At 38.9% G+C, this 143,330-nt stretch overlaps 6 protein-coding genes across 16 annotated transcripts; 3 read left to right on the top strand and 3 right to left on the bottom strand.

Moving 5' to 3' along the window:
* Positions 1 to 23,161: 23,161 nt before the first annotated feature.
* On the bottom strand, positions 23,162 to 40,332 carry SLC40A1 (solute carrier family 40 member 1). The gene is made up of 8 exons (XM_032995207.2): positions 40,040 to 40,332; positions 39,718 to 39,785; positions 35,045 to 35,204; positions 34,060 to 34,175; positions 33,589 to 33,715; positions 30,116 to 30,358; positions 27,546 to 28,211; positions 23,162 to 26,416 (listed from the first exon to the last, which is right to left on the bottom strand). Exons 1-8 carry the CDS (start codon positions 40,080 to 40,082, stop codon positions 26,097 to 26,099), a joined length of 1,743 nt encoding a protein of 580 aa, XP_032851098.1. The 5' UTR covers positions 40,083 to 40,332; the 3' UTR covers positions 23,162 to 26,096.
* A 30,008-nt stretch (positions 40,333 to 70,340) lies between these two features.
* On the top strand, positions 70,341 to 73,646 carry ASDURF (ASNSD1 upstream open reading frame). 2 transcript variants are annotated; one of them, XM_042784251.1, is made up of 4 exons: positions 70,341 to 70,517; positions 71,989 to 72,042; positions 72,599 to 72,674; positions 73,533 to 73,646. In XM_042784251.1, the coding sequence occupies exons 1-4, from the start codon at positions 70,398 to 70,400 to the stop codon at positions 73,601 to 73,603; spliced, it is 321 nt and encodes a 106-aa protein (XP_042640185.1). In that variant the 5' UTR covers positions 70,341 to 70,397; the 3' UTR covers positions 73,604 to 73,646. The 2 variants fall into 2 exon arrangements, with proteins under 2 accessions (XP_042640185.1, XP_032851120.1); XM_032995229.2 differs by lacking the exon at positions 70,341 to 70,517 and adding an exon at positions 71,199 to 71,479.
* Positions 73,626 to 78,372, top strand: ASNSD1 (asparagine synthetase domain containing 1). Its single transcript, XM_032995222.2, has 3 exons — positions 73,626 to 75,107; positions 76,726 to 76,907; positions 78,045 to 78,372. The coding sequence occupies exons 1-3, from the start codon at positions 73,626 to 73,628 to the stop codon at positions 78,304 to 78,306; spliced, it is 1,926 nt and encodes a 641-aa protein (XP_032851113.1). The 3' UTR covers positions 78,307 to 78,372.
* A 4,507-nt stretch (positions 78,373 to 82,879) lies between these two features.
* Positions 82,880 to 87,742, bottom strand: OSGEPL1 (O-sialoglycoprotein endopeptidase like 1). Of its 2 annotated transcripts, none has more exons than XM_009975349.3 (7): positions 87,531 to 87,742; positions 86,506 to 86,893; positions 85,447 to 85,651; positions 85,211 to 85,359; positions 84,564 to 84,694; positions 84,339 to 84,410; positions 82,880 to 83,218 (listed from the first exon to the last, which is right to left on the bottom strand). In XM_009975349.3, exons 1-7 carry the CDS (start codon positions 87,740 to 87,742, stop codon positions 83,125 to 83,127), a joined length of 1,251 nt encoding a protein of 416 aa, XP_009973651.2. In that variant the 3' UTR covers positions 82,880 to 83,124. The 2 variants fall into 2 exon arrangements, with proteins under 2 accessions (XP_009973651.2, XP_032851114.2); XM_032995223.2 differs by having other exon boundaries at positions 86,506 to 86,888; positions 87,531 to 87,617.
* A 58-nt stretch (positions 87,743 to 87,800) lies between these two features.
* On the bottom strand, positions 87,801 to 95,883 carry ORMDL1 (ORMDL sphingolipid biosynthesis regulator 1). Of its 6 annotated transcripts, XM_032995225.2 has the most exons (5): positions 95,457 to 95,603; positions 94,134 to 94,314; positions 91,652 to 91,803; positions 89,982 to 90,165; positions 87,801 to 87,889 (listed from the first exon to the last, which is right to left on the bottom strand). In XM_032995225.2, exons 1-4 carry the CDS (start codon positions 95,462 to 95,464, stop codon positions 90,030 to 90,032), a joined length of 477 nt encoding a protein of 158 aa, XP_032851116.1. In that variant the 5' UTR covers positions 95,465 to 95,603; the 3' UTR covers positions 87,801 to 87,889; positions 89,982 to 90,029. The 6 variants fall into 6 exon arrangements, with proteins under 6 accessions (XP_032851116.1, XP_032851118.1, XP_032851117.1 ...); XM_032995227.2 differs by lacking the exons at positions 87,801 to 87,889; positions 95,457 to 95,603 and adding an exon at positions 95,771 to 95,883 and having other exon boundaries at positions 88,621 to 90,165; XM_032995226.2 differs by lacking the exons at positions 87,801 to 87,889; positions 95,457 to 95,603 and adding an exon at positions 95,771 to 95,832 and having other exon boundaries at positions 88,621 to 90,165; positions 94,134 to 94,327.
* PMS1 (PMS1 homolog 1, mismatch repair system component) lies at positions 95,748 to 142,974 on the top strand. 4 transcript variants are annotated; one of them, XM_032995217.2, is made up of 14 exons: positions 95,982 to 96,234; positions 97,828 to 97,900; positions 98,648 to 98,801; positions 103,600 to 103,782; positions 105,868 to 105,970; positions 107,417 to 107,580; positions 117,285 to 117,401; positions 121,211 to 121,333; positions 123,346 to 123,489; positions 124,836 to 125,734; positions 130,872 to 131,327; positions 131,865 to 131,995; positions 139,737 to 139,897; positions 142,551 to 142,974. In XM_032995217.2, the coding sequence occupies exons 3-14, from the start codon at positions 98,670 to 98,672 to the stop codon at positions 142,740 to 142,742; spliced, it is 2,805 nt and encodes a 934-aa protein (XP_032851108.2). In that variant the 5' UTR covers positions 95,982 to 96,234; positions 97,828 to 97,900; positions 98,648 to 98,669; the 3' UTR covers positions 142,743 to 142,974. The 4 variants fall into 4 exon arrangements, with proteins under 4 accessions (XP_032851111.2, XP_032851110.2, XP_032851108.2 ...); XM_032995220.2 differs by lacking the exons at positions 95,982 to 96,234; positions 97,828 to 97,900 and adding an exon at positions 95,748 to 95,845; XM_032995219.2 differs by lacking the exons at positions 95,982 to 96,234; positions 97,828 to 97,900 and adding an exon at positions 95,926 to 95,953.
* Positions 142,975 to 143,330: the final 356 nt, after the last annotated feature.

Genomic DNA, 143,330 nt, shown 5'->3' with positions numbered 1-143,330 from the left:
TGTTTGTGGACTGTATACTTATTGGCTGAATAAGTTCCACTGCTATTCAGAAAATATAATAAAGTAAATAATCAGAACCAGATGATATACACAGAACATTTATGAATTGTCTGGTTTAACTTTTCTAAAACTCTGGAGCAGAGAGTATTATTTAAAAGGATAAAAAGAAAGCAAATCTAATAAAATTTAGCTTGCAATGACGGTAATTTAGCGCACTAAATAACTAATTCCCCAGAAATCAAGCCTTGACTGTAGACACAGATCTGTACGTGCAGGGAACACACAGCAGTAGACTGAGGGACACTGATAATTAACTAAATCTAGTCAGAGAAACTAGTCACTTTGCCAGACATTTAAAGTTTTTCCTACAATACTCGATGCAGTTCTAGTGTGTTGTTTTTTACCAATCCAAATAAGATCTAAATCTTTCTCAGTCTTTCTCTGATCAGAAGTTTCGTATCATTAAAGTTACAAACCAAAGACCCAGTCCTTCCTCATAAGTTGGAGCACTTAAAGTTAGACTAACTTAATTTATTGGGACAAATCAGATGCATTAGAAATTACTTACATACACGTTCGCAAAAATCAAAGACTCCCAGAACCCTTCAGAGAGTGGGAAATAGAGGTAGGAGACAGAAATTTCATGTCAAGGAGGTAGGCACTATGTGTTCTTAACAAGCTTCTGGTTTCCCAACACCATGTAAGTTGAAGAGGTTCCAAAAGACTAAGCAGGTGCTACAGGTCTATTAATGATATTCTTTATCCTACCAAAGACATGAGTTCCTAGATCTACCAAAAAAAAAGCCTATTTGAACAACAATTCAGCTACTTGTCCATACATCCATGTTTAAGATTACAAACAAACCCCACTGAAGCCCAGGAGGTCAAGCAGATGGAAAAGATGGGCAGGTATTACCTTTTTGCTAAGCAAAAGTCTCAACTGAACGAACATAGGCATGCTCTTTCTCAGTTCATGCTTGTAGTGTATAATAACAGTTCAAGGTAATCAGGCATGTATTTGTACTTTGTGCCTTTGTATTTTCTAAGGCTGCGTGGCTTAAAAGAGTTTACAGCTTTGAAATAACAGTGCACATCTATGGATGTTTTTTCACATTTTCCAAGCACACTGGTGAAGTTTCAATACATACATTTTTCACTTTCAGTTCTGGAGAAACTGAAGCAAACCCAGTTTATGATCACAGACTTGGAAAATATAAAAATACTTCCAGAATCAAATTATCATGTGAAATTAGACAGTTTTGAGGCCTGATAGATCCCAAAGATTAAAGTTAAAAGCATGATCCACAACTATTTACACTACCGAGAATGATGGTCTCACACGGGAACAAGAATATTACTATGGACAGTACACCAAAGCAGTTTAGAGTCTACTTTAATATTTTGTAGCTTTTATTTTCTCACACATGATTTTTAAATTTATATTTTTCCATGTGAAATAATTTTAATTTTAGTAACTAAGACCTGAGAACCACGTCAAACTTTTCCTTAATCCCAAAAATATATTCTGAAGATCAAAATCATATGACCTAAAGGTCATTTTTATTCCTGAACCGTTACTTCAGAAACATCTGGTCACTGAACCAGTCACAAGTCATGACACTTCTCTCCTGCTACCAGCACCTAAACTGGTGAGAAAGCTGACATAGCAAATACGCTGCGGCTTGGATCGTTTACAAAAGGGGATCTTTCATGCAGAGTTGTGCAGAGAAAAGACAGTTTGGCTAACCACAAACAACAAAACATCTATTGAGTAATGCACTGTCTTCATTTTAGCCCTCTCGTTGTGTCCAGTTTTTAACATGTTTTTCAGCTTTTCCTTTACGTTTTCATATGCTGTTTATTTTTCTGCCAAAGAACGAACCACCCAGCAGATAAAGTAAGGGCACTGGTTTTGTAGTTTCACTGGAATATAATCCCACAAAGACCTCCAGGGCCACAGAAGGGACCAAATCAAGAACTAAAACCAATCCTTAACTATTCACTTCCCACAAAGCATACCTTGTGCTGTGTGGTCTCATTCTGCTGAAGCATCTTTTAGACCGTCTCAAAGTGCAACCTTTGTTCCAGATAAAATCTGTTTTTAGAGAAGACTTGTAAAATATCTGAGATGGAAAAAGCATGAAGTATGCCTCTCACTGAGTGCTTTCATTTTCCGTGTGTGATCCATGGCCAACTATATTACTGAAGGAAAAATATACCATTTTTCCTATTAAAAAAATCTTTCTATACCAAGGATTTTACACCATGTTGGAGTTCCAAAGAGGAAAGACATTCAGAGATTAGCAACATGCACACCTCTTTTCATATTGACAAACTGCAACTTGGTTAGATTAATCACAAAAGTAGCTTTAGAGTCATTGGGGCTACTATGAAACAGGAAAAGTATTTCCTTCCTCTAATTCCTGAGAGCTGACTTCCTTCATGAGACGAAATATATTTCACATGGGTGGGCATGGAAGCAGCTCTCCTGCCCTCAGCCACACTGCATAGCCATCATGACAGAAAATAAATCGTGGAGGAGAAAAGTGGGGAAAAAAAAAAAAAAACAACAAGCAAAACATGCAAACTGACCCTGCCCACTGCTGAAGGAGAACAAGGGACTGATGACTTCCATTAGGCTCTGGTTGCTAGAAAATTTTAATTTTCAAGTTTTTCTGATCATTACTGTGCAAATTAGCCCTCAGACAGATAGAGCCACTAAACAGTTTGACATGTGGGAGAATGAGACTGTGCATCGGGGTTAATGGGGTTCATGTTATTCCCCTTGGATTTGACCCCAGCAAGTCCAGCAGTCTGAACAAATAAGTCAGTCTGAAGGCAGTCAGAGATGTCTAGGGGCAACTGAAGAGATGAGCAGAAAGCACAATGTCTAAAATGCACTCCTTCGACACTCCATTTTTATTTCTCTTCCCAAGACTCCTCTTTTGGGCTAGCCTGGAAAGAAACACAACTTGCTGAAGAATTGAGGGTCTGTAAGTAGAAAAAGAAAACATGAAGGTTTCAAGTAAAAATACAAAGTAGAAATGTTAACAGCACAACAGAAGAGATATTTAGTTGCTACTCCTGACTGGGATCCTGCCCAAGAGGGAGGTTTGGGGCTGAGGAGTGAGGTTTCCCTGTTCTGAGAGGGGCCTTTACCCATCTAAGTCACACAGTCAGGAAGACAAAGTTATTTATCTGCAGTAGCGTGTATCTCTGCTGTTGCTGTTACCAGTGCAACAGCATCTGGAAAGAAAAATAATTTTGCTACCTCAGCTGCTGACCACAAGGAACTAGAGTATGAAAGAAAAGAATTTGTGTCTTAGCTTTTTCCTTGACCTAACCATGACCTAACCTCATTTAAAGAACTTCAAGTCTAAAGAGCATTTTAATAAAGAGTTGTAACGGAGGTAAATATAATACTGAAAAACAACTACATTCATCTCTTTCCCCATGGAGGCATATAGCTTCTTGAGATAACTACAAACATAATGACTTGAATGGATGGTTTAGTGTGAATGTATTACAAAATTGAAGCCATTTTAACCTTTTCAGGAAGCAAAACCGATATTCAGTTCACAGGAGTTTTGGACTGAGTGGGAATTTCAAAAGCAAAACGTTCACAACAGGCTTTCTGCAGATAATTAGCAGAACCAGCAATTTTCACTGACAGAATTAGGAGTCCTGCAGTACAGGACAGTCATATCACCATAGTGGCAAACACTGAACACAGTTACATTAAGTCATCACAGACAAGGATTTGAGCTTTTCTATGATTCAGTCAGCAAGAAAGTAGTAGTATTACTGTTCACAATTTTTACTGGTTAACACTGAGCTCTTATTTTAAGGATGAAATAAATTGTGTAATACTTGGATCAAAAAATGTGGGTTATCATGGAGTGTTGTCCATGTTCAATGGTTGGCTATACAGATAGACTCTTATAGTACCATGTGCAGAACATGTAGATTTTTATAGTATGAGTAATCCCATTTCTGCTTTTAATTCATTTTTTCACAGTATTTTAGTTGCATCATAAGCGTGATATTAAACAACCTGTTCAGATAACAGTTTAATTCATTAAGCATAAGACAACAGACCTGTGGGTTTTTTTAAAACTCTTACCCGTAGGAACGATGCAAGCAACAACAGGAATATGGTCCTGAGAGGCAAAATGACACTATATAGAACTAGGCCACCCAGATACTTAAAACTGAAATACTTGGAGATATATCAGACTATAATCACAGTACAATCACACAGAAAGTAAGGTGTGGAGATGACTGCTTTTATAATTCTTTGGAAAATTAGAGGAATTAGCAATAATTATAAGCGGTCACTATTCTGAAATGGCAAACCATATTTTCTTTCTGATAAGCAGCTGAATTATTAACGTTTGTAAAGTATACCAAGATCTATCAATAGAAAGTGTACTAGGAGCGGAAAACACATCACCACCCATGTGTTATACAGACCTGCATTAATTTTACTCCTTTGAAACCTAGTTTAAATTAAGAATTACATAAAACTTTGATGTAAAGCAAATAATTGTTCTGCTCAAAACACAAGCTGTTTTTGTGCTTTGAAGATGTGTGGCAGTAAAGAGCGGGAAGTCACAAATGATTTCCATGGGAAACATATGACCCCACAGTACTCCTATCATTGCTCAGACATCTACTCCTGGGTCTCCTGATTACGTTGTGAAAGGATGTGAAACCTCAAAAGTATTATTTCTTGTATATTTTTACATGTCATGAGCACAATGAATGTGATTGCTCCCAGGGGAAAACCACAGAGCATGCTTATTGCTAGAATCAGAGTGCACTAAACTCAGGTTTTGATCTATTAAAATAGACTATTTACACCTAAAGGTTTTATTTTTGAAGAAACTTCCCCTTCTGAAATACCTTTCTTTTTTTTTTGCATATTTAGAGTTTGATAGTACATGTAAGCTTACATGAGGATGCACCGTTAAGCATGGTGCACATATTACGGTAGTAAATAGCAAACCTGTTTTCCCTTGAACATGTAGTTCTCCACCAGAGAAAGCCTCCAAAACATAGCTGAGAAACCCACCTTGCCTGTTTGTAGAGGGCTGAATATTTTCAGGACTTATAAAAAACCCTGCATTTCTGATGCTGTAGCAAATATATTGAATGAAAAATAACTTTCAATCACCAAATGGCAGGAACAACACCTGACTGACTAACTTTACCAGATGATACCTAAAAAAATGTATTCTTACAGCTTTATAGGCAGACAGACTATATGCTTTTACATACCTTAATGGATTTTATCCTGTCCTAGTTAAGTTTTCATCATGCACCTCTCAAAATGTCTGAATATCTTTGCAACGTCTTCCTGCTCAGAGCATCTTAGCAATACACAGCCATTTCGCAGTTGCTGCCTGTCATCCCTGCACTTCTAGCAAGTGTCTGAATGATGTGCCAAATAACTTTAGGCACATAATGCAGATTCTGCAAAAACACTTTAATTAAAATGTCATTTGAGAAACCCTTCTTCTAGCATCTGAAATTACTTGAAACTGATATTACACATATATTTATAACTCATAAAATATTTACCTTCAGTTTTAAGCTTGTCTTTTTTTAAAAAAAATTTCTAGCCTGCCTAAGGAAAAAACAAAGTAACTTCTCTGAAAAAGTGTAAATGGGAGCTAGGGGTTCATTCCAGACCACATGCAAGGTGAAAGAGCACAATAGCTCTTTTCAAGGCAAAAATAAAGATCATGTGAGTAATGTGCCAACTTTCCATAGATAACCAATAAACAGCGATTTGACTTCCTAATTGCATTTCTGTTTTTCCAAGGACAGAGGAAAGAGAAGAGTTTCAAGGAAATGAAACTCCCCAATTACAAGAATCAGCATGATTATATTTGCTGTAACTGTGCTGAGAAACATGATTTTTTCTTTCTAAGTACAGAAATAAGAGCAAATATCCTAACAAGTGATCCTGAGGTACGGGGTACCACATTAATTTTCTGGTTCACATAGACATAATGTTTTGGAGTTGACAGATCCCTCTATTAAAAGTCACAGTAAACTCTCCTAATGTTGAATAGGCACTGGAGGAATAGGCACAGGCTCTTCAATGGCCAGTGCATCCTTGATATTCACAGCCTCTGAACAAGCAGATGAACCTGCTCTCCAGCATAATGTTTTTCCTGTATCACTGGCTGCGTGGAAGACATATTCATGGCTGAGGTGAAGTTCATTGTATTAAACTAAGCATAGATTTGGTACACTGTAGATGGTGTTTTATACATCACTGACCTCATACCCGCATCTTCTTAATGTGCTTAGAAAAGTTTCACTTTACCCTGCATCTCTCTTTAAGGAAGTATTTCTATTATTTTATCAATAAATTAGTATTTGGAGCCTAACAAAATATAATGATGGCTACTGATTTTTCCATCAAAAGTCACTTAAAAATTTCCAGTAATAGATACACGATAACAGGACTGTGGCATAAAAACTGAGCCCTGTGTCAAATGTGTTTAGAGATGAAGTGCTCCAGGGAGGATGGAGAGGAAAATGGTGAAGGTGTGGTCAGGAGTTCTGAGCCATTTTTCAATTAATTCTTTTAAAGTGCTACTACTTAGGTGGAAGCTCAGGGGAGGAACAAGCTCAAGCTAGGATATCATAGTATAGATGATCAGCAGGTCTGAATGTTAGAGTAACCTTTGAAGTTGTTTGACTGCTAGTTCATAGAGAATCTTTCTATGCACTGTGTTAGAGAGCAGGACAGCTGAAATTTTCACCTTGTTGGTAGTTTTTAAGCAGAAATTTTCCAGAATCTGACAATTTTTTGTTGCTTTTCTGCAATGGTTGATGAACAACAATCTGTTCTCAAAACATGAGAGCTTCTTTTAGAGTGTTGGTTATTGCAGATAATTTATTTCCTGTGTCCACTCACACATCTCAGTCCATCAACAGAACCTAGGCTGTTTTGAAGAAACTTCTTCTGTGCATATATTTCACTTGTAGTCTCTCAACTTAAACTGTGTAGTTTTCCTGGATTCTGTTTAACTCAGAAAACACAACCAATAATGAGCACTATTACAGGCAAAGGGAGAAATAGTTATTTGAGTTAGAGTGCCATGAGATTCATAACACTTAAATCATTCTAGTGATTGCTCCTTATCATTCCTTGTATGTGAAGCCTAATTTAAGAGAAACTTGAGCTTGCAAAAAAGTTAAAAATCCTAACAACTGGATTATTACTATTTTACCTCAGAGCAACAAGTTGTTTCCTACTTAAGGAGATACGTTAACTGTGTTCTGCAACAGCTGTTTTGTGACTTGCTAATCAGAATTCAGATTTGTGATTTAGTGCAATTCAAAATATACATTAGTAGTAATAAATCTGTTTTATAGTAGTCAACACACATTTCCTCACCCTGTGAGTAGAACTTCTACTCATGTCAGTAAAGAATCAAGGACTGCAGTCAGAAAAGTGGACTGTTATTCTATGATCAGCTATAACTGTCGTTCTGATAACACTTTACTTAAAAGACAAGCAGTGCTTTTAGTTCCTTCTAATTTCTAAAGTCAAGAGTCCATGCAGGGAATCTATTTGTATAAAGTCTTGCTGCAATATTTTAAAATTAATGGTTACTTGAAAAATAAAAGTTTAGGCTTCAAATCAATAGCCTTATCAGATTTGTAGCATCCAACTTTTAAGTTTTTATCCTTCTCATTCTAATAATAAAAATTATCAGAATCTGAAATGAAAGATGAGTGGTAAAGGAAATATGGTTTTATCTTTTAAATGATGGAAGGTCCTGTACAGATTTCTCTGTTTTCATTAAACGATAATCCTGATGTTATCCAGGTGAAGAGATTTCAGAGTCTACTTTGAAAGGGTGTTTGGTTTTCAGAATACAGAACCACTGACATGTACAGTTTGAATAGCATGATGTTTTACATAGAAGAATAAAGCTAAAGCAGGTAAAAGCAAGTCATATGGTTAATATTCAAGGATCACCTCCTCCAAGCTGAGGAGTTATGCGTCTCAACAAAGAGGAAGTCAGGTAAAAATGCCAGGAAGCTGCATGGATGAACAAGGAGCTCCTGGACAAGCTCAAACATAAAAACAAAGCCTACAGAGAGTGGAAGCAAGGACACGTAGCTTGGGAGGAATATAGAGGAATTGTCTGAACAGCCAGGGATCGGGTTAGGAAGGCCAAAGCCCCTGATAGAATTAAATCTGTCCAGGGATGTCAAGGGCAACAAGAAAAGCTTCTGTAGGTATGTAGGTGAAAAAAGGAAGACTGGGGGAAAAGTGGGCCTGCTCTGAAAGGAAATGGGAGACCTGGTTACCCAGGATATGGAGAAGGCTGAGGTACTCAATGACTTTTTTGCCTCAGTCTTCACTGACAGGGGCTCTGGCCACACTGCCCGAGACACAGAAGGCAAAGGCAGGGACTGGGAGAATAAAAAACTACCCGCTGTAGGAGAAGATCAGGTTTGAGACCATCTAAGGAACCTGAAGGTGCACAAGTCCATGAGAACTGATGAGATGCCTCCATGGGTCCTGAGGGAACTGGCAGATGAAGTGGCTAAGCCACTATCTGTCATATTTGAGAAATTGTGGCAGATGGGTGAAGTTCTCACTGACTGGAAAAGGTGAAACATAACCCCCATCTTTAAAAAGGGAAAAGAAAAAAGACAACCTGGAGAACTACAAACCAGTCAGTCTCACCTCTGTGCCCAGCAAGATCATGGAGCAGATCCTCCTGGAAACTATGCTAGGGCACATTGAAAATAAGGAGGTGATTGGTGACAGCCAACATGGCTTCACTAAGGGCAAATCGTGCCTGACAAAGTTGGTTACCTTCAACGATGAGGTTACAGCACTGTCAGATAGGGGAAGAGCAACTGACGTCATCTACCCAGACTTGTGCAAAGCTTCTGACACTTTCCCACACAACATCCTTGCCTCTAAATTGGAGAGACTTGGACTGAACAGATGGACCACTCGCTGGATAAGGAGTTGGCTGGATGGTCGCAGTCAAAGGGTTGAGGTCAACAGCTCCATGTCCAAGTGGAGAGCAGTGACGAGAGACGTTCCTCATGGGTTGGTGTTGGGACCGGTGCTGTTTAACATCTTTGTTGGTGACACGGACAGTGGGATCGAGGGCACCCTCAGCAAGTTCACCGACGGCACCCAGCTGTGTGGTGGGGGACGGGCGGGAGGGCAGGGATGGCATCCCGAGGGACCTGGGCAGGCTGGAGAGGGGGGCCCGGGCAAACCTCATGGAGTTCAGCAAGGCCAAGTGCAAGGTCCTGCCCGTGGGCCGGGGCAACCCCCAGCACAAATCCAGGCTGGGCCCTCGAGGAGTGGCTGGAGAGCAGCCCTGCGGAGAAGGACCTGGGGGTGTTGGTGGATGGAAAACTGACCATGACCCAGCAATGGGTGCTCGCAGCCCAGAAAGCCACCCGTGTCCTGGGCTGCATCAAGAGAAGTGTGGCCAGCAGGTCGAGGGAGGGGATTCTCACTCTCTACTCTGCTCTTGTGAAAACCCCCCTGCAGTGCTGTGTCCAGCTCTGGGGCTCCCAACAGAAGGACACGGACCTGATCTAGCGGGGCCAGAGGAGGCCACAAAGATGCTCAGGGGGCTGGAGCAGCTCCCCTGGGAGGCCAGGCTGAGAGAGTTGGGGGTTCAGCCTGGAGAAGAGAAGGCTCCGGGGAGAGCTTAGAGCAGCCTCCCAGGGCTTAAAGGGGGTACAGGACAGCTGGGGAGGGACTCTTTATCAGGGGGTGTGGGGATAGGACAAGGGGTAATGGTTTTAAACTGGAAGAGGGGAGATTTAGATTAGTTGTAAGGAAGAAATTCTTCCCTGTGAGGGTGGTGAGGCCCTGGCCCAGGGTGCCCAGAGGGGCTGTGGGTGCCCCCTCACTGGAAGGGTTCCAGGCCAGGTTGGACGGGGCTGGGAGCACCCTGGGCTGGGGGAAGGGGGCCCTGCCCCTGGCAAGGGGGTTGGGACTAGGTGATATTTAAGGCCCCTTCCAGCCCAAACCATTCTATAAATTTATGATACCTCTACCCAGAAGCATAATGTCTGTTGGTAAGGAACTTTCTTACATGGAGGAAAAAAAAATTAAAAAAAAAAAAAATCTAACCAACCAACCAAAAAAAAACCCAGAAATAAAAGGCTGTTCACCATCTAGGAATTTCATGAGCACCTTTGCTAAAAGAATCTAAAAGAAGCGTAACATATCATAAAATCAGTACCTTTTCCAATGCTCTGGATTGTCACAGATTTCTTTTTAATAGAATCATCCATCTGAAGCAATTGAAAGTTCCAAACAAATTTCAACACTTTAAGAATTTATCAAGGAACAAACACTGCAGTTTCAAGACTCAACTTTAGTTCCACCCCCCCTCCAAAAAAAAAAAAAAAAAGATACAGGTATGTCAAATGTCCTCTGTCAAGTTCTCAGAGACTAAAATAGAGAGACATTCAAAACAGCAGTGGCAAGGCTCCAGCAGTGGTAGGAGGAAATCTTTGTTGCGCCTGCCAAGAATCTCAGCGATGGAGAGTGGAGAGCTGAACTTTGCCTTACATAGTGGCTGACAAGCCCAGAGGTCTGTAAGGCTTTCATATGTTCATTTGGCTTTACTTCCTTACAAAAATGTAAACTGTGAGAATCCAGGGAAAAAAAACAAGCTTTCATTGTAAGTTACTAATTCATAGTATGTTAAGCCAGTAGTTACAGGTCAGCTTTTGTTACTGTGTCCAGTTACTACAGATTTCTTTTAACATACCTTCTCATAAACACTACCCCCTTCCCCCCATATTGACTGACGATAGGGTGGCTTTATTCATCTCGTGACCTAAAGGGCCCTGCTTTGACAGAAATGGCCAAGACGTGATGTGCCTCATATTTGCATTTCACTGCCAAAGTGTTTCATCTTGCCTGTGAACAGCTGAGTGAACATCGGAGCCCCAGAACTTTCGACAGACATTTTCTTAAGTTACCTTTGCCAAAGGACAACTGATCTATTCTTGGAGGGGTTTTATTTTCTTAATTCTTTTGTTTGTTGCTGTTCTACTGCCTTGATGTGACATGACCCCCCCAAAATACAAATCAGCAGGTTGAGACTATAGCATTAAGGAAGTTTCGTTGTGAGTTTGGTTTAAATCACAGAACAGCTTCAACCAAAACAAACAGATTTTCTTCTTCAGTAAAAAAAACAAATAAGTTTTTTGGCGTTTGACATTTAAAAACATTTTAATGTTCTACTTTGCAGAATTACTTTTGTTTAGAGAATGTTGCTCTTTAAGTCATGCTTTGGATAAGGCTCAATATTTTGGTTTTCCCAAAATATATTTTGGCCTGTGTGTTCTTTTGTTGTTATTTTTTTGTTTTTGCCAAGAACATTCAAGTGTGTGAGGCTGAGCGAGACCCATGGGTTGTGGGTTTGGTTTGGTTTGTTTTTTCCCCTTCTCAAGAAATCTTTTTCCCCAGTTCAGTCACTAAACCAGTATCTAGTTTTATTGTCTAGATGGAAACTTTACTTTAGTTCCAGATCATGGACTGTATCTGCAAAAGCATTTAGGTGCCTAACTCCCAGATGAACAACAGGAATCACTAAACTCCACTGAGAACTGTGTCGATCATTCTTCACTTCCTCAGTCAGCACTGTGCTACCAAGCCAAATTCTTTCTACCTCTCACTCCCTGCCCCTCCCTGCAAAGGAAATATAATAAATTTTTTCTCTAGAAGAACATGTTTGATTTCACAGATACTGGAAGCTGCGCTTTACAATCCCACTAATCTTCATGCTCCACAGAAGAGAACTGGGCAGATCCTGGCAGAGTCACTTCTGCAGGGAGCTGGAAGGCCACTCGTGGGGCTCAGGCCACCTCACAACTCCGTAGATTGTAGCAGCTCCCAGGGGCAGCATCTTACACACAGGCTTTTCCTCTCCGTGCAAGAAACAGGGTTGACATGTCAAGGGGCATCAGATGTGCTACGTCCTAGTTTCTGCCTGAAAAATTGAGGGGGAGCCATGGAAGCTGAGTTTATGGGACCAGTGGGCTACTGTAGCGAGGACACCAAAGTGTCTTCCCACAGTCAAGCACCATATCAGGATTCTTCCCAGGGAAGCTGGAGGATCAGATGCTCCTGCACGCGGCAGGGCAGTGGGGAGAGAGGGGATTTGTGCTAAGTGTTCCTGTGTGAATAAAGAAAGGGGATTTATAAACTGCTGAAGTGTCCATCACATGAGTTTTGTTTCCTTTTTAGTTCCAATCAAGATTTTGACGGCAAAGGCAGCAAGAACATTGCTTGCTGCTTGTGATGCTGTATTTCTGCTATACAGAATGAACCCTCACAACACATGACAGTTACAGCAATACATATCTAAATGCAGATTGAACAAGAGCATCTCACACACACATCACATATTTTAAGTTAGTTGAATCCTACCTTTTTCATTATGCTTATGTTCACACTTGCACTGTCAGTTCAAGTTTCTAGACTTTACAGCTGACCCCTGATCATCATATTTTTCTCTTGTCAATGTATGATAAGTAACTGCAACCAGAACCCCAACCAGGGAAATACACACCAATTGCTTCCTCTGTATTAGTAGCCTTGAGAAGGCTGTGTGCGAAGTGACATATAAGTAGTGTGGTACAGTACAAACAACTTGACCCCTGACATGGTTATATTTCATGGATTTCAGGTCTCTTCAGTTCAAACTTAATTTTCTCATAAGAATTAAAGTACCTCAGAGGGTGCCATAGGTAATTATACTCAATTATATTCGCCTTTAGAGATCACTGTATCCATTTGACTGAGTTGTCTCACTATATTGTATAACACAATGTGCTCCTATACTTATTAATGAGTGATACATTAATAGATTTACCATATAATCACAGATAAAGTAAGAGAGGAAAACTGTTATTAAGAAACATGTGATAGCAAGTCTTAAAATACTCTGGGATAGGTTTGAACTACTTGCTGGCTAGGAAAGTGCTGAATCATGCCCTGAGGCTCATACTGAAATAGCATTTTATTTGGCAAAGCACATACAAACTATTAATGTTCCCTATTGCTGAAAACCTGCTAAATAGCTGCAGCTCACACAGGATGAAGTGGCATTCTCCTAACTTTTCTGCCTTGAGAGAAAGAGAATAGCAAGTATGTTTTCTCCTACAAGAGTTCTCCCTTTCACATCAGCTTTTAACAGAACAAGAAAGTCTCCAAAACATTCTCAAAGCACTCTGTGAGCTTTATGAGTTTGAGACACCTTAGAAGAAACTTTACTTGCCTTATTACACACACAGTGTTGATGGGTAGCAGACATCACTCCTCTCTCAGTTATAGTCCTCTCTGGTGAGACTATGATGTTCTCAGTACATGGTCTGTAAATTATATCTTAGACCTAAGGGGATAAAAGGGCCTTTCTTGATCATTTAAAGGCAATTGAATTAATACGAGAAAAGTGGTTCTCTCTGAGGTCTTGGAAAGGTAACTGCTTAATGCCCTTAACGAGGAGGAAGAGGTTTTAAAAAGTTGAGTTCAAAACCTCCAGCTGGATTTAATTATGTTCTCCAGTAGGCTTTGTAATGAGTGTGTTTCCCAGCCTTCGGCACCCCATAGGTGGAAGGAGAGACAAGAGTTGCCCTCTGAGTTTCTCTGCGTGTCTCATTACCTCCTCCCTTATTCCTTCTGCCCTGGTCTGATGGAGCCCTAGGCTGAAGTCCTGGATTTATCAGCAGAAAGGGTGCAGTGCAGGCTGCTGGTATGAACTTGGCAAAGTCTGCCTAAGGTGGCTGGGCACCCCTCGTCCAGCAACACGCATTTCATCCTCTCTCCAGCCCCTGTGCTGGTGTGCCGGGTCTCCTGCTTTGACCTTGATGCCCCGTGGCTGCTGATGGCCTCACCCTGGGAGCGTTAGCCCAGCTGGAGGGATAGGTCATGCAGAGCAGCCCCTTCGTCAGAGCTGCCAGAGCACTGGCACTGAGAAATTGTAGAGAGAAGCCTAAGAAGGGAAGAAATGTTATTGCAGTTTTCTCTGTTCAATCTAGGAGTGTTACTTCCCAGCCCTCTGGTTGATTTGACCTCTTCACAGTGGCTGACTGCCATCTATGTAGTATCTGACCATTTGAAACATGCTGGTATTTTTTAAAAGAACAGAAAGTATATTACCCTTTAACCATCTGCCCTGTAACCTTTATACAAGAGTTTGAGTGTCACATAATGAAACACTCTCATGCATTTTTTATTACAGGAGGGGTAAGTAAAATGTCAGCGGTGACACAGCTCTTGCATTTTGTCTGTAACTTAAATATAATCATGTAATTTTTCTTGCAAATAAAATCCACCTTTGAAAAGCAAAATAATCTCTAAGCAGGAAGCGTGGGCAGCTTGGCTCTCCAGTCTCCACAGAGGGCAGTTTACTCAGAAAGCAGAGGATGGTATTTTCAGTTTCCTTTACAAAACTTTAAATTGTTGTAGGTTGGGCACATGAGGTCTGTTGCAGAGACATGTTGAGTTAATCTGCTGCTTTAGCAAAGCTGCCTGGCACAGGCCATCTGCTGTACCCACACTGTGCAGGGGGTTACAGGTACTCTGTAATATATATATCTGCTATACGGAATGAACCCTCAACTCATGATAATTGCAGTTACCTTTGTGCTATGTATTTCTCACGGGTTCGTGAGTAATTCACTGAACTCTTCCTCCCAGCCATAATTAGGTAATTTCTCTTGGTCTCTGCCGAATAGGTTATGTCTTTTTTCCTGAAATCCATGAACACATTTTGCTTCTTGGTCCTACTTTTTTAGATTTCAACAGCAAATGACTATCAGAGTCCAGAAAGCAGTCCCCTGCATTCATCAGACCCAAGACACAAATGACCTGTATTAATTAACTTTCAGTCAGTGTCATTAGGATGGCACAGAACTGTCTCACTCCCGATGACTTCAGAGGCAGGAGGAGTAAGATCTAGAGGCCGTTTACAGTAGTGTGACAAGCAATGCTCCAGGTTAAGGGAGCAGGGAAAGTTGGGAATGTCCAGTGGTAAATTAAAGGTCTGAAGGGTGCAGGGATTTAAATAAAGACTAGAAGAGAGGCAATCATATGAAACCAATGAATCTCATTCTGCAGTATCTGTGTGTCCTCTGTCACATGCTCCTGGGGGGGCTGCCATACCTCCCACTTCCTTAACTTCTTATACACTTTTATCATCCCAATCTGAGCACTCCAACATGCTCTTCTACAGGTGTTGAACAACTATTCCTTTACAGAAACTGCTTTCTCCCATGCCTCTCTTGCTATCAGCCATACTTTGGTACTCTGTGAAACCCAGCCAGAGCTGCCTTTTCCATTCCTAACCAATGTTTTTACTTAAGGCTTCCAGAATGGGTTTATTTTCCCATCCTATTGTTTTGTGATCACAGCCTAACTTGTGGTACAATTTATTTAGAGTGATGTAAAACAAGAACTGCTGACTCATCCTCAAGAACACCTAATAATGCCTTGTATCACTTCCTCAGGATGGTCTTGCAAAACTGGTCTTTCCCTTTTTTTGAACAGTGTTATTCATAGATGTAACCAAAGTTAGCTGAATAAAAGTGCATTGAAGGAATTGCAGCCCATACTACTGAGGAGAGCTATTCTTACTTATTTTATTGCTTAAACTTTTACTCAGCAATAGTTTTCATAGGCTGCAATATATAATGACTAAATTGTTTTTAATGTATCTAATGAGAAGCAGGATAACATACTGATACCCTTCTATTCTGAAGTGTTAACAAGGAGAATTAGAACCGTAATTTTTTGTTAACTATTCTGTCTTTTCATTAAGAGAACTAGAAGACCAAAATGTTCATAGAGAAATCATTCTCTGAACATATATCTTTATTAATTCAGTACAACATTTGCTTGTCCTTTCCAAAGGTTCTTGGAATTTAAAACAGCAGTGCACGGAGGTCTGCACAGAATGACCCCAAGTAATGCTTAAGTACGATCCCAAGTAATGCTGCACACCTTCAGTAAAATACAAAAATTAAAGTTGCTGCTGCCTTGGTCATCTTGTTTGGCAACAGGCTACAAGAAAGGCCTGCACTCTGAAGCTTAGTCCGTGAACACCACTGATAACCCTGCTGAAGTGCCACTGATCGGGTAGCTCCTCTAGATCCCTCTTTTCTGGTGTCAAATTTGTCAATTAATACAAAATTATCTTCAGCAAATAGGTGACGCATGGGAAATGCAGAGATGGAGAAATCAGGACCTATCCTGAACACACAGGTGCAACTTCCATGGTTGGGAGCTCTGCAGAGGTGGAGGTACATGGCTAGGGTTGAGGAGAATGCTGATCTGTACTTCAATTCCTTTACTGCATTTAAGAGGACTTACAATTGCCAGAAACTGCTGAGGTTATTAATATGATCTTCTAGCACTTCTGTTTCCATGCTCAGATGCTCATCTAACATGTGTCCTCTGTGGCTGAGTCGGGAATGCCAACTAGACAGCAGATGCAACGTGGGAAAGAAGTACAAAATCGGTCTGAAGTTACAGCTTTCTGCTGAACATCCAGCTAGCAGCCTTGGTATCTTCTGTTTGCTATGTTCCATTTAGATAAGACAACATTTAGATTTTACCACAGTTAAGCAGATAAAACTAAACCGTATGTTCCTCTATAGCCCTGAACTTGAACTGGTAACCTGTGTTAATAAGCCAAGTAAATAAGTCAAGTTTCCATTTTGTTACTGAAAATCTAGTCTCAGTTAGCAAAGCAGAACTGGATAAGAATTCATTTTTTTGTGGAGGGAGGACATACCTATGGATTCATCTTAAGAAAAAAAAAAAATCTGTTATTGTCTAATCAGGCTGATTTCGCTATGAATCCAAAGATTAAAGATCCTCAGGTCCGGTTCCTCTATTCACTGAATTCCTCTATTCAGAAAATCTATTCCTCTTTATGTCCACATAGTCATACAAAACTAAAGAAATAGAGTAAACAAACAGTGAGGAACAGTTTCTTTTCCCTCTTTTGGCTAAGTATGAGCCTAATGACAACGATTCAGGGGAAGGAATTAAAGGTGATGAGACATATTTTATTTTTTGGTAGATACTGTGGATTTTGCACTGAGGCCAGTGGTATCTGCCAGCTTCAGGCACTAATCAGAGCAAGCAAGATAGTAGAAAACAGAAGAGCCAAAGCATGACTCTACTTGTTTGACAAACTGAAAAATCCCTGGAAAGGCTATCCTGGGACAGTAAAGGCAGTAAAAAGGTGGTAAAGTAAAAAGGTCCTTGAAGTGTGCATGACAAAAATGGCTGTTCCTTTATAATGAGACATATAATAAGAAACACTCTGTTTTAAAAATAAGTAAATAAAGGCTTCCTGACACGTATAAAGTTTCTTGGTATTTTAGGTGGGGAAGAAACTTTTCAAAAGACATTCAGGAGACTTTCTTGTACGAAACATTTCTCCCAGGAGAAACATTCAATTTATTTTTACATTCCTTCCATGGGTACATATTACCTATAGTGCTATTTTGTGTGTTTCTCTCCAGGAACCAGTTGTATTCTAACTGCCCCACAATGTGCAGGGGTTATGGAAGAGTTTGGTCCTGATGCCATCCACTCAGTCCACTGATAACCTTAAGATTATGCTACTGAAATTTGCAGGGGGTTTCTTCAAAGCAGTTCTGTCAGGGCTCAGACACCCACCAAGGAAGCTCTGCAGCTCAGATGGGCTGTTTAGCGTTTGTCTGGTCCCCGGTTGTATCACAGCCTTTCGAGCATGGCTGAACAATGCCAAGCTCAGTACACGATGACAGGGAATAGTATATAGCAGCCAAGCAAATAAAAAATAAAAAACCAAACTCCTAAAGCTTCGATTAAGTCATTTTTATTCCTCTAAAACTTTTGTCAAAGTTGTCCCAAAGCATGGATTCCGTATCTTGTTTTGTTATCTTTAGAAGATAAATGGACTGCAGCACACTTCATACTGTAAACAGTAACTTTGACTGGCCTTCCTCCAGTAGCAGCTGTACAAATATTTCTAACACGGACAACTCCTCCTCCCTCTTTCTCAGCTGGACAGACCACATATTTTTGTAACTCCCTGTCAGTTCTCATGTCTAATGTGGTCAGCCAGGGGAAGGAAGCTCCCAGAAATAAAGGAATTCAAAAACAGCATTTACCTTTTCAGCAGTCTTAGAACCAAAATATGCCTTTCTAGGAGCAGCCCCAGAAAACACACCATTCAAACTCTCCAGGTTAAGGTTTGCAGCTCTTACTGAAATCAGCAGGCTGCAGACAGCTAAAAGAACTCAAAGCAGCAGACTGTATAGGATATGTATAGATACAGCGCAAGCAGGCTCTGCACAGGAATATTACATGTGAGCATTTTAGAAAGGTTTTGGCAAGTCTGCTTAATGAAAACAGGCATATTTGTACTGTTGTACCAAAATAACTCGAGGGAAAAATCTAATATTCCTAACTGCTGTGCTAAATCATTCAGAAGACCTTGTTTAGTTGAAGAAGATTCTCTGCTGAAATTATTGAGCATTAATCAAAAGGCATCAGTTTGAGTCCTCTACTTCAAGAGAAATTATCTGAAATGGTGTGAACTGTATTGAAAATGTTAATATGAGGAATGGGTGTTTTCTACACTTTAGGTGTCCTACTTAAAAAGGACCCTTAGATGAAAAGGTGCTGAGGCTGCTTTACTTGTACATTCTAAGCATAAAGAGGATTTTCACACTAACGATTTTGTTCTTTCAACCACGTATTTCAGCTTTCTGTCTTCAGCAGTGCCCCTTTGAAGATCTGCTATACCATTGCTCTATGAAATCTGACTGTGGTAATTGTGGAGTTTTGACAGTACTCAGGAAAGCTTTCGTTCTTATAAAAGGTGCCTGAACACTTTAATAATCCTGCTGAACAGCTTGTAATAGTGAATTCAGAGACTGTTTATAAACTGAAAGCAAACATTAAGGTCTTAAATGAAAAGACATATTTACTAATAGACAAGCTATCCATTGGACAGATCTCTGGAGGGCAATTAACTGGTGGTTAGATGGTATGAAAAGTCAGTTTGAACTAGTCTACTCCCTCAGCAATGGTTCTAGAGGAAATACTCAACTGGAACAACTGCAGAAATACATTACATGCAATTGGAGAAAAACAGGGCTGAAAAAACGGTACCTGTCCTTAAAGATATTCAGGATTAGAAGCTCCACAAATTCCAGGGTTTCAAGCATGCTGTAATCTGAATTTGTTAATGCTTGTCTTCTCAAGCAAAATCACACATTATTCCTATACCCTTTTACATAGTCAGGTATAGTTAGCACATCACCTCTCAGTCTCTAAATGACCATAATTCTTTCATCGTCTCATTTCCTAGAGTTCTGATTACAACTGTTACACTCTTCTGGTTTCTCTCCAGTTGGCACTTCTAACTGTTCAAGACAGACATGAAGGAAAAATAGGATGCAATACTCAGTTTTCCCAAATTCCAAAGAGAACAGCAGCCTGTGTGATTCAGTTAATTATTCATATATGCTATAGATCTGTTTCCATTTTTTTTTTTTTGGTACTTATGTTTGACCTTTGTTGTGTTACATCCTCATAATTATTTTCTACAAAAACAGGTGTTCTCTATCCAGTATTTGAACCATCAGTTGGTCCTGCCTAGACGTAGTGCCTTGCACTTGTTTAGATTGGATTTCATCTTACTGTTTTCTGGACTACTCCATCAGTTTGTTAAAATGTGCTGTTGGCAACAGACATACAGCCATATCGTACCTCACATTACAGGCATAATGCGTTTTTACCTGTTTTTTCTAAGGACACAGGACTTAGGCAGTCACACTGTTCTCTACCACATCCATCACTTCCTGACAAGCAGCTTTTGAACCATTTGGTTAATTCCATCTAAATATGATGAGAGAGAAAGGTCTTAAAGATTGACTTTAACAGTTTTATGAGAATCAGCTACAGGGTAGAGGACAAGCCTAAAACTTTCCCTTCTCCAAGGGAAAAGCCTTTGGCACAAGCACAAGACTCATGTGTGCCATTTGTCCTGTCAGCTGGCTGCTTGGCCCCCGAGCACTCAAGCCCTTTGAAGATGCACTGCTCCGGAGGATCCCCCAGAGTACATGCTCAGCTTTGCTCTGCTGATAAACCAGGGGAGAAGGAAGCGCTGCGAGGAGAGCTCGTGGATGAGCTTGGATTACACAAGGCAGGGGTAGGAGCTACAGTTAGTGCAGCTGTGGGTGTATAGAGACCAATGACACACAGATAAAACTGTGCTTCATTAGTTCGGATGCTCAAGGAAGAACTTATTTTCCGACTCTGCTATGGTGTCATTGCACTGTGGATACCTGGACAGTGTCTTTCCTCTGACTGAAGTGGACAATGGCTTACCACGAACAAAGTGGGTGTGTTTTCTGACCCAAGCTGTACAGCTTTAACACATTTTGCTGTTTTGGGGTTTTTTTAGTCTTAAGTTATGGTTAGACACCTACTGAAGTTCTAACAGCAGCATGTACTGTACATTCTCTTTCCCTTATCTGCCAAAGGAGGAGAATCAGTTTTTCTAAATGTAGTCAAGTAACTAGCCCTGCCTTTACAAATGATTAAGATCTCCTAACTCTGCACATGTGAAAAGAGGCTGCTCCATCATTCTATACCTAGAATAAGAGTGGAAAGCACATGGTTGCGTGTTTCTTTTGTGACCAAATGCAATAAAGTTTAACTAGAAAGAAATACTGACCCACACAAGGACAAGCTGAAGTATTTGAAAAAGCATTATTGAACAGTGTGCACTTTGTCCATGCACCTTGCAAGCCTTTAAGCAAACATCCTTGTTCAGTTTTTTCTGCCTTCAGAGTTGCAAAATATAGTGTGTCTTGTTTAAAGCAAAAGCTAGAGGCATAGTCTTACTCAGGAAGAAAATACTCTTAACCTGACAGTGATTACTACACCTGCAGTTAAGAGCACCCCCAAGCAGGGAAAAGAATGTGTGAGTACAGAGAGCAAGACACCAAAGACTCTGATACTAATTTCTCTAGTACTAAGTACTGGAGAAGGATATGAGCACAGAGTACGGCACAATATTCCTAGAGGACCTGAAAATAGGTCGATCTTGAGGCAGATAAAGCATTATCACCTCCACAGTGCTAGATTTAGGAAAGCTAGATCTATTACTTGCACTCTTCTCTAGCAGAAACAATCTTTACTCCAAATTACTTCAGGGTTGCTTGTAACCTTGTATTGTTTCAAAGTTACAAAGAACCCATGACTTGGCATTAACTCAGTAATATCTGCTAGCTTTTAATACTAAAAAGGAGTAGAAATTATTATTTTCAATGAGTCTGGAATTGCCTGTTCATTTCTACTGCAGAATATTTGGGGTTTTTTATGAAGCTTCACCTGAAAATTGTGATCCTTTGTAGATTAAAAGTGGAAATATATTCCTTGTAAAACTAGTTGTGTGGGAGGCTATGAAAGAAGCCTCTGTCCAGCAGAAAAGGAGTGTAACACTGACATGAAAAACTGTGATCTCTGACAGAGATCACTGAGGAAACGCTCAGAGAACTTCTGAAGGAAACAAGCTAGCTCTGCTAACCTGGGATATATACATCATATACTTTGTAGAAGTAAAGACAGCATTAACTGTAGTATTTTAAAACTATTTGATATGAACCTACTTCTTCTCTTAGAATTTCTAAGAGACAGTTTTCTCATTCAAGAAACAGAAAATAGTTTAAATTGAAGGGACTCAGTTCATTCTATCCCTTTTTCCTTTAACAATATTCAATTTTCAATCCCTGTATCATCAGTGCTCAGTTTAAGAAAACCCTTTTGAAAATAAAAGCAATTAAATATTCCAGAGCAAGACAACAAAATATGTGATATGCAATACACATTGTGTTCCACAGTCAGGGTCGATGTCTCAACTACCTAACAAGCAAAGTAGTGCAACAAACAAGTAAACAGTGGTAGGTATCTTCAATCATTCTACCTTTGGTTTCTGAGCAATGAGTTCCACGGGGTCCTAGAAAACTCAGAGCTTTCCAAAATGTGAACACCTCAATAAAAGAAAACAGTGAAACCATCGAATGGTACATTGTGAAGGGCCTTTTTCAGTTAAAATAGTGTTCTTTATCCATTAAGTATACTACACAATACCATTCACAATTCTTTTTCTTTGTACCTACAGGGGTGGAGGATCAGTGTAACTACATTTTCAAGTCAGTATTCTAACAGTTTTCCTAGTTCATACGTGACCATGAAGGAGGTAAACATTGCTGAAAATGAAAATTGGTAATCAGACTTTAACACGGACATTTTGGTAGCTCCTATTAGAGAGGCACATCGCTTACCCTATCCTTACCAAGTCTGGCACATGCAACAAAACCTATAGTTTTAACTCCCCACATGGGAATAACTAATGATTACTACTAATAATTCTAGTTCCCATAAGAGAATAACATGGTAATAACATAACTGAGGACAACTCATTAAAAGGTATTTTTCTTGGAAAACCTCTAATTCTAATAGGAATCAGTTCAGGGGAATCCTAGTGAATGACCACAACATCCTTCCAAAGATCAACTCATCATATAAGCATATCCTAAATACACATAACAAGAATCAGTCCTGTGTAAAATACTCAGCAGAAGTACTTGTCAAGACTAAAACCAAAATACTAAAACTATTGCATTTATTTGTGACCACTCTTATGCCTAGTGTTCTCACCTAGAAGTTGCTGCTATAGAAAGCCACGATCTCAAATTCAATACAGTAAAAAGATGACTGGGAAGGTGAAACCATTTGCTTTCTATTGCTCAGCAAGCCGATACACGAAACTGCTGTATCACCAGTGGCCGTCCTGGCTGAGGTTGTAAGACCACAACTGCACCTTCAGCTACTGTGTCTTAAGTTACCACTGTGGATGGTAAATAAAAATCAGTTCACTCAAGACAGAGCTATAGGGTCATTGAAAGGCTTTTACTACACTTGTCTTTTACTTCCTCCCCAACGTTATTTGTTTGTGCCTCAGGGCTGTTTCCATCCCATCACTACAGAAAACCCTCTTCTGCAGGATCCATGCTAAATACAGCACACCAAGATGCCACAAACTGAATAATACAGGACAAACAAAATTTTATGCAAATTTATTCATTAGCTTTAACAATAGTAATACATAAATCAATACTATGTCCAGCATAAGGTTGTATAATAAAATATGCTATTCTGGTAAGATTGATTTCTAGTGCGTACATTTTAAGGACAGTTTTCATCCAAATTGGACACATTTTTTAAAAAAATAAATAAATACGAGGCCAAAAATGCTTTACTTAATGAAAGTCCTGCTAAGTAAGACTTCAGGCTCCACATTGCTTCAAAGCACTAATCAGTACAGGTGTCTGCGTACATCTTAGACTTGTACACAAATGGGTTGTGCTCAAGCAGCAATACTTTTGACATCAGACTCAGACCAATACATACAAGATTTTCAATTTAGACCTCCTTAGTCCTCTTAAAGCTAGCATCCACCTTTCTTCTCTTTTAAGATTGTCTTGCCTTTCAGCTGTGTATTGGCACATATGCATACTAGCAATATTATGCATACAAAATACAAAGGTCCAGTCCCCTCCCAATCCTAATTTTTTTGGTTTGAGATCCAGACTGCACTACCCAGCAGAACAATTTATGAAACAAATTGCTACTCAACTCAAAGACTACATTGTTTCCCAAGTCTTTTTTTTTTTTTCTCTCCAAGAGCAGACAGGAACATGGTGTGCTCCTAGGTCTGTTATGTTTTTGGAAGTCTCTAGACTTCAGGAATACACCCTCTCTGGGATGTCTGATGCTTAGTGCTACTACATTAGGCTTTAGGCACACTGGGCTCTGTAGGCTATAGGCAGCCCACAAGAAGCTGCATCTTCAGCTTGTTTTCCCTGATGGCCTGTGAGTCCATTATATACAGTGGCATTCAGATGTTCAAAGTGCAGTATAGACACATTCACTGACATTTGGGCTACCTTTATTTATATTCAGCAATATTAAAATCTGGTTCCAATTTAGATTAGATACAGATGAGAATATATTTGTTAAATCAGAGGTATTTTATTTAGTAGTGTACTTATCACATGCTGTATATCCTTTGGGCATATTTATTATACAAATCTGGATAATCTTGTTTTATTTGTCTTCTCAGTTTTAAATTCTGCTGGTGGCAAAACTCCCTTTTCCTTAAGAAGTTACACTCAGAATTGAGTCACAAATTTTAAAACTAGTCTAATTAATATATTTCACTTTATTGTATCAAAACAAAACCGAAAAGCTTGGTCAAAGTATAAACACTTATAAACCTAGTGAAAACATCCCTGAGAAACTTTCAGTAACATAGTAGCAATGATCAGTTTTGGTCCCTTAGAGGAGAAAAATTGTTACATCCAGTTATTGAATACTGAGGGCCACAAGCATATCAGTTGTACACTGGATTCCCATTCATTCACTTTCACTCCTCTTACATATTCTGTATCTGAGACAAAAGCTACTAGAGGTCTTGTATATCAAACTAAATAGAATGTCAAAAGTAATCATTACAAATTTTAAGATGAACAGCCTTGATTCAGCCCTGGTGTAATGCCTTTAATGTCAATGGAGTTCACCCACTTACATTCCAGGGTTGAAGTCTGGCAACATAGATGGCTGAGAAGGACAGTACCTAAAATGAAAACATCTTAAAATTTAGAGGATACTTTTCAGAAGTTGCTGATATATGTTTTCGCACACTCCTTATTTTGAAAACAAACATTTTACAAAGACTTAAGTTTGTAAGTCATACTGTCATGCCATTGGAAAACTCAGAACACTACCTGGTTCAACTCTACTGAGAAAGCAAAGTGCGTAGTTTCCACAAAAGTGCGCGTATGGTTAACGACTACGGAAGTATTGTGTTAGTACACATGCAGGGTAAAAAAAATAAAGAATTCAAGAACTTCTTGAAAATCAGTCTTCATTGCTCTGAAGTTGCTTTAGAGGGCCACAAAGTCCAACACCTCATTGTTTTAACGGTATTTTAGAACAAACTAAGCCAAAATTCTTGGCAAACAAATGCAAGTAATCCACTTCTTGACTTCTTTTGCCTGGAATACTAATAATTTTCCAATAGGGCTTTAATTTGGTTTCTGAGAATAGCATTTGAAAATAAACTAAAAGCTGCTTGTATAGTGACGCAAAAACTAAGTAAGCCCCAGACTTTATCTTTCTGTACCAGTACTCCTGACCTTAGTACTTTCTGCTACATCAAACATGAGCAGACCTGTCATTTGCAGTTAAAAAAGCCATGCTTTATAATGTTACATCAATAGCTTCTGCTAAAATGAGGCTATTTTTTACTTTATGAAGTGCAACAAAAGTGTAATACATTATCTTGTACCTAGAACTCATCTAATTTATACAGAAACATGCAAAAAACCCTACAAAGGTGTTTCTGTAAAGTTAAACCAAAACAGATCGAATACTAAAAAGGTATTTTGGGAAGAAATCAGAACTTAAAAGTCCACCTCAGGAATCCAAGAAGGATGTTTATACCAATCTGAGAAGACAGGGGAGCAGCACTGTTCATAGTAACAGGAAAACCCCACAGAACCAAATACTGTACGTTGAGTTATACTGAAGCAACTAAAAACCCCCTCGTTTTGCTCAATAAGCACAAGAAATGTTCAGAATTCATGAACAAACCAAGTATGTATAACCACTAAACAGTATCACTGGGGGTGGGGGGGGTGGGTGAGAGAGACAGAAATTCCACATTATTTTTGTTGTCAAATAAACGATGCATGACTTGTGGGAATCCTTTGGAGCACCAGCTGTCAAGATCCAACTAGGCTGATCCTCTGCCAAACACGAGACACTTACAGGGCCACTGTAAGATAAATTTTAGCTCTCTTGGGACAGCTTCCTCAAACAGTTAAGTTACACGTTCAACTCTAGCGAAACACCTTAGACAGGGTCACAAAAGGCAATATATGTGTTTAACCATGATATTTGTGTAGCAAGTTAGTAAGAGAAGTGGATCCTATCAGACAGTAGATGTATTACCAGGTGGTGAACTGTCAGAGACTGCTTTTGGATCAGGAGTGCAACAAACAAAAAGTTGTTTTCCCAAGTTTTTTTGGGCAAATCTGAAGTACATTATGTGGCCCATTGCAACAAAAGACACAGAAATAAGCACCAATAAACCAAAAGCCTCAGGGTTTGGGGCCAAGATGACCATGATGAAGTGCAGCAAATCAAGAAGATAATTCATGGAGTTTTGGACACCATTTATGATGCCTCTTTCAGTTTCTGCCACGTTTTCTTGGAGCAACTGCGTGACAGTCAAATCAAAGGACCAAAGGCCTATGGAGGGAAAAAAAAAAACACCAGTTATCCATACAACTGAGCTTCTCACGGTAAGCTTTCATTGTTGGCACAATTCAGTTCATACTTCCAAATACTCACTTCTGCTAAAAATGTATGGGTCAAGCTAGCCTCTTGTCAATCTAGAATGAATGCCACACTGACAGTCAAGAGCAATTTACTTTTCATTTACTAATATTTCCTGAAATAATACATACAGCTTGACTCAATCTGCCCCTCACATCTTGCTTCAACACGTCTATCAAGTTAATGTTTTGCTCATCTGTTCCTTAGTTAAATAGCTGTTTTACAGCTATTTACAGTGTATTCATGCTAGCTACAATTGTTAAGTTATGCATAAGATGTTTGTGAAAAAAAAAAAATCAGACACATTAAACTATGCAGAATACATAATAATTTACAATGGTCTTGGCTGACACTAGCTTCTATACTGTTTTAGTCCACTAATGATTCAATTTTAAAAGTTTATCTTGCAAACAAAATTAATACATGTGAATCAAGTATTTTATTCCTCCAAAATTCAGCAAAAGCGGCAGAAATTAAGAGTACAAAAATTCTACAGATGAGAGTCACTGTTCATTACATTTATGTATTTGACTGTCTCTTCTGCTGACAAGATACAAATACTACCCTAACCAGCAATTCCTCAAAGAATTAAGCTGCTGTCCAAATCTAAGTTTCTGTTCTAAACTTCTTTGCTGGTCACAAGTTTAAAGGTTAGACAATTTATTTAATGAATTGATTAAGTGAGCTGCTAAGTTTGAAGGTTTTCATAACAGATCTGTTTAGTTCTGATTTGGTTGCAAAGGAAGTTAGAGATGAGCATTCCAATAAACAAGTTTTTAATCTCCAGTGTGGTAGCTTTTTTCCTATTAGTGCTATATAATATGCAGTAAATAAGTAGCGCAGCCCCTGCTCTGGTGATACTGTTGCAAGATGATTTCATTTTTATGTGAAGCATAATGAAATTAGCCTTAGAAATGTGATATAACACTTGAACTGTAGCCTACAACTCTAAACTCAAATTTGCACTTAGTTGACAGGCACTGTGATTTTTAGAATTAAAAGCAGACAATAGATCAGGTTTTAATAGAGACATAATACTTACCAACTCTAGCAGCAATGACTCCTGCAAACAGGAGACTAACAGAGATTAAAGGCACAGGCTCAGGACTCATCTCTGGGTCACTGTTAGCAGGAGTAGTAGACCCGTTTATCAAGTTGGGCATTCCAGTTGTAAAAACCATTTCAGGCTTATCTTCTGGAGATACCATAGTAGGTAATGGTTCACTCTCAAACAGCCTGGCACTGAGGTCAGCAAATGGGGAAACAGTCAAATCCAGAGGACTTCCAGGCATGAATACCGAGATGGCACATAAGACCAGACAAGCCAATTGAGCAACTCCAGAAATAAGTCCCGTGCGAACCAGGCCACACTTGTGACGAAGCCAAGTGAAAGCTACTGTTCCCATGATTCCGGTGACTGCCGAGGCACCCATCAGGAGGCTTAGCACAGAGCCACTCAAACCCTGAGTGTATGCATAGCCTGTGGTAATACAATCAAAGCCCAGAACGGTCATATACAGAAACGCAAGACCCATGCCCGCAAGAAACACTGGCTGGTTGTAGTACGCAACCCATCCATCACGGAATGTGATGAAAGGTTCAGCAATCCGGGCAGCGCAGCTCATTTCCTTCTCCTGTTGGGGCTCAAAGCCAGTTACATCTTTCTCAACAATTAACTGCACTCCTTCAGCAGGTTTCATGTCACTCTCTGTAAACAGAAATGTAACTGTTAGACACGCTCCTGCCTGGAAAGTGCAGAATGCAAACCGCAAGACAACTGTTTGCAGCTAGTAAGGTCACTGCTGCAGAAGTGCACCAGTTAAATTCTCCAACCACCCTTCCTCTGATTACTTAAATGTTTTCAAGTGTCCTTAAATCCCACCTGTAGAGTAAGATCAAGTAAAGTTCATCCCTATCATTTTAAACTCCTGCTTGCTTAATTAAACTGTGGTAGGAGAAAGCATAGCCTGCTTCAAAAGACTTGTGATGGAATGCTCCACTTCCATAAAGAAATTATTTGCTTAATGAGTGCCAATGTTAGTTGGTATTCTAATATAGCTTTGTATGTTTAAATGCACTAACCACAGAAAGTAGGGAATACTTAAACATCTGTTAATACTTCATGTCATGGCAGAAGAACCAAGACAGATGCTTGATGATGCCTACCAAAGCCAAAAGCTTTCAAAATGTGACTTGAAAAAAATCTCAGACCATGCTTTTCTAATTCTATTTTCACTCTAATATATAACCACTTTCACTGGTCTCAAATAAAAATCAGAAAAACACACAGCAGTATTTAGATTAGTAATGTAGACAGAAACTATACAAATGTTGGTATACGTGAGCAGTGTTTTTACTGTCAAGTTTAAAACAAACTCTGCATACAGCAAGGGGGACACATGAAGTATTGCTGCAACTTCTAAAAAAGCAGATCTTCTACTGAAATCAGAATACTATAATAGCAACGATTAAGAGATGTTTCCTACATACTGACATTTGCTAAATGGTTCATTCTTCAGGAGCATTCAAGAGCCAGTTTGAAAGCTATAGAGTGTTCTATACTATCTTGCTCCCCTATCCTAGGCTGCCATCAGCCTAGTCCAACAGATTACTGGACGGACCAGCTGTTACCACAATGGATCTGCTGGCTGGGAAGAAGACAGATCTTTTCAACACTTTCAATAGCAGCCTCCTATCTCACTATAAATTAAGGAAAAAACAGATCTGTTAGCTAGCTTTTAGAGAAAAAAAACAGGAATTCTTTATAATATTTCTTTAAAAAAAAAAAAAAAACAAACAAAACAACACACATGATGTAGTTGGGAGCCTACAGTTGGAAGCTTTCATTAGTATTCACATAACGCTACCTTAAAAAAAAAATTGAGAAAACGCCTAAGTTATGTATTCCAGTATCTGGCATTTCAAATACTTCATAACAAAAAGTCTCCTTCCAAAACAGTTTTATTTTCTGATATTAAGACTATCTAAAGTAAGGTTAATATCAGTTTTAAGGTTGCTTATAGTCATAGCCATCTACACAGCAAATTCCAGTTGCTCAGCTTGGCCAAGGAAGCAGAGCAGAAGGTCAAAGTAGATTTTTTTTTTTCCCTCCACCATTTCCTGCAGCATGTAGAACTCAATGAAGCATGCCAAACTAGAAATATTACCACCTATTCTACAACCCCATGAAAGTCTGTTAGTACCATGCATAAGTAGAGATGAGTTAGTGATAAAGAACCCTACAGAGGCTACTCTTCTATAAGCATGACAAAGCAAGGGGCTTTGTCCAGCTTATTAGCTGCAGGTACAAAAGGATAGGAGCATTCCCCGTGATCAGCCCTAAATAATAGGGCAGACTCGTTCTAAAGGATTAATTAAAATGAAGGAGTTCATTCTTTGGCTTCATTTTATGGGATTCCTGAAATAGCTGCACAATGTATTGTTACTTAGAGTCTCTGGTATCTATAACCAAAACTTGAAACCTCCAAGCTATGAGTAGAAAGCTATGTAGCCTCAAAGCAGTGCCTGTAGCAGATAAAAGTCAACACTTCAGTTTGACTGATACAGTGAATATACTGTGAATTTGAAGAGTTACTTTTATGTTTTCAATACCTTTCTTTACATTCAGCTGTTTCAGTTCCGATTCTTCGACTTTTGCAGATTTGAGAGCCAGAGTAGGGGTTTTCTGATAAACCTTCCAGAGCAGCAGATATTCCACACACATCGACATCAGGTTCCAGCCAGAAATGAATCCACAGCCAATCATTGGGGAGCCAAATGTCATTATCTGACCAACTGCCATTGGGGCCAAGATATTGGTCAACTGGTCAATTCTTCTTATTGTGGCATTCATATCTGTCAGAAATTATTTGATGATATGAAATAATTGCTGAACACTTACAGTGAAATATTCACTAGCGTAATTGAGGATTGCACATGTATACACACCAAGCTAAGTCTTGCTCCAACTGTAAGCAGTTCTAGCAGGAGTTAGGCTGCTAACCAGAGGCACCCTTAGAGTGTTACAGTGTTAAAGTTTACTGTGACCAACCGAGGTGTTTGTAAGCCAAATGCCTACTCCTGCCAGTTTTGTCGGCATGAGGTCTTCCAGGTTTAGCATGCTGGGTTTACTCTCAAAGTGTACTCCTGCAGGAAACACTGTTAGCCATGAGATCAGACTACCCTTATATCCCAGGGACATTATGAACTCCGAAGCCTGCCTCTGTAACAAACCAACCTAGCATGCACAACACCAGACATCCATAGGAATCTCTTATGGTAGAATTCTTTCCTGTAAAGATAGCTTTAGCAACTACTATCTCCCAATACTGGACCACCTATTTCTTAGTCTCCTCCATTTAATTCTAGTAACTGGTCACCACAGTACCCAGCATGATAGCGACAGATCTTTGAAGTGAGTTTAAATTTCCTTATCGAGTCACACTAGTTTATGTCAGTTGGAGGTATTCTCAGAACTTGCTGAGCAAAGTCCTCACTCCTTTCTGTTCCACACTGATGTTTATGGTGAAAAGAGGCAGCCCATTCTTAGCATGAACGCATCTTCCATTTGCTGGTAGCAGATGTCTCATCCTCCCCAATCTTGACTGCTTTAGTGTCATTACACCCTCCGGGGTCCTGTGAGTTTCCAATTAATAGTGCCGTTGTTCCACCCCTAAAGGTTGCTAGACCCTCAATCATTTTGCACATCAGGGATTCAGGCCACATAGAACTACATCTCAAACCCATTTTAGAGTCCTACTATGAAATTAGAGCTTGTGAAGGGCAAGTGAAACTGTATACCATTATGAAGCTACTTTTCTGAACCTGTAGAGAATTACCCTTTGCCATTCAAAGAAACATTTAGGTTTTCCTATTTAGATTTCAAAGGCAATTCAGTGTTAACTATCTGACTGATGGTTAACCAAGATGAATAAGTGAGATGCTTGCATAATATTTGACTTCAGAAATTCAAAGAACTAAGCTTTGGTTTTGAGGAAGGCTAATATTTCCACTCAGGAAAGGTACCAAGTAAGAGTGAATGGAAAAATTAATCAAGGACAATGAAGAAGGGGAAGCCAACATAATTTTTCACTTCCCTGTTCCACTAACTTACTTAACTAAGGCTCATCTTTGAGGAAAGGAACAGTCCAGAGATGGACAACAGTCTTGCTGCAACAGTATTACCCATTAAGGAATTTCAACAGTCTCCAAGTTACATTGTGATTAAACACATAACCCTATTCAGCCTAGAAGAGATCCCTTAGATAGATCTGCTGAACTAAGTTGCTTAGTTCAGTGGGGTTTTTTTGTTTCTAAATTCAGTTGCATGAGAATTTAGAGTAACCTCTTGTCTGATTTTTCAGTACAGGATATAAGTGGTCATACAATTCTGCCTGAGATCATGAAGCAGTACAGAGGCAGGACTGCCTCCCACGCAGCAGTTCTCTGCAGGTGTGGTCTGGACCTTATCTCATGTGTAATAAGTAGTACAGGGACTGGAGAGACGATTTGCTGAATAAGATCTGACACAAGAAGAAAGGTTAATGAGAACCATTAGAACCTTAAGGCTTTTACAGATAGATTTTTTTTTTTCCTGCTTGTGTTTCACACTCATAAAGCGAGTTAACCTGTACCGCTGCTCTACAAAAGGCATGGCCTAGAAAGGCACTGCAAGGTCAAAATAAAAAGCTACGGTGGAAAATTTGTGTGCTGGGAAATGAAAGCAAGACACTTTTAAATGCATCTAATTAAGAACTAGCCTCTCCTGGATGAGATGGGGAAATAAGATTCCTTCATTGGGGATGAACATCAAGATTAAATCTGCAATATAGTATTCAAATCCCTAAAAAGGACTCCAGCACATAAACTGAACCTTACAGGCAATTTAGGCAGCTTCATACAAAATTAGAGTCCAGAACCTGAAACGCTGTCTAGGCCTGGAGGTACCTGAACTCCACAAGTGTTAGAATTAAAACTTTAGTCCAGGAGTTACTTTAGTGACCTATAAATATCTTGGCAATGTTAAGCTGCTCTGTGCCTTGTTTATACCTCAGTATCAGTTCCCCCATCTGAGAAGGCTTAAGTCCCCTTACAGGGTTGATTCAGAGCCCATACAGCCTGCCCAAGTTCATCACAAAAAACACTGCTTCCCACACTGTTACACTCAGAGCAGCAGCACAGCCAAAGATCAATCACACATACATCCCTTGATGTGAACGGCCTTGTGGCTAGGACTACGCCCTGGGAAAGGAGAGTCAGGTTCAGTGAGTCCTTGGGGAAGATCCCAAACCATCTCTTACATGCAAGTAGTGTCACGACTACTAAGCTGCAGTAGAATTTGAATGGGAACTCATTTCCTCTCCTAATAATGCCATGCCAATGAGCAGGAAAGCAAAAAAAAAAATGTTTACTATGCAAAAGAGAAGATTAAGTCTGTAATCTAATACCAAGTGTATCCAATGTCCAAGGAATATAGAGCTTTCAGTTCCAACTGAAGAAAAGTATTCACAGCTCAGAGTTAGACATCTAATTCTAGAGAAGTGCAAGATTTCAAATATATCTGCATACACAGCACTTCCTACTGGCAGTTTCCTGATCCACCTACTCTACTGTTCTGGACTTCATTCTCATGTACCTCTTCCTTTGATCCCTATGTGAGGAGCCCAGTTACGCAACAGTTTTCTGTTCCATTCCAGGGACCTAAAAATAAAAGTATTGCAACACTTGGCTTTAAGTGCCTGGAAGTTAAATAACCAGTGCTCAATAGGAAAGTTATTTGATGTAAGAGTGTGGTGTATGTTTATTTGTCCAACAAGAATAAAGTTTTCCTGACAAAGCTGCAGTAGGACTAAAAAGAGGACAAGACAAGTTTAGGGATGACTAACTGAACTGTAATCACAACAGAAATTTCTAATCTCAGTAAGTGTAGTCCAGAGCAAGGAAGAGGAAAATAAAGGCTGTCCTTTTTACCTGCTGTTTTCTCATAATATCTGGAACTGAAAGATGTGCTGACCTCAAACTCTAGTCTAAAAAATCAAGTTTGGAAAGTAAGACATTTAAGGTATTAAAAAGGCAACATATTTCACCTGCCAGTTTGCTTCTGTCTTCCCCTGCAACCACAACAATCCAGTCCCTCTGAATTGTGATCGCTGTGGCAGTGCTGGCCAAATTGGCAATATTTGCTATTGTGATAACCAGGATATAGCACATCGTCTAGAGAAATAGGGGGAAAGAGTTACAATGTGAGAAAATTGGTGAAGGGAAATGTCCACTCCTATCCTGTACAACCAGAAAAAAAACACTTCTACATTTGAATCCATAAACTTTAGTGTTATTTTTCAGAAAAAAAAAAAAAAAAACAAGACCAAGTCTATTTCACAATTCCTGACAGAAAGAAAATCACCTCTGTTTACCCAACTAGCTCAAAGTTTCATTTGCCCATTTTAGCTCCCAGGAATGTCTAAACAGACAAGAGAAAAACAAAAATTCACCTGTCTCCCACACTCCCCAAAGTTTCTTTGTAAGTTAATTCCTTATTAACAAGTTCAAGCACTCACAAGAAGCCATCCATGGTATAAGGTCAAAAGCTGCGTCTTAAACAAGAAGATCATCATCAGGATAATACCACACAGGATGACAGATGCATTCTGTACAACCAAGGATGTCTGGGCCACTGTTTTAAATCAACAGACAGCAACAGTTATGAACATAAGAATGAGCTAACTATAAGCTTAAGTAGGTTATAAGTAAGGAACATGCAAAGATTCTTTCAATTTTTGTTTTCCTATTCTCCCCCCAAAAATATAAGCACTAAAACTATACTTCATATTAGGTTTTGAATCTGCCATTGTCTTAAAGGAATAAATTAACGTCTGATGTAATTTCATAGCTCTTAACTATTCATAGCTCTTACACTACAGTCCAAGTAGGTCTTTTCTCAATCAGAAAACAAGCTGCACCTGTTTAAATGATGACACTATTTTTAAAGTGTTAAAAACAAGACTTAGCTTGAGTCTTTAAAAGTCATCTTCAGCATATCATGGAAGTGATGCTATTTTGTAACCTCTTGGAAAATAAAAATGTGTATGAAGAAATTGATGCCATGTCATTTATAAAACAGAGTAGAGCATATGTATTTAAATCTACATAATGCAAATGCAGGACGTGTTTACATTTAAGAGGTAGATGTTTATATCCAGACAGAAGACAACATATAATGCAAGCGTACATTAGTATTACACTGTAAAGAACTTGGTTTGTAGTCCTTAAATACATGTGCTTTATAACTTTTGCATTTCTGTGCATCTCTCCGTGTTGTATAGGTTTAGCCTGAGTAGTGGACATACCATGACATAAAACTGTTTTCCTGATATCTTTTGACTCTATCTTTGTATAATCATTACCACTCTAAAACACCACCCTTCAAAAAACACTGAGCAAGCCCTGCTCTTGTATTTGACTTGAGGAGTTAACTATCAGCCTGATCTTTTTTACATTAATTTGATCAATCCTTAAGTAAATAACCTGCTCTGGGCATCTAACCTTTGAGCCTGGAGTTCTTGTCCACCCAGTCTCCAATAATGGCTCCCAGGAGAAGAACTGATCCCGCCACCACCAGTCCGTAGACTGCAGTCAGGAGCAAGCTGTTTCCATAAAGTTCAACCAGGAACACAGACACAGCAAAATGCCACATACGATCTCCCTTTAAGAGTAACAGAGAGTACATAGACAACATTACTGTTTGCACTTTGTAAGCACACAAGCTGACTCCCTTACTAATTCTCTAACAAAAGTCTGTATTTAAAATAAAGGTTTGTTACACATGCATGGGTGTGGAGTGCGTGTGTGTGGGGGTTGTTGTTTGGTTTGTTGGGTTTTGGTTTTTTGTTGTGTGGGATTTTTTTTTAGTTTTGGGAAATGTTAGGGTGTTAGGGTGGTTTTTGTTTTTGGTTTGGTTTTTTTTTTTTTTTTTTTTTTTTATAATTACATCCCTTCACCATTGGTTTTGACTCAGGATCACTAAGATTATCTGCCCTAATCAAGTGTGACATTGCAGTTCGTAATACCACATCAAAACCCCCAGATATTCTCTATTATGATATTACAGGACAAAGTCTGTTACCAGCCACATCCAATAAGCCTCAGAAAACTTACATAGATTCTCCAGCACAGATCAAATATTAGCAACGGATTTATTGATTACCGATACTATTTAAATAACTTTTCAAAATGGCAGTTTGCTCTTAAATGCTGCTTTAAAACACAGGAGCCAGTCAAGCCAAAGCAAGTCTTAATACAATTCAGGATAGACAAGGGTAAATCAAAGAAGGTGGTGTCCTACACGTCAACTGAAGTTTCTGAAGTCAGACTTAAGCTCTCTTTAATAGTGTTAAGGACTGGCATATTACTAAGAAGTAGACTATCAGAGCTAGTTCAACCTATTGCAAGCTCATTGCTAGTTCAACCTATTTAGCCTACCGCTAGTTTAATCTAGTGCTTAGAATACATCCTCATGTTCTGACACCACTTATTATCTTTAAAAAAATAAAGCAGCCCAAAATGCTAAACATGTCCAAATGAAATAATTTTCAGACTATTCAAAATACCTTTGTGTTCGGTATCAAGCAGACCTGTGGCTTGCTAATGAATACATCGATGTTTTTAAGTTGTCATGAGGGGAGTCACATCTCACTTTATTTCTAAGCATATTACAAGAAATGCACTACAGAATATGCTGTATATAATCAATAACAAAGCAGATGAACGGAAATCATTCATACTATTCTAGGGCACGCAGTTTGTTTAACAAGGGTCCATGGCATTAGCCTTTTATAAGCCAAACATGAAATTGTTTTCTTCTGCTTCCTTATCTTCAATGAGCAATTGCTATGTGATACAGCGAACAGTACAAATTTCTAAGGACCTCAAATATTCTAAAGGGCTAGGGGAGGTGTTAACATAAAAACACTTTTAAAAAGCAAAATCTGCTAAACCTAACATACCATATAACACAGCAATCAAAAGATACATAAAAAGCATGCTATTTGGAGGGTCAAAAAAATTGTAAATTTTGATTTAAATCTTCAGTGTAGTATAGACACACAGTAAGATTTTGCCTTCTAATGTTACTGAAGTTCTCTGAAGGAAGCTTCTTCAAACATTGTAATGTGTAAACATTCATATTTGTTTCCTTACCCACAGGCAGAAAAAAATTACATCCCAATCACATGGGAAAAGAATTTCACCTGTTCAAGGAAAAACTCTGGGTTTGTTTGTATGTTTTCTAACTGAAACCAATGGGGAAAATGCAGATATAAGCATGATCAGCTTACATGCGCCTTCTTGTCTTGGAGAGTGAAAATTGGTTTATTACATACACCTAAAATCTTCTGTAAAATATGTTCCAGTTTTATTTCATTGTTAGTAGAAGTACATAGAAAATATTCCAGCAATGAAAACAGAGGAATATAATTTCCCAAGTCTAGCACTCACTGAAACTTTGTATGACCCAAGATACTTCTTTACCAAATTTAATTTAAAATACATGCAGGTGGATTAACTAAGTTTTGATTAGCTTAGGTAACTGTTTATTAAGCTAGAAAAAATAAGCCAAAAGTGTACTTTCACAGTAAAATTTCATAACAAATTTGTGGGTTTCTTCCTTTATGCAGAGATGTTGCAGTTACTGCATTCTGACAAGATGAACAAGGCATTTAAAAAAAAAGCAAGTATGTGAAAGTCGGTGCCAGCCACTCCTGTCAGAGTTAAAAACCTGATCTCACTTGAAACTCACAGGAAAATGACTTTGACTTCAGTGAGATCTTGGCTTTGCTATATAATTCATCTAAGGAGCCCGTGAACTCTGTTCAACCTTATCCAACACATTTACCCAAAGTACTTTGATCATGCCAATCCACACAAATAGTTTTTGGGGTAACTAAACCTGTTCCAACCGGGAAGCATGAGTTTCTTTCAAGAATTAAAAACCATAAAAGAGCAAGCAAAGATAAATTAGTGTCACAGAAGAACAGTCTTAGTGAATGAAAAGTTTGAAGCAGGTATGTAATTTTAACCGAAGATCTACTGAAATTTTAATTTAAAAGTTTCAAGTAAATAGTGCCTTCAGAAATGGACAAAGCCTTAATCACATATGCTTGATCCCCCTTTAAAAGATCTCCAAATGTGGATATTTCAACTCCTAATTTAAACAGCTGTTTAGCCTCACCATCCTCTTGCAGATGGCTCTTGCTCTTCTGTCATTATAATACTCCTTATAACCATCTCAGCCTGAATGTATACAATCCCATCTCAGAACTGAAGCCAGCAAGTTAAGCAGTAGCCAGGCTACTACCTGCAGACAGGCCCCCTGAGGTCCGAGGAGCACAGACGAGGCTGGGAAGTCGCAGACGACCTCCAGGCAAACACTAGGCCTGGCACCAACAAGGTGAACCCAGTCCCATTCTGTTCTTTTCTGCCAAGTGATAGACAGCAGTAAATCAAAAATGGAAAGGCAACAGCGTAAGGCCTGAGACCCCAGTTCAACAGGGCAGTCCAGTCTAAGATCACTGCGGCCAAACACCCATTCAAATGCTTTACTGAACAAGGGCCTAAGACATAGCCTAGACTTTGCTCAAATCTGAACCTTTGTGGAAATGTGACACGTTTAATTATTTACAGCTTCTCTCTGTATTTGGGAATGGCTTAGCAACACAGAAACCAAATTAGCTCTCTCGATTACAGCAAAGCCACATTTTTATCAGGTTTTGTATTGTGGACATAACCATTTCAGAACAAAGATGATCTATTACTTTGAGTTCTGAAGATGAGGGTGCTTGTTTATCGTCCCTATTAGCAAAAACATTCAGACTACGGGAACGCTAAAGTTCACGACACACAAAAGGTACAGTCCTGCACCCAGTGCTGTCAAAATAAACTGTATTTCTGTCGCTTCAGCAAGTTTGGTTGGGCTTTTTTCAGTCAAGATTTTCAGCACAAAAGAAACCACACTGGAACAAAGAGTATACTATTAATATTGCTCAACAGTTGAACAGACATCTTGCAGTCTGTTTGTTATGGTCTGCAACATGGTTTTCAAACTCTGCTTTGTCCCCTTTACTCATGTGCTCTGAGAGCAGTCCCACTGCCGAGCTTTCAAGCACTCCTCTGAGAAGAGTAAGCAGGGTCGGCCAAATTGCCAGTTAGGCACTTTGCGGGCATTACTGACAAAAACTGTTGCAGGTAACAACCCTGGCCTCTGAAAAGCAGTGAGCCCGACAGAAACATCACCCCTCATCTCCTTAATAATACTGATAATTGCTGAAATATTGCACTTGTTTAAACAACCTTTTGACACCACTTCAAGCCTTCTTCCAGTAACAGAAACATCAACATGACCTTTCAGGTTAGTGAAAGCAAGGAGCTGCCAGAGCTAGGCATGCAATGCTGTATATCTGCCACTTGTTCAGTGCTATACAAAACACACGTTAAGCCAGTCCAAATTCAGAACTAAAGACAAAAGAGGGAATATTAGGGAGGAAACTTTCCACTTCTTTTTGAATCAAGCCATTGAATGGAGACTTATAATTGTATTGTAAGATACCTATATTCTTAATGTTATTATATGGAATAGAACTGTCTATTTTTAGTGCATGTTTTAAGATATTTTTAGTATCCTTCAAATGAGCAACAATTGGTATAGTAAGTTACTTCAGTACAGAAGGAAAGCATTCCAAAAGGCAAACAACTTAACAGACAGAGGTATCTCCTGATACTCCCACCAGGTTTGCTAATGAGTGGCAGTAATGGGTCCATTGTAAACATCAAGTATTTCCCATTAGTAAGTATACAAGTCCCTCAAATACATGTGGCAACTGACTGTTTTTCATTCTGCTATGGACAATGCTTCATTTCTTTCACTCAGAGCTTACTCTCTAAGGAATATCACTGCTTCTGTAGTTACATAAAAGCATAAACAGGTACAGAAGCAGGCCTGCAGGAAACCGAGTACTGCACTACTCTACACTAATGAAAAACGAATCTGTGGCAATATACCACATAAAGATTAGGAAGACTTTAACGGCAAGGTGTTGTAACAAGCCCTGTCTTTGTGGTGGTGTGCTACTTTGAAGATTTTTTTAGAAAGTACCAATAACGTTCAGGTAAATCATAACTACATCAATAAAATCCCACTTCTGCCTGGCCAGTAGTTTACTTACCCAAGTGGACAGTGCATGTCCAAGATAAAGAAGAAACTTTGCAGATGTGAAATAGGCAACCACCGATCCTAAATGAGAAACAAGAAACACGCTGAAGGAGCTCAGGGCATTTCGGCACGCCGCGGGAGCCGTCCGCTGCCGCGGGGGGAAGCCAGCGCCCTTCCCACAGCGAAGCCGCCCCCGGGGACACGCGTTTCGGGGGGGAAGAGACACGGGACGCCCACCTAAGCGCGCCGGGCCCCCCCTCCCGCGGGCAGCGCCCCGCGGCAGCGCCCCCCGGCCCCCGGGAACCGAGCGAGAGCCGCCGCCGCCGCGCACTGACCGCAGGGCCGCCGCTCGCCCGCCGGCTCCGCTCCCCGCGCCATGCTGGCCCGCTCCGCCGCTGCCACAGCCCGCTGCCGACAGGAGGCCGGGGGGGACGGACGGACGCGCGGCTTCGCTCCGTGTTGCCTTCCCCGACTTAGCTAGCACTGTAGCTGAAGTCGGAAAGCCTTAGCCTTATCCGCCGCGGCGGGGGGGAACCGCTCCGCCGCGGAGAATCGGGGTGTTGAGGTGCGGGGGGGGGGGTGGGAGCCGAGCGCCGCCCGGCTCGGTCTGCGGGGCCGGAGGCGCGGAGGCTTCGGGCTGGGCGCTGCGCCGCGCACCGCCCTTTGTAGGCGGCTGCGGGCACCGCCCCCGCCCGCCCCGCCCCGCCCCTCCCCGCCCCGGGGGCGGCCTCCGGCTCCGCACCGCCCGGCCCCGCATCGCCCGGCTCCGCACCGCCCGGCCCCGCATCGCCCCGGCCCCGCACCGCCCCGGCCCCGCACCGCCCCGGCCCCGCATCGCCCCGGCCCCGCATCGCCCCGGCTCCGCACCGCCCCGGCCCCGCACCGCCCCGGCCCCGCATCGCCCCGGCCCCGCATCGCCCGGCCCCGCACCGCCCGGCCCCGCATCGCCCCGGCTCCACATCGCCCGGCCCCGCACCGCCCCGGCCCCGCATCGCCCCGGCTCCACATCGCCCCCCGCATCGCCCCGGCCCCGCTTCGCCCCCGCCCCGGGCCGGTCCCCAGCGGCGGGGGAGCCTCCGCTGCCGGCAGTCGGGTGTCGGAGGGCGGGCAACCCCGCTTAAAAAAAGCGTCACAAGGTGCTGGCCGGCCGGTCTGCTGGCTCTTTTTTTTTTTTTTTTTTTTTTTTCTGCCTCGTTGGTTTACTGTGCTGGCGGTTTCAAAAAATGTGAAATTCTCGAGTATTATTCAAATACATCAGGGAGGTGGGGCTGCAAGGTAAGCACCAAATATCACAAGGCGCCAGGTGAAACACCTGCAAATGACAGTGCTCCCAATTCCTAGCTTGGGAAAAAAAAAGAAAAACAAAACAAGCCACCAAAATTTAAGCTATTTAACTGCAATAACCTTCTGTTCTAATGAAGATGGTGGCTCATTTGATGCTGGCTCAGGCTGTCTGCTTCAGATCAAGTATCTCAGTTCTTACCATCAATACTTTTTTTGCGCCCTATGTGACCTACTTTTGGCACTGACCGCCAGCAAAAACTGCATTTTTATAGAACTTTAAAAACAGTCAAAATGTACAAGAGGCTACATTTTTCAAGATACTATGAAAATAACTCAGAAGTATTTGTCCTTGTTCTTCAGAAAACATGATTGCTCTTGGCTGCCAGGCCTGAGATAATTTTTTCATCGTGTAACACTCCAATATGCCCTCATATATGTGTAAAATTGCTTTTCCTTTGTTTGTTTTGTTGTGTGTGTGGTTTGTTTTTTTGGTTTTTTTTGGTTGGTTGGTTGGTTGGTTGTTTTTTTTTCCCCCAAGTATATAGGCCATCACAGAAGCAAATGCCTGACGTAATAGACCAATAATCTGTTCTGGTTTTGCCACTCCTGTGATCTTGTTCAAAGTATTTCTTGTATTAATTAGATGACTTTCTATGCATGAATCACAGTTTATCCCTTGCATAAAGGGAACCAGACCTTGGGAAAAAGTAATGCAGAAATAAAAATTCATATAAACATAGGAAGCCTAAAATTACTATTTTAATGGAATTGCTTATCCTAGGTGAGTTAAGTGTTTCTTCTTATGGTATGTTCCTTAGAAAATGCACAAAATCTTTTCTCAGATTGACATTAAAAGTAAAGGAAATGTTCTTGATGGCTTGTCTTATAGAGACTTACTGCTTAAACTGTATTCTTATTTACTAACAGATAAAAAGAGAATTATTTTTCCTAAAACTTAACATTTTAAATGTTATTAGCCCATATTAAATAACCTACAGTGTGTCAAAATCATCTGATAATAGTTGGTTTGAAGTCTACTAACTGTCAGTGCTTGCACCTTTACTGACAACTTCGGTGAATTCCACAAGTAGATGCACTGCATCCATTCGGGTTTCTTCTGAAGGAGGGTCCTGTCTGGTGTGGAGGTCGCTCGTGCCTCAGGCGCAAGGGAACGCAGAGTCTGGGGGGTCACCCTGAGAAGCCCGCAGCGGTCTGCACAGGCCAACACACTTGACTTGCGTCTTTTCCCGCCCCGGCCCCGGCGGCACTTCTAGCCGCTGTTGCAGTTGGGTTACTGGACTGGAGGGATCTGGGGTCTGGGGTAGCCTGTCAGGTGCCGTACGTGATACAGCAACAGCAGAACCGCGTCCTGAAGATATTTACTCTCCATATGGGAACACTAGGAACCAGAAAAGCACTTCTGGTTAGACCTCGTTTTGTTACTAGAGAACAGTTTGGATGAATTAGAGCTTAAATAATAATTTCTGGTTGAATATTTGCTGTGCTTTACACATGTGCATTGGATTATGTGAGTGAAATTATCATCTTCGTCATTTTTTCCTACTGGGCAATGAATCCTTTTTTGTGAAACCCAAGGTTTGAGAAAAGGCCAAGAAAACATACCTACCATCCTTTGAAACTTAAAAAGCAATGGTTCCTACAGCTCTCTGGGATTTCTCATACAGAAGTGTGTATAGTCTGTCCAGCACGTACACAGCGAATCCAACGTGTCTATGAAATACTGAATGTATTGGATGCCAGGGAAAGATTGTATTGCCTGCAACCTAGAGTTGATCTGCACACAATGAAGTCAGCGTGGCCAGAGTGCACAATGGACACAGGGCAAATAAACCACGCGGTTCGTACGCTGTAGGTCACGCGTGTCCCAGCCAGGGCAGTCACTGCACGTGTGGTAGAGGGTACCCGCTGCCAACAGGCACAGTAGGTACCATCCAGAATTTGTTACATCTGAAGAAAGTAACAGCATCTTTCCTAGCAGCTTGCCTGCTGAATGTCCAGAGGTCCTAGACATACAGCTAAAGGGCCACAGCCAATTTATGAAGCATTTCTCTACCTCCAGAAGCAGTGTAGTCCACAGGTAGGGGAAATCCATAGTTTTTCTCCTGAATTTGCCACCACTTGGCTGCATGATCTTTCCCAGATGCTTATTAAAATAAGTCTGTGCTCAGTTTTCTTTCCTTGTCAAACAGGAACTAACAGAACATTCCTTACAAGACTGATGTTAAACCTAATACAGTATCTTGAGCACTTTGATTTTTACATCTAAAATGATGCTAAAAAAGTCCCAAGTATTCTGATTAATACTCCACCAAATCCAGGTTTTATTAGATTGCTCTGTGAAGCCCTTGTGAATATTTTTAAAGATGCAGCTCTTGTTTCAAGTTGGCTGGCTCACCAGAGTCTTTTCACCACAATATTTACAGATTTCTGATGCATTTAGGGAAGTGTTTAATAGCTGGAAGCTGTATGAGAGGAGTTACCAGTTTTACTTGGTATTGACCCGACTCAGCAGTCTTACAGCAGTAATTTGCATAATGGGAGAGCATACCAGCTGTGGATTTGAGCCCAGGTCTGACTAATTGTCCCTGGCAGAGTGGAAGTGGAGACAAAAACAGTGGCATTTTGGAGACACCAGATACTTCTTTTGTCTGAACACGGTTACCCAAAGGTGTCTTTAGATTCAGAAAATCTGCTTTCATATAAAGTTTAGGTTTGCAAGTAAGAGCTTCTGAGTTTTCAGAGGTAATAGTTGCAATTGGATTTGCATCGTCCTTTACAACAAGGACAACTAGGAAGTGCAGAAGCCCTGGATTATGTTGGCAGGTGTCGACCAAAACAGTAAGACAGCCTTGCTGTGCAGGTAACCCTGGCTTTCCACCACTCCTCGGAACATACATGCTTGTGGGCAGCCCTGTAGCCTCTTCTATCGCAAGGCCAGCCCTAGCCTCCTATTTAATAACTTGATGTTTCCTGTTCTTACCTACATCTCTGCTTTTTCTAGGGGAAGGCTTACTCATTTATTTTGTTAGTACTTTTCCAGATTACTAGATAGCACAATTTATCTTTGTTTTGTGTCTTTTTTTTTCATGTGAGGAAAACCCTTCCAGAATTCCTATCTACTGCTATTGTGGCTGTACCAAAGGCATTTTATTCTCAATATAAATCTCTTCATTCTTTACAGCCTGTCACTGGAAGTGCACAGGAATTAGCAAGGCATGTATCTATGTTATAGTCTCCCTAGCCAAAGTTTTTCAGTGGCTAAATTCCTTATGCTTTATTAAAAATATACAACTAATCTTGTCTCTCTAGTTGTTATCTGAGTGAAGAAATGTAAGTAGTGGATTAGTTTTTAGAGTTTTTTAAATTTCAGATTAAAATAAAAAAATAACCTCACTCAAAAGACATACATTCTTCAAAATGTTTCTAATGAGACAGTTGTCTAGAACTGAAAAAAGCTATAGTATATTTAATTTGTCTGGCAACAAGGGCAACAATTCAACTACAAGATGTAAACAACTGAAAATGTTCTAATTATTGGTAAGCGCATAACTATGATGCCAAGCATATTCAAAGATACACATCCAGGAAAGACATGTCTTGAAAAATAAGAAAGGATATATTTTGGCTTTAAGCAACTACCCACATCAGTGGCAGCTTCTTTAAGCACTGTGCTTGTAATAGCACTGCTGAATCTAGAGCAATAGCAATTTCACAAAATACCCCCAAATGTCATCATGGTTTAACCAAAGAGGCGTGATTAATAGTGGTTTTTTACTCATTTAGCTTACACAAGGCCTAGCAAAACTGGAAAGAATATATATATATGTGTGTGTGTGTGTGTGTGTGTGTCTTTTGAAGGGTGAAGTACTGAACTGACCCTGCTATGACTTGGGCATGGAAAGCTGTGGTTCTGTTGCTCATAACCCTGCACATTCAACAATCAGAACTACTGTCTCCATACCAGCTGATGCTCAAGTTCAGAGTTTGCAATGCACTTGCAGAGGGAAACAGGCAGAGGTGGGATGGAGAAAAGTCTCTTAGGTTTTTTAGGATTCCTGCTTCCTTTCAAAGGAGATGCTTTTTACTCCAAAACTGTTCATTTCAGTTACATGTAAGTAATTTGACTACCTATACCTACTACTCCTCATTAAGTACATGTCTACTCCCTCCCACTTTCTCTAAAATACATACTGTGATGCTCCTGTTGGATTTGTTTCTCTCAGACTTCAAAGTGACAGGTCCTGTCTCTTGGGACTAGATGACAGACTGCAGTCATTTTAACATGAAACAATCATCATTTTCATGAGCAGAGCTGGACTCCTGTGACAAACTCTTGTGGGAAAACCATCCAGAAGCTCTAGAAAATTCAGAATTCTGTGTTTTATTTGAAGAGGCTAGAATTACCTAGTTTACAGAAAACTCCAGCTCAGGAGGCTGAACCATCTCTTCACTCACATGCCCAAAGTAAGATGTTTGTAACTGAAACGTGATAGCCTAACTAGTGAGCAAAACAACTTGTTTAAAATCCTACATTATGTGTGACTTCTTTCAGTAAGAGACTCTTTTTGTCCAATCATTCTCAGTCATAAGACTGTACCCAAAACAGAAATAAGGAAAGCATCTTGTACCAAATGAGAACAAAATAATTAAAAGAAAGGAAAACACCACATCTACTAGGAACATGTGGATGTTTCACACCCAAATGTCAACAGCAGTGTTTCTGCAAACTCCCTATATCATACTGAACATTCATTCTCAAGAGTGGGAATTATTGACTTGAATTGGAACACTGTGTTGAGGAAGAGACTGAAATGAGTCTGGAGGGTAAGATAACAGCTTATCTGCAATTTAAGTTCACTTTGTTTGTTTTCTTCATTAGAACTTTCTGCAGTTTGTCTCCTATCGGGTGTCATTGTTCTGTTCCTAAACAATACAACAATGCTTAATAAACAGTATTTTGTTTCCTGTCTGTATTTTAGTATGCAATATGAAAACATTGAGATTTGTTATTTTCCCCATAGCCTTCTAATACCTATGACTTTTGCCTTCATTCCTTAATTCAGTGTTCAGGAATTTTGATACATACAATTAAATCAAATATGAAAGCAAGTCAGACAGTATTTGTATCCCTTAAAAAAAGAAACCCTGCTATAAGTAGAAGGCATTCTTCTCTTGAACAGCTCCTGTTGGAGATTATGGTTGACCTCTTTAGGACAGTCAGATTTTGACATGCCTGTTTACCTTTCTGCAATATTTTATTTTGATTCTACTCCAAGAAAATACTTTAAAATACATTTTTAACTTCAGGCACATGTTTAGTTTTCATTTATTTCAATGAAATAATAAAAAATAAAATTCCTAGATTTAAGACAATGTTGAAAGACTTTTTGGAATAGAAGTGAACTAGGCAATAAAAGCTTCTTTTGACCTGCCATTAGTTTGAACTGAACAATCTGTAGTATAAGTGATCCCACAGCAGCAAAAAGGAAATCCCTTAGAAGAACTTCAGTTGCACTATCAATTTCTGTTTCTGGGTGTCTCCCAGAACAATCTTTATAAAAACATGTTTGTCTTTGGAGACCAGTATTCACTTATGTTCAGATTAGCCACAACTCAAGTAATTTTTTGGAAGGCAAAGCATAAAGTACAAGAAGTAATGATGAAATAAGTATATGTCAGCATATAAAATAATCTGAACTGTTCTGTAGTTATACAAATGACATCCACCTCAATCAACAGCCACCAATTTTGCAGGCATCAGTTTTGCAGGTGAATGAATATGGTTGGAGCCCTTCACCCATATACAGCACCCTATGTGAACAGGGCTCTGCACTGGGGCATGAGATTTAGCCAAATAAATCTTTAGCAAAACCTGCGTACATGATTCCGGTATGCATTTATAGGTATGAAAAAAACCTTGTACTACCATCTGACTGTACTTGATGTTAGACAGCGATTAACCAAGCTGCCATATCTTATTAAGAATTAATTACCCAGTCTTTTCCCCTTTTGCAATATCATTAATATAATCCTTTGGTGTTAGTGCTTTATTGATTATTCATAATAACCCATCTAGTAATTAGCCATCATTCTACAATTACTTAGCTTTCAATTCTCATAAATTCTATCCTTAGCTTTCAAAGAGTAGTTTACCCATCAGACTCGACCTGATACCTTCTTCATGTTACTGATGGTATATGACTTCACTAACACTAGGAACTATTGTTTCAATCAGGTAAAGCTGTTCTCATAGAAAGCTTTGTCCATCTTCAGGCATTTTAGTTAAAAGGTGTTTAGCATTAATAAGCAATTGAAAAAATAAAAAAGAAAACCTGAAAATGTAAGTTTGCTCTAAAATTTCTTTTATAGTGGCTGTATCAAGAACATTCATATTAATACCATTATGTTAACTTTCTAATTTATCTGAAGTTAAGGTAATATAAAGGGAAGCACTCCCTCTCTGTTCCAGTAATTACACCTGTGGCCTGAATCATATTACAGATAGTGCTGGGGAGACCCCCCGATATCCAAAGCAGTGTGTGGCATCTGTTGGCACCGGTATATTTAAGTAGCTGTGCTCAGGGACAAGATACAAACCCCTCTGCCTCAGGATGTTTTTTCAAAGAGATCATATTTGGCCACAAGGGTGGTCTGAGCCCTCAGTTTCAGCTTTGTGCAAGCACTGTTCTATCCGAGCTGAAGATGTGGCTTACACTATTTGAAGAGCTTTTTTTTTTCAGTATCTTAAGCGCAAATCTACTCATTAGCTTAAATCAGGCTAACAAGAAAACACAGATATGACTGATAGCTTGCTGTTATCTTGCTATAATACTTCTCCACCCTGTTATTATGGCTAGCACTCCCAAATGGATGGAACGATCTGTTATCCTTACGCAGATAGCTAGCTGAAGTACAATTTTTCATGGAATAATTATGCTCAATGGCGCAAATTGTGATGCACTTAAATAATTAGGGAAATCAAGTCTCAGTATAAGTGCCTAATGAAAATCTGAAAATTAAGTGTGGTCAACATTTCAACAAAAATTTCATCAGAAGAAAATGCAAAGTCTTCTATCTGGGATGGAATAACTCATTCAACTCCATTCAACAGCATGGGCTGGGGGACAATTGTATAAGGAGCAGCTTTGAAGAAATGGATCGGGGAGACCTGGTGGACAACAAGTTGAACATGAATCAGTTGAACATGAAGCAGTGCATCCTTGCAGCAAAGAAGGCCAACTGCATCCTGAGCTGTTTTAACAGGACTGTAGTCAGCAGGCCCAGGGAATAGATCCTTTCCCCTGTTTGGCACCTGTAAGACTGCATCTGGAGTACTGTGACCATTTTTTGAGTCCTCTGGACAAGAAAGCAGGGCCTGTTCATACCAGAGAACAGAAGGCTAGGAACATATCTTAACACTGTCAGAGGATACAGAGAAGATGGAGCCAGACTCTTCTTGGAGGTGCACAGTAATAGGATGAAAGACAACCGACACAAATTGGAACATGAGAAATTCCAATAACTACAAGAATTTTTTTTTTTTTAACACAGAGATGGTCGAATACTGGAACAGATTCTCCAGAAAGGCTGGGGAATTCCCATCTTAGGGGTGTCCAATACACAACTGGATAAGTGCCTGAGTAACATGCTCTGGGACCTACTTCGAACTGGGCATTGGACTAGACCTCCAGAGGTTGCTTCCAATCTAAATTATTCTATGATCTTGGAAATTTTATCACCTTCAGCACTCAATTTCTCAAACTGCAGGCTGTGGAGCTCTTTTTTGGGGGAACTGTAAATAAATCCCATTACAGATCCACCAAGTAGAGTCAGTGTATGTGAAGAAGAAATAGTCAAAAAGTGATCCTGTTTGTTTGAAAAGCCAATGTTGATTTGAATTTGGGGAAGGCTTGTATATAACTAGGTATTACCAGAAGAACTGCTCATGAAAAATAAGTCTGTATTCAGTGTTCCTGAGTCAATTCAATTTTAATCAAGGTTGAATTAGTGTAATAAACACAGTCAGATCTTTAGGATTTTGCAAATAAGAGATCAAACATTAATATATTAAGGGAACTTATATGGAAAATTAGCAACATCATAGGGGTCCTGGTCATATGAGGCCTGGCATGTGAGTCAAACATGAGGTGGCAAGAAACCTTTCCTGCCCTATCAGTGTCAGGAAAAAGAGCAAATATTTTCAAACAACTTCAAACAACTGTGAGAAGAATAAAATCTAACAAAGTCCATATATTACTGGTACTACGAAGAACAGCTATATATTAGTTATATTCTTGAACTACACCACATGGGTTTGTACATGGAAACAGTAGAACAATGAATTGCAAGATCAACAGATTTCAGATTTTCTCTTAATACAGTATATTGATTTTTTTTTCCCCTGACCTCAATTGGGACTGAGGCAGGGCTCTTGCTTCACTGCAGAAGACATTGACTTAAGTGGCTTTTCAAGGTAAATTTCAAGTAAGTAGTCTTTTAAATCCATGGGCTGCTCACTAGTTATGACTTCAGTCCTATAAAACACATAATTGCCCATTCCTGTATTCAGTAGAAATAGTCAAGTATTTATTATGCACGTGCTTCCAAGTGTTTTCAGGATGAGAATCCATGTCAAAGTCAATTAATTATAGTCCTCCAAAGTGGTTGGGAAATTATATAGGATAAACAGGCAGAGGATGTTTCTTAAGTGAAGGTGTAATTCTGGATGTCAGACATGGTCAGAAGCATTGTTGTGATGTATTTAACCTTGCGAATAAACAGAAGAGCTACAGTAACATATAATTATTAAAGAAAACACTGACACAATTAAACCTCTAACTAATGTCTATTTACACAATATTCACATCCATCCTGAGGAGCACAGGTTTTTCATTTGTGAATTCCTTTCTTCTGTAGTCTTTCTGTTTTGACCACATTCTTATTGTCAGCAATCGATTTCATACCTCCCGTTGCAAAACAAGTATTTTGTTTATGCTGTTGTGCATAACAAGTTTCAAACTGGTGATTAATTTAGCCGAAAAGCTGCACAGTGACTACATGTGACATAGGGCCAGAATAAGCTGCCTAAACATGGGCATCTAATTTGAGAGACCCCTGTGTCTGAAACACCCAAGTGGCAAAGCTTACATAGGTCCTGTAAGAGACCTGTGCTTCTAGTGTATTAATTGGGTGGCAGCCAGGATACCCTCTGTCATCTCAGATGATAACAGATGTCTAAATTTAGGAAAACAGATCAAACTCTTACTCTCTAAAAACCTTACTGAGGCTGTTAGAGACTTGCTAAATCTTTATGACAGCATGTGTTCATTAATATGGTAAGTTTTTGATATGTATGTTATCCTCAGAGTACTCTGCCAGTATTTCCACCCTGCGACTCAGCAACATGTCTGCATTAGATATTACAGCTACACTGTGGAAGAACTGCGGTTCAAGAAGATTAAGAGCCACACTCAGTTTTCCCAAATTCCACTTCAGTTCAGTCTTTGCGTCCAGCATTTTCCACTGGAAAAGCCTACAGCCAACCAATCAAAACACTATCACTTAGTTGCAATTCAGATGGCAGCAGTTTGGCCTTACATAACTTCCTCCAGGATGATTGCTTGGAGCCATCAGAACCCTTGGATGGAGTCCTAATGGGGAACTTGTCCTGACTGATTTTTAAAATACAGTCTACAAGGAGAAAATGAAGGCTCTACAACACATGAGCTTGTAGTGTTGTAGTGAATAGCAGGTTGTAGTAGTAACTGAAGGAGGTACTCCCTAGGAAGGTGAGAATCACTCCAAGTTGTCCAGGGGAACATGCCCGTCTTCACAATTATTATTCCTTAGATAATTAAATGCACAGAAATTAGCTGTGGGAGTCACTGTTTGCAATAAAATGGTTCAATTTCTTAGCGTTTTCTATAGGTGCCTACTTTTGGAGATTTAAAGGAAGCCATCAAAAGAAGTATTTCATTACCTAATTCAAGGCATGAGATTCATTCTTGTGATTCAGCTCTGTTAGGTACAGCCATTTATTCAGTGAAATTACATAATTATGCTCCGATACATCAAATTAACAAATGCAAGATACATCCAATTCAAGATTTATTCCTTTCTCTGAAATGCACAGGCCAAAGACCGGACATAAGAGAACAAGAAGGCTGGACATTTACTTAAGTAGGAAAGGATGGGGGAAGAAGGAAAATTCAAAACTGTACCTGCCTACATGGACATGATCTGATCTCCAGTGGGGCCTGCGGGAAGTAGAAGGCAAATGGGAAGAAAGGAAGGAAAAAAAAATGAGGCTTTGGCACACAAGAAGATAGAACTGAGAAAGAGACTAAATCCAGCACCTGACCAACAGGCTGGGTGCCAGGGACTTCTGGATTCTGATCTTAGGTTCATTGCTGACTCACCACGTGGCCACAAACAAATGACTCCACCTTTATGTTTCAGTTTCTCATAAGCAGGGTGGTATTTATCTACTAGTCTCACCGAATGTTATAAAGATAATTAATAAATGTTTGGAAAGTACTTTGAAGGTGAAAGGCCAAATTCACAGTAATGGCTAGGAGGGCACCAAACTGACTTGCTCTTTCCTTTTCAGTAAAAGCAGTCTATACTTAGAGAAACCATGCCAAAAAACCCCCCCAAAACAGCACAGATTTGTTACTGCTGTCTACTCTCTCCTCTATTTATTTTCACCTATGATTACAGCCAGCAACTAAGCAACATGCAGCCGCTCACTCACTCCTGCCCCCACTCCCAATGGGATGGGGAGGAGAATCAGGGGAAAAATGTAAAACTCGTGGGTTAAGATAAGAACAGTTTAATAACTAAAATAAACTAAAATATAATAATAACAAGGATAACAATATAATAATAATACTGGGCATGACATTCTATGGTATGGAATCGCCCTTGGGCTAGTTGGGGTTAGCTGTCCTGGCCATGCTCCCTCCCAGCTTCTCGTGAACCCCCGCGCTGGCAGAGCACAGGAAACTGGAAACTCCTTAATTTAGGATAAGTGCTATTTAGCAACAGTGTGTTATCAACATTATTCTCACTCTACATCCAAAATACAGCACTGTATGAGCTACTAGGAAGAAAATTAACTCTATCCCAGCCAAAACCAGGACAATTACACTCTATATTTAGCTAATGTTTGATTCAAGCAAATCATATGTGTACAACTATTTATCAGCTAAAGTTAATCATGTGCCCAGCTGATTGTCAGATTAGATTGCAAGACTAAAGGGTGTGTAGAGAGCTGTCTTTTATCATATATCTACAGAAACATCTGATAAAGACTTTTTCAAATATAAATAATAATAGCTGGTAAGTTATAAAAAAGTGACAAATATATTTAGCATTGGTCATCAGCTCTCTGAAGTTGGGACCATTTTTAAGGTCTATTTTTGTGCCTTAGCATCAAAGTACACTGTTGATGGCGAGTGTTCTTTAGAATTTTATATTATTAAAATATATTTTTAAAAAATCACCACAAACTATAGAATAGTTTTATTTTTTAATCTAAAGTCAGAAGTCTAATACATCTTAAGCAGCTCTGTGTTTATTTGGTCACAGTCAGACCAGAAGCAGACTAGTATTCTGGGCTGGTAAAATTCCAGTTACTTACTTTCCCTAATGATTCCTCTACTCAAGGCTGAGTTCTTTCAGAGAGGGAAACCACTCTCAGCTGTTAGGCCATTTGCATCTTATGGGTGCCATAAGCCAACTGTAATTTCTAACCAATTTAATATGCCTGTCTATTCTATGAGTCTATTTAAAGTTTTGCATGTCAGACAAAATCTATGAAATCACAACAACCTGACATAATTTAGTAATGTTGAATAACAGAAGAAAGCTCAGTTGAGAAAGTTCACTAACCATTCCTAAATAAAGTTTGCTCATAAACTATTAAAACAAATTATTTAATAAATATGTTTGAACGATATATTTAGTTTCTTGCCAATTAAAATTTGCTATGTTTCGGTCAGGTACTGCCACTGACTTAAGTAAATTATCATGACCTACTACAGCAGTAGAAAAGACTGCTATTCAATGTGAATTAGTGCATGAAATACCAGACATGCCATATTAATCAAATGAATAGCCCACCTCTGCTTCTCCTGTACCTAATCAGTGAGTAAACCATTTCTTCAGTCTAAGGAGAACAAAAAAAAACCTGCTGAAAGACCAAAATATTATTAAATGCTGAGAGAATATCTGCTTTTATGGCCTAATACATTTTTAGTTTTAGGCAACCCGGTGAAAAATAATTTATCACGTCTGTAATGTAAGAAGCAGGACTGTGTGCTTTATTTGCCAAACAAAAAGAAAATTGGGCTGTCCAGGCCATTTTCAAATGGGAACACAACCAAGCACACACATAGGTTTTGGAAAAAAAAGACAACAAGTTGTAATTATTTAGCAAACAAAATAAAAGCTAGTTTAAAAATAAACACAGGCTCTATCTCCAAACAAAGCATACAATCGCTAGTTTTCAGGAACACCATGTATAACATCACTTAAGAAGTTACAGTAAGTGACATTACATCTAAATATTCATATCTGAATAAGAAGGAAAAACAATATTTTTGCGGCTTGAGTGGCTTAACTGAAAATTAGATGGAACCACTGATAATTCACGGCTTGCTTTCTCCCTACTGATACCAAAATGAAATGACATAGCAGCTTACTAATCAGTGATCTGGGATTCATCCTGTCTTGGGCTTTGTCACTGATACAGGGTGCACCTACACTGCAGTCTCTAATACTGATCTAGTTATGGCAGCACTGAGTTGAGCAGATGCTGCACAGCGTCTAGGAGATGGGGTACGTGCTCAGACAGCTAGTTCATGTCGAGCTTTATGCTGCATACCTGCTGGTACTTGATACTGACCTAATACCACACATGCTACTAACTCCAGGAAAAACATATCAATAGTGTGTCACATTTTCCTTTATGCTTTATCAGCAGCTTGACAGCTGTAGAGTGACAGTCCACTGGTCAGTCTATTTTTGCTTCTATCACAGATCTTCTGTGTATTCCTGAGCAAGTGTTTATTTTGTCTTAGTTTCTTGTGCTATAAAAAGAGAGATATTCTAAAGTCTTAAAATTTGTGGATGAATAGCATCCCGCACAGTAAATCCAGAGTACTGTCATACGCAGCCATGTCTAGTTTTTTTATCCTCCAATTCCCTCATCTGTAAAACGAGGATTATTTTATGTGTTACAATTAACAGGTAAACTAAGAGGTTAAATCTATGAATGTCGGTCAAGTATTCTGAAAACCCATAAATGGAGGCAGCATTCAAAGAGCATTATCAGTTTCACCACAAGCATATTACATAAAGCTTAACTCTACAGGGAGGCCAGGGAGCAGGAGACAGGGAACAGTGATGTTATTGTGCCCAGAGTGATATTAGAACAATGACCATTATAAGCTGATAATACTTTATCAACTGAACGGAACAATGGCCAAGGCTTAGCACCCAGTACTCTATTAGTTGTGACATTACAAATCAGAGAGATCATAAAAATGAGGTCAGTTCTCTGGGCTAATTGTGTTTGGTTATTTGTTGAGAATTGTTTGTATAGGAAAAAAATGTGTAGTTTAGTTTACAGATCTACTGAACTAAAAAATGAGAAACGCAAAAGAGCTAAAACTCAGCTGAGCTTCTCCCCCAGTGGTACCAATCAGGTTCCTTTGTGGCAAGATGCTGTGCACTTTTAAAAATCCCGGTGGAAAGTGTGCAGTTTGCAGGATTCACATGTCATGATTTGTTCTTTTGGAGGAAAAGCCACACTGTTAACACCTAAAACGTATGTTTACACACTGTCTACACTACTGGGGGATCCTCAGGGAACAAAGCAGTTGAACAAAGCTACATATTGGGGCTATCACTATATTTTTCTTCACCTACCTGGTTACTATACATATACATACACACACACACTATATACACATCTAGTGTGTATATTTGTGTAACTCAATCACTATTTTATATAGATATATGTATAAAAGAATATAGCTAGCAGCACTGGACTTGTAACACTGAAAACTATTGACCAGCTAACATCCCATGTGTCTAACCTTACTATAGTTCTCCCAAGGAAAGAATATCCTTACACAGTCAGTGAAGAGGTGCTAAAGTTCAGACAGACATCACCTTCCCTGAAGGTATTCAGGGCTCCCTCACCACTGCATGCCTTCCCAATGTGTTTGCCATGTGCTTTCTGACATGAAACAGCTTTTTAGTGACCAATATGAACAAGCATTGTGGGATGAAGTACAGCCATTACAACAGTGACTTTGAAGAAGTACAGTGAAGAAAGTAGCTGCAGAAGCAAAGAATGCTTATCTGTTGAACGGAGGGGACAAGAAGGGAAGCAGAATTAGTAAAAAGAAAATCTGAAATGCAAGATATGATTTGTTTATTTTAGGTGATAGAAATAACATGGGAATTAAAGAACAGCTGGAGTAAAAGGATGAAAATAGCTTGACTGGCCAGGTCAAACAGTTTATTCTATCGCAAACAGTGTCATAAAAGCATGAAAGGTAAGAAAACTGGTTAATTGATCACATACAGTACTATTATCGGCATGAAAGAAGTAAGGAAATTGACTTCAGCAGCTGAGCACTCACAAGAAAGTAAGACTTCCTGCAGGTATAATGAAAATAGTACAGGCTGTCCTTGTTATCGCCTCTCTCCGGTATAACTTCATGGAAGTTAACCTGAAATTCCATTGCAGCCTTGGGGACAACTGATCAGTACAACCTTTGTAGTTGAGTCTGGGGCAGATCAGTGATTATAGGAAATGGGTTTTAGGTAGCATTCCACATAGATGCAGGTCATCTAAGAGAAGGAGATGTCAGCAGTCTCACTGGAAAGAAGGGCAAATAATTAAAGGAAGATGTTGCAGTTAACCATCAGGCCAGATTGTGGCAGGTTTTATGGGCCTTGTGAGGTGCTAGACATCTTCAAGCTTTTCTTGATCTCAAAGATTGGAATGATAGGACAATTAAGGTTGGAAAGGACCTCAGAAGATCTCTTATCTAATCTCCTGCTCCAAGCAAGGTCAGCTATGAGATCAGGATACTCAAAGCTTTATCCAGTCTGGTCTTGAAAATCTCCAAGGTTGGAGACTGCAAAGCCTCCCTGGACAACCTGTTCCACTGCTTCATTGTCCTCATCTGCATCTTCTTTTATCTCATCTGAGAAATTAATTCATGCTTCCAGTTGCCAAATATCTCCTGTATCTATTCCTGCTTCATCCTCATTGATACTGGCACCCTGGAATTGCTTTTATTCTGTTATGGAGGCATAACTAGTTGAATTTTTTTTTTTTTTTACAGAGTTCATACAATATGAGCTGTGGCAGTGTGATGAGAATACAATTCAAGGAAGATGATGCTGCACTGTAAACTCAAGAAACCCCATCTCTGTTCAGGGGATTGTAAAGCATTAGCAGATGGCACTGCCATGTCATAAACAGTCTCACAGTTGGCATTTTTAAATTCTATAGGCTAAAATGCTCTAGTGTAGTGATTTTAAGAGCTGCCACCTGACTTCAGTACAAGCTGAAAACATTCTCACTGTCATCAGAACAAGGATTTTAGTCCCCAGAGATGTTTTATGAAAGAAGAGAAGCAGCTGTGCAAGCATTCCTGGCAAAATAATCAGCAAAACAGTAACTAACAGTAACTGGAGTAAGTGGCTGTAGATTTTGCACCCTGAGAACTGCAGGGAGTCCAAGTGAGAACAACAGCTGTGGAAGAAGCAGTTAGGGAAACAGAAAAGGACAGCAAGATACTCCATGATACAGATTCCTATTCATTCTGAGGTATGCATATGTGCCTTCTGAGACAGGGGCCAGGATACTTACCACCTCAGAGAATTAAAAATCTGCAATGGTGCTTGCGTCCCAGACAAAGCAATGATAAATGTTCTTCCCACACCTATGCACAGAGGTGTGGCACTCCGGTCTTTCAGCAAATTTAAATTTGCAGGAAAACATCTTGCTAGATAAAGGTACTGCATAGTAAGTCTTTCATAATGCACCCTCTAAACCTGGCTGGGTTACCCAGGAAATTTCCTCCAATTAATAATCCTTCCTGTTTGAAGATGGCTTTTTTAGATAAATCTGTAGAGACTGTCATGTGCTCAAGAGCAGAATATTGGCCCAATTACACCACACTCCCTCCTCAGACAAAATACAAAATTTTCAATCAGGATGTTGCAGCTGTTCCACTGCTCTGCACAGCAGTACTACGCAATAGTTTAGGCCAGGAAACAGAGATTACTTCATACTAACACAGAGCTCATGATGGTTTTCGAAAATTCTCAAAGGTAAAGTTTTATTTCACAATAAAACAATACATAAATAGATACATGAAGCAATGGCACCAAAGTCAAACAGGAAGCCTGCTTAATAACCTTCAAATATGAAGAACCAGAAGTACAGTCCAACATAAAATGACAGTAACACATGCAACAAATAAAAATATCCTCAGCCTATTCACCTCAACTTCTGAGTTTATTAAAAATGTTTAGCCTGCTATTGGATCGTACAGATGCTGCTCCATAGACAGTAAGAACTACCTGATCAAGCATACACTCTACTCTGTTTGATAAGAAGCAAACTCTTAAGAATTAAATAATGAAAAGCTGCTAAATCATTTTTCTTTGCATGAGGTCAGTACTATTTGAAAACAACTGCCATCTATTCTGCTAATCGGAAATTGACAGACATATAACAAACCCTTGAAAAAAGACCTATTTACTGCCTACAGCTATATTGTAAAGTCCTACTTTTAAAGATGAGCTAGTTAGAAAATCATTAAAAATTAATCACTTTAACGCCTAAGCAGAATTCCCTTTTGTTGTATCTCTCAGTAAAAACCGTAGCAAATGCTTCAGTGGAAAAACAAAAAAACCCATTCTAATGCTAAAATACAAATATAAAGAACTTCAGCAAATCCAGTTGTTTTCAACTTATCATATTAATTAGCATAGTAAAAACCTCAAAATAGAAGATGATAAACAAAGGCTAGCATTGCCAACAGCCTGTCTTCCCATATAAGAAGACAACTTGGACTACACTGGCATTTGCGAAATTGTTTTATTACTTAACAGCCAGGAGTAGTTATAGCACAAGATACCGTGCCATTTTTCTGTTGTTGACTCCTTAAAAGGAACGTTTGATATGGGAGCATAAGAGCTATCACATTCATCTAAGTGTCTGACATTCTGGCCTGGCTGTGTCTGACAGCCAGTACTACAGAGCAGATGTCAGTAGATGTGCAATTCACTGTTGCATTTGCACACACAAGTGCACAAGGAGGCTTAAATCAATTTATTTCTGACACCTGCTTATATGTTGAAGCATGAGATTTGGTTCTCCTTGTTCTACAGTACCCCATGACAAAAAATATGATTAGAGCTCATAAAACCGGTCTATTAAAAAAAAACAACCAAACAAACAAAACCCAAAAAAAGAACAAATCAGCATTTTAAAGTAGGTATTTCTGTGGCATTACACTTCACCCAACTGTGTGCAACATGAATTTTTTTCAGTTCTAAATATATTACAACCCCACTACCCAACAGTGCTTTTTCCGTTATAAAATTGAACTAAAAAGAGGCAACAATCCCTCCTACTTGGATGTCTCATTCAACCATTTCTACCAGTTCATTCCAGTTCTACCTAATACAATTGTAAATAAATTCTCCCACACGTCAGCTGTATAGTATCAGTGAAGTGTTAGATCAGAAAGATAATTAGTCAACACTGTTAGCAATCCTCTTGCCAATCATCTAGCATGTATTTCCTCATTGTTGTTCTGTGTAGGGCCGGATACGCAGGCAGAATAGATGGTGCAACCTGTCATTAGAAGCTCTGCTGGGAAGAGACTACAAACCTTTTCCACCCCCACTCCCCAGAATCACTTCCCTATCTAGATATTAGAACAGAAAATCTTTACCATCAATATCCTCAGCTTTGTCCTCAGCATCAGAATATGAGACACACACAACTTTGCAATGTCTATAAATTAAGTTGTCCAGTAACTAGAGCCAAATCTTCAGCTTTCTTCACCAGCCATGTGCGTGATGCAGCATTGTCAAACAAAAATACCTTCCGTTTTGAAAAACTGAAAGTAGCTTGAATAAGACTGAATATATTATCAAGATAATATATTGAGGTATATATTGAATACTGAATACTTTTATCAAGATAAATACTAAGACATTCTGCATGGTTTTGGAATGGAGTAGTGCCTGAAAGAAAACAGTAAACTGCAGGGATCTTCGATGCATATTTAGGTCAGTTTCAGTCCATGTGATGTGGAAACTGCCCCCTTTGCTGTTCCATTTCTACTAGTGTTTTCACTACTAAGTGAAACTACTCAGTTTCATCTGAGTTTAGGGTTTAATGACCTCTGTAAACTTGAAAAACCTACTAGTCAGGTTATTCACAATAATTTAAAAATCCTTTTCAAAACAGGATCTGGCATCCTCAGAGGTCATCAGGCCTAAGAGAAAATTTTTATTAGTAGGCAAGGCAGATCACAAGTGGAGAAAGAACAACATCTATTGAAGTATAAAACTATTTAAAATTCTTTCCATTCTCCTTAAGTGTTTTTTGGGTTTTGGTTTGTTTTTTGTTTGTTTGTTTGGTTTTTTTGGTTGTTGTTATTTGTTTGTTTGTTTGTTTGTTTTTTGTTTTGTTTTTGTTTGGTTGTTTTTTGTTTGTTTGTTTGTTTTGTTTTGGGTTTTTTTCTGGTTGTTTTTTTTTTAAAGTGTTTAGTATCACCTAACTTCCTCCTTTAACTTCTAATTAATTGTTAAATATTTCAAACAATGTTGGTCCACTAAAAATCCAGACTCTTCTCATAAGTAATTTCTAAAGTCTTCATTGTGGGAACAGCTAATCTTGTCATTTAGGGCTTCATCCTGAAATAAGTTTATGCCCTAGGATAAATCTGACCCTGTCACCTATGCAGAGCACCATATATGATATATATTCCCATATATGACACTATCCATACAATATTTTCCAAAGACTCTACAGTAGTTTTGCTTTTTATACACAACGTATCAATAGAATCTGATGAAGTCCAATTAATTCTGAAACTAGTATGGGTTTCAACACAAGAGCTTGCTGAAACTTGTGGGCACTTTTCTAGAGATTCTCAGTGATATATACCTCGACCCAACCAAAAATTCACACAAATTTAGAACTATTTAAGTAGAAAGCTGTTTCACAAACCAAATCAGCATCTATATTGCATCATCATCTCTGTTTTGCTATCTAAACAGTCTCCTAATCTCTTCTTAGTCTATAATTTTAATACACTGTTCTCAACTTCCAGACTGTTTTCTCTAAGATGATTTGGCCCTTGTCAATGTTTCCACATTATTCTTGTTTGATTTTCACTAATAATTTGTTAAGGTTTTCTGTCTACACTTCCAACATTTTATCTCCACTTCTCTCTTTCCTAGGAATGAGACTAACTCTGAAATTACTTTTTTTTAGAGTTTAACTATGAACTCCTTATTTGACACCATATATACATATGAAACAGAAATCTACAATATAAAAAATGCTACTAACAATAATTAGAGTATCAATGGTGATTGTTGTCTAGTACAGTATGATTATATGAGATATATATATATATATATATATAAAAACTTGGATTTCTGTACTCACACACAAACTTGCACACCATTAAATTTATACAAACAAGACATGAAGTTCCATAAAAGCTAATGGAAATCCTCCAGCAGCAAGGTTTTCAAGACTGTGTTGCTTATACTCCCTACAAAAAGAATGCAGTCACCCAAACAGTTCTTTAGCAGCTAAATCTTGCTCATCTTGCTTTGTAATCAAGACATTTGATTCAAATTACCTACAAGAGGAAAGCAGCAGAATTTGGTTTTGCAAACCACTATTCATTTAAACATGTAAGACACAGATCACATGTCCAAGTTATTATATAGTACGATGATAATGACTTTTATTATAGTTAAAAACACCACATATGATTGTAAACTAAAAATAAATCATTTTTCCAATTATTACTCAGAAGAAGAAATTATTTTTAATTCCCAATATCATGTATGAACGAAAATCTCCAATTTTTCAGTCATACAAATATGTATTTTATACTCCAAGGTGTTAACTGTTAGCTCTTTTATTAAAAAACATAAAGGTAGAGTACTAAAGGAGGAAGCATACAGTCTGCAGGAGTCTATTCTAGTTCATGACTGAAAAGACACACAGCAAAGTCTCCTGGCAACACTTTTGTAAAGACGCAGTAAACAATTAAGTGTAAGTTACATGCACAGTAACAGAACGCTGGAGCCTTCATTTCTTATCCAAAAATATCTTGAATGGTTCTATACACTGTTAAGGAGCTGTTGCACTCATTTCAGTAGCAGACAATCCATGTAACACTGTATTTAGTGGATTTAACAGAGAATTAAAAGTCAATTAAATACTTCAGATAAAAAGTAAAATGCAAAAAAAAAAAAAAAAGAGTAATAATCATCTTCCTCTGAGTTTTTAAAAGATCATGACCTCCTAGTTAATATAATTTTTAATCAGATATCTTAAATCTTCTGCAGTAGCTGTTTAATAGAGCAGATCTGATAGTCACAAGGGCTGGCTATGAGGCCTTTTCAGCAGGTATTTGCCAGACCTATCTGTTCTGCTTTAACTGTGTTGAATACATCATTTAACATTCTTTAACAGTTGTGAGAAACGTATCACTTAAACTCTGCTCACCAATAAGTCAGGCACAGCCCCTGACACTACTGTTCAGGGGCTTGGGTGTGGGTTTTTTCTTCCTCACTGGGTCAGATACCTCAAGAATCCTCACAGTCCGACTGTCAACATCTTAACCATATTCTTTATGCCTAAAGATTGCTTTAAATTTTGATTTGCCTTTTGAATTTTGAACACTGTTCATAAGAAGATTTTGACCACACTTGCAGACTACAAAACGTGAAGTCTGAACACTTCCCCAAGAGGAAGTAGCACTGTCTTGTGCATTCAACAAAGCAATAAACCAGGGACTAAATTATAATCCTGACATGGACATGAACAGTGAGAACGGAGCAGATTAATTTACCGCAGTCCCCTAATTAACCTGTGTTTTGCACAAATTAAAATAGTCTCTAACGGCCATTTTAGGGATTAATTACTTACCACTTTCTACTTTCTGCATAAACACATATTATTACTGCAATAGAACTCCTTTTGCATATTGTAACCAAAAGAAAATGTGGCTTGATTTTCCTTTTTACCATGCACTTGTGCTAGAAAACTGTAGTTCTCCTGGTCTAATAAATTAAAAGGAGGAAACAGTTATTCCTTAAAAATTCCTCCCAAATGCTTACCTGTCCACCTGTAACAACAGGGAAGCAAGTTCCCAAGAGATTTTGTTACACACTGCACTTACTTTCTCTACTCTGAGAAAGTACACACCCAACTCCTCCTTGATCAGCAAACTGAGACAAATCCACCTCAGCTTGTTAAAGAAAGCAGTATGATTTAAAAAAATAAGAACTTCTGCCACATAGATCACCTTTTTTAGTGTAATCGGTATTTGAAACAATTTTTTTTTTCTTAACATGTTTTCTTTGCATGTTCTTTCCTGGGCTTCATTTATCAAACAGATGGAGACAGCCGATAGAGCTACATGGACCTTTGATCTAACTCCATGCAGACACGTGTTATCTTATGTTCTAACCTACTTTTTTTTTTTTTTTTTTTTCACCCACAGAGTGTCATGTATCAGAAGTAGCAGAATTTTCATTGTACCAGTTTGGTCCTGCAATTCACATAAAGTATACTGACACAGTTTTATGACCGAGATAACATTACTGACTATTTTTGGTGCATTACAAGGAAGAGCCATAACCATATAATATATACATAGTCTACACTAGTAATACCTACCACATTCCTCAAGTACCTATTTTCAGCTTTCATATCAAGGACTGAAATTCATTATCTCCCCGATAATAATTTTTCAACATTTCATTGAGGATGGCAACCAGCTGAGAAGGCTAAGAAGATACAATGCGAGTGAAAAACAGTTGTCAGTTTTTCCTTCTTCTAAGAGAACTTCCATTCTTTGGGACTGGAATAATTCTAGAAATGTATGTTCCTTCATTATAATGCATTGTCATACCTCTTTCTTCGTTCTGGCCTAGAAAGAATCAAACATAGTCACATCTTGCTCATGTTGCTTGCAATTCTACCAAGAAAGGGTAGCTCCATGGTTTAATTTCATATGCTACTACTCCTAGGCTACTACATTTTTCTCCTTTATGCCCATGTAACTGATATTGACATTATTGTCACCTTCAACCTATTGAGACTGTAAGTAAAATTTGTCAAAGGTTGTTTATTCTAAATTCAGTATTCTTATTTCTGACTTCCACTGCTAACCAAGGTCACTACTTCTGAGTATGTCTGCCAAGTTACACTGAAACGCTCATAGTCGTTTTAAAAGCTGTTAAGAGTTTGCTCTAACAGCATTAACTGAACTTACAGTATGTAGGCTGAGATTTTAACTTACAGGTATCTAATGTTAGTTTTGGGCTGGTTTTTCTTCTAGACAGCTACCTTACTGTCTTGATTGTAAGAGTGCTAAATATCATTATCTTTCATTAAAGAAATCTTAGGAATATTTATAGAAATTTATGTTCAATGTTGCAAAACTGTATGATTTATCTAGGCTACCTCTGATATGCTAATGTATGTCACTGGCAGAAAGGCCCTTTTTAAGCTTTCTATTACCTAAACTACTATTAAATTCTGAGCCATGATGAAAGTTTTTCTCAATATCCACCAGTTAAAATACATGCCAGGAATTATGACACCCCTCCTTTCCTTGTGGTTATTCTTGCTCGAAATGAACTACAGTATTAAAAAATCAGCACTGTGAATACTAGGAACTCAGTCAACATTACTGCATTTCAAGTAACTGTATCAGCTCAGATAATACCAACTATTAACATTCAAAGCCTACCAACATTTACACTGCTGGTTTCTTAGCTTCTAATGGTTCTGCCCGGGAAGAGAAGGAAACCTTTTGTGGGCTATCACACTATCTAAACGATGATGATCTTTCCAGTCATAGTAGTTATGGCTCTTTTGCACTACTATACATCAAAATTGTGGTGAAAGTAGGAAAGAGTACAGGATCAGCAATGGTGTTTCATGGGAGCACAGTTAAATCTCAGTGATGTTTAGACTTTAAATAAGATGACATTCATCGTAAAGCATAGGCTACAGCAACTTCCGACTAGTGAACTTTGCCTTTCTTCAGGTTTTATGTCAACATGACAAATGGAAGATGCCTTTGTTCTGTGATATTCCAAAATAAATGTTTCATGAGATCTATTCTATGAGCACTTTTCATCTTTTGCTCTCTGAGCTCAAACCACAACACTGTGGAAACTTTAGTCTGCTGCCCTATAAGAACTTGATCAAAGTATTTTCCTTCCAGCTACTGATCTGAAGTGTCTAGGCTGCCAAGCAAGCATGATGGTTTAAAACAGTCAACATAAAAACTGCGATAAAATTAAAATAGATACAAATTCACCATTCAGCTCAGTGATTTTTTTTTTGTACTGAGTAGTTTTCTGCCTGTGACTTCATAAAGCAAAAACAGCCTCATAAAGCGAGAATAGCCTCATTTTAAATATGGAAATGGTAATTTAAACATGGAAATAGTAATGCTCATAGGCAGAACATGTGAGGAAAAGCCAGGACGTCAAAGTTCCATTCCTCACTCTGACAACTCACACAGCTTAAATAGAGAAGTACAGAGAGGAAATCTATCTCATTCAGGCATTCTGAGTTCTAGGGACCCTTAAAGCATTCAGGGCACTAAATATCATAATCATAAAATGATGGTGAACAAGTATAACCTTCAAGACTGAAAGCTCTAATTAGATTTCAGTTATTTGGGCTGCAGGCTGTTTTGCCATGTGTGCAGGCTGATTTGTATCAAAGCTTCAAGTAGAGAGAAAAAAAAAAAAAAAAAAAAACAAAACCCCAGAAAGTCTAGAAAGGAATAAGGACAATGGGCAAATGGAAAGCCTTCAGCATAGTCTAAGACACAAAGATTGAAGTATAAAAATAAGTGAAGCTCAACAAGCTGTCTGATAACATGGCCTCTGGCACATGAAAATTTAATAAACCTAAGAGTTTCCATTCAGATAACTCCCCTCTTCAAACCTGGAAAAACTACATTTGCTCTCCTTGGTGTCCAAGTGGCTGTATTTGTTCACTAGCAAGCACTATGTCCAAATGTCTGTAACAATGAGAACAAAGGGACAAAAAGCACCTGAGAGCAACACATTTAATAAATCAAACTAGGTAAGATCCTAATCCAACTGGGCATCTTAGAGCCTTACCTTCACTCTTGCCTCAGAGAGCCTTGCAAAGGTATCAGGCATTTCCCCGTTTCTCCAGCCTACTCAGGCATGTCCCAGTCTGCTCAAGCTCATGCTTAGGCAGGTCCATTTTGTGTCTATGGGAACATACTTTATGGGACTGTCACCTATCTCAGCTGAAATGACCAAGTCCCTGATTCTAGGAGACCCATCTTAGAGTAACAAGAGCAGGCTGCTACTTCTGTACCTTCAGCCCATCGTGCTTGGGCCTGCCTACTCCTTCAAAGCAATCTAATCTGTGTTTTATCTTCAAGAAAATATTGGTTGTACATAGTATTAAACACAGTACTTACTGTCAGGGAGGCACTCCCATCAGGAAATAGAAGCAAGCACATAATTATCCCTCTAGTCTTCTCCAGGCTTCCTAGCCCAGCTTGCAAACAGCAGACTTACAGGACAGGCTGACTCTTCACTCAGAGTATATTTGGTGCAGTTCTCTTTTCCTTTTCTCATTAGGTAGAAGTATTAGCACTGATCTGGTTTTGCATCAAGATGACCCAATCCAAGGTAATACAAATGAGGCATAGGTCCATCTGGTGTTCCCAAGCAGTTCTAAGCCTCTCACACCCCTGCTCCATAGCTGTGCCAACAGAAGGGCTTCCAGCTTCCAGCCAGCAGGCCTCCAGCTTCTTACTGCAAACAAAATTGTTGTTGTTAGAGCACTTGATTTTTTAAGATCCCTGTATATTCACTGCTCAAAATGTGTATCTGGAAATGTGATCCCATATTCACACTAGACTGTTACCATAGTAAACCTGTGTGTTGGTTATTAAAAGCAAACTGCTGTGCTAGGTTATGAACTCTGTATAACAAAAGAAGGTCCATAAACAAGAGACAAAACAAAATCTTTTCATTCTACCTTTCCAAGTCAAACTACCACTCCCATGACCATCTCAACTCTCTTTTAAACTCTAGGCAAAGTGCACAACAAGGTATTCTGCATTAGGGAAGGAAAGATTATGAGAATTAAAGGTCAAACTCTGTTCTCTGCTACAGCAACCTAAGACCTGGAGAAAGGCCCTTGTATTCACTAGAGTTACTTCAGTTTTACACCGAAGAACACAGAGTGGACTTGGAAAAGTCTACTTTTAAACTCTCTTTTATTTAAATCATCGGGCAAAAGACTGTGCTGGGAGTATTTTACAAATAAGCTGCTTGGTCCAGCACTTTTAGAAGCTTTAAGGAATGCAATCAGATTGTAAAAACCAATGATAGACTGATGCCATGCAAGTTCTCAGCTATTTTCAGAACAGCCTTAAAATCTTCCTTGTGGAAGTGATGAAATTCTGTTTTTAATTAGAAAATTAAGAATTTATGCATCTGACCTACGCAAAATTTTTGTGCAAATGAGTTCTCAGATTTCTTTAATAGTGTCTCATAAGTAAATGCTGAAAAAACTGACTCATAAAAGTGCTCATACTTCTTGTTTTGTTTGCAGTAACAGGACTTTTAAAGTAGAATGGTTTGCAAGGTTTCTTGTGCAATTGATAATCTAGATACTTATCCTAAGGAAACAAACTACAACTTTACATAGATTCCGGCACATAGATCCAGATACCCCATTGTGTAAACTAACCTAACTCCCTTCAAATCCTAATGTCTCAATCAAATTAGCAGGACTACTATAAAGCAAACCCAACTAAATTCAGCAGTTTGAATTGTCTTAGACTGGTATGAGTTAGGAAGTTATTAAAATACAGGTTCAACTGAGAAGTTAATCTAGAAGTTAATGTTACACCTCAGAATTTATGCACATGGATTCTGATGTTACAATGTCTGAATACAAAATAACCTAGCATCAAAACTAAAAATGTTCCAAAAAAGACAAAAAAACATAAACACAAATACTCTCTGACCATGCTCTCCCCCCTCTAGAGACCTCATCTACCTGTCTTATCTCCCAGACTCCATTCTTTCTTTGGCTATCTCTGGATTCACCAAACAGCCAGCACAGCTTTGGCTTGCTCTCTTGTGGCCAATATTAGAGCTACAACTGCTCTGGTACCATCCAGTTCCAAGGACCTTCACAGGGTTCTTCTAAAGCATGCCAGGTTTCCTCAGATCAGTCACTTACACCTGAACCTAGTAAATGACTCAAGTTTGAACCCACAATCAAGTTATTGTAGCTTAACATGTTACCAAGCATCAGTTTAGATGTAGAACTGACTACATGCAGATTTCTAGCCCACAGCAAAGCACAGAAACATGGTATTGCTAAGCCCCAAAAGCATTATCAATGCTATCTCTCATATCCATAATATCATCTGACACAAATGTACTGCCATCATCTTGAAAAGAGGTTTTCAGGACTGATAGCAGTTTTCAGAAGGACAACCTAACATTTTCAGCATGCTTATAACAACTGTCTGTCAGAGCTTGAGCTTAGTTATTCAAGGATATTGTTTTGGTCATGTGTTTGCTAATATGTGATGGCAACTTCAAATATTTTCTGGCATCAGTAACTGCTTACGGTTTTGTAATTGTTAACAGTGCTTGTTGGGTAATTTATGTTGGTTTGTATATTTTAAAGATCCCAGATGCCGAAAAGGTAAGGACTTTAAAAGGCTCTGAAATATTCCCTGATATTGTATTAACATTGTGTCGGGCATTATTAACCTCCCAAAAATAGTTTTATTCTAGAAATAGTTCAGAGCACCAGAGGTGGCACAAGCAAAGTGCACAGACACAGGCAGATTGACCAGAGATGTCTCACTGAACTACCTTGGCCACTTAGTTGTCAGCCAGATCAGCTGTCGAGTGCTCTCACCACCTCTCATGGGGAACAGTGCAAGCACACCGCAAACTACAGAGCTACAGCAGCCCTGAAAGAAGGTTGAATTAAGATGTCACGGCTCTGCATCGGGAGATAAAAGGTGCTGACCTTCTCCTTTGCTGAGTTTTTTAAACGCAGCTGCTCTTATTGTGGGTATGAATGTGGGTAATTTCAGGAGTAATTATGTCACAGGAACCCATTCATTTTAAAAAGGACTTATCAAAAGCACATTCTGTATCAGTAGAAGAATCAGCAATGCGTGATAAAACCAGAAGTTGAAAACATTCCACATTTGCTATTATGTCTCAAGACCATTATCATCACTCTTATGAACCAACCAACAAAACAATCTCAGGAACAGCAAGGAATTTTTGATTAATAAACATTAACAGTGTTTATTACTGAACATGAAAAGGATCATCAGTACAGAAATTATACTTTGACTACTGGGTTACTTGATCATCAACCTTTGTAACATATTACCAGCAAATAAAACACTGAGGCAGCACAAGGTTGGGCGGTACTCAGATTAAACAAGAGTGACAAACTACAAAGCGCACTGAGCAATAGCATCTAAAGCACTGTATGTGACCCAGGCAGGTGTATTTCTTAGAGAATTTGAAGGACAAGCCCCAGAACCTCTTCAACCCCTAGGCAACAGTTCCTCGGTAGAGTCAGTTAATCTGCTTCAGGACTGCCAGAAGCCCACGAGCACGGGCACGCTGCAGAGGAAGCTGGCCCAGCGGGCTAACTGGCCTCACCATGCAGCCCCACAGATGCAAGGCTGGGGGCAGAACCGTGTGGCTGAGGGTGGAGAAGAGCAAGACTGACCTTTTCTGAAACCCTAACCTCTGTTCCTCTTTCTGTTAAGGGCAAATAAGCATAATATTTGCAAGTTACCATATTGTTCGATATCCTTATAGCCAAATTGTGTTTTCCCATGCTTCTACTAGGAGCCAAAATCCTTATTTTCCCTACACCACTGCCAAAAATTCCATTGAACATCACAGACACTCCAACCCAGCTCATGGATACCACCAAAACAAGGTGTAATCTTGCTCACAAGCCCTAAGTATTATCAAAATACATAACATGTATGATTATGTGAGCCACAAATCACAAAGCAGCAAAAGCCAACACTCCTACCTGACTTTAGTTCAAGTAGCAAATATTCCAAATAATTCATGAAGATTTGCACAGTATTTGCAGCGCAGTTGGTAGCACAATGACTTGTAGGTTTTGATGAGATTTCTATCCCACCTGAGCTATCAGTAGCAGTCTGTAAGTGTGGAATGACTCTTGAGTCTTTAGAATAATTACATAATATTTAAGAAGAGACAAAGAGATAATGTGAGACCAAAGAGTAACTGTAATCTTCCTACATCAACAACCTTGACAAAGTTTTGCCCAAACTCCCCACTGATATCCACTAATACTCATTTATATGGTCTATTTCCATGAAAATCAGCAGACTTCTGCCTTCCTGAGATACTCAGTTCATTCACCAGTTAAGTCAGTGATCAGAACGCAAAATTCCTTTCATAAGCAAATCTAACTCTATCCTTATGTTATTTGTTCCTCGTTGGCACTACTGGAAGACATTTTCAAAACCTTTTTGCCACAGTAACTGGCCTCTTTTACCACTTCTCAGCATATATTAATGTAAGATAGCAAATCACGGTAATGCTGTTTGTCCTTGTCCCATCATCATCCCGCCACTTTAACAACGTCTTCCCTGATGTATTTATAAAGGCAGACGCATCACTGTGATATATCTGTAGTAGAATGGGAAAGACAGAGAAATATTAACACCATCCTACCAAAGAGGAAAACGTATAATCTTAATGCTTGTAAGTAATAGCTCTCCCCGTAGGCGGCGCGGGCGGCGGCGGCGCCGCTCTGCCCCCTCAGCTCTGCCCCCTCAGCTCTGCCCCCTCAGCTCTGCCCCCTCAGCTCTGCCCCCTCAGCTCTGCCCCCTCAGCTCTGCCCCCTCAGCCCTTCCCGCCGCCGGCGGCCGCCGCCGCACGCCTGCGCGCGCACGCGCGGCTGTGGGCCGGCTGCGCGCGGCGCCACCGCCCCCGCCCCGGTCCCCGCCATTGCCGCGGTGGTGGGTGGCTGCCGGTGGCGGGATGTCGGGGCGCGCTCCGCGGCAGGAGGACGAGGAAGAGGTGGGGGAGGAAGAGGTGGAGGAAGAGGAGGAGCGGGGGGAGAGCGCGAAGCTGCGCCGCAAGGAGGAGCTGAGCCGGAGGGTGAGCTGAGGCGGCCCGCTGCCGCGCGGGCGGCGGGGAGGGAGGGAGGGAGCGGGCCGTGCTGGGGGGGGGGGGACGGGGGGCGGTGGCCACGCCACGCCACGCCACGGCACGCCACGCCACGCCACGCCACGCCTGTAGCCTCGGGTGTGATCGGCGCGGAGAGAGGAGGGCGAGTCCCGGCGCGAAGCTGGGGCTGCTGTGAGGCGGGTTTTTCGTTGTTGGGCTGGGGGGAGAGCGCCTGTCGCCTGCGGAGCTGTTGGCGTCCTTGGGAGCTCTCGTCAGGTGGTGGTTTTGGTTCTTACTGCTCCAAGTGGAGCTTGAAACGGCCGGTGAGTCGTCTTTCTCTGTGAAAAAGACCTACCTCGGCTGTAGTTGCTCAGAAAATCCCAAAGGATTTCAGTCACAGAGGCTGGCACTCCTCATAAATCTGCTGTTTTCTTTGGTGAGAATAGCTTTGTTTAGTATGAAATCTGCCAAGTCCCGTGGAACTGCTCTCCCTCAAAAAATTACTTCCTTCTATATGGCCATGTTATGTAAGATCAGTGGTATTTTTGATGGCTGGGAAAGCTATAAAGCTTGGACATAACTGTATTGCAGGTTGTAGTTTCTGTTATGCTTAAGTGGCTGGTTTAGTCCGTTTTGTCGGTTGGAATTGGGAATACAAGATTGATGTTGATGTAACTGCTGGAAAAGTTGTCTTTTTTGTATGCCACATGCAGTTTGGCTAACCTAGCTCTGGGACAGCCTTCTACTCTTTCACCAATTCCAGGAGACACAAAGGCAGAACAAAGAAAACCATCCTGTTTGTTTTTAACAAAAAGCATTAATTGCCTGCAGACCAGATTTTGTTCCATTTGTTGGCTTTTATGACGATCCTCCTCATTGCTCTTTAGCATTGACAGTCGTCATTGTAAAAGGAAATGGGAATACCTGCCACCTCTGCCAGTGCAGTTGAACAGGTTGGTAAATCCCAGTAAGGAAGTGTGTGCAAAACTCCAGAGCAACAGAAGGGCTTCCATTGCTCTTAATGCAGTTTTAGGGGTTTGGGGTTTTTAGTGGTTTCATTTTGAATATAGAAAACACCTGTGATTATAAAGTCTGTTGTAGATACTATGCTAAATTTTGTTTTCTGAAGTTATTTGATGTTTTATTAGTTGTTTGCATGTTTTTGTCTGGGGGAAAAATGTGATCTCTGATTACAAATAGCTAGAGGTACTCTGGCTTCCTAGTAGTGATTGCTTTCAAGAGTAGGAGAAGTATCAATCCATGCAAGATAACTGTTCTAGAAACCGGATATTTAGTATTTTATTTTTATATCTACTTCTACTTTGTCTTCAATGGTCCATTGGAAGAACAGCAACTTTATTTGTAGATGTCTTAAAATAATAGTAAGCTTGCTTACCACCAGGATTATAACACAATGGTTTATTTTTAACACTTAAATTGACATTAATCTTTTGCTTTTCAGATTAAAGAGCAGAAGGTTGTAGTTGATGAGCTTTCTAATTTGAAGAAGAACCGGGTAAGTATTTAAGAATTTGGTTTTGACTATTTCCATTTTAGCATCAGAGAGATAAGCAATAAGCATAGAGACAAGAGGGGAAACAAAATTGGAATACACTGTCTTTAATTTGTTTTAACACGGATTTTAGTATAGATGTTGTCTGCCGTTCTCAGAATAATTTGTCCTCCAGTTGATTTGATTATGTACACTTGTGCAGTGTAACACAATGTTCTGGGGATTTTTTGCTTTTTTATGTTTTATCTGAGTTATTTCATTGAGATGTTTGAGTTGATCAGAAGACTTCATGAAATAGTCTTACTTTTCATGTATATCTGTTTTAAAATAGAATGTGATCCCTCATGCATGAGAAGTAGAGAAATGCAGAATAGTCATGGGTTGATCATGAAATATTTTTGATGCTACAGCAGTACCATGTTGCTGTTGTCAGGGCAGAACTTATCCTCCTGGCAGAAAAGTGAAGGGCTTTCTTGGTGGACCTGTGTCAGTTTCTGCTGCAATGTGGTTGCCCAAGTTTGTTGCTTTGACTTAATACAGCCTTGCTTTTGTTTTACAGAAAGTTTATAGGCAGCAACCCAATAGCAACATATTCTTTCTTGTAGACCGAACCGAAACACTATCTCAGTGCAAAAGTAAGTTTACAGTATAAAAGTTGATCAAATAGTTCACTATTTAAAAGATGCATTTGCAGCTGTTAATGATTTCAGAGGCATATTAAAATGAAAACCTGGCAACTGTTTTATATCACATGCAAAGTAGACTTCAGACACATGCTTTTTTTTCTGAGATGGATAAATGTGAAAGTGTTTCCACTTGATATACGGATGTGATAAAAGAGCAAGTGCTGAAGATGCAGGACGACAGAGAAGTCACAATTCTTGGTGTCCTTTGGGAAGCTGTGTAGTGCTTTGTCCCTAAAAGAAACAAAAGTCGAAAAGTTGCATGGGATGAGTAAGACTAAAATACTGACAAGTTAAACTGGAGGCTAAGCTAGAAATCTTTAGGTACTTGAGAGAATGGATCTTTCAGATTATGAAGGTAGAAGAACAGATGATAGAGAGTTTATAATTGAACAAATGTTAAAAATGTATAAATTTAAAAGTATAAGTTTATTTTTTTGAATGAACAATTGCTACTTTCATATTCTTTAATAATGTTGACATTTTAATTAACAGTTCACTTATTACAAATGTGTAAATGATATTGCTTATATAGGCAACAGTTAGCCATTCCCCTGATTCTTACAGTGTATCTTTCTTTGGGAGGAAAAAAAAATAAATCTTTATATAATTAAAGAAGAAGAAACTACAGTGAGCTATGTTTGTGTTACATTATACTATAGCACTTTTGTTACTTAGCATTTCATGCTTATCTCTCTAATTGTACAAGTGGCTGGAATTACTAATTTCTTAGATATATGCTTAAATTTAACTACTTAGACAATTACCAGTTTACAAAGCTGATTATTCATGTATTTTTCTCTTACACAGATATGTTAGATGAATTAAAGAAGGCGCATCAGGAGATGGAAAATTCAGAGAAGACTAAAAGCAAGAAATAGTACATCTGAATTCAGAGTCACAATGTGTGGTATTTGTTGCGTTGTTACCTTGGGTAGCCAGCATGCTATTCATGATTTCTTTAACAAAGACATATGCTGCCGTCTTAGAAGAAGAGGACCAGACAGTAGCCAACAGTTGATAAAAACTGCATCTGATCTCTCTTACGAGTGTCTATTTTCTGGCCATGTACTTCATTTGAGGGGACTGGTGACTCCTCAGCCTCTGGAAGATGCCAATAACAATATTTTTCTTTGGAATGGAGAAATTTTCAGTGGAGTGCATGTAGGAGATCTGGAGAATGACACTGAAGTAATGTTTCATCATCTTGCATTATGCAGTAGTGAAGCAGACATTTTGTCACTTTTTTCATTACTTCGGGGTCCATGGTCTTTTATTTATTATCAAGCATCTAGACACAGTTTATGGTTTGGTAGGGATTATTTTGGTCGTCGTAGTTTGCTTTGGCAATTCAATAATGAGGTTGACAGTGCTTTCTGTCTCACATCAGTAAGTGTTTATTCCGAAGCGGGTAACCAATGGCAAGAAGTCCCAGCATCTGGAATTTTCAAAATTGATCTCAAAGCTTGTGCAGCAACTAAATCTTTGTCTTTAACCTTGTTTCCATGGAAGTACAGCTGCACAGAGAAAGCAGGAGAAGAAGTATTCGTTAATGTTATGGACCAAGTTTCAAAAGACTTACCGAACCACGTATCTCTTATGATGAATGAATCAAAACTGTGTCTCGCAGCACCAGTTATCCCCTTAAATAAAACAGTTTCTGAAGTGTCAGGTGAATGTCCAGGCACTAATACTAGCAAAATTACCCATATGGTTTCTGTAGAAACTCTTCAAGGATTTCTTGCACAGGAACACAAGAAAAAATTAGTCCATCAGTTTATTGATGTTTTAAATGCAGCAGTGAAGAGACGGGTTTTATCTCTCTTTAGAGATGAAGATCAGAAGACAAGAGGGGTTCCAAGCAATTCTAATAGGAAAGCACACATTGCAGTGCTCTTCTCTGGTGGCATTGATTCTATGGTTATTGCGGCCCTTGCGGATAAACATGTGCCTTTGGAGGAACCAATTGATCTTCTCAATGTAGCTTTCATGGTAAAAGAACAAGCTAAGCAAAAGGGTACCACCAAAAAATGTACCAACCAGGAACTGGAGCTTGATTTGCTTTGTCCTCAGGAAGATTGTAAAGATCTTGATGCGAACACTGGTGCTCATTTATCTTGCTTTGCTGTTCCCGACAGAATCACTGGTAGGGCAGGACTGAAAGAATTAGAAGCCATTAACCCTTCAAGAACCTGGAACTTTGTGGAAATTAATGTTACACTAGAGGAATTGAAAAAAATGAGACAACAATGCATTCATCACTTAATTTATCCACTGGATACAGTCTTGGATGACAGCATTGGCTGTGCAATTTGGTTTGCTTCCAGAGGAGAGGGTTTTATTAGTAACCAAGGAGAACTGAAACCATATAGAAGTCCTGCAAAGGTACTGATTGTTTTCTGCCTTACACTTGACCTGTGAATGTAAAAACAGTTCTGTTGTTTCAGAAATCAGCAGGGGTCTTTAATATTAATAAGGCTTCTGAAATTCAGTGGCACAATATAGAATAGTTTGTACTGATAATCTTTGTGAAATTTTGGAGTTAAAAGCTGCATTCCGTTCTTTTGTTGTGCGATGTGTATGGCTTCTCATTTAGCTTGTATAAGCAACAGCATGACTAGGAAAAAAATAGCAACCATCATCTATCATTTCTGGTGTTTCAAGTCCAGTCGTGGGTAACTGTTATTTAATTCAAAACTAAATAGGATAACAAATTTAGAGATAAACATTAATGAAGTATTGAGTAGTATTGTTTTGTGCCAACATCCCAGCAGCTGGAAGATTACTAGCTTGTTACTTAGGCACGCTGTGACAAAATTTCAGCTAATAATGGCAGAAAAGGTGATTACTTGGAATCTTTTGTAATTAGTCTGATTGAATGACAGAACTACAAAAGGAATTCATTCTTTTTTGTAACTTACTTTCATGTATGTAGTTTTAAGTAAAATCTTTTTAGCAACTAGATGATTTTTTTGGATTTCTTGCTTCCCAATTCCAGATGGTTTGTGTAGGGAAGAATAAACTGTTTAATTTCAGGAGTTTGCAATTCGCTAATGCTTTTGCTTTTTGACTTTTCTATTACTTTTCTGCTAATTGCTAAAGCTTAAAAACACAAAAAGCCACCAGCAACAAAAACCCCAACAAACACAATGATTTGCATAAAGACTACTGCTGTAGAACATTGCTGATGGTTTGATCTACTTGATGTGTGTGTCAGACTTGCAAAACATACAAATTCATCTTAGGTCCAGAATAGGTTAAAATGAGTCATGAGTTAATAAAACATAAAGTGAAATTGTCACTTTCCCATTAGTTACTTGCTAGTGTGCACAGGTAGAAAATGAGTTAAGTGCTTGCTATTGTCACATCAGTAAAACACAATTGACTCTATTTTAAGAGACTTCCAGTTTTGTAGTGAATTGCTGTGGAAGGCACAGTAATGGACCAGATGTAGTAGTGGTTTTCTCTTGATAACATTTTATATGCTTATCATTGAGTAGACAGAACAATGACACATTTTTATTTCATGTAACGCAGTTGTTATTAACGCAATGGCTGGTAAATTAATAATAATCTGGGTACATTCAGATGAATAGTTAGAACCTACAGCATACTGCGTAATCTGCAGCAACTTTTTTGATACAGGCTGGTGTTTAACAAATGCTGCTTATTATAATAGAAACTAACAAAGATGTTCTTCAAAGGTACTGGTGTATTTGTGATGCACACAACGTTATTTTGGTGTTTTTTCCTTGCCTCGGTAAAAATGTTTGTGTGTACTTCTAGGTCTGATTGTGAACTTACTTAAGTTTCCAGTGACTTTATTGGGAACTGTTTCAGGCTCTGTAAATGTATAAGGCACATCCCATCATGATAGGTAATATAAATAGAAAATATCTAATAAGGTTATTCTCCTTAAGAGGTAGTTAAACATTTAAGAACTGTTACATAGTATTAGCTTGCATAGATAATAAGAAAGATTTCTTTTACTCTCTTTGCTTAGGTTGTGCTTACAGGAATTGGAGCAGATGAACAGCTCGCTGGGTATTCTCGACATCGTGTTTGCTTCAAAAAACATGGCTTAGAGGGTCTGAATAAAGAACTTGAAATGGAGTTGCATCGCATTTCTTCTAGAAATCTTGGTAGAGATGATAGAATTATTGGTGATCACGGAAAAGAAGCCAGGTATTACTGTTTTAACATGAAGCAAAACTGGTTTTGCCGGTTATATTCTGCTTTTAACACTCCAGCAGAAATGTTAATTGAAATTTCTATGCATTTTATGTTGTTTCTAAGTTCTGTTGCAGTTTTGTTAATGTGTACTGTGTTCTAGGGATTTTTTGGTTTTTGTTTTTTTAAGAAGTGGTTTGTAGGACTGTGGAAGAGTTACTTAAGGATATTTAGCAACTTGAACACTGGATTTCCCTATGGAAGTTTTAAGAAGCAGCAATGGTTGTTGAAATAGTTAAAATTGAGTTGGTTTTATCATTTTAAGTGGAACAGTCTTCTGCGCAACTTTGAAATGTTCTGGTGTGGTCATTTGGGGAGTGACTTTGGGGAATGACAAGGTAACATAGAAGCTGTGTATTCCTGTCCATGCAATAAGGCACGATCAATACCCACTGCATTTCCTGGTTGTTAAGTCAGAATAGTTAAATAATTGTTTTATTTGTGTTTACTTCCTCCATCCTACTGCCATCTTGCAAAAAAATTCCTTAAGTATCGTAGCAGAGTCTGCTCTGGTGCATGAAAGGTCTTATGTGATCTTCGTACCAGTGTTTTTTCAAATCTGTTCTTAGTTGCACATTTTCAGTTTAGTGGTTGCAGTGGTGGACAGGCAATGCTGTTAATCATGCTTGTGATTAGATATGAATACCTGGAAGTGGGAACTTTGCCTGAGTTTGTTGTGTAAATATTTTTGTTTCAAAGTTACAGTGTAGCTTAATACAATATTTTTAAATACTTAGAAAAGTGTTACTTTAAAATTTGTCCTGCTCTTCCATTGTATTTTCTAATTTTCTTTATAATTTTTCTTTTGTATAAACCCAACATTTCTGATGCTTGTTCTTACTTTTTTCTTTGCACAAGTTTTAAAAAATTCCAGGCTTCTGAGCTTAAACATGGTATATGATATTTTTTTCTCCGAGACAGTGTAACTGCTTTGGAGCCTTCCCTCAGTACTATGACACTTAATATTTAAGGTACATTTGTAGTTAGGAATTGGCACAGACTCTGAAGTCTTCGCATGTGGTAAAGAAGAAAACAAAGACTACTTGTATGAAGATTTTAAAGGGTCTTTTCCCATACATGTCTTCCTTTTAGGTTTCCTTTTCTCGACGAAGATGTTGTTTCATTCCTCAATTCTCTGCCCATCTCGGAAAAAGCTGACTTGACTTTACCTCGAGGAATTGGTGAGAAACTGATTCTGCGCCTTGCAGCCACGGAGTTTGGCCTTACAGCCTCAACCATTTTGCCAAAAAGGGCTGTGCAGTTTGGATCTCGGATTGCAAAACTAGAGAGCAACAATGAAAAAGCATCTGACACGTGCAGCAGACTGAAGTTATTTACAGTAGATGAGTTGTAAAGCTACATCTTGATGTTGCATTTTTCATACATGCAAATTGAGTAAATCTTCAGAGGTTTCTTAGAATGTTTGGTGTGGTTTTTTATACACTTGGATGTTATAATTAATCATCAGAGCAGTCCATATAGATGCGTACTTGTATTAGAGACTGGTTATGAGTGCATCCTCGGGGAGGAAGGGAGTAGGGGGCTCTGGGGAGGAGAGGCTAGCCAGAGGTTGGCTTTCCCACCCTTTCTAACCAATGTCAGTGTCGCAGAAATTGTATTGAATCTGCCCAATCTGTCATGTATATTGAATGCAGTACAGCAGATTTCCCTCTGTCGTGGAAGAGGGCTGGTCTTGCAGCTGTGCTGTAGGAGAGGGCTCAGGTTATGGTTTCAGAAGGGAGGGTGTGGTGAGGAGCTAGCCTGGGTTGCCAGAGCCGAAAAAGAGCTGAGGATCTCGGGCCTTCTCGCCTCTTGGAGATCTGCCTGCCAAGTATCATATTTGTCCTTTTGTTACTTGAGAAATGGGCACCCCTTGGGTGTTTTAGGGCCATCATGTGCAGCCTCCCAGTCCTCAGCCAGTTCTGCAGGGCTGGCTTGGTTTGTGGTCCCAAACCCGGGGCTTCCTCTGCTCCCAGAGAAATTGGGAAGCTCCCTTCAGGCTGTCCTTTGTCCCTCATTCACTTCCCTAGCTTGCTTCCTCCTTTTAGCGTTAACTTCTAAAAGTTACAAAGCATCCATTGTATATTTCAAGGAGGATCTCTTTTAAACAAAACAAAAAAAGGTCTCTCTTTAAAGAAAAAAAAAATTTAAAAGGTACTATGGGCGAGTGTGTGGGTGCGATCACAGCGTTGAAATAGAAATACGGACTTCCTCTGAAGAGAAATGTGAGTTAGCTGATTTTTCTGATTGTGTATGGGAGGATTGCAAAGTTAATGTTGTAAGAAAAACTGGATACATGCTCTCCAATGTTTTTGGTAAGGTAAGAGTTTAGTATGCAACATGCTACCTTACATTTCTAGTTTTCCTGTTCAATTAACCAGAGAAAGGAAAAAGCATACCAGGAAAAAAAATAATTTTCATACAAAGCGTGATATATCTACTCCTCCTAAGTATCTCTAAGGGTGTGAGTAGATTTTCCAAAGAATTTGTCAAGTTTGTAAAGAAATATTACAAAAATTTAAGTCATAACTATCTGCAGGAATATAGAGTACATCAAGTTAATGAACTCTGGTTCCTTTGTTACTGAGGTTTAAAAAGAAGGTGGAAATCCCAAATTTAAGAAATGTCTTCAGACATATTCTAGTAAGAAAACTGTAAGTTTACTATTTTTTTTAAATTAAAATTTGACATTGGTATTTTTATATCTTCTAGATATCATACCTTGTAATTTTTTTTGTTTAAATGATAATATATCTTCTATATATTAAATAGTAAAGTAACTTTAGTGTGTTAAGATGTAGTCCTATTGCTGCTTCTAAAAGAGAAAAAAAAAAACAACACAACTTGTCTTGTGGAGTTAAAACGAAAGAGAACTGTGACTGTTTTGGGGCTTTTTGGACTGAATTTCAGATGTCAGCACTTTCAGTATGCACAGAGTATTTTCATGTCCATGGTGGAAGTGGGTTTGTCTTGTAATGTATGCATGTGTATGTCTTTGCAGCTAATAATGAGAGAATATTGTACGTGGTTAAACTCAGCATCGGACAGAAGGAAGAAACATGCTTGCTCTGGGAGTTAGTAGGTTTGTCTAGACTATGTTATTGCTTGGGAAACGTTAATCGTAAGGACAGCATTGCCCTAAAAGCAGCCTGGCCTTGAGGTGGCCTTTCTGGGTGGCGCTGCAGCAGCAGCAGTCTGAAGTATACTGTTCCCTGAGGGATGCTTCTCATTAGATATGTTTAATTTGCCATGACACGTGCAAATGATCTGTATCGAGACAAAGTGCTTTTAAACATGCAATGAAACCAAAATTGTACTTCAGCTTCCGTGCTTGCTGAGCATTGGTAAGGCTTGTGAACCTGCAACTCTGTCAGTCATTTTATTGATGTAAGCAGTTAGGTATTGATGTAAAGAATCCTTACAGCTGATTCGGTAACTTTGTTCATAGGCTGCCTATCAGGCTGTAAGGCTCAGTTGTTTGACACGGATAAGCCAGGCAGAGAACAGCCCCCTGTTCCCGTCATGGAAGTCAACAGGAAGAGGTAAGGAATGTACGTAGTAATATAGCTACTGTCGTCTTGAAAATAATACAAGTGTCTTCTGATTTCAGACTGGCACTTACTTAACTGACATTGCTGAGTATGCTAGGAAAGTTTGAGAGGAATAAAGATTTTCATAGTTTAAGAGAAAAAATGTATTTTGATTACAGTGTTTTTTTTTTTTTTTTTTTAAACAGATTAAACAACACTTACCATCAAATACTAGTTAAAGTTCTGTACATACACAGTTGCTGGCACCATAGAGGGTTGCTGGCTAAATACTGTGCAACCATTTATTTTGTATAATGCAGTTATTTTTTTCTGGGAAGAGTGAAATAAAAGTTCTGTAGAAACAAAAGCAGTATTTTTCATCAAAAGAACTTGCTTTTTTTCAATGCTTTAAATTCAAGCCTGTGAAAAAATTCTTACAAAAGCACTATGTAACTAAGGTTTAAATTGTATAAACAAGCAGAGTCTGTGGTTGGTGGGCTGCTTCTTCCCTCATTTGAGCACTGTAAAACTTCAGAATGTCCTGTAGGAGGCAGTGGTTGTATTACTTAACGTAAGAAAACTGCTCACGTTGCTATAGATACTTTAAATTCCAAGTAAATGTTTTCACTTGTACTAAGTACTCTGAAACTTATTCAGATGTATTTCATGAAGATAGAATTTCAAGATGTAATTTAGGTTTAAAATATTACCAATTGTTTACCAGTTACTGAATGTATCTTAAAAACAATTTCTTTTTTTTCATTTTTCAACTGTGTAATCTGCTTTACTTGATTTTCTGAGATAGACCAGGAAATTGTCATGGTAGCATTTCTAATTCCTTGTTACAAGGTATCTCCACTTAAATATTTCAAAATGTCTGTACTATAATTACTTGGGGCATTGTTCCCATGTACTTGTTCTACAAGAGCTTTAAGTATTTTTTTTTAATTTAAAAAAACTAATCATTTTTTGCTGTGTAAATTCTCAAACACTTAATTGAGATGAGATAAACACAGTGATAGGTTAACATGCAAGAAAGCTGCGGTGGTGTTAGCATCCAGCTCCCTGGTCCAAGCAACAGTAGTTTTGAGGGGTATGCAACATACTGGAACTATTCCACCTCCAGTTCCTAAGGCTAGGTCCCTGGTGGGAAATCTGTATTGAATTTTATCAGCATTTACTGTATCACAAACCACAGCTATTTAGGGGTTTCTTCCTCCTAAATGTTCAGAAAGTTTGGAAGCAGGGCGAGACGCTTGAGCAGCAAGACTGACCGGCTTGTTGGTCCCAAGGAAGATATGACCAGCACTAAAAATTGGGATAATTGAGAGATTAGGTGTAATATGGAAGAAAAAGGGCTTTGCTCACTGCGAGCTTCACAAATTCCAGTCTTTCATCTCTGTTGAAATGAGTGAGCCAGATCTATAAACGTACTGCTGGGTAGGGCTTATGAAATGTTATAGTTAAATTTATTAAATGATACACTATTTTACCGAGAAGATAAAATACTTAATGATACAGATAAATTACTTTACACAAAGGTAAATTACAGTAGCTGAAATCTCATGAAAACGAGACTCCAGAAATGCCACGTAACAAAATGTAAATACTACTCTCAGTGTTTTTTGTTCAATGAGAGATCTTAACCTTCTTCCAAAAATTAAATATTGTCAAAAAAATAATGCATGTACCTTGTGGATTAGGTACATCATGCCCTCGAATTAAATAATTAAAAAAACCACAGGCAGCTTATCTTTTTATACCTGTCCCACAGATCCTAATTAATTGTTTGTATTTAAATAGAAGCAATTTTAAATATATGCATTATGAATTAAAAACTCTTTACTGTCATCCAATATTGAGGTGCTTAATGCTTGAAGTATTTATTCCAGTAAACACCATTGCAGTGAATAACAGTGTAAGTGTATATTATACTGATTATCAAAAGGCAAGGTCAAATAACCTGTTACTCATATGCAATCTCAGAACTTGCATCTTAACAGCTCACTTACACTGGTTTTGGGTTTACTGAGATGTTTCTTAAAAAAAAAAAAAAAAAAAAAAGGAGAAAAATGAAAGGCACGAGCCCTCTTGCTCCAAAATTTAATTTTGTATAATTAAGAATAGGCTTCTCGCACCAGCAGCAGCAAATTAGGTACTGTTGAAATTCAGTTGTACTGGCACAGCTAACGCACTGAGATCTTCCTGAAAATCTGTGCTCTCTTGTGTCTACTTTCTGTAACTCTTCAATCATGGAAGTTATAATTTTTTTTTAACATGTAGTGTAAATTATAAATCTTGCATAAGTTATGTATTATATTGTTAAATTATAATAGATATTGTAAATATATAAACATTATTGTAAGTTATAAAGTATAAATAATGTAGATATTTTCATTTGTGTAAGTTTACATTTATTAGGACGTGCACTTTTAATTTTTTTTCTTTTGTTACTGTTTTTATACCTAGAACTCTTAGACAGTTGTGGAACAGTAACTGGAATCCTTTTGGTGATACCACACCACATTTATATCTCTGACAGGTGATTTTCAACACTTGTAAACCAAGTACTGTCAGTAAATGTAACAGTGTTGAAACAGTTTTTATTCAACAATATATAAGTGCATTTACTTAGAAACTTTTTAAGATGCCAGCCATTGTATCTTCTTTTTTAGTTTTGGCACCTTGATGGAATCTTCTTCAACTCTTTTAGAAATATCAATTCCAAGGGGAGCTCTAGAAAATAATAAAATAAGGATGTATTTGTTAAAAAATAAGTAACATCATGGCTGTATCACAGAGAAGTGCAGATTCACAGACCTTGTTTACAGTGAGCATGAGAGTCACAGTTTTTGTGCAGATTCCTGCACTGTTAAGACTGTGTGACCACTAAAACGGTCCGTCTGAAGCTGTACCTAGACACAGCTTCACAGGGGGGAAGTGTCTGATCTGCAGCCATGCTGAAGCCAGGAAACACACCTGTCATTTCAAAGCCACCTTTGGGGATTGCTGTTTTATTTAGATTCTGATTTTAGTTGATAGTTCTTTTTGCATCTCCCTGATGAATGCAAGACACAGTAGAAATTCACAGATACTTCTTCCTGTGGTAATCTTAATGTATAGTCTACAGCAAGTAAAACTCAGTATTTTATTCGCTGAGACATATAAAGAAAGTTATCTGTGAAGAAGAGTATTTTACAATTTTTCATGTGAAAATTATGAAGCAACTTTTTTTTTTTTGTCCTGAAACCTTCCAAGTTTCCTTTCCTGGAAATGGAAATGGGAAAAACCTGAAAAAAAATACAAGTTTAAGACCAGCTGGTAGTTTTAAAATACTAGAATTTTGTTTGGCCTTAAATCTACTTAAATCTATAGAACAAGTCTTACCTAACAAGTCATTAAAAAAAATAATCAGTTTTAGGTAAAAAAAAAAAAAAGTATTATCAGGTGTTCTATGTCAATTTTTTTCTTTTTTTTTCCAAATTGATTGCTCATTATGAATACACAGTTCGACTTGAAGCATTTTGATTTATGTCTACAGCGACTGAGAAGCTAGGGGCAAGTGTATTACACCTTAACTTGCTCCAGTTTTCCACCACCACAATGCTAATAGGTAATAATACATAAAACTGTTATAAGGTAATGTAACTTTCTGAGCCAAAGCAAATGTAAATGCCAAACACCATCATTTGTATTTCACAACTACATTGAAAAGGATGTGCTGGTAACTTTTTAAGCTTATATGCACTGCAAAGATACTCCTCATCAGCTTCTGCTACTCCCTTTAGCCTATACCTCCTTCCTCTTCCCTTGACTAGTGAGTAAGTGAAGAAAAAGACTGAATTGAGTCACTTACTTTGGTTCATAGCAGATGCCGTCAGTACTATGTAAAACACCAAGTCCTGCACGTAACCTTTCAATGCCATTCCTAAGCAAGAAAGCAATCATGTGAAAAGGTACAGCATAACCCCCTGCATCTGTGTAGGTATGTGGTTCAGTCACCATAAACAGAAGTTCCTGAGTCTGATCTCAACTTTTAAAGAACACTGTAGAAACATAGGCAAAGAGAAACAACTCTTACCATGCAATCATAACACCATTATCAGTGCACAGTCTTGGAGGAGGACACAGAAAACCAAAATCATTTGCATCTGCCAAAGTCTGTAGACCTTTCCGGATATACTGATTACTTGCAACTCCTCCTGATACAACCTGAGAGCCGTTTCCAAAAGAAAAAAGACGTTAACTCAAAAGTACTGATGGGTCACATTCTACTACCATCCTATTTAAAAGAAAGGTTATCAGATGAAGTTCTGAAGACAGCGATAAATAACATGCTTGAAGATTAAAACATATCTCTGTTGATGAAAAGATATCCGAAATTAGTATAAGTGAGCTTATTCTGCTAAAAGAGATTCCTGGATAAAAGTGTGTTACAGCTAGGGCAGCTGTCCAGTACTGGGGAGCAACAGGTCAAATTACGTGGCCTGAATTGTTATGGAAGGTCAGATTAGAGGATAAGAAAATCTCTTCCTAGCTTAAAAACAAGTTATGAAAGACTTTATTATAAACATTTATATGACTATTACTTGAATCCTGGTATTTTAATAATGTAATACATACTGACATCTTCCTCACGTGTCAAGGGAGAAAGTACAACAAGGCATCTGCATCTTCAAATGATGTTACAGTCAAATACAAAAAGGGGAAAAAAAAATGTATACCTACCAAAGTTGCATTTTTTGATGATAATATGTTATTTTTTAAGCAGAACAGCATGGCTCGATATGTCCGCTGGATAATATGAACGGCCACTGCGTGCTGCACGGCAGCAGCAATATCTTTAACGCAGGAGAGGATCTCACCTTCTCCAATACCTGCAACAATGTATGATCAAACAGGTTTTCTAGAGTATAGGTCCTCAAAACCACCGTTTGTATATACCTGACTTTGTTTAAAAATACCTTCTTCTTCTTCTTTTTGTATAATGGCTTTATTGACACAGGTCTGAAGTCCAGAAAAAGAAAAATCACAGTTACGATATTGTTGCATGGGAAGCCTGAAAGTGTGCTGTTGCCGGTTTCCAGTCTGAGCCAAGTGCTCTATCGCCTTCCCCCCAGCCATGCCGTGGCACTCGGGGTGCTTTCTTAAAGACAGTCTTCTTGCTACCTAAGGAGATAGTAAGCAACGGACTTGAAATAGAGAGATACATTATTTATCCCGTAACTGCATGACTGTATTGTAGTCCATGGAGTAAAACTAGACACCACAAAATCCAGCCCAACCTGTAATTATGGACAGGGCACAGCAAGGACAAGACATATGCCAGCTGGCTTTTTTTTTTTTCCTGGAAGTTCTAGAACAATTTGGACAAACCTGAGGATCAACAAATTTTGCCAGAAACACAAACTACCCAATTTTTATGCTATAGGAAACACATAGGACTGTGTTACCAGATAAAGTTGGTTTCAAATTTCAACAATCCTCTTTCTGACTCCACTTACTCCCCGATTTTTTTAAGACACAGAAATACTGGTTAAAAAACGCTTGTGTTTGAAAATAAAACTGCAAATGACCGATTTTACAGATTGTCCTCAGTCACCCAGAAAACTTAGGTGATTCTGAAAGTCAAACCAGGCTTTTCAAACTGTACCAAAAAAGGGTAATAAATGTTTTAATATGTACCGGTTTAAACCTGACAGTATCCTTTAAAATATCACTATAAATCTTCTCAAATCCATAGAGCTTGTTTGTATAATGGGTGTCACTGAAACTTCCAACACTAGTTTTGCTTATGTTCTCTATTTGCTAAAAATATTACTAATTTTCGTATGTTACAACTGATGCTATGCACAGATTTTTAACAGCCTCTTGTGTCTTAAATCTATGGTATTTCAAAACAGATAAAGTTAAGTAAAGCCCATATTGCACTATATTACTGTCCTCAGGCTGATGATAATAGTACCATTATGTAGTATAACTGCAAGAAAAAAAAAAAAATCACTTAGATAAGGAAATGCTACCTTATCCAGCATGTCACCCGGTGCTATGTCTATGGACTGTCCAAGCAGAAGGAAATCTGAAACTCCTTGTGCTACTGCCAAGATGCAGTGGCCTCCAGAGAGTAAAAGAACTAAGAAGGGAAAGTCCAGGTGATGCGTGAGTCTGACGGTCAGTGCATGAGCCTCCATGTGATGAATGGGTATGAACGGCTTCTGGTACGTGTTCACCAAGTCCGAGCTGTACTGCAGCCCCACGCCAAGGCTCAGTGCGAGTCCTGGTTTTACTGTAGTTGCAATAGCTGCAAGCTCACGGACAGAGACTCCACTGACACTAAGCGCCTCTTTTACTACTTGCTCGATGTTTTCTCTGTGAAGCTGCTGTGCCACCACAGGAATTATTCCACCTGCTCTAGTAAAAACAAAGAATTAACAATGTATTTGCATTTTGTAACAGATAGAATGGCATCAAAACAGATTTCAAACACCTCTTAACCTTGCCATATCCTGCCTGTTTCCTTAGTAAATTCTCAAATGCCTTGTTTAGTGTAAAGGGCATCACTGAAGTGAGCATAATTATCACTGGGAAGTCAGAAGAGGATGTAACTTGCCCTTTTTTGGCACACATACCTCTTAGATGTACCTCAGTGCTGTTCCAAAGCAACATCTGTAACAATATTTACAAGCCCTCACTTGCTGGTTCATTTACTTAGCCACCACTACCTATATTTGATTCATTTTGCCTTTAAAAAATTGAGACATTTGGTGATTTTGACAGTAATGATTTCATCTTTAATTCAAGTTAGATAATTCCTCTCTTTTTGAAAGAAAATACTAGAGGCAACTTGTTAAATGCACAGCTTGCTTGCCTCACCCTTCGTAATATCTCAAGCAGAATGTGTTGCAGCTCAAGGGATAGATCTTTACACCTACCCGCCTCCTACTGAGTTTTCTAGAGGAGAGAAGACTTTTACGCAGATGGCATTACAAGTAGGAATAACAGTGTGATCATCAGTAAGGCGAAAGCCCCGAGAGAAGTATATTCTTACTGTAAATGGACTTCCTTCTGACAGCGCAGCGCTTCTCCCAGAACGTTGCCGGCATCGTCCACCACAGCAGCGCCCGTGTCATCGCAGCTCGTCTCTATCCCCAGAACCAGCTTCCGAAGGTGCCGTTTCCCAGAGTGAGCAGAGCAGCTTCTCAGCCACGCATCTGGGCCGTGTTTAACCGATTTCAACAGGCTTTTGGCGATGCTGTTCATTGTTCAAAATCTATCGGGTAGTTAGGTCTAGAAAACAACTGTAGAGTTGTTTTACTGGAGGGTTTTCCGGCATGTGCTCCGGTCTGATTTTCTGAAGAGGTGATACTACTTTTAAAGTTACAAATGACCCCACATTATGTTTAAGACCTTAAGGAAGACAAAAAAAAAAAAAAAAAAAGACAACTAAGTGTTGGGAACTAATGCCTTTGTTTTACCTTAATCATGCTTCGGGAGAGTGCTCTGCCCACGCTTGCCGTGTACGGGGAGGGACGCCCCGACCACGAAGGACGCCCGTGCCCCTCCGCAGAGCCCTTCGCCGCCCCCCGCGCCCGGCTGCCAGCAGTGCTGACCCCCAACTCCCCTTCTGCCGGCTCGCTCCCCTCCTCCGCGGCCCCACGGAACCGCCTCCGCGGGCGGCGGGTCAAGGCGCCCCGGCCTCCCGCTCCCTCCGGGCCCGGGCAGCACCCACCGCCCGGCCCCGCCCCCGCACCCCGGCTCACGGCCACCCGCGGGCCCGGCCCACGGCCGTGGGCCTGCCGCCCACCCGCGGGTCACGGGGCGGAGCCGGCGCAGGCGCAGAGCGGCTCGGCCCGGCCCGAGCTGCCGCCGCCTCAGCGCCCGGCCGGGCGGGAACCGGGAGCGGGCGGGATGCCGCACGCCGAGAGGTTTGCACAACCGCCCGGCCCGGCCCGGCCCGGCCCGGCCCGGCCCCCCGGGGCTCTGGGCCGGGCAGTTCCGTCCCCTCCACACAGCACAGCGCTTTTCGAAGGGCTGGGGTGGCCTGGGGGTGGCCATTTTAAAATTACAGTTACCGCTCTCTGTACCAATAACACCAAGAATTACTTCAAGTGCTAAAAAAATTTCTTAACTCACTTTTATTATTTTTTTTTTCTTTTAATATCATCTTTATCAAGAAAGTAAATAGCCAGAAGATTCTCTTAGCAAGAAAAGAAGTATGCCACTCCGGGCTTTTTTTTTTTTTTTTTTTTTTTTTTTTTCCCAGCTCACTGGCTGTCGCTGCAACCAAAATGTAAATCAAGTCTTAAATGGAGTCTTCTGTTAAATCTGAGCCGGTTTTGGCTGACAGACATACGGTATACTTCAAAATTACTCATTTTTCCAAGATGACAGAGAAATAAGCGCTCAGAGCTCCAGATGTACCTCCTACACTCTAGTTCCAGAGTTGATTATATACAAGACTACTCAGTACTACATAGTACCCCTAAAACACAGCATTCCTCCACATTTCCAAGACATGCAAATTATCTATACCTTTCTTCTGCAAAAGCATACAGTTCGTTCATGTGATTTGCCTATTCACCTACTTCTAGTTTGGCTTCTAAGTCGTAACCTAGACAGAGTTTCTCTCTTCGTGTTCTGACATTGCTGCTCTCTACTTGAGCTGCTTCTCCTGCACCAGCAGCAATCCTTTTCCCCACCATTACAGGCCTCTCAGCTACTGAAAAGTAACCCATCAGTCAAGTGTCAGAGAAAAATAGTCAAAAATCCACACCTTAAAAGAAATTTAAATTTTTCAGGATGTCCCATTTACACATAGAAAAGTCAGTATCCTGGTAAGCAAAATGAAATAAACACAACAGTGGCAACTCGTAAAAGCGTACATAAACTGAGCTATCAAGTTGATGTAGAAATCCCCTGAGCTGACAGTTAAGGACTTTCTTCAGTCTTCGTGACAAAAAAAAAAAATCACAACAGATAAGGCATGAATTACACCACCAGTTTATGCTAGCTGTCACAGTACTTACTGCGAGACAAGCTTCTACAATGCAGTAACAAGCACAACCACCTACAATCCATACAGCAGAAACTAGCTACTTTCACCTAATCTAAGAATGCAGCCTCACCAGCCCTTGGTATTGAGGATCCTGGATTTATATGTAAAGTTACCATTTGCATCATGGTTGACTGGGTATTTATAAAACCCTGCTCTCCATTTCAGCTGTTACTTGCACCTTCCTTACAAGTCACCTGCGTCAGCCAGGCACACACACAGTCTCAGTGGGGATTACGCTTTGGAGCTGGGCCTGCCCAGCTCTTCATGGAAATCTTTCTCCTAGAGGTCTCCGATTCACATTTAAGTATTTGAAGGCATCTTCTTATAAGCTCAACTTTCATCCCAGACAGTGCTGCAGGAAGTAAGACTTGTCTCTCAGATGTAAAAGCATCCCTCATGAGTACGGTTAGATACACAGCACAGCACGCTACTTGTTTCCTTCACCTGGGGAGCAGCAGCCATGTCAGGAGCGGTCAGCACCAAACCTTCTGCTTAATATTTATTGATGCCAAAGATTCGAACACCATGCAACTGTGGCAGCTTGGGGATCAGCACGGTCAGGAGAGAGGTCGTGTTGAGGATAAAGTGTGTTGGATCATACTTGGTGTAGAAACTCGCCAGAAAGTACCTGCGGGAGAAAAGGGAGCACGCATAGCCCATGACACCCTTGTCTGAAAAATAAACAAAGCATAGCTGAAAGAAGTGCTTTAGTAATCAGTAATATTCCACTGGTTAACAACTGATCTATTCCCGTATTGAATATCTCACCTAAGCTTCTAGAATATCTGCAGAAAAATTATGGAAAAGTCTCTTCTTCCCACACTTCCCAAGTTGCTAAAAACCAATTCTGCCAATACTTCCCTCCAGCACCTCTCTCCACCCTTCAAGCTCGAGTCTGACTTCTGCAGCTACAAGCCTGATTTATGATACAGGTTTTAAATAGTTTGCTACCAAAATATCTGCAGTTCTGCTACCCTACCATGATCTGTGACAAAACATTTGACATTTTTCAGTGCAAAAATCATTTAAGATGAGCATATCTGGGATCGGCGTGATTTTAAAATGCTTCCCATTTGGCAGATGTTTCCAGCACCTTTTTCTTTTAAGCTAGCCCACAACCTGTTCAACTGCAAGAATAAGCAAATGTGCCTCAGAAAAACCAATTCACCACCAACTTCTTTACGCTTTGAGCCAATAATTTCATCTTGTTCTTTGCAAAAACTAGTCAGAGAAATGAGGCTATCACATTGTTGGGGTTTTCTTCCCAGCAAAACAGAGATGTTTATTCAGCTACTTACACATCATTAGTTCACTAACAGAACCATACACAAGTGTTACGAACACAGAATTCCCACTGGAAAGTGGGAAGCGAAACAGGATTTTTTTCTTTTGAGGAGTTATATATGTTTTTTCAGTTCCTATCCTTTGTGAGCCAACTTTATAAACACAATGCAGGATCTTCCCTTCCCCCCCAACCCTGCCATGCAAGTGGGAAACTTCCTTCAGGGAAAAACAGAAAGGCTTTTAAGAGTTGCATATTAAATAGGTATCTGATTTCCTTTAGTTACACAACCATACTTTTGTGGACAGAGACAGGTGGTGTAGAATTTCTAATCTATTTACCTAACTAGCGTAAACAGAAGACAATCTGTACAAAGCAAAACCTACATGCAAAATCCTGGAACCCATTCAGTGAGGACTGCCACTCTCATTGTAACTCACCAGTTGCAAAATGGTTAATCGATGCTGTCATGTGCTAGACAATTAGTTTAGCTTTCCAGTATTTATGACTTCACAATCTCTTAAAGAACTTCAAGAGTTCACAGTTACGTTTTCCTCAGGTCATTTCTAATCTTTAAAACCTGCTCTATTAATAACTGTTTACAAACTTTGACTTCAGTTCATGAACTGGAGTGTCAAAAGCTGCAGGGAGAAAGGTTGTTGATTATAGGGCCTGTAAATGTGTACTCCCTATCTCTGTGATGTAGAGACAAACAAACAAGCAAAGAAAGAGAGAAAATCCTCTTAGAATGTAAATTGCAACCCATTTTGTTGCAGCTTTTGAAATCATGGTTTTATGATTCAATTAATCCATAATACAGTTTTGAACTCACAGAATTATAGGAGAAATTGTGAAGAATTTTCTTGAAGATGTAAACTGTACTCCATAATCCAGTTGTTCCCAGTGTGTTAGTAGCCTAGCTTTCCCCTGATCAGGTGTTTCAAAAGGAGTTCCCTTTACTGCATGCAAAAACACATACATTCCCTGGGGGAAATAAAAAGTGAATACAGTGGCACTTTTAGCTATAGTTTTTTTATAATCATTACATTGTTTAATGCATTGTAAAAAAAAAAAAAAAAAAGTAAATGAATGCTCACCCAGAAGAGCTGCTGACCTGTAATGTCAAATTATAGAAGAAAGAGGAAGAGACAAGAAGTGATTTGCCAAAGGTTGTACAGTCAGTGCACAGTCAGAATTAAAGCCAAAGTCTGTCACATCCAATCCACTGCCTTGTCTTCTACGTTAGGTGGCAAAAATTGCATGAAATCAACCAAATTTTAACAAGCACTGTAACATGTTTAGGGCTGCTGATTATATTACTACTTTCCTAACACAGTGTTAACTGAGTTATGAGGCAGAGCCTGCACAAAGCAAAAATCTATCTACAAATGCTAGCAATATTACAAGAAATTTTGAAAGTTCTCTCATCCCCTGCCCAGCTTCAAATACTTAGAAGCAGACTACCAGCAACCTGTTGAATACCATCTGTCTAGCCCTTTGCTGCCTCTTTCTAACCACCCTGGACTTTCTTTGGGGCTGTTTGTGTTTGATGGGAGCATGCCACATCTGGTCTGTTCTAAAAGATCAATTTGGGCCCACTGACCTCAGATAGGGGGGTCTGCCCTCTTCTGGTTTTAATAAACTGTTGGTTTCTATCAAAGAGAGCACACCAACTCTCAGCAAGAGTCTTCGTCAGAAAATATCAAAGACTTCCTTTTCTTTCTTTCAGGTTCTTTCTTATGCATATACAGAAACTGTTACAGAAAAATCGTATTTATTACGAATTCTTATAAAGGAGGTGAAATTTAAGCAAGTTATCTCACATCGTCTTCTACTTTTCTTGGCACAGCCCCCTGACCAGAGGCCTATTAACCTAAGAGAATTAATTTGCTGAATTAATTCTTTGATTCATGGTGTTTGCAGCATCTCGGTTTTAATAATTTAACCAAAAAGGCACTTTTAGGACAGAGCCAAATGCTTACTACGCGTCTTATGGTACTTGCAGGAGGGACCACCAAAAATACTTTCAAGGTCAGCGAAGAGTTTTCCATTAGTGGAAATCCAAAGTTTTTTTCTTTGTCAAACCATTCAAGGATTTGTTTCCAAAAAACTGCCATCACAATACTGAAATATATGGAAGTGCAGTTCATACTTATCTTCGACTAAAAAACTACTTGCTGTACATGCTCTCATCCCTGTTGTCATTATAGCTACTTGCAATGAATTCAGTAAGGCATTTGGGAAATATTTAGTAATACTTGTCTCTGCCAACATCTTCTGAAGTCAGGCACGTCCGACATACAAAATGCTCTAATGATGCTTACAATCCCGCTATGAGTTTCAAACCTATCTACAAAAATAAAAAGCTCAATTCAAGAGGATATTATCCAACCTCAGTCTTTAAAATGAACTATCATTTTCCTAAATAAGGAAGAAGTTATCTTTTTGTCAAGAGTTCTTTGCTGTTAATCTTACAAAACTGAGTAAGCAAACCTCAAGCATGATGTAAACTCCTGGATTATGGCCCTCTTTTTTCTAAACTTGGCAGGACCAATATACATACTTGCATTACTTTAAATGATTACAACAAAATTATGGCATCCTGGGGAAAGAAGGCAGAAAGATTCTGAAGGTCTCCAGCTTCAAAATCCTTTTGCATACAAAAGGAATCATGCAAATCACAATCCACTGAATAACAAATGGTTTCAGGACTTGGGTCACAGTAGTCCAGATTTTCCCACTGCTTTCATGTAAGATTTTTCTTATGTCTGTAGTGACAAAGTTGTATGCTGAAGTCATTGTGAGTTAAAATTTATCTGCCTTGATCAGAAATCAAAGCAAGAAAAAGAATGGAAATGTTTCTGTCCAAGGAAACAGGTAAAGTGCTGAAATTAAACATTTTGGGATACTAACAGATTTATTTAGAAACATTAGCAGGTAATATCCAAGAATTAAAAATGTAATACTTTTTATGGATTTAGCACAGCTCTATGAATATACAAAACACTAAAAGTTGGATGGCATGATGATTTTATGTTTGCAAGATTCTAGCTTAATTAAACGCATTTTAGAAGAATACATAAACTACGCAAGGAATATTTCATGTCTTTTGTGCTTAAATCCAAAGTGATCATGTATCACTCCTCCTCCCCAAAACAGCCAACTCACTTAATAGCAGATAAGCCAAGGAGAGGTGGTGTTTTGGCTAGCTGGATTTCATTATCTATACAGAATGGCTATTTTTCTCTTTTCCTGCTACTAAAAATAAATCAGTATGAACAACTTTTCAAAGTTTGTTACAAGAGAGTGCTTACCAGGTTGTGAATCACATTTGTTAAAGTCCAGGCGACAGGGACACTAAAGAAAGGAATGCTGAGCAAGACAATGTGCAGCATGCCGACTCCCAGCGCGTACGTCAGCCACATTCCACGACTGTTCATCACACGCGTGTTTGGATTTACCTCGCTGTGCGCAACTCCTACGTTCATTTTTACCCTATAAAACAGATCTATTTGAAGATTGAGACTACTGTTACAGAGAGGTACTTAACATGCAGTTTTCAAATTTGGGAAAAGGCTGTTTTAAATAAGCAGGTCTGGAAGGAACACGGTGCATCAGCCAAGATGTACCTCAAGATCTTCAAAGTATGGTTTATAGAGAAGTCACTACAAAGGGGCTGCTGGGAACTGTTTTTTTGTTTTGTTTTGTTTTTGTTTTAAAAAAGCCCAAACAAATAAACCCCACATGCCAGCTGCAGAAGGGACATTTAAAAAAAACGGTAAGCTGTGCTGTTAGAAGCTCAAGTTGCAAACCAGTAAGAAACCAAGCTTTGTAACTTTTGTCCTCTAAATTCTTTTCTCTGTCCACAACAATATCTGCAGTTCTTTTTCACTTCCCACAACAGACAATTATCCTCCTGTTTCTTGTTCATGTAATGGCTAGTGAAGAATTCTGCATATACCAATTGCCCACCTACTGCTAGAAGAATGAACAAGGACTAATTTATGCCTGCTTTTCTTGCAGAAGAGCACAGATATCAAGTTTTCCTCTTCCCCCCACCTGTTAGTTTTCAGACCGACATCTCCATCTTTCAAATCTGGCTGAAATTAGCCAACGGGTTCAGAAGTTTTCTAAGTGACAGGCATACACAGAGACACACAGAACTATTTCATAATGCTGATTTCTTCAAGAGATTGGCAGAACTTACTAGAGGTGACGCTCTCGTCCTGCTGTATTAAAATTTATAATGATATTTTTTTAAAAAATCGTGGCATACTTCATACTCACGTGATCTGTGAGACCATATTAATTTATGGGAGTGGGGTGGAGACTTTTAAACTTCCTTCTAAATCAGTCTACAAAAGCACTGTTTAAACAGCAAAAATTGCGTGCTTTTGGTAGGAAATTTGTCTCTTACACTTGCTCAGTGCTGTAAAGCACTGCGATACCCAAGTATTTTGCAATATTAACAACGGGCCGTAGCATAAAAAGAGATGTGATGAACCTAAAACTGAACCGCGACAACGCTGACTTTAGTCAGTATTTGCCGCAAAGTGTTTCAAAACGTGCAGGTAACAAGCTCCCCGAGACGGGCGAAGGGAGGAGGGGCGCAGCCCCGCCGCTAAGCCCAGACGTACCTCGACATAATCTACCACCTCCTCCTGTTGTTTTCCCCTCACGGCTCTCGCCTGATCAGGCGGGCGCCTCCTCACGGCTCGCCGCACCACCGCGTTTTCCCTCCAGCCCCGCAGAAGCGGGACGCTTTGCCCGCAGACCCGGCGCAGGGGCCGGGGCCTGCCCCCGCGGCTGACCCCGCTCCCGCCGCCCGCCTCAGGGCCGGGCCGGGCCGGGCCGGGCCCGGCAGCCGCCGCCGGGCGCCCCTGGGCCTGCTCGGCAGCCGCGGCGGCCCAGCCTGCCTTCCCGCCCTCCGCCTTCCCCAGCGCGGCCCCACCTTGCCGCAGACCCGCCGGCCTCAAGCGCTGCCGCTGCCGCCGCCGCCGCCGCGGAGCCGGAGCGCCGGCCGCAGGTAGAGCCGGCCGCGGCGCCGTGGGCAGGGCTGCCGCCGAGGGGAGGGGGAGGCGCCGCCCACACCGCCCACGTGAGCGGCGGCGGCGGGTGCGCCGTGGAGGCGCAGGTAGCGCAGCCCCGGGGCCCTGCGGCGGGAGGGAAGGGCGGGCGGAGGGGCGCGGTGCGGTGCCCGCTGAGGGAAGCGCCGCCGCCGCCTCCCTTCAGGCCTCAGCCGGGGCGGGGACGCTGCTTCTCCCGGGCGGCATCGCGGCGGGAACCGCAGCCGCCCCGGGGCTGCGAGGGACGGGCCTAGGCCCGGGCCCGGGCGTCCCTCGCGGCGGTGGCGGCTTGCTTTTACCCGCGCCGAGAAGCGGAACCGGGAACGGGGGAACGTTCGTGTGGTTTGAGGTGAACTCAGGGGTGACCGGCCGCAGGTTTTATCTGCAGCTTTTCTTCCTTACTTTCCCGCCTCCCCCCTCGCCCCACAACTGAAGGGTTACTTGAGTGCGTGTTCTGGGTGGGCTCCTAAGAGAGGTGGTTGTTGGAGGGGGGATTTGGGTGCTGCTCTAGAAATCTGTGAGGCTACAACTCTGAAGTTGAGGGGCTGTTTGTTGACAGTTTAGCTGATGGCGTCAAGTATTACAGCTGTTTAGAGAGTCCCCGTTGCTGGTGTGTCAGACTTTGTTTAGAGGGGTAAAAGTATTGCATCAGCGATGGTGCTCAAACAGAGGAAATACCGTGTCTTCCCCCTAAGCACAGATTATAATATGTACAGTCAGCAAAGAATTACAGCAGTAATGCGGCAGCCCTGCACAGGGTGATTTGGGTCCCGAGGAGGCGCACTGGGAGCTGGATCCTCTCCCAAACCGCCAGCATCAGTCAGACCTCATCGAAAATTTGTCTTTGGGATTTGCAACGTTTCTGTTTTAAGACCCTCCCTTGTCTCAGTCAGTGTCTGTTGATAAAGATACCCAGCTGTGAACTGGTACTTGTCGTTAGTAAATCACGAAGCACCTGACATGGGAGTCCTGTGTAACACGTGAATGCATGAGGAAACCTGCCTCTCTCAATGCGAGTACATGATTAATATTGGTCTGTCTTCAACAGCTCGTGGCTTCCCGTGCTCCTTCTCCAGTTTGTTTGGTGGAAAACTAATTTGTCAGGTCTTTTTACCACATCTGAAAGGCAAACTCCCTTTGTAATGTAAATAAGTATAAAGAGAAAATCTCTTTGTAGCTGTTCTTGGAAAAGTTTTAATGGTTCTTCCTCTTCAAAACACTGTTCTTTTTTTTTTTTTTTTTTTTTTTTTTTTTTTCTTCCCAAGTAACCATGGTTTTGCTTTGTCTTTTATGTATAAAGAGTGGCAGAGAAGTGTCCTGTAATTGTTCATCAGCTGCATATACCCTGTGGGATAGCGATGCTCTGGGGTGTTGGCTGGCCATAGTCCTTTGCTGTGCTCTGACGGTGTCAGGAGGAAATTTGGGTTCACTCCATTCCTCCATGCGTGCTAGTATCCTTGGGGCGGGTGCTGAGTGTGCGCTCTCTGTTTTACAGCAGAGAGCTTGGGCTGATGGGGATGCCAGGACTGCTGGGATTGTTTGCCGTTCAGTGTAAATAACATTACGTAACATAACCCAGTAAAGAGTGCTGCTGTGGAGAGAAGAAACCCAAGTCTGAACTATTACTGAGGTGCAGGGAGCTGTCTAGCAATTGCTCTTTCTCCCCCCCTTTCTCATATGCATGAAGAACTGTGTTAGAGTTCTTTGTGTTAGGCTACAAGGATCAACAAAAATTTTTCTTGGAGCTTGGTTAATTGTGTCTACTTGAGTATTGAAACAGAAATGCATGTAAAAATTTCCAGATCCGCTTATGATCTCTTTGTGGTAGTGTCTATAATGCAGCAGGACTTTTATAAACCTTTGTAAGTATTTTCAGGGACAAAAAAAAAAAAAAAAAGGCAAACCTACATTGGCTTATAAAATGAGAAATCTCAATTTTCAGGTGGAAGATACAGAGACGCAGAAATAAACTGACCTGCCTGAGGGCACACACTAATTCAGATCAGAAAGGCAAGGTGTGTAATTCAGAAGTTTTTTGGGTTTGTTTTGTTTTTCATTATTGCCAGTAGATCACATTGCCATTGAATATGGCTTTTGCCTCATTACCACTGTGCTTCTTCCCCACTTCTTTCCCAACTCCAAAGCAGTTACCTTAAGGTCATATTTCTTCCATGCGTTTTTAGGTGCTGGAAGTCATACGCACAAAACATCAGTGCTTAGCTCAGAAATTCTGAGTGTAGGGGGGAAAAAAATGATGTGAGGCTCTTGTAAAAATAAAATAAAATTAAGAAAGGATTCAGAAGTTCTATTTTTTTTGCATCAGTGCTGGAATTACACCTGATGCCAGGTAAATACCCTAGCAGAAGACATTTCTGACTAGCACTCTGTTACTATCTGGTCTGTCTACTCTGTTGTAATTGCAAGATCACAACTACATGTTATAGTAATTTAGAGATGACTGTATAAATGTGAGATAATACACTGCTTCACTCAGTATATCTCCGAATTTTTAAAGTTTTTCATTAGAAGTTTAATCTACTTAAAATAGCGTTTTCCAGTCTAGACCTGTGTTTCATTTCTTCCACAAGTCAAACTCCCATTGACTGCAGAGGAAGCTGGGACCTAATGTATCTTAAAAATTTTATTCTTCAGCCATAATGTTATGTTTTGCCTACATTTTAAATTTGCTGTGAAACAATTACTTAGAAATGTGTATTTGTAATGTGCCTTTTACATTATTTTTCTCTTATCTCTCTGTGAAGCTCCTCTGAATCTTATTCCACTATGAAACAGCTGTCGGCAGAAACCGTTCGTCTCCTTTCGAGTTCTCAGGTGATTACATCAGTTGTCAGTGTGGTGAAGGAGCTGATAGAAAATTCCTTGGATGCCAGTGCCACAAACATTGATATTAAACTGGTAAGTCCTCTTTCTCTTACAAAGAATTGAATGTAAAATAGGGCTTGAGGAACGTTGTTTCACTGAAAATGTATTTTTTAGGCTATCATGGTTTAGAGAATAGAAAGGTATTTATAGATATATATTTTAACTTCAAATAAAAACAGTCCAAAATCAGTTTCCATTAATGTTTTTCAGGCCCCACTGAAACAGTAAGGCATATTTATGCTCCTGAGTGTATCTTGGGGGGAAAAAACTGTCAAATGCTTTAATATTTCTTTTGCTACTTACAAATTACTTTTTCTGACTAATTGCTTGTTTTAAAAGATGTTGGACCTAAGTTTCACTGCTAGACTGGCATACTTAATGTTCATTACAAAATATTGTCAGGAAGGTGAAAATGGAAACAATGGAAAAGGTTGATGGCCATGCTAGATGTTTTTGTAGTATAAATTACTACTTGGTCCCTAATTAGCATGGTAAGCTCTGGCCATTTCTAATATTTTATTTTTATAAGATGCGTATCTTATAAAAGGTTGGCATATCACCCAATAATAGTTTCTGAAAAAAAGAAAATATTGCTTATGAAACTTCTGCTTTTTTTTTTTTCCAAATTGGGTAAAATGGCTAACTGATCAGCTTCTCTGGCTGCCATAAGTATTTCTGGTTTTGCAGTATTTTGTCAACAGACACATCATAGCAGTATCTCCTACTTAGTAAGAAAGTGTATTGCTACAGGCTGTATAGATGAATGTATCCAGAACTGCATTCAGTTTCCTTAACTGCAAATAACAGTGAGAGCTATTCTTGAATTAAGTGTTAGACAAATGCTCTTAATTAGGAGGGCAATTCAATTTCTGTTAGTTTCTTTGTCCCTGTCACTGCTATCTTTTCTGAATGAGTCTCAAGTGTTTTCCATCAGAGTACAGTTTCCTGCAGATGCAAAGGAACATGCCCGTTTGTTATTTGCCTTAAGTCAGCTGAAGATACTCTGTCTTCACTGTGGTCTGTGATGACTTTGTCTTGGTATTTAGTCTGTGTAGTATCTTGCTTCATGAGTAACTCTGAAGTGAATAGTGTGTGTACAGTTCTGGGGGTAAGGGTATCAGAATCAGATGCCGTGAGCTGATCAGTAGCTCCAAGAATTCAACAGAAGGTTTTGGAGCCTTCAGAAATTCTTAAAACAAACCTTGTCTCTCTTATTGGGGTGGCCATACAGATAGCCAGAGGAGAAAGCCCTCTAATCAGTGTGGGTTTCACAGTGCAATAACCAGCTGTTTCCATAGTGAGAGGTCCCAAATCAATTAAAAAGAGCATTTTCAACCCTTTCCGGTACATGAGTCATCTGTACTACTCTTACATTCTTTGTCAGTTCAGCCCAATCCAAATCACTGTATTTCTAAAACAAATAAAACAAACCTGGCATTATACAGGTTGTCAGTGAGTAAACGGCATTTGCTGATTGTTTTTCTGTGGGTAGAACAGGGCAGAAGAGAAAACCTGTACTTTGCGCAACTGTACAGAGTAATACTGTAAAAGAGTGGATTTTTTTTGTGATAAGAATATTTTTATATCTAAACACTTCTTTTTAATACATGACATTTAAATAAGGTTTGACCACATAATATAGAGCTCAATGACCACATTACCTCTGGATTAGTTCCGAAGCGTAATAGAGAATGGAAACATGGAAATTTTATTTTACAGCTTGATGTGTTGTTTTGGTTGTTTTTTTTTTTTTCCTGAAACTTGCAGCATTTTCATTGGTTTACCTTTCTAGTTGGATTAGGAAGTCTAGCTGATCCGTTCAGACTTGTTACCCAGTTTGCCTAAACAAAGACAGGAATGGCTTTTTTGGAGACAGAGAGGCAGGAGTTAACCTGCAGGTGTAATGGTTCTCAGGTAGAAATAGTAGCAGTGGTCAGTTGTAGTGGGAAGCTTTGGCTAGTGTTTTATTCTTATTAACTTCTTGGTTGTCCAAACTCCAATAGGTGATGTTACTGAGCATCTTTGCATTCTATATTAACTAGGTTTTACACAATATGGGGAAAAACGTCAGCTTATATTGTAGTTTTAGATGATGTGATATGACTTCAATTGCAATGAAAAGCCAGTTATTTGATTAGAAACTGAATTGTGGCCTTTCTATAAGGTGTCAAGTGGTATCTATTTATTAATTTGAACCTCAGACTTGTTGCTTTTAGAAATATGACCATGGTGGTGCTTGCCTTGTTGTTAGCAGTGGGGTGAGCTGCCTCTGTAGCATGGCTGTGCATTAAGCATATGTAGAATGATGGGTTTATTTTTGACATGATGACCTGGCTTCAGGTTAAAACATTGATGCAGCAATATAATTGCTTGTGTATGTATAAAAGACTCCACAGGCATCATTCTATCAGTTTCCCTGACTGACATCTAACAACAGCAATTTATGAGAATAATCAGCACAGTCTGACTGAGACCTGCATATTTCAATTAATAGAGAAGAACAACAGCCCGTGTTAGTAGTTGGAGAAAAGCTGGGATTCGGGAAGGATGAATCTTAGCTATAGGTTTGCTACTGTTATATGAAATGGCTGTTGTAAAAGGCAGACACTCGTTTCTGCATCTTTTTTTCCAGTGCATGAAGTGGGAGCTTTAATCCTTAGAACATTAGAGGAAGTCTAGCTCAGCATGAGGTTCCACTGTACACCTGATCCATCTCATGGCCTGAAAAGTAAAGTCCTACATCTATTTGCATGGCATTGCTAGACATTTCTGCCTCTCATGATCCATTCATCTTGCTAATGCAAAAGAAAAGTAACCCAGCAGTAAAAGTGGATTATTAAGGTCAATTCATCTTATTCAACTGACACAAGAGTTCTCATGAGGAACTGAGCTGTAGCTCAAAGACAGGACCGTGCAGTCATGAGTAAAAGAGGGAGTTAAACCATATGGTTTGGCATCAGTGATCTGGTAGAGCAACTTAAACATCTCATGGGATCGTGACCTCAGAACTATATAGGTCATGTAGCATGGTGGAAGGTGTTACAGAGTACAAAATTTAATCACTGTAATATTTTAAGTAAAATGTATGCTAGTGAAAATTAATAATATTAGAAAAGAAATAGGGAAACATTTATGTAACATTTTGATTCAAGTTGAAGAAGATAAATCTCACTTTTCCTAAGGAGTTAGGTAGTCTGGAAGTAAAAATTAGAATGGAAAATAGGGGTTTGTTGTAAAATGCTCAAACCCTTCATTAGTGCATCCAGCAGTGGAGTAGAAGGTTTCCCATTTATATTTCTTACGCGTTTTTATGTTCAGTTGAGTTGTATTGCTTAAATTCTGTTTTGCTTCACAGGAGGAGGATGACTCAAATACTAGCAAAAGCATTGGTTTTCACCTGAAGATAGCTTTAGCACCATTCACTAATACGGAAAAATGAAATGTACCCACATTTCTATTGTGTATCGGTTAATTAAGTATATATAGTTCTTTGCATACCTCAGAGGCTTTTGGTGTTTCCTAATGCAGATTATGTGTGAATACAGATACTATCTTTAAATACCTTCCTTTTGTTTTTAATTGCATTATTTTATTACTTTGAGAAATAAACCTGGGAGTACATTGTATTTTTTCATAACTGTTTTCAGTATGTGCCCAGATGGGTCAGCAAAGTTCTGTTTAATCAATCAGCATTCTGTGAGCAACCATCACATACCCTGTACAGCATCAGTGGTGACAGCCACTCCTCCGAGATATTCTTTCTAAGCAAAAACAGTTTTAAGTTTGCCTAGATGTATTACACACTACAGCACATTTTTTTCTGTGTGTTACGTAATAATCTTTTCAAAGGGCCAGGTGTGCTTCTCTACAAGAAGTTTACTTAGTGATCCTGCAGTTCTAATTACTTTCTCCTCCTGGTTTGTGATTCTCTTGGGTGTGATTTACATGTGCAGATTATAATGTAGCTGGAAGGAAGAATTTGTTTGCTGCACCTCTTTGAGATGCTGTAGAACCTGAATTCCATCTTTCATTTAGCTGTCCTAATTATCTGGGTTTTCAGAGTTTTACCCTATTTATGCTGGTGCTTATTGAAATTACATATTTAAATTAGAATTCAGTAAAATACGTATTGCATATATGTAAATGTAAACCACGAAGATTGAGCTTTGCTTTTTTGAAAGAGCCTCTAGGAACCTTTACTTCTTTCTGTAAAGTATTATGACTTGTAAATCAGCTTTTTTATTTCTGTCTCTATTCATGCCTTGTACCCATTAGACTTTCAGTTTCTCTATATTGAGACATGGTATGGAGATTGGAAAATTATTGAAGTAGTGAAATCACGTAAATCAAGACCAAAATTGAAAACAGTTCTAAGTGAAGGCATGCTGACTTCACTGGATGCAGGGTGATCTCAAAAAAAATGATACCAAATAGGTAAGAGAGGTGTGAAGAGGTGAAAACAGCAATAGATCTCTTTCTGAGCTTAGTTTTTGCAAATTTTATTATAGTTTAAAAAAAATCTACTTAATTCCTGTTTTACTGTTTTTATATTAACGTGATGTTTCAAAACTACAGAGTATGAATTACATTATTTAATTAGAGAAATCATCACTACTATCCTAATATGTTGGTTTTGGTGTTTGTTTTTTTGTTTTGTTTTGTTTGTTTTTTTTTTTTTAACAGAGACATTTAATGGTTGCTCAGTTTCTCCAAATAAGTAAAACTTGCACTTCTGTCTGGATGGCTAGAAGCTGTGACCTTAGCTGCTTCAAACTTGTGTCGTAATTCACTCGGTTGTTTTAGTGCTCTGTTATGTTTTATTCTTTTTTAGGAGAATTACGGGTTTAACAAAATAGAAGTAAGAGACAATGGCGATGGAATCAAGGTTGATGATGTTCCAGTTATGGCAGTTAAACACTACACCTCAAAAATTAGCTCTTCTGAGGACCTCGAAAGGTTGACAACATACGGTTTCCGTGGAGAAGCTTTGGGATCAATTTGTTGCATATCAGAGGTGAGCAGTTGCTATAAATGTGTCTTTTGTGTTGTGATTTTTGTGTTTGTGTTTATGAAAGTTATATTAAAATATCGGTTCAAAGACTTTAAATTGTTCCAGCAGCCTGCCAGGGTTATGTTTTCTGAACAGTTTGGCTTGTGTAGGCTGCCTTTCCTCCCACCTCTCCAGAAGTCATGTCATATGGCTAGGAAGCAATATGAATTTCATGTCAGTGTCAGTCCTGCCTTTGTGTTATACCTGTCACGGCAGTGCTCTATTTATTTTCCTCAGTCAGAACAGGTCAGAGACAGATTGTTTAGTCTTTCCTTTTGTATCAGGGTGCAGATACACGATTCCTTAGAACACTGGCTTATCTTCTTTAGTGTCAGCAGCAAATGCAATGTCAAAGAGTATGGCTGAGTTTTCTATTTGAATTGGGGTAAATCAAAATGAGGAACAGCAGATGGTGGCCAGGAGAAATAATTTAAGGGAACTGATGGCCCACATAGCTACTGTTACAGTAATGATTTCTGCCTTGATGTTATCTAGGTGATCAGCAGTTATGGGATCTTGCTGGGCTCCATATTGCTCCTTGACATGTATACGACTGCAATTGCACAAGCTTTATTGTCCATATGAGTAAACAGGAACCTGTTCCCTGGCCTATCTGAGTCTGAGCCATATGTTTGTGTTAAGAGGACTGACAGTGTACTGGTATTTTAAGATTTAACTTGTTGACTGAAAGTAAGTTTGTTCAAAACCATCTGAAAAGTGTTCAGGCTGTTAAGGACGTGGCATTTATCTGTTCCATTGTGCTCTGCCTCTCTGTGTTCGTGCAGCACCAAGGTCAAGTTTTGGATTCTTCTTTCTAAGTTTGCCAAGGATTAGATCCTGCAAGAAGATCCTGGTATCTGTGTCTGATTGGAACCATAAACTGTCAAGGTCGGGAGAGATGCTAGACCTTGACTCCTTGCTACCTTTGTCTACATTCCCATTGCACTAAGCAGGACTGGGTTGTGTGTTTGGATGGAGATTTCCAAAGATGCTTTCAAAAGTGTTGGTGTTTTGACAGATGATGACAGACCTCAATCATTGTTTCCTTCTGATGAGTTATCAAAGCAGGATGCCAGCTGTTCCGAGCTTTTAATCAGCTCAATGGTACATTTCATAAGAGTTGGGAGGTGGCCTGAGCTTATTAAGTACTTCACTAGGTATTGCTTTAATCCTTGGATCAGTAATTATGTAATTAAACACTCCTGGCATTAATTGCATTCTGCCTACCCAAACTGCCCCCTGAAGTTTCAGTTAAGAGGTACATTTTTACTATTGGCCTTTAAGTAGGTCTATAATAATGTCATTTCCAATTAAATCAATTGCTGGTTTTTCTCTCTAGAGGAATGGCTGAACTTTGAATGATTTGTATGAGACACTAAAATAAACCAAAATATCCTGAAACTATGTATGTATGGTAACCTTTATGTCTTTCAGGTGGTTAAAGTGCAGTGGTTAGATTCTTCAAAACACTTGATACCTGAACTCAGGGAACTGTAGTTTTATTGAACTTATGGTTTATGACGAGTCTTGCTAAAGCCAATATATGTATTACCTTAATAGCTTACAAAACATACTAGTGATTGCTAGATACGTTTGGGTGTGGAAACATAACACACTGTTTGTTTGATAGTAGTTGTTATGTTTGTGGAATCCCACATGAATTTAAGAAGTTGTCATAGTATGCCTTCTCTTATGAAGGATGAAAATGCAAAATTATCAGTTGGTTTAGTTGTTTATTTAACCTGCGTCAGCATAGAAGATATGGGAGTGTGTGTTGTAGATGGTAGGGATTGCTCTGCTTTATGTATTAGAGTGTTAGAAATGCATGGCTTTTAGTAAATGGATTGAAAAATAAGTAATAATGCAGAATGTTTCTGTGACTGTAGGAATCACCTGTAGAAAAAAAAAATTATAAACTAATTAAATGTGATTTTGGTGACTAAAGTAACACAATGGTAAGAGTGGTAGCAAAGCTTATCTAAATTCATTCTGAACTTTGTGAATCCTTGATTAACGTTTGTTTTTTTTTTTTTTAACTACTCTTTTCAGGTTTTGATCACAACAAAGACCGCTGATGATGATTTCAGCACTCAGTATGCTTTGGATAGCCATGGGCATATAAATTCTAAAAAGCCTTCCCATCTTGGGCAAGGTAGGATATCATTGTTCCGGTGGTGTGCTGTGAAAGAAGTATTTCATGTTTCTGTGAGGCTCTATTTGATGTTGAAATACCTGTTCTATGGTTGAAGGCTGGGTATTAAATCGTTGCAGCTGTGAACATTTCTTGCCTTATGTCTGTCAACTGAAAATTTGTTGTTATTGTAAGAAATGATATATTTTGGAAGTTGCTTTGGACAATAATTATAAACTAGTTTCTCCTTCTCTGACTCACTCCAAACTGACGGCAGAAATAAGATCTTTAAAAATTCAGTGCCCCAGGTCCAAACAGACTTACTATAGAAGTATATAAAAGAGTTGTGCAAGGCCAAAATAATGTTTTTTCATGTAGCCAAATCCTTGCTTGGAGAAGGAAGGTTTGCCCTGGTGCTACACAAAGGAGTCGCTGGAAGCAGCATGGCTGCAGGACCAGGCAGAGTCACAGTTCTTTCTAACCTGCAGGAAGGGTGTGTTGCTAGAAATCCTTCTCTGTGTGTGAAAGATTAAAGGTTTCCCTCACCTCAGAGGCAGCCTCGGTGGTTCAAATGTGGTGTAGGTTTGGGATAGCATCTGCTCTGTTTTGTGCTCTGCTCAGCTAATTGTTGCTCAGCAAGGACTATTAAAACCAAGCTGTGTCCTCACGTTCCAGCTCTGGCCGGTGTGTATTCCCAGTAGAGGCGTGCTCCTTTCATGTGACAGGGTGTGCTCCTTGAGGCAGCAGTTGCAACTGTTCCATAAAGCTCAGCTAGCTTGTCCCAGCTGAGCCGCAGTGGCTGCCTGTCAGTACTGAGCCCACAGGCTGCCCCTCAGCTGGTTGCTTTGCTTGTGCATCGACAGGGAGCTGACTGCTGACTGATTGACTGAATTCTGTGACATGTTTAATATTTCTCAATATGCTTATGGGCTAGGAATTTACGTGATTGTTGTTGGTAGATGAACGCTCCTTCTAAGTACTGCACCTTGAACAGGGGTATCTGGCTCTTCAGGTACTACCCTAAAGCAACTGCTTGTGAAGGGCCTCAATGGAGCACAATGTTCCTTTGCCTCCGGATATGTCTGCTTAGATTCTAGTCTGCTAATTATTTTACTAATGAAAGTAAACTTAGTATGCGCTGAAAGAATCTTCAGCTTTATTTAGTGCTGATTCTTGCAACTGTCAGTATGTACGAAAGAAAGCTTAATGCTGCAGTTGTAACTCTAAATAGAGGAAGGGAATTGTAGCTCTTAAGGACTACATGTACTTTTTCTGGGGAGGATGACTGCTAATTTGGTATATTTCTTCTCACGCTAATATAATCTAACGTAGTGTTACTAGGGTTTATTTTGTATGCAACAGCATACAGACAGGTCTCTTCAAGGAAAAATGAAGTTTTCTCAATATCCAGTCGGTGATATGCTTTCAGTGTAATTTCTACTTATTTTTTTTGTCACCTGTTTGCAGGTACTACAGTAACAGTCCTAAAGTTGTTTAGGAATCTTCCCGTAAGAAAGCAGTTTTACTCAACAAACAGAAAATGTAAGGAAGAACTGAAAAAAATCCAAGATCTACTGATAGCATATGGTATCATAAAACCAGACCTGAGGATAACCTTAACACATAATAAGGTAATAATGAGGTTTTCTTTGTCACCTATTTTAAGGACCAGTTTCTGATTAATTTATGTAGTTCATCTAATACTTACATCAAATCTTTCATTCCTCAGTATTTTCTTCCATCATAGGTTTGTTTTGGACTTCCACTTCTTTGTTCCCTTCATAGATGTGTATTTATGATGGTTACAAACTTTGATCCTAAACTTCTAAAACTCAGGCTCAGATCGTTTTGGTCTGCTCCAACAGATGCGTGGTTAGATATATGAAACATACAAATTATTTTACATGCTAGTGCTATAAGAATGATTTTACATGCTAGCAGTTAGTAAAGATGGTGGTGGTGTTCTGCAGAACGAAGAAGTGAGACCTTACTAGACCATGGGGCCTGATCAAGTGTTAACCTAAGCCAACGGAAAAAACTGTCAAAACTTGGTTAGGCTGTCTGTCTAGATAGACACTATAGCTTGCTGTATGCTGAGTCCTAATTGCTCAATGCATAATGATGGTTTTATTTAAAAAGGCTAAAAAATTCAGAACAGTTTGCTACATTGATGTAAGAAAGAGTAACGTATGTTATAACAGGCTTTAGCTGAGCTAGTTGTTCTTTGTTTAGACTTGGGGGAACAGATTCAGAGGCTGCTTGGAGGCTACTTCGACTTCACAGCACGCTGAACAGCAGTTGTACAACACAGCTACAGAAAGGACACGCTGAGCGGTTCTTCTTTACCTGACCCCAATTTAACATAGCTACTTTTATTGGCTGTACTCCTGCTTTTGACACCTCTGAGAGGAAAGCTATGCTAATGAATCTCCAAGTTGCCATAAAGTAGAGAGTGACATCTCGTGGCCAGATCCCTCAGCAATTCTTTTTCTGTTCTAAAATAATTTTGTTTGTCGGTCTTACTATTTGGCCTGGTCATTGGGCAATTTTGATCAGTTACTCTATTAACCAAACATTCACACTTGTGATGTTTGAACTACACACAAGTGTAGATACTCTGAAGGAAAAAAAAAAAAAAAAAAAAAAGCCAGCCTTGTGTCTACAGAATTAGTATTCCAAAGTTGAGAAAGTGTTGCTACTCTTGGTCTTATTTCATTTGGGACCTACAGAAGGTTTGAAACCAGAGATCTTTGGTGTGTGCACTTCTTAAATTGTGTTAAATTCCTTGACGTATCTAGCAGTGGTTCACAGTATTGGTCTTAAATGTTGGTTAATAAAACTAATTTTGTATTTTATTGTTTGGTTGGGTTTTTTTCCCTCTCTGACAAGTTGTAAATGATTTTTTTTAATGGTATTTTATTTTCATCCCCTTTGATTAGACTATAATGTATCTTGTTTGTTTTGTTTTTTTTTTTTTTTTTCTCTGCTTATTTTAATGCAATGGCAGTAAAGTGCCAGAAGCTGATTACATGTCTTTTTCACAATACATACTGCAAAAATGGTGTGGAGAGCAGCATGGCAGTAGCCATTGCATGTTGGTTTTGACTACCTATCATATTAGCTTCAGAAGTAAACTCTTCAATACACAGTTTGAGTAGTAAAATAATCGGTACAGTTGCTATCTGCAGGCAGTATTATTCATTATAATGACAGAGATGGTGCTGATTTTTTCAGATCTTCATTATGCACTGACAGCCTCATGTTTATTTATTTAGAAAAAAGGTAAGAAACTGCTCAAATGTTTTAACACAAGAGGTCGCTCAGTAGCTGCCGCTGAGCAGGGAAAATTAAAGGCTTAAGAAATCATGCAGAAAGTGTAGTCTGCCTGTGCATGTGTAAATGCTTTAAAATAGTCTGAAAAATAAAACGTTACCAATTGTATCATACCTCTTCAGAAATTTGAAATTCTGAAATTCCAATACATAACAGTTTTCAGCAGGTCTGTGTGCATCTGTTTTACCATAATATCACAGAACATGAATATTCATTAGTTCTTTTTACTTCAGATGCTAAGTATTATTGTCGTTAAAATTACTAATTCAGATCAGAACTTTTTTTCCTATCATGATACTACAGTATAGCTCTGCTAGAATAATACTCTACTGAATAGGTTTGTCTGTGCTTTTTTTTTTTTTTGTGGTGGCTGTTACACTTTTGTTTGAAATGTACTAGGAGAAAGAAGCAAATTGTTAGAATGACTTTATTTTTCACGTAAGCTCATAGATTATATATTAGTTTTTAAAAATGTTTGTGTGGTTATTCAGAGGAGTTCCTAGAATCCCAAATTCTTGAGGCCAGGCCAATACTTTCTGTTGCAATGGAAGAAGATACACGTCAGGAGTAAGATCAGGTTCCAAGGCTTAAAAGAGCAAGAAGGTAGCAGAGACGAGGTATTACAGGAGATGGGGAAGGATGTGTCAAAAGAATAGAAAGGGTAGTGAGTGGAAAAAAGTGTAAATGGAAGCGTATTTCAAAGAAATCTTCAAAATAAATGGCAAAACCAATACATTAGAAAACACAAAACAACTAACAAAAAAACCCCAACAGAAAAAGGGTTTACAAAGTCCTGCATTTTCTACAAAAGTAAAGGAGAATGGAAGAAGGCATACCCCTAGCTTTACCAAGGAAGAATGTAATGAGACTGAAACTTTCATGGAAGTGTCTGAGTTTAGGCATCTGAAAATGGTTGCCTAATTGATTCTAGCAGAAACTTATTTGGCAAGTCAGACCTCTTACTGAGCTGTTGAATGTATGCGTGTTTTAGGATGCACACTACATTTCATGTGTTCTTTCCACCATCTTTTTTTAAAGGTGTGTATCTTGTGCTTCTGAATGAAATTTCCAGAATTTTTCTTGTTGCGCCACATTTCTTATCTGTGCTAGTTTGGAAAATATTGCCATTAAGTGTCTGATTAATTTTATTTGAAGAACCACAATTCTTTTCCTGCTTTGGGATTGTTTTTTAGTAAGTAAGAAAATAGATATCCCTTTATCAGTTATTCTAGACTTCGTTTATTGCGTACTCTCCGTCAGTGGATTTCTGAGATAGGAAATACTCAACAGGTCTTTCTGCTCAGAATGTTTGCATTAGCAATAAATAATGAATCACTTTGCAGATCAACTCTTGAAGTACTATTGCTATTTTGACAACTTGGATTAGCTAGTGCTCCTTCTTTTTATGAAGGTTTATCCTGCCAAGACATTCTTTGAATACTGATAATGTTGATCCTCTTGCCAGTATGGTTATGTTAGAAAGAGGTATTTTTCTTCTTTCATCACCATGTTCCTTGAAAGCATATTGAATAATGAGACAGCCAAATGGAAATAATTTACATGAGTATTCAGCAAGTATATTTAAAGTTAACATTATCTGAAGGCGTGCTAAGAACATTCCAAACTCAGCTACTGCTTAAACAGCGTCAAACTCTTCAGCCCGAAATGCCATGTTCTAGCCACTTATGAGCTCAGGCTGTATTTTAGCCGAGGTGGTGTAGGGCTTTTTCCTGGAGCAACAGTTCTCACACTCTTCACTGTTTAACACCAGTAGCCCTCGACTCAGTCTTAGGAGCCACTGATGCTCAAGAAATGCCTTTGGGTGTTGAAAGGCTGATGATAAAGAAAACTTCAATTCTGTTCTAGTTGCCTTTCTTCCACAAATGCCAAAATGAGAGAGGATACCCAATAACTATACCTGTTTTGACAATTTCAGCTATAATAGGGCTGAACAAATTATGGCAACAGGTGGTTTAGATGAAGCCTATCAGCAGGTCATGCCATACACAACTGGTCTCATGTCTTGTGCAAAGCACAGGTGGGCCATAAGCAGACTCAATAAATTTTCCAGTTCCAATTGAGCAAAAATTTGCATGAGGGAGTATTTTTTTTTTTTTTCCCCCCAGTGTTTTTTCATGCATAATATTTTGAAGCCTTGGTCACACCCACTTCTGCCTAGAACTATGTCTTGTTTGTTTCTTGAGAGAGTCATGGGTCAGAACTGGATGCAAGAGGTCCATTTTAAAGCTATTATTATAACTGTGGGTGGGGTTGACCTAAAGGATGCAATTTTTTTTTTTTTTTCCTTTGCAGTAAGTCTCCTCTTATTTTCAAAGTTGGATAATCTCAACCTACAGTCTGTATCCAATAGTGTAAAACCAGTTTGTTTTCTGTGTCCGAGTCCTCTGTAATAAGTGTGGGTTTTTTTGAGATGGAGGTAAGCGTGTTAGGGTAAATTTACCATTTTTAATAATGAGATTATACTTAGCATTCATTCGTTGTGCTTCCTAACTCTACTGCAGCTGTATGTTGAAAAGAAATCTGCATTGAGCAGGAACAGCAGTGTGCAAGCTCTTTCTTCAGTTGGAAAGGCTATTCCGTTTAATGTAATGATGATAAATTAAGTCCCTCCCTAATCTGTGTGTCTTAAAATATAAAGAGGAATTATGATTAAGAATCTGCAGTGCTCTGCAGCCAACGTGCTTTCATGCTGACCTGGAATAGAGCTCAGTCTTTACTTTCATTCGTTGTTCAGTGGCTTTGCTGAGAAAGCCAAACAGAGAGTTAATTATGGTGTTTTTTGTGCTGAGGACACCTGTCCACTAGGAAATGCGCTGAGACCCTCAACTCAATTTACATCAGCCAGAGAACAGCTGCCAGATGGTAACTACTTTTGGTCACTACCAACCTGGTTGAATTTGAACTGGTGACCTAGAGGTGAAATGCTTTATATCCTATTACTAATTCCTTGAGGTTTCCAGTTTCTCATCCATCACTTTTTTCAAATGACAGCACAGTATATGTCTGAAATCTCAAAACAATTACTGTTTCACATACACAGTGTGTGTTGCAGAATCTGAGATGTGCCTTTAGCTCTTGTAAGGCTTTCACACGCACTTTATACACTTAAAAAAGGTTAGCAGAAAAAAGGATGTTTCCAAAGCCGCCTGGGAGTTTTTCCTCTTTCTTACCAATGTACTTTGTGACAATTAGGCACATTATTTTTGCTAACCACTCTTTTACAAAAGGCTTTTAAGCCTCCCTTTATTTAAATAGCATTCACTGTGATGATGTACATCATCTGAATGACAGTTTAGTATTAGAAGCTGTATTTTTTGACAGTAGTTTAATTGCTTAGGAGGTTTCATTTATTTATTTTTTTCTCTTCTGCTGTGGAAGTGGAGTTTCTCTGAACACCCACAGCTGAACATGTGTGGTTAAAGCAGCCAAAAAACTTGCAACTCTCTGTAGTCTTTGTAATTGTTGAAAGACTCTGAAGATGTGTGTTACCAGATGAAGGTCCTTGGCTCCTTGTAGTATCTGTTAGCTCCTCTCCTAGCTTACTTTCCAACTTCCAAATCCAGGTATTTCTCCACTGCATGATGCTCAAGAAAGCCTTTTCTTTGAGAGGGTGCTCTCGTATCACAAAAGTGAAATCTGAGCAGGAAATACGTCAGAATTTGTGGGACGAACAGTTCTGTGGAACATTACTGTCTTTCAACAAGTCCCCTTGATAGCTGTAATGCCTGATGCCCATGAGAGACAGTATGTCAGCTGCATCTGATGAGGGGAAAAACGGTGCCTTGAGTTTCTCTATAGCATACCTCCCGTGAGAGTTGTCCCACCATCACATACGAAGTGGATGGGACAGCTGATTCCTCAGAGGCAAGTGTAAAATGTATTAGGAAAACGATTATGATTTTGTAGAGAGATGCATTATATTTCTTTACACTAAATTGAAAAACTGCTGTGGTTTCTGTTTTCAAGGGAAGATTATGGAAGAGCTCTCTTTTAGTATGAAGACTTCTCATTGGTTTTAAAATAATACAATTATAGTGTGGACCTGATAAACAATATCAATACTTTTCAAGGCTGGGTTTTTAAAGAATGTGGTTAAGACTTTGTCTTGATCTCTTCTTGACGTTAGCTGATAGGCTTTCTTCTACCACAAAGAATGTGTCAGCCCTTGCAGCTGGTTATCTGTGCATCATAAACAAAAGAGATTATATACACTGTACAAGGTGATGTCTTTTTGTTTCCCTTGGGCTCAGTTCCAACTTTGGATGTTGCTGTCTGGCTTTGTTCCTGTTTTCATACTCTCTTAACAGGTCAGCAGCGATGCTTTCAGTTATGTCAGTTATGTTGGAGCCTAATAAACTATTAAATTTTAAGGAAAGCTAAGGAACATACCGGCCCACAGTTAGCTGTAAGCAGTGAGATCTTGAATGCCAGGGTGACAGGATTTTTGAAGCATGTAAAACAAGATTAGAGAGACTGTGAAATACAGTTTTCTTTTACAAAGATAACTCATATTACGTTACCAACCTACAGTTCATGTACAGTCCTTGCTCTACTAGACTTTTACATCCTCAAACTTTTATTACAGGATAAATAACACTATTATCACAAAACAAATGAAGGGAATAAATGGTCTCTAGGTAGTAAAAGTCCACTTCGTTAAGTTACTGCCATTATGTAGTAATAAGTTAGACGATATGAATCTGTTTAGCTTTTAGCATCACAGTTGCACTAAAATAGCCACAGTCAGCAACAGCGTCCAGTCCCCAGCTTTAATTAACATTTTTCTTTTGTATGCGATTGCAAATCATTGTGGCCACTGGTAGAAGCTCTAAAATAAGAAGGGTAGTTTAGGGATGAGGAGTGGCTGTGTTTTTTTCTCTGTCCTTCCATGGTGTCTTTGAGGAGACAAATAATGAGCAGTTCTGATTGTCCTTCGTGCCATATACCAGGGACCCCAGTGGGAAAAGGTTTTGTATTCTTTCTCCACTCTTTACACACGTTTTCAGGGAATCCTTCTGGACTATGCACATGCATCCTGAAATAAGAGAGATGCCTGCTCCATGTGTGCATGTACATTGTTGTCCTCCAAAAAAGTATGCGTATGTCGTAGGGCTGGAACTGGGGTGGAGAAATACATATACACAGACACACACACAAGTACTTCCATGTATGTGCAAAACATTTTATATACATTATGACATTTTGTAAGATTTAGATCATGTAATCCCCTTTAATGTAACAAGGAGGGAGGTGGGATATATTTGGCTACCTCTAGCAAAATCTAAGATGGGCCATATGTAATAATATATCTTCGAGTAGGCTGTTTCTGCAGTGTCATCATACTGACTAGAGTCAGATTCTTCCTTGGCTCATCCCGGACACCCGCTTTATATGACCTAGAAAAAAAATATGGGGGGTGTGTGTGGGTGTGTATTTTTAGCTAAACTAAAGGGTATAAGCAAGGTTAAAAAAATAGAGTATTGCAGGAACCTCATGGAAACAGGCACTTTCTAAAATAAGTGAAATGGAAGAGGCATTGTTTCTTTGTAGATTTTTTTTTTTTAATGCTTGTTGATACTTCTGAAGAGTCTAGAAAAATATTTTTTAAAAAAATTAACAGCTATTCCTATGTTGTTGCTTCATAATGTGCAGTCAGGGCTAAAAATGAACACATAATCCATTCTGTGTTTATATAGTATAAAAGTTTAGATGTTGCCTGGCCTCTTCAGTATGTAGGCTTTAATTTAGCCTACAGTGGTAAATAGTTCCTAAAATTTTGTCTGTAGTTCTGAGTATTAATATCTGATAAATGAATCACTAGTTAAAAAATATCCCCTAAACTTACTTAACAGTATATGGTTTTAGCAAGTTTGCATTTAATAAGTTCTCATTTTCCACAACTTTCTTAAAACCACCTTACTGAAGTGATCTTTTCACAGTCCCGAGTGTCAGCCGTTCAGCAGGTCAAACAGAGTAATAACCTTGCATTAATCAGCAGCTAAGATTTATATCTGTACCTGTGGCATCACACTAGTATAACCTAAAATAAACAGCATGATGTTTATGTTAGTCATGTAACAAGTGTCTTTCTCAGTTTGGTCACATGCATTTAATTTAAAATATATCCAGTAAAGACAAAAGTGCTTGGCACTTCGTGTTTCCATTTTAAGTAATCGATTTTAAAATAGAAGCAGAACAGGATATGTTTTATAAGAGGAGCTCTAAAGAAGAGGACAAATTCTTTCATCACTCTAAAATGTCTTTGAGGAGATTTACAGCAGGTGTAGAGGAGAGAAGCTGAGAGGCAGCATACTTTGGGCAGCCCTGGGCTATCCTTTGCCACTGCCTGCTGCTGAAGCACGGTGGGCACTCTCCGTGCCAGAGCTGTGGACACCCAGCCTATGGCTCTGCTTGCTCGTTTCTTCTTCTCTCCTTTCTGTATTCTCTGCCCTTCCCAGCGTGAATTGTCCGTTATGTTTGAGGGGTTTGCACTCGCTGTAGGATGACTGAGCTGTGATCCAGCATGTGCTGTCAGGCTGCTGGTATATAGGAGGTACAGGACTGGGGCTGTCAGGCTGGTGTCTAGATTCAGGCAGGACTAAAAAACCCCACGTCACAAATGCTGCAGAGCATACACAGAAATGGAAAATTAAAGATTTGGGGAATAGTTTTAGGCTCAACAGTCTCAAAGCTTTACAATTCCACCTGTCCTATAGGAAAGAAATATCATTTTACAGGAGCACCGTGTTCTTCTGTGGAATTTACCCCTCAAGGCCAGCAAATATTCCACTAGACAGGTGGAATTTTAAGTCTATGTATTACATTTCTTGAGATGGGTGTATGTGTGTTCTTTGCTCACTCACCATGCTTTCACATAAACATCCTGTACTAGAATGCTGTGAACTCATTTTGAATTTACTGGACACCTAGCACCTATTGAAAACATCAATTTTAAACAGCAGTGTATCATCAGATTTAACATACAATTTGCTGCATTTTTTTTTTGCTTTTGTGTTTGAATGTTGCACATTGAAGTACACTCAGTCAGCTAACAGTGACAGAAATAGATATAAAGTGGATCTGATTCTAGCAGTCTCAGTTGCCTAGAAGCAGAAAACCAACTAAGAAAAATATTTTTGTTGTTCATACACAGCAATAAAAGTCATCAGATTCAGAGTTAAATTTGTGGCAGATTAGTGTAGGACTTCTCATTAGAGATAAAATTTCACCTCCTAAGGTAGCTAATGCTTTCTGTATATGTAAGTGGACTTGACAGGTAACTTCTGATGGAAGTTGCAGTTCATACTGCCTTGCTGTATTAGATCTTTGCAATAGATATGTAGCTAATAGAGTAGATACCATTTTATCCTTCTGACTTTTACAAAGTTTTCATTACACAAACAGCTGCTTTCCTTATAAACACTTAATTAGAAACTGCTTTACTTTATAAGTAGCAGGCTTGTCATAGACCTAGAGTATCCAGATGAGAGCTACGAATCGACATCTAATAGTCTGATTTCTACCAAAATAGCCTATTTCTTGACTATAAGTACCAAAAGCATTGCAGTGCCCACCTTCAAATGTTGACCACCGTACCAGAGACATGTCATAAACCCTCAATTTCTATGCTCAGTAAAAAGCCTACTCCTATATATCTAAGAGGAAAAGTAGTGTTTTTATTGATTTGGTTTTAAGAATCGTTTCAGGTGCAGAAGTCTAGATTAGCCTTATAACATAGATAAATACAAGCTTTGCTTAATTTTCCAATTGCTTCGAGTCTAAATAAGTAATACAGTATGAGAAGACATGCCAAAAAGTACCATATCGTGTGTGTTAACACTGAAAGTTGTGGATGTAAGAGGGTCAAAGTACAGAATGTTACATATACAGTATGTGTGCAGTTGCATATGCATGTTCATAGACATGACTTGAGTTCAACAAATATAATGTCAAAAATTTGACTCTCTGCCATTTGTTTCAGGCAGTTATTTGGCAGAAGACCAGGGTGTCAGATCACAAAATGGCCTGTATGTCAGTTCTGGGAACAGCCGTTATGGGCAGTATGGTACCTTTTCAACACTGCTGTGAAGATCCTGAGGTGAGTTTAAACTTCATTCTCCCAAATCCACTTAAAGCCTGTCAATGAAGAGACATAAATCAATATTCAAAAAGAAGGAGACTTTGAAAAAAATATTATCTCCAGACTGACATCTGATCAATGCATTTGGTTCTGCTACTGTCCTCTCTGTAAAATTAATTAGTTAGGTGATTGAAAGTCCACTCCAAGACTCATCTAGTCAGGACTCATGTGGCACTGATCAAATGGCAGTAAAAACAGTTGTGATGACAAATGCAGAATTGCTGATTGCTCAGAGCTGTCTAAGTTAGGATTCCTGGCCCACAGGAAGGTTGTGCTCTGATTAATTTCTAAGCATTTACATCGTTCTCATCCTCAAGGCCTCTTAGCCTTATGTTCTAAAGAATAGCCCCTCAATTTCAGTGAGGGGCACCTGAGCAGCGGAAGAAACACATACTTAAAAGGCAAGCTAAGCAATATTTCCACTAAACATATATTTCAAGGAAATACTATTCAGTTTTAAAAAATTCAGTGCACTTGGCTTTCTTTACCCCCGTTGAAATTAAGGGAATTCCCCATAATAGTCTCCTTTGTCTAGTATTTTCAAAAGAAGTTTTACTCTGCTTCCATTTTTATGGAGACATTCTTATAAAGGGGAGTCTTGCTACTGCTGATCCTTCAAAGTTGCATGTTCCTGTATCTTGTAGTAATAAATCTCGACCTGTCACATAGATGAGGTGAATCACCATCTGTAAAGTCACATGCTGTATGCAGGATGGTAAGTTGTGTTTAATAGCATTATTCAGAGTTTAATACAGTCTGAATATCTATATATGTTTTAAACTTCAATAGCATTATTCAGACTTAAATCTTGAGTTGCTCACAATGCTTGTAGCATACATATGCAGGGAAATGAGGGGGGAAAAAAGCGAAGTTGCCTCCTGTAGTTTACAAAGTTTTTGTTGCTTATGTCTGAACAGAACATCCAGAGTCATTCTTACCTGAATGCAGGTTGGGTGTGCCCCACAGGGCAAGTGTGGGGGCTCTGAGGAGAAGACAGGGGGGTATTTCGAAGAGACTGGCTTGAAGGAGGCACTCCGGTTCTCACGTTACCTCTCTGCTATATCATGAGGCATCCATATTCCTTGAATAGAAGTTAGGGAACATTCCATCTCTCTCTCTGTCTCTAAATAGTGTGTAAAATACCACGTGCATCATTTATAGGTGTATAAGTGATCCATGCATATTGCTCACGCACAAATCTATGTTCAAAAATCATGGACGTTTCTAAATTAAGCAGCCATACACTATGAAATGACAGAATTAAGGTTGCCTGTGTAGCCTTTTCTTTCTCCCTTGTGTGCAGGTATTGGGGTAGGTGTTTAATGACAAGGCATATGCTGCTTTTTTCCTGTGCCATTAGGTCCCTGGCTCATTCAGTACACAGACCAGAGAGCAGCTCTTTAATTCTTCTCCTTTCCTAGTTGTTCATCGTGTAGCTTCATACTCCTTTGCTACAAAGACTACTCTGAAGACAAAACTTAATCTTTCTATAAACAACTTTCTGTAAGCTGTACCTTCCTTAGTGTAGAGGTAAAACTTCTGTAACAAGTGATCCAGGGATTTTAAAGACCGGCCTTATTCAAAACACCTCCATTATGAGCACTGAATGAAACACCACCACATGTCAGGCTGACTCCAAAGCATGCAAACTCAGGAGCTACTTGTAAAATAAAAAGAAAACTAAGAAAATAAAGAATTGATACAACTTTTTACATGTCCAAAACAGCAACTATGCTTTTCACGTCCCCAGTCTTGTAGATGGATCTATTTCGGCTGAAAACTTTCACGCAGGAAATTTTCCTAGTCTCTTCTTTTTCTGTGGAGGTTAAGGTTAGCAGATACACATGCCACTGGGAAAAAGATAAGTACTTAAGAGACATTTTACTGCCCACTCAACACAGATAGATTTAAATATGTATATAAGTTGGTTTTTATTAAAGTATTAATTTTGAAAACAGTTGATCTAATTTAAAAGCAAAAATTATGTAATATTTTTCAGTCTCTGTAATTTTGTCTTTGTACTTCATATACTTTCATATGTGAAAATTCTAATAATTAAGTCTAGTTTTAGAAATTGTTGCTGACTTTTAATGAGCATACTGATATTGTACATGGCTTTAAATAGTAACAGCAGTCAGCCATTTCTAAATCTGGCAACTTCTTAAATGAGTTTAGAGACTTTCAGTTTTACTTTAATGTTGTCTGTATATAAAAATACTGTTGAGGTGAAAGACTTGCACAAATATTTGAGAATTAGAAAAGGAGCTTGAAGCATAGAGGAGGAACGTTCAGGGAGGATGTACTAAAGTTGCAGAATAAAATCTAGAAGCACTGCATGTTGTTTTCTGATAATCATCCAACAGATATTTGACACCTCTTTAACTTGACCAGTGGTGTTTGGTTATGTGTGACGCTGCTGACCAGAACACTCCAGCTTTAGCACAGAATGGTTATTACAAGGTCAAGAGGGAATAAAGGAGCACATGAGCAAATAGCTGGAGTGACGTAGATGAATGGGAAGGATAGGCCAAATCCCAAGGATTTTAAATTCCGTTTCAAATGCATGATAATTTGGATTTTAGTGAATACAAGCGGTTGTGCCAAAAGCAAAGCTAATGAGGTCTGATTTCTGTGTTTGGTGATCCACCCTGCTACCAGAACATTCTCCAAACTTTCCCATATCTCCGAAATCTCCATCCTCACGGTGCCTCAGAGTTCCTTCACCTGTTGGTTTGGGCATGTGGCAGTGGGGCGATATGTGGGGCAGTATGTGGGCCGGTTGGCATGTCAGTTCTTACATGCTGATGGATCCTGGCTTTTGAAAAGTTGCAATTGCCTTTTCCTCAGTAAGGTTGTTATCTTGAGGCTCTCCTCTCCAAACAGCTGTCAGTTATCAGAGAAATTGAGGAAATGTGATATTGTTGGGATTTCTGCTGCTTCATCAGATTGAATTGAAATCAATCCAACAATTTCAAAGTTGCTTATTGGGGAAGAGGGGGCGGTGATGGGACAGGCAGCACAAGTCATCAGCCTCATTTTGACCTGAAAAAAACTGAGCTAAAGAATCTCAACATAAAAATTTTAAAACGTGGAGTTAATGTTAGGTACTCAAATTGTGTGGTTTTGTTGTGTTGTTTTGTTTTGTTTTTCCCCGCTCTCTGAGGATCCTTGGCAGTGCTGTGTGCTCACAAGTTCTTCTGCTCTCTGTGAATCATGGGTGCTCAGCTCTCTTGAGAGTCAGATGATTTGGATAAAGGTGGCATGGGTAAATTTAGGTGTCCTGAATAAATGCCCTATGACAGGCTATTTAAGGTGCCCTGCATGTAGAAAGGGAGGGTTTGTGTGTTTTGGGCTTTCCCGGTAGGGGTAATTCACTGCTGCCTTCTCCAGGTTGGGCAGCAGTGCTTGACTTTAGCTGGTAGAGGGGTTAAGTTCACAACCCTGCAATCAGCAAGCAGAAAGCAGGCTGGCGTTCTCTGCAGCCTCAGCTGCAGACAGCAACATGGTGCAACTGGCAGTCCAAATGGGAAATTTCTCAATAAATTGACCAAGGAAAATAGATACAAAGCCATCCTCCTCAACCTCTTTTTTTTTTTTTTTTTTTTTTTTTTTTTTTCCATAACTTGTATCATAACTTTCAAGATGCAATGCATGCATTTGAATGACTTGGACTCCTGTACAATTTAATTTTACTATCTGACTTCTAAAAAAACCTTTTTGGGTTCTCTTTAAAAGACTTTTGCACTGTATTTGTTTTATCATTGCAGATAAAACTTTCTGGATTTCTCCCAAAAGCTGAATCAGACAGTTCTTTGACAAGCCTTTCAAGTTCAGAAAGGAGTTTTATTTTTATAAATAATCGTCCAGTTCATCAGAAGGAAATACTAAAGGTAACATCCTCTAGCTTTTTATGCAAGAAATGTGACTTCTTTGAGGACAGAGACACCTATGCAATCTACAACCTTTTTCCCACATAAAACAACTGGAGTATTACAGGTGAAGATACTAGCTAGAATTTACAACAGAAACCTCCTCCTCAAGTCTGATGCTCCTGATGCCTCAGTTCTGTTCCATTTGCTGCAGTCACTTACAATCACAGAGCTGGAGTTCATGTTTATGGCTGTTGAAAAAAATGTAATTTCAGATACTGTATGTGAGAGACCAGAATAGTCAGTTACTGCTTTTGTATTAGTCTGCATAAATACACCTCTGCAGTTTTCCATGAGGGAACTTCACGTAGTTTCTTGTAAGAGAATTATTCTGAAATTGAAGTTTTGATTTTTGTCCACTTCCTGCTGTGGATGTATCAAGCAAATACTTTCCCTTTAAATTTGTGTATGCATTGGATAAAAATGAAAGTGATAGTGCAGCAGCATTGGCTACAGCTAGGCATTGTGTAGGCAGAATTTGATACTCTTGAGTTTCTCACACTGCTGAACCTTGCAGCACCTCACTTGGAGCAGCCTTGCTGTCCTAATCCTTGCCCTCCCCAGAAAAGAAAATCACATTCATGCCAAAGTGTACATGTAGGTTTTAAAGTGGAGACAATGAAGTAGTTTTCAGTCGGCAAGCAAAGCTTTGTAGATGTAAACCCTGAACTCATGTTAGTACATTAAGTGCCAAATGAGGCTCATCCATCTCCGCGCAGTATTTGATGTGTCTGAACTCTCCTGGGAGTTCAAAGCTCAGCTTGAATCCCGTGACAGAGACTGCTTTTTAACCAGAGCATGGAGACCTAGATTCAAGGTGGGATTGAGATTACTGTCATACAAAGTACAAAACCATTGCCCTTCTTTTAGGGCTGTTCTGGTAGTAGTGCAAGTGATAGTCTTCCACTGCCTTCCCCCTACCCCCAGTTTTTTTAATTGTTTTTTTGGCCAGGTGAGGATAACAATACATTTGTAAGAACACATTTTGATGGGTTTGGAAAACAAACTATAGATCACTTACTTCTATCTCCATGATATGTATGGGGAGGAAGTGCTGATGGACCTCTGAGGACAGACTGTGGGAATATGAAGGTTAAAATAACTTGAAAATATTTAAATAAGTTTAATGTTATTTAAATAATATTTAAGAATTTAAAATAATATAAAAATAAAATTTAATCTGCAGCAGCTCTTCATTTTTTTATGCTTTCAATATTTTTTGTCTCATGAATGTATTCTTTTCTCCAGTATGTGTGTCTGTTCCCTCATACTAGAGGGAAATCCAAGGATTTCATTTGATCCTTCTAGTTAACAAGACCAAAATTCTGAAACAACTAAATAATGATGTAGTCTTTTGGAGGAATTTTTGAGAGGATTATAGAGAAGCTAGTAAGGGCAAGCAGAGTTTGGGAAAAGCTGTAAATTTATAATTAGGTTAATGAAAGGACCAAATCAATCCTGTTCTGGGAAAAGGGCAGGTCTATGGTACAAGGCTGTGTTCTCAAACAGACTTTAGTTCGGCTGAAAGAGACAGCAGTGTAGTTGCATATAAGTACATTTTCTTTAAAAAACAAAGAAATAATAGTATTTGTGTTGACAGAGGAAGTAGTGGAGTTTCAGTCCAATTTGGGCATATCATATCTTCTAAGTGTGATCAATACATTAATTCAGAAGATCAAAGTAGCTACCACTGGTGTCTTGGAGTTGGTTCCTTTTTTTTTTTTTTTTTTAAATAATTCATCTTTGAAGACATGGAAGCTACCAAAAACTGCTCTTTTGGTGGTTATTCCAGCATACGGATATAACCATGAGGGTCTTTTTAGCATTCATTTAACTTAAAAAAAACCACAAAACCCACAAAAAAACCCAAACAAACCAACCAGTTATGCTTTTATAATGTTGAATTTTGTTTCTATGCCTTTGTGTCTGTTGTATTGCCTTTACTGACATCTCTGTTTTAAATCAATCTGTAGTTAATTCGACAGTACTACAGTCTGGTGATGCACAAGGACTGTGCTCGTTTATATCCTGTTTTCTTTTTGAATATTACTGTACCTGCCTCTGCTGTGGATGTGAATTTAACACCTGATAAAACTCAAGTTTTACTGCATTATAAGGTACCCAAGGTTTTAATCTGGTTTTCAGTTGTCAACCTTTTACTTATATAAGCATAATAGGGGCTTCTGGGACTACTGAAAAGTTTGAAGGTAAATAGTGCTACTGATTTTATTTTATTTTATGTTCTTTTAGTTACATGATAGCTTGCCTTTATCACAGGACTGTTTTGTTTGAAAAGTATTGAACAGGCCATCCACTGGAGGACTATTCAAAATTAATTTCCCAGTTGATTTCAAATATCACTTTTATGCTATCAGATACATATGTTTTCATACACTTTGTTTTCTGAAGGCTTTATAGTGAGAGAAGCCAAATGGAATTAAGATGTGTGTCCCTGCATAAATCTCATGCTTATCTTCATAATTACACTAAGTAATTACTTTTTAAATGCCACGTACATTAAGGTGGGGGTGAGTGGACGGGGGAGCTGATTTCTGGTCAAAGCAATGTTTTGCCATTATGTGTATAGATTATTGTTGACACCACTTAAGTTTCAGGATATCTTGTTCATACTATTATGACCTGAAATTTAGACCATATATGCCCATGTTTTAGAGGCTGTGTGGCAATAAACTTCCATAAAGTCACTTTCACTTATTAGTACTTCATATGAAAAACAGTGCCACAGAAAGTAAGAAGGATAGATGGGTAAAGGTGGTTATTCAGAGAGAATGTAGGTAGTTACACCGGTATGTTAATCCTTCTCTCTGGAAGTTTTTGGTTTTGTCTATGTTAATCTTGTAAATATACTTCCTGTTAAGTATCACTTGTATGAAAATTAACAGTGTTCTCACATTTGATCTAGTTGAAAACTTTCCTTTGGCATTAGAAAAAGGATTGTTTTTTCTTTTTTTTTTTTTTTTGTTCAGAGTTTTTTCCTGTTTTTCATTTCCATCATTTGGTGCAAAGCTGTCTTGGAAGCATGCACCATAAAAGCACCTACACAAACATGCTTACATGAGATGGATGTTGGTGTGTTTGTCTTGACTATAAGATTGTAAGTCCATATTAGTTGGGAATAGCTTTACCTGATAGTGGTTTAAGCAGTCAGTACCCTGTTTGTTGTAAAGAAAGCAATTAGTCAGTTTTGTGATAACCAGTGAAGCAGAATACCTATCACAAAATATTTGAGTCTAAAGGTGTCCAGTTCAGAGTCTTTTTGAGCACATGTGCAATAATCTGTGCAGATTTCTCTGAAAAATATTCTGAATAAAATCACTTTGCTTATTGTTCTATATTCTCAATAACTATCAGTAACATTTTCAGGTGTACTTGTGTGTATGGCTTTTGGGGTGTTTTTTTTTTTGTTATTTGGTTGTTGTTGAATTTTTTTTTTTTTTTTCAGGAATCTGTCTTACTTGCTGTTGAAAATGTGTTGAAATCACTGTATGGGCCACTACCTGCTACAGTGCCTGGTGAAAGTAATAAAACAGATGTTACCTCAGAAGACATGTTTGTTCATAGAACAGAACAAACAGATGTGGTTGTTAATGAAATGGAACCATCTGGAAACGATGATCTACATGCTCATACTTCATTCCTTTCATTCAGCAGTGATGTGCAAAACTGTCAAGCAGGAAAAAACACAGAGATCTGCTTAAATCATCAGACATTTTGTGGTGATAATGTACATAGTTGCCTGGACAAAAAAGAGGTTTCTAAGACCGACGATGCCTTTCCAGACAGTGCCTTAAATTTATTGTGTGAGGAGGAACAGAATGGACAGAATATGACTGATATTCAAAGTAACAGTGTTCCCGTGGACTCCAAGTCTAAAAAAGCTGATGAGCATGTTTTGAGTTCTGATAATATTGACGAAATAGAAAAAAATGAGGTTGCCTTAGTCCCTAAAGAATTACCTGAAATCTCTGCTGATAATTGGAGTATGGGAAGTGGATTTAAAAACCATCAAGGAGACAACCTGGAACCTGTTAAGATTTTGATTCCTGAAGCTGGAGGAACAAATAATAAGCAAAACGAACATACTGGTGAACAAAGCAATGATCCACAAATCTCAAATCAAAGCATAAAGAAAAGAAATGTGATAAGTGATAAATTCGGACATGTGACAGCTTATGACTTAATTAGTAGTAGAATAATAAAGAAACCAAAGTCTGCAATTGGATTTTTCACTCAAGAATGTCGTCCAAAATTAATAACTGATAATCCAAAGGCCAGTATGGAGGACATCCTGCTGAAAATTGAAGAGCAGTGGAAGAATTTGAATGAAGAGGAAAAAAACAAGTAAGTTTTCAGGCTGTGACTTGCTTCTAAGTCTAGTGGTTACCAATGAGTCACCTGTAGTGAATTACAAAATCTGTAACTTCCCAGTTATTTATGAAAAAAAAGAACAGAAAATTATTTTTGACTTTTCAAGGTAAGCATCGGCATTGTGAGTTGTCATCTTTTGCTGTGTGCAGATGTGCACTGCTGATTTGAGTTACTCATTTTGCCACTGTGCCATGCAGCAGTTAGGTAGGGACTGTTGTGCTGAATTGTTATTTAGAGATAACAGGCAAGAGAATGTACTGTTTGAATCCTGCAAACCTCTGTTTCTAAGGACTGCCTGTATGCTGTCACTCCCAGTGCAGTGTCAATGAAAAGCACCATGGTGATGGATGAGGTACTGTGTAATTCCCCCAGAGATTTTCCAATGAACAGTTCTTCTTTATTGCTACAGAGTGAGAATTCTTTTTAATGATCTTTAGTACTCAAACATTTGGTAAACTTTTCTCTAAATTTAGTACATATACTGACCCAAGCTACCTCAGAATTGTATTTACAAAACCCAATCAAATGACACAAGGAATTTCTTTTTCCCCTAAACAGGTATTCTAGTGCTGGTTCAGAGAGTATAGTACAGTCTGAATTTTAATCTGTTTCAGTCAAAACCGAATTTCTGTTTAGATTACAGTCTGACTAGCTAGAGTCCATATTTTTCTAAACCTAATTGTCACTGAGTTTTTGAAATCCATCTGCAAGTAAGGGAAGTATTTTAGCCTAATTTGGCATGGGAGTTAAATTAGTTAAAATATTAGGTATGTGTTGTCCGTTATGTGATACTTACTCTAATTCATCTTTTACCATAATATAACAGATTTTGAGACATTCTAAGACAGTTTAAAAAAAAAAATACCAAACCTTCCACATCTTGTTTGTAATTTTATAAAATGTAAAACACTGTAGGACATCACACAAGTGAAGAAAACAGAAGTTCTTTGATAGTTTTACATGTAATGCTTTGAATGCATATTGTGATCTGTAACAAAGTTTGGGAAACGAAATTTTGGTTCTGAAGAACCAAATCGCTGGCAGTGTTGTGAAAATCTGTTTTCTTCATGTTATGGAAGCAAAGAGAGTGGATTAAGACAGACCACTGAAAAAGTAAATAATACTAGCCAAAGCACTGTAATACTAATACTAATGAGATACTTGATTAGGAGAATGGTAAGGAAAAGAAGCTATACCTGTTGAATTACTGGTAGTATATCTGTTTTTTCCTTGACTTCTTGACTTAGTTTGAAAACATCTGCATTGTTCTGAATACCAGCTATATCAGAGTTCAGTAAAACCTTTTCATCTAGCTTCTGATTTACCCAATTTAAAGCTCCCTAAACAAGCAACATGCCGTGATCACAAAACCATGCATGTGAGAAAGAGTTTTGTCCATCTCTGCATTAGCATAAAGTTTAACGGAATAGTAGAAATCTACTCTGGTTATATTCATGCTTTTAATGAAATGAAACAAAAGGTTCTGCCAGCTGTTTCAGAAAATTTTAATTTGCTCTGCTTTAGCTTTTGAGATTTCATGGTTGCTTTCCTGGTACAACTGTTATGTTTAAGAGTGTGCCTACAGATTAACTTTGTATTAGTTCAGAAAGGAGACCTGAAATAACGAGGTAAAGGACATTTTCCTTAGATGTAGTATGGAATGCAGTATGGTCCAGTAGATGTTGAAGTCAATGAAAAATTTACCACTAGTTGTGTCCATACTTTTCAGCTTTGGTATATCTCTTTTATGCTTTTAATCTTTTAAAATTGCCTCAGGAAATAACAAATAGGAAGAGATACGCAGACCTTTTTTTCTCCAAGGCAACAATCCAGAAGAACTGTTGTATGTCTGGCAGAGAACATAAGTCTTGGCTACCAGATACTCTGGATAAATTGGGCCACCTAGAGGTAACAACAAATGTATATACGACAGGGCAGCCAAAGTGCCACAGTTCTACTGAGCACACTGCGCCTCCAGCTTCGTGCACCCTTGCTGGCAAGGCACCCCTTTTCCTGGGCTCTGGTCCTCCATCCTTCTGTGATAGTCAGGCACTTTTGTTACAATGGGTGTGCTTAGCTTCAGCATCTCTGTTTCTCTCTGTGGCTCCTCCAGCAGGTCTAAATGAGTTTAAATCCCTTTTGGGAGCAGTACAGCCAACAGATGTCTCATAGTGACATAGGATAGCCTTTTCAAAACAAGCCAGCATTTATTACTCAACCGGAATGTAAAATGTTATGGTATTTAGGTTATAATAGAAGAGGAAAGCTCCCATGCATGTCCGTGTTGGCAGCATCGCATATCCCCGTGCTTTGCAAAGCCAGGATTTAATTTCTTGCTCTCACTCTGTTCTTACTTAATACAGCTTGCGTATGGTTTTGGCCTTAATATTTTTTTGCATATCAGGCTCAGGTAGGACTGGGAGAAATATCCCTCCAAGTGCTGTGACAGTGGCAGCAATAGTTACCCTGCAGGTGTAGGAAAGGTTCAGATCTGCATGCATATTACCATGGGACTAACAAATTACTTTGTCGGCATTCTGTATTAATTCTTCAAGAACATATTTGTACCTTGGGAAAATCATCATTTCAGGTAGCGTGGACTTTGTTGTCTGTTGACAGGTAAGAGCATGCACACAGTCACTAGTGGCTAGTAGTAACTAGCTCATGTGTGGTAGCTTTTTATTGCCTGATAAACTTTCCATCCATCTTATGGCTTGTGTGTATCTGTATGCATTATTTGCAATACTCCCACACTGGGGTAAATGTGCTTGCTTAGCAATTCCGAAAAAAATGTTTTTAACTGTATTTTAACCTTTTAGTTAACGTATTCTCTTTCTTTTGGGTGGAGTTCCTTTGGTGGTGCCATCTGGTCATTGGCCATCCATCGTATCTCTAGCCAGTTCCATTCATACACTTCCAGATAGTAATCATGAATAATGATATTAATAATTGGTATCAGTTCTCCCAAACTGTACACTGTCCCCAGCATCTGTTCAGTCCTAATAGTAGGTCCATATTGTTCACTCCTAGGAAATGGTGCTAGTCACCTGAAACCTATGCATTTCAGAAGCAAACTGAAAAACTGATAAGGGCAATTAAAAGCTGTTTTATTTTCCTCTCCACAAATCAGGGAAACAGAGAAGTAGAATGTAGTACATTCTCATGGTAGTAGTTTGAGATGATTTTGTTTAATTAGGCAAAGAGACTGAAGCTGAGGTGTTACATTCAGAATGAAATGCTTCTCTATTCTTTACACTTGTGATTCTACACAAGTTGGGATTTATTCCAAATACTCAAATTCAGATTATTTTTCTTAAAAGGCCTGAGAGACCTTATATTAAAAGGTTTTGTTGTATGCTGAATATTTCATTTGGATTTAAGATGGAAGGGGAAAATAATAAATCATGGATCCATTTTTCTAGTTAAACCAAAGCTGCCTTTGAAACTAGACTTCACTGTAGTCTTCCACTCCCTCCTTTACACCCAGTTTGCACATTTCCTTGTCTTTAAGTTTTGTAGCTTCAGGAAAGGATCCTGAATTTACAGTCGTAATTCACAAAGCAGAGGAGAAACTTCTTGTAGCACTTGTTAATTATACTTGCCTCTGTGGAAGGATTTTTGAAAAGGCAAAGGTCTTCCCTCGTAGTTTGTAAACCTGCTGTTTTCTTTGATTCTGAGCAGATAGCTGAATGTGGTGTATATGAATTTGCAAAACTCTCACAATCAAATCTTACAAGGCTAGAATTTTTCTGATGGTAACCTAAAATGACAGGCAAGTTGGACCTTCTTTGGAAGTGCTTTTGTTTTGGATTATCAGTGTATCACTGAAAGCTCATTTCTCCTATAGTTAAATATTCTCCTATGTTACAATTGGGTCTATTCAAAACAAAGTATTTATTGATCTGGTCAAAGCTATAAGTGTTATTTGGAATAAAAAAATTTCTGTTCAAGTGATTTCATCCATTCATTTTAAAAGGAGCAGATGTTTTTTATCTTAACATTTACTCCATATTTTCTAGGACATGATTTATTGCAAGAAACTATTTAAGCTGACTTTTTTAGTTAACTAAATATTGGTACCATATGTGAATGCTAGCACATCATAATTAATTGCAAATGGTGACCCTTTTGTTGACCTTAATTTTCCAGCATGCATACACATAATTGAATCAAACTGTTCCAGCAAGTAGCAATAAATAAATATGACCAGCTAAAATACTTATTTCCAATACTTACATATGATAGTACTACTTTTTTTTATTGAAGATTGGACTGGTTTGAGTTACGTGCTAGATTTCAGAATATCAAATAAGAGCAAAAAGAGGGAGTTCAGCAAGCATAAACCTGGCATCTGTAAAAGTTTAGTTACCTTCCTGACATTTGTAAACTCATTAAGAATCCGTTCAGGTTGTAGAGACTTAGTGTATAGTAATGTTGTAACCATTTAGACAGCATTTAGGAGTAGTTTGTTATTGAGTACTTTTGGAAAAAATCTGTAAGTTTATTAGTTACAGAATTCTATGATAATAGTATCTATTTTGTATTCTCACACTTTTTATTTATGTGGCTAATTTTAGGCCATATGAAGTCAAATGTAGTCCTTTTCATAAGCCTCAGGCTTTACTTAATGTAGTTTTTTAGGCTTCAAACTCTTACCTAACCGCATGGACTCCCCTTGAAGTCTGTAGAGCTCTAGAAGCTTAAATGACTTGTGAAATGGTCTGGATGTGACTGTGATAAAACTCCTTCCAAAACTGTACTTCTCATTGCAAATTAGGGTTAAACACAGTCTTTGGGACTGAGATCAAAAGCAACTTGCTGTAGCTCTTTGTATGATGCAGGCTACTCCTCCCACTTCAGTAATTCAGGTTTTGCTGGCTGTCATGATGAAGGAAAATTTCCAACTCATCATCTTCAAAGGGTAATGTAATACGGGCACAGTCCCCGATGTCCTTCCACCTTCATCATTGTGGAAGCATATTGATGTGGCTACTTGAATGAGCCATGGGAGTTGTTCTTGTATGTTGAAATGGTTACCTTGTCTTACGTTTGGAGTTGGGGTTTGTTTTTTTTTTTCTGATTATGCTACTAGCTTGTTTTCTCTTTTAAGTTATGAAATAAAAGCTGCTAAAGACCTGGAACGATACAACAGAGAGGTCAAGAAAGCTATGGGACAACCAGTGCACCGACCAACAAAGGAGGCAGAAAAACAGAAACCCAAGCTGAAGACTTCCCTATCCAACCAGCAGAAGCTCGACAATATATTTCCTGCTCCAGTTGAAAAGAAGCGGAAACCCGAACAGCCTACAAAAATTGTGACAGTGCCTTTTTCTCTGAGTTCCTGTAGTCATCAGCTTCAGCGACATGAGAAAAATGATTCAGATGAACATAAGCTTTTCCTGATCCATCGTCAGAGTTTTCCTGATGTCTGGATATTTGCTACTGAAAAAAAGCTAATGTTGCTGAATCCATATAGATTGGAAGAAGCTCTGCTATGTAAAAGATTACTGATGAATCATAAGCTTCCAGTAGAGAAACTGGACAAGCCGATTGTGTTAACAGACAGGTATAGTACAATTGAGCAAAAATTTGTATGTTTTTTCAAGTATCATTTGATAATTATTTTCAGTAAACTCTGGTAAGGCCCTGTTTGCTAATTCTCTGATTACTTGTACATTTGTTTATCTGTAAGAACAGACTTTCATGTTTTGTATACTTTTACCTTATAGTAATGAGCAGGCCTGGTCATACTTCAGCTGAAATAAGTATGAATTTTGACCAGTTTCATTGGTAATGCGGTGAAGACAAATTTCTTCGCCCAGAGGAGAATTAAACACTCCACATCTTCACGACTTCGCTCTAGCTAGCTTTCCCTCATGGATTAGGGAATGGCTGATGTAATCATTATTATGATATATCTAAACTTGGTCACTCTTTAAGATGCGTGAATAGTTGTGATTTTGTTTCTTTAAACAAATTGTTTTTTCAGAATACGTTTTAAAAATGACACTTCTCATCACTTTTTTCTGTATTTTTCTCACAGTTTTAATTTTCACATTAAGGATTTTGGTTTTTAACACTTCGGGGATATTTTTTTTTCCAGTCTTATTGGTGGATCTCAGTATATGGCTGCTCTTTATAAAATGCAGAAGGATTACCAGAGTTTCAATGGATCAGGTTATTTGTCAGATCCAAGGCTTGTAGCAAATGGATTCCAGATAAAAGTGATAGAAGGTATGATGGGTTTAAAATCTTTTAGTTGTACTGGGGTTTGTTGTTTCTGTTTTAATGATTTAAATGATTGCTAATGTAGATCATTTTATTCTACTTCACCTTATCATTTAAAGCACTAACATCCTGCCTTTCCTTAACATGGAGATTTTATCACTTGGCAAAGAATGTAATCTCCTACACAGGACATCGAGTAATGGAAACTGATAACTGAACAGAAAATGTTAATAGTATTTCAAAGAATCCACTGAAATCCACATTTTCCTGACTTCTATTTTTTCTTCCTTTCTCCAGATGCTGGATGTACATATTCTTAATTGCCATTCTGACAGAATTTAGATTAACCTGATGAGATTTCCTTAGTCCTGGCAGCTTCTTCCAAGGTGATACTTGCAGAAGCTTCTGCAAGTACATGCTTTAGCTGACTATTCCTCTGCTGTTGAGCAGTTGAGGAGGTCCAGTAAGGAGCTGGATCTGGTTATTGACTTACTTTCACATCAGAGTTGTAACACAGAACCCAAAGGGGCCAGTAGAGAGAGGGTGACAGGATCACCAGCACACCTTTTGATGGAGTTCAGTCTGAAATTTTTTTTGAGACAGCCTACTTTTCAATGCCTGTGCATTGATCACAGAATAAATCTGTTTCATTTAAGATCCTTTTACCTTACCTTTTTCTGAAGAACAATTTATAGGGATGCTGTTGGAAACCCAGGGGTAACCCACTCAGGGTTGGTTCTGTAGATCAGGATTTCTCTAGCAGAATTCTAAGGAAAGCAAACATCTTTGGGGGTAGTACCTAGCTGACAGCTCAGAGAAAAGATTCATTATTAGAGCTGTTAGAAATGCTATAGCTTCATGCGTTACAGATCCCCACATATGTACAGTGATGACAGATCTACTGTAACATATGGGATCTTTTAAGGGTAGGTACGAAAAAGGGATGTAGAGCAACTCCTTCACTCAGAGGCTGGCTCTTGGGAAGAACAGAGCCTAAGCTGTTTTCTTCACTGAATCATGCACAGTAAGAACAAGGCAACTTATTTCTGACTGGATAAATCCCTACATAAATAGCAAAAACTTTGTAGAAGAGGTGTTTGTGGTAATAATCTTAGATTGAATGATTAAGGAAATAAAGCTCATATTGTAAGAGGCAACTCTTAAAAGGTTTTCTTCAGCCAGCAAAGGAAAAGCTGAGGAGGTCTATGATATGTCTCAGACAAATATGGGAGAAAGAGATTGTTGCATAGCCTTTTTGCTTGCATACCATTGGGTTTTTTCCCCTCCACCTTCCAATATTGTAAGTTTGCTCAAAATCTAATTAATGTAAACTGGATGTGAATAAATTGAATGTGAAAATTTGGAGACAGTTTCTAGGCAACAACGGAGGGGAGTTTTTGGCCGATCTTGTGGTACTGGAGATGGGAAACTAGTTTTAAGATAGCTTGATTGGTTTGAGCAGATTTGTACAATATAACAGAAAGGGACTAGACACAGTAGCCAGGAAGTAGTAACTGTCTTCCAATCATGTGTTCCTAAGTATGGAAAATTAAGGAAAGGAAATCTTGTGAGGAAACTGTTCTCATTTGGTTTACAGTTAGTGAAAGTAAAAGTGCTTTATATGCACTATACAGGTCGATGAACCGTGGTCATGGACTTGATCAGTTACATACGGCTAGCCCATACAAAGAATGGGAATCTAATTCAGTTCTTTGTCCCAGTCTTATATTTTTAACTACTTGAATGAAACATTAATAACATCTGAGGCTTGTCAGTCATGTTTATAAGCTTCTGCTGATGACATTATAGCAGTTACAGCCTCTGTTATTAAAAGAGCATACCATTGTAGATGAAGGTAGAAATACCAGCAATTTCTCCCAGCCATTTTTCCAGCTGACCCAAGGATTTTTACTTAATACTTCATCAGTCCCTCTTTTTTCTTTTTTCCTTAAACTCATCCCTGAAATATGCTATCTTCTACAAATATGCTACTATGTTCTACAAATACTTATTAAAGCTGTTTTTTAGAAACACGGGTATTAATTATTAATACTCCTTGTGTGCCCTTCTCTGGGAATTTCACCATGCAGTTTGAGGTTTTTTAATTTACAGCTTCTTGTTGTATATAATCTTTACAGAAAGTGACCTGCAGACCAGGAGTGATTTGTCCCACTTATACCTGATTATTCTGTAGAATTTCTCAACTTTGAGAGAATGAGTTAGTCTGAAATATTCTTCACTATCCTTATAGAAGCAATTTTTTTGTTTGCGGTCTGAATTCAGTGTCTATTTTTGTGGGTTTTAGAAACTTGGACACAGCCTGAAAGGGGGGCATTCAGATGTTGTTGAACTAGAAGTTGCTTCAGAAGAGTTTTGTTTCTTCAGGATATATTGTTAATTTTTTGGGACAGGTTTTGCCACTTTGTATGGTGGATGATAACGTCACAGCTTGCTGTGGAGGGGTGTCCAGAATGCAAATATGCACGTAACCCACTGTAGCTGGAGAGTTTCACCTTAGCATCATCTGTAGGAGCATACCTGAACCCCGTTTTCTGTACACATACCTTTTTAACTCACTTTTTCCCATCTTTTGGGGCCAATTGGATCAGTCCTAGTATTTGCTGTTTCTCAACTGAACTACCAACTCTTTCCTGCTGTCAAGGTCCACTGTAGTACATTTGAAGGTCTTTGCTTTCCTTTGGGACTTCAACCCTGACACAGTTATATTAGATGTCCCTTTCTGATTGCTGGTTATTTCTTATTAATAACCACTAATGCATGGCTTCCTCCTTCATCCGGGTTTCAGAGTTTTATTTTGTGTGGTAGAAAATTTCCTCTTTTCTGAAAGAGACATCTTCTTTTATATCACAAGCAAAGGTTCCATTTCTTTAGCTTTGAATTTGAATGTGCAAGCAGTATTTCTGGTAATTTCTTCTTCCAAAATAACAAGCCTTTTTGTGATCTTTTTGTGATTTATCTTTTGTGAATAAGTTTGTGATGGTATTGATAGTTTTAAGATGCCTTCCAAAACAAGAACAAAGGGAACTTAGCTGCTCCAATTCGATGTTTGGCAGTTTTGGCCACGGAAGAAGAGGCTTTCCTTGACCCGTGGTGATCTCTGAAAAGGACTGTCAGCCTACTAGGTGGCATTGATCATTTGCTTAAATCTCCATACATATTCTGCCAAAGGAGAAGAGAAGGGCCCTGAGTATTGGCTGCCTGTTGTCATATATTAAGTCTACTCATAATACTCAGTATTAATTTGGAATGCAAGACCTCTTGCTTTGGTATTGAGCACCTCACTGGGACTGTTTCCTAGATGAGTATAATGAATTGAATATAGGACCATAGATTTGTTCCTTATTTGCTCTTGGTGTGGAAGGTGTTTTACAGGACTGGATATTTAATAACAAGAAAATCTGAAGAGCTGCCTTAATTTGGAAGGTGACTTTGGTAATTCCTTTGTTGTGTTGGGCTTGCATCTCAGCTGGTCTTTGTTAAATGTAAATTCCTACCTTTTGACAGCTTCTGGCACAGAGAAACTTTTTATAAAGTTTTGATTCTGGTGGTTTCTTAAAAAACCCAACCACATTGTACTGTATTTTTCTTATTTGGATGACTTGGTCTGTAAGGGACAACTTCTCTCATAGGATAACAAAAAAAAATAATTCTGTAGTCTTGCAATAAATTTGGCAGGTCTTGGCATTAATACTCTGAAATTGAATCTTCCTCCCTCCCAGTGCTTGGAATTCATAGAAATACAACTATACTCTTTAAAGGCCAAGACCTTTTAGCTAGTGTGGTGGTTCTGAACTTTAGTTACTCAACCTCCCAGGAGTCTTTCTCTCAGGCATAGCACAGACATGCCTCACTCCGAACCCCACAGCACCATGTGGCACCAGATGCACTACTCCTAGTAGGTTTTTGAAAGGTCTAATTAGGCCTTTTATTCCTAACAAGGACTGAGTTCTACATGGAGTTTTGGTTTTGTTTTATCATTTTGGTGGAAAAAAAGTGAACTTCTGGCAAGGTTTTCCTTCTTTAAAAATGGAGCCTGTGAATAGTTATTTTTACAAGAGCAAGAGAGTTTCAGGCCTTCCTTGCCTACTGTTTCATTTGAGGATAAGTCTGTCCTTTAAATGTTCTCTTGTAAGACTGGAATGTAATTCACCTTTGCTTCATATTGTTCAAAGACTGTATGACTGGAGCCAAAGTTGTTCCAAGTATCCTAGATCTTGGACGTGCCCTATCTTCTTGTTTTGGTAGACTAAGATCTTTTGTAATGGCTCCTTGTTTCTCTTTATATTGATTGCTCAGTAGTCTAAGGAGTTTGCAACTGGATGTTTCTCTGGATAGCTGACAGTGAAAAACATGTTGTGAAATAGCTCAGAAAAAGCTTCTTGCTGTAAGTATGTCAGTTAGGCAAAATCAATGGTTTCTTTGTGGAACGTGCCAGTTGTTGTGATTTGCAGAGCTGTGACGCTGAGCTCCAGTCTCTCTTCCACTGCCCTCCCGCCCCCTCATATTCTGGCCTTGCTGAGGCTTCAAGCGATGCTACCTTTGGGAGAGCAGTCTGTTTGCTTTTACTTAACTCACTATTCTTGGATCTGCCAGGCATTTGTTTGCTGGGTATAGCTTGCAATGACCCCTACACACAGAGGAGCATTTCAAGAAGTAAGATGGATTACTTTCTGTCCAGTTCTTCTTAAGCTGTGTTTGTTATATGGACTTTCACTGCACATCTGTCCATTTGCCTTTGTGGAAGTCCTAGAGAAAGATGTGAATTCTTGGCTGGAAAGGAACTGAGAGCAAGGAACACATCTTAGCATTTTTTGTAACAGTGACAGACTATGCTCTAAGGCAGGCTTTTAGGGTATAATTGTCTGCCTGATAAAATATGTGTACCCCAATACATAGATACAAAGAATGTGCTTACAGGGCCTCAAAGAGCAGTAATGGGTAAGTAACCCATCTTCCCTGATAATATAAGCTGCCTTCAGCTCTTGTAACTGACCAGTGGAAAATCATGCTGCTACTTAATTTCAGTTTGATTTTGATCATAGACTGGTAGATAGATAGTCTCATAGTGTCACCTAATCTAGGTGGCAGCTGGAAGAGAACAGTTTTTCCTGGCCATCAAGAAGGAATTATCCAAAGATGATTGTGAATGCTTTGTTTGGAAAGAGAAAGGGGAAATTTGTAGCAATGAGAAATCCACATTTTTAGTCAATTGAAAGCTAGTTTATTTGTTCACGGAAATATTTTCCTTGGAAGTTGCAAAGCATTTTGTAGAAACTGCCATGGAAACTGCTTGAAGACTGCTGTTTGAATACTCAAAAATTTTAACATATATTTTGTCAAAAATTTACAAGTACACTGAGGCTCAGACATCTGCTTATATCATCAAATGTTGCCCATATCAGAGTTTCTGCAAAGACTTGCACATAAATATATGCTAATCAGCATGCAGTGGGCTACTTTGCAGTCTGAAGAATGCAAGCAGAAAAGGAGAATGATACACAAACAGAAATACCAAAGAAGAAAACTTTTCTTAGCTAGGATTTGTATTGCTTATACTTATGTTAGACTCTTTAAAGCCCTCTTTGACTTTCAAATTAACAAGCAGTATGGTGAAGTCAAATCTGGCTGTAAAAATTTTCAGAGAGAAAAATTGTTATTGGTAAAACTGAAGAGTATCAAGCTTTAGCAATCTTATTAGCAAGCACATATGATTGGTTTACTGGATTTGCCAAAAAAAAAAAAAAAAAAAAAAAAACCAAAAACATGTTTTGCAAATTCAGAACCTCACTGTCATGAATTTTTAAGAGGAAGCAGTGGAAATAAAAGGTTTTTAAATGAAAATCTTAACACTTGAAACTTAACAAAATTGTGTGTCCTGTCTTTGGTAGCATATGAAGAGGTAATTATTGAAAGGTTGTCAAATAGACTTTAGAGAGAAAGCAGCATTATCAGATGGTCTGGAACAGTTACTCAAATCTAGTCTCTCATTAAAGAAAAATTGGGATAAAAGTTAAAAGAGCTGAAGGAGTTAAAACCAGACTTTATCTTTTGCTCCTGACTCTGGCTGCCTTTTCCAGGGGGAAATACTGGCATAGTACATAATCTTATCTCACCTTTAATAACTAGTGAACTTTCAGATATTTTAACATTTTGCTTTAAGCAGAATTCAATCACAGGCTTACAGCAGTACATAAAAATATGTCTGGTTTTGCTGGCCGTGATTAGGGAAAGACAGCTTGAAAAAGAGAAGAAAGGCAATGCTGGGTGAAAAAGGAAATAAAGTTTCAAATTTATAACAGTGTTAAATATGTAGTTGGAAGAAGGTTATGTGACTTGGGAGGTGGGGGAGTGTACCCTGTATCAAATTCCCACTCCGGTCAAAGTATCTTTTGTCATGGATCTTAAAAAGGCCCAGCAGCATTATGTGTCTGGTGTCACACCCATATTTGGAAAAATTTTCAACCTGCGCAGTCTTCCTATTCATCTATGCTTTTATTTAATGACTGTCAAATAAGCACTGCCTGGTCATAGATAACAGTCTCATTCTACTAGCTAATGGAAGTACACTGTGGAGACTTTTATTTCATGTGTATTTTCTCTCACTTCTGAAATCTTTCACATTCTTGTTTGGATTAGGAACTGAATGATCCCTTATCGCAGTTTGTTACTTTAATCCTCTTTGTAGCAATCTATTTCTCTCCAGCTTTTTTGACTTTGCAAAAACTATTCGTGACTCCATCTGAATATAATTTATCCTACCTGGGGCCATTACACAAGAGTGGATTTATTTTCATTATGAATTGTATTTTTCCATGCTCTCCTTGTGAAGCTCTTCTTAAACTTGTAGTGGAGGAAAAGGGAAGGTAGCCATGCAGGTTGGGTTTATATTTCTGTGTACTCAGCATGAATGAGAGAAGCATCTCTGAAGGACTGCATGAGAATATGTGAGCCAGACCCCTGGAGAACTTGCTTCTGACTGGGAGTGGAAGAAAAGTTAGCTGTACAGTTGCAACTTCATTCAAATTTTTTCAAGTAGTGTGAATAACAAGTGAAATCTCTTAAACCTCAAAGACTGAATAGATATTGTGTTGGGAAGGTTGCTTAAATGTTTTATTCATCATTCCTTATCAGAGTGGTACCTGCTGCACCAGGGGTATCATATGAATGATAGTGTGAAGTCTGTCACAGAGCCTTTAGTTATATGGGCTTGATTTCTTCCTCTGCTGTGTTTCGAGAAAAAACTGGTTTTTATTTCAGTAGAAGCTGAATTTATTATGATAACATCTGAACTCTACAGATGTTTAAACCAATTACATAGGAAATAGTGCCAACACTCTAATTTTTTTTCAAACTAAATTGCATTTTATTTCTAACTTCTACTTTTATTTCATTTATGTTTAATTAAAGCCGTAGAAGCTTTAATTAAAGCTATACTCAAGACTAGGAATGCTGCAAAATGTTTTAAGCATTTAAACAGTGCCAGCTAGGATTTGAATTAAAATTAGCTGATACATTTGTGGTGTGACTAGGCACACATCATCATAATGAGACAGTGGATGAGTAAATACTTTCACTCCAAGGGAGGAGCAAAGAGACTTTCCTAACTATATTGAATTTGTCAGACTAATTTACTAAGTGATTTTACACCAGTTTACTTTTCTCTGAATTGCTCCAGAATAGAAGTCAAAGCAGCGTATGAGTTACTGTTTTGTTTTTGTATTTTCAGGTGCTTCAGCTACAGAAACTCATGTGGAAATAGAAGGGATGGCAAATTGTCTGCCATATTATGGAATTTCTGATTTGAAGGAAGTTCTGAATGCAATAGTTAATGGACATGCCAAGGAAGTGTATGAATGTAGGCCTCTCAAAGTGATAAATTATTTGGAGGTAAGACAGAAGTTTGCTTTTAAATATTTACCAGCTAAGCTTACAGTAAATCCTTAAAGACCTTGAAAATCTTTCTTCAGCTTTCTGTTTTAATGTAGTTCTGTTCTAAACAGAAGTTACTTTTGAAAAGGAAAATGTCATATTCTCTCTGAAGTGTATGGGTTGTGCATATGATTTCTCCATCAGGCATATCCAAAACCAGTTGTCCAATGTGATATAATACATGATGAAAGCTGATGTTCACAAAGTGTTTCTGTAGAGGCAGTTTTCAGACTACAAAGGCGTTTTTTCCATGTTAAAATACGCAACTGCCATAAAATTGCTCTAAAAAGTGTAGAAGGCAGTTGAATCCAGAGCATTCATCAAGATTTAACTCCTTTATTAATAAATCTGTGGAGAATTTATAAAATTATTTAAGGTAATAGTTTATGAAAAGTAGGTGTTAATTGAAGCTTATTCTCATGTAAATCTCACTGAGATGTACATCATGAAAAACAGAAAGTGCACCGTTTCCACTTAAAGAGGAAAAATTCCCGATTCGTTGAAAGAAAGCAGAGAGATAGACAAATGGAAACTTTTTTCCAGAAGAGCAAGCTGTCACTGGAATTAAGACATTGAAGTAAATAATGAAGTCTCACATACGGTGAACCACATATGCCTCTGCAAATGCTTGTATTTAGGTAACATCAGTAACTTCTGCAGTTAAAGGAAGCGCATACTGACAACCAACAGTCTTGTAAGTCCATTCTATTCAATGCAAAAGTTCAGCAGTGCACTGACAGAGAGGAAATCATGTGTTCTTCACAAGCAGTCAGTATTATTGGTTGCCAGAAATACAGTAGTTGAGTAAAAGAATCCTTAATCTGTTTTCTTACCAAAGTTATTTATGCAACAGCTGGAACTGGAATGACTCTTGTTAATATTTGATACGCAAATAGATAAATTTGTCCATCCAGAGACAATAATGGGCATGAAGTTTCAGAGACAATTAATGTATGTGAGACTAGTTAACACTGAAGTAACTAACAGTACTAGTTTTCTAGCACTTCTTGTCTAGATGCTTCACTAATGCTAAATTTAATTTTAATTCTTCAGATCTCTGTTCGAAAAGGTTACCAAAATATCTGTTAAGTCTCTTCTTAAGCATTTGCCAACATGCTTTCCTGAATTGAGCTACTTCAAAGTGGGACCTAGACATTTACACAGAATATGTGTTCGGTCTTTTAAACTTTTATTATGCAAGTTTTTCCCTGTCTTTTTGGGACAGTAAGTTTACTTGCCTTTGGAGCAAGTGGTTCTGTTGTGTACTACTGAACCATTCTTGTGCACTCATGAAAGAAGCTTAAAGAAGGCATGAGTTAAGTGTTGAGATGGGAATGGTTTGTAACTTGGTTTGGAGGCAAAATTTTTATTTGCCCTGCTTACAAATGCACAACAGTCAGATTGAGTGGGAGGGAGTTGGATTATATAAAGAGATAGATACATACAGATATATAGAGAGAGATAACGTACATACATATAAAGGTACGTATCACAAGATTATCAAAGGAAGGCTTATTAAGAGCAATTCTCATCCTGTGAGGAACTGTTAGAAAGAAGGTGCATGTGCAGCAGTAACGGTAGCTGGAAAATGCAAATTAACTAGGAAGTATATGGCTTGCTGTCACAAGAAAAAAAACAAAACAAAACAACCTGAGTGGTTTTGACCATTTGGGGAGGTAAACACTGGAAATGACGTTCACTGTCATGTTCAGAATTGCAACTTTTATCATAAATTTAATGTCTGAGCAGGCAGCATGTCTGCAGCTTTTGCTGTCCTTTGGTAGACCCAGAAGAAAGAATAGGATAAAGGTTAAAGAAGCAGCCTTCCTGGGTAGAGAATAGTCCTCCGTGACCTCTTTTCCACTTGAAAGAGTGGAGAAAAAATCCCAGGAGAAGATTTGGATTAAAACGTTATGAATGCTGCTTCAGGTTTGTACAGTGTGAAGGGAGATTGTATCCATATCCATTTCTGTCTGGGCAACGTTACTAAGGTACAGAAGAGCAGACAGTGGCCGAATGGCCTGTCTTTGAGGAGAAGACAAAAAGCCTGACAACTTTTTGCAGTTGCTTGATACTTTGAGGATGTGTGCTTCGGTAATTGTGTTTAGCAGTCACTTGTGCTTTCTAGTATTGTGAGATAACTGGATGCAATAGACAGTAGTTAATACAACATTAATCTAAAATTTCACTATAGTATTTTAAAAAGTTTATTTAGCTGACTGACTTCATTTATGTTAGTTCTTAAGTTTGTGGAGTAGAATGTGTCTTGTGAACTGGTAAACATCTTCAGCTGATAGTGATGCCAACAGGAAATAAGGTATTCAGAAACACAAAGCGTCTTGCAAAAGTGGACCCTAAAAGAAAAAGAGTGTAAACATGACCAGGAGACTGTGAGACCAGGAGATCGTAGAAGTGTCATGAAATGACCAATAAGAGATGTTGAGAGTTACAATTGGGTTTCTGGGATTCAGAATAATTACCAGCAGAAAAGAGAAGAGTGACCTTTAAACAGTGAGTGCTTAATTCCTGCTTTCTGGTAGCCCTATTAAATGTGTTAAAAAGTGGTCCTTTAAAACTATTGGGGTTTTGTTTTTGTTTTTCCTTTCCACAGGGAGAAGCAGTACGTTTAGCTCGGCAGCTGCCCTTACATTTGTCAAAAGAAGATGTACAAAACACCATTTACAGGATGAAGCAACAGCTTGGAAAGGAAAATAAAGGCTGTGTTCATGGTCGTCCTTTTTTTCATCACTTAACAGATATTCCAGAAGTTGACAAGCACAACTCCATGGAAATTAATCAGTAAATGGAACATTTTGTTTGGGATCATATTTCTCTTGCTTAATTTTGATCACTACTCTGTAATTTCAGTATGTTTTGTGCAAAGCTTTTGTATAACAACTTTTCGTTATCATATGCTCACTTCTAGAGACTGTTTTTATTTAAATTCAAATACTGCTTGAAAACTGAAAATAAATACTGTGGAGAAAAAACTCATCACTATTTTTTTAAAGGATTTATTAAAGAAATGTTCTCAACTGGTTTGATGCTTTTCTTATTTGCTGCAGGTTTAGAAGATACCAGTATGTCAGTTTTTTTGAGATATGAAGTGGTTAGAAGTTGCTTTCAGCAGATCCTGGCAAAGTTTATTGTACTAAGGACAGGAGATGTTAATTTTCAAAGGAATGCCAGATAGCTGTAGGTATTTAAATGTGGTGTTGCCATATGCAGTTATTGTAGTTACGCTTTTATGATCTCGTGTTTCTGTTTGGAAATTGTTAGCTCACATAAATGAGTATTGAAGTCTTAATGTTCAATCTCCAAAAAGTTTTTTTACACACTTACAAAAGTGTGATTCTTATAAGTATAGTGCACTCTTCAAACTTTAGATCAA

The sequence above is a fragment of the Tyto alba genome, unplaced genomic scaffold (genome assembly GCF_018691265.1).
Source record: "Tyto alba isolate M040663 unplaced genomic scaffold, T.alba_DEE_v4.0 Super-Scaffold_7, whole genome shotgun sequence".
In the NCBI taxonomy this organism is placed as follows: Eukaryota; Metazoa; Chordata; class Aves; order Strigiformes; family Tytonidae; genus Tyto; species Tyto alba.
This window is presented reverse-complemented; position numbering and strand designations above follow the sequence as displayed.

Excerpts from the sequence above, each read along its gene's own strand:
- SLC40A1 (XM_032995207.2), bottom strand. The coding sequence starts at position 40,082 with ATGGCGCGGGGAGCGGAGCCGGCGGGCGAGCGGCGGCCCTGCG. Across the intron at positions 35,205-39,717 it reads GACATGCACTGTCCACTTGG|GGAGATCGTATGTGGCATTT; the intron begins GTAAGTAAACTA and ends TTACTCTTAAAG. Across the intron at positions 34,176-35,044 it reads CAAGAACTCCAGGCTCAAAG|TGGCCCAGACATCCTTGGTT; the intron begins GTTAGATGCCCA and ends GATTTAAAACAG.
- ASDURF (XM_042784251.1), top strand. The coding sequence starts at position 70,398 with ATGTCGGGGCGCGCTCCGCGGCAGGAGGACGAGGAAGAGGTGGGGGAG. Across the intron at positions 70,518-71,988 it reads AGGAGGAGCTGAGCCGGAGG|ATTAAAGAGCAGAAGGTTGT; the intron begins GTGAGCTGAGGC and ends TTTGCTTTTCAG. Across the intron at positions 72,043-72,598 it reads CTAATTTGAAGAAGAACCGG|AAAGTTTATAGGCAGCAACC; the intron begins GTAAGTATTTAA and ends TTTGTTTTACAG.
- ASNSD1 (XM_032995222.2), top strand. The coding sequence starts at position 73,626 with ATGTGTGGTATTTGTTGCGTTGTTACCTTGGGTAGCCAGCATGCTATT. Across the intron at positions 75,108-76,725 it reads CATATAGAAGTCCTGCAAAG|GTTGTGCTTACAGGAATTGG; the intron begins GTACTGATTGTT and ends CTCTTTGCTTAG. Across the intron at positions 76,908-78,044 it reads GATCACGGAAAAGAAGCCAG|GTTTCCTTTTCTCGACGAAG; the intron begins GTATTACTGTTT and ends TCTTCCTTTTAG.
- ORMDL1 (XM_032995225.2), bottom strand. Across the intron at positions 91,804-94,133 it reads CAAATGTGATTCACAACCTG|GGAATGTATGTGTTTTTGCA; the intron begins GTAAGCACTCTC and ends TATTTCCCCCAG. Across the intron at positions 90,166-91,651 it reads ACAATTTCTCCTATAATTCT|GTACTTTCTGGCGAGTTTCT; the intron begins GTGAGTTCAAAA and ends TTTCTCCCGCAG.
- PMS1 (XM_032995220.2), top strand. The coding sequence starts at position 98,670 with ATGAAACAGCTGTCGGCAGAAACCGTTCGTCTCCTTTCGAGTTCTCAG. Across the intron at positions 117,402-121,210 it reads ACTGCTGTGAAGATCCTGAG|ATAAAACTTTCTGGATTTCT; the intron begins GTGAGTTTAAAC and ends TTATCATTGCAG. Across the intron at positions 125,735-130,871 it reads AATGAAGAGGAAAAAAACAA|TTATGAAATAAAAGCTGCTA; the intron begins GTAAGTTTTCAG and ends TTCTCTTTTAAG.
- OSGEPL1 (XM_009975349.3), bottom strand. The coding sequence starts at position 87,742 with ATGAACAGCATCGCCAAAAGCCTGTTGAAATCGGTTAAACACGGCCCA. Across the intron at positions 86,894-87,530 it reads CAGAAGGAAGTCCATTTACA|AGCAGGTGGAATAATTCCTG; the intron begins GTAAGAATATAC and ends TGTTTTTACTAG. Across the intron at positions 84,695-85,210 it reads CATCAAAAAATGCAACTTTG|GTTGTATCAGGAGGAGTTGC; the intron begins GTAGGTATACAT and ends AACGGCTCTCAG.